This window comes from Haliotis rufescens, unplaced genomic scaffold (genome assembly GCF_023055435.1).
Source record: "Haliotis rufescens isolate VD_foot unplaced genomic scaffold, xgHalRufe1.0.p SCAF_127, whole genome shotgun sequence".
In the NCBI taxonomy this organism is placed as follows: Eukaryota; Metazoa; Mollusca; class Gastropoda; order Lepetellida; family Haliotidae; genus Haliotis; species Haliotis rufescens.
This window is the reverse complement of record NW_025963810.1, coordinates 10725-154903: the sequence shown is the minus strand read 5'-3', so window position 1 is coordinate 154903 and position 144179 is coordinate 10725. Positions and strand designations below refer to the sequence as shown.

The window sequence follows — 144179 nt, the reverse complement described above, 5'->3', positions numbered from 1 at the left end:
ATGACAACCACAGCATAAAAACTGCCATAACAAACGTTGCCTCAGCTACGAGATATCTTGAGGACGCCATAGTGTTATTTTTCTGTTGATTTATTCTGAAAATCTGACAAGACTAAAGTTGGAAATATTTGTGGAAGCGAGAGTGGCACACCGGCTAACCCGTCATACACTTTGTCGGAGCTTAGTGAAGATGTGATTGATGATGATGATGATGATGATGATGTTGAATACAGAAAAGCTCATGGTGTTCAGTTCAATTAAATATTTTCAAATGTGATCTTTCAACACGAATTGTTATCAACGCTGCGGAATGAAATCAATTTCTCTCAACACTGAAGAGTGTGGGTCGACTCTTGTCAATAAGGAGACACGAGTTGTGTCCCTTTATTGGCTCCCGCTCGTTCACGAGATATTGCTTGTTGTTTAACATCGCACTGAGAAATATCTCTGCGGTCTGTGAATAATCGAGTCTGGACCAGACAATCCAATGAATGACATCCTGAGCATGGATCTACGCAACTGTTAGATGACATGTATCAACCAAGTCAGCGAGCCTGACCACCCGATACCGTGAGACGACTCTGAAAAGCAGTTCTGTTGATTTGACTGTTTAAGCAGGCTTATAAAGAACTGAAAGTTTACTTTCCATAATTATAAAAATTCGCTGCTAAAGGCAGAGTTCTTTGTACGATTAAGCATGAGTTGATGAATCACGATCAATTAGTGAAGGCACCAGGTGTTCGCTTAAAGGTGAGAACACCCTGCCCCATCGGTGACTTAGCGGTGTCTTGAAGCAGTTAGTCAATATCACGTCTTGGAACAAACCAACATGCCACCTTAAATTGGCTTTTCTTATTGTACCCTTGAGGGAATCGAACCCGGGTATTTGGTGTGATGAGGAAATGCTTATACTACTGCGCCACCCCACCTACCCAACTATGGTGCTTTTGTTGTATTGAGAACACCTGGCTACCTAGTACAACGAGGAATACATATGCTGCAGTTGTAAAGCTGTTTGAATGAAGCCTATGATTATCATTCGCAAAGGGCAATCCCAACACGGGTATTTCCTAAAAATAGATTATCACACTAGATCGGAAACAGATCGCCTGTATGCATTCACAACAAAGCGGTAAAAGTGTTCCGAGAACAAATCTATATGAGAACGTATATTGAAGCGAGGTGTATATTCTTTACATAAGACACTGATAAATGGAGAGTTACTAAACAACCAAGAACTTATAAATTTATCCCAACCATAGCAGTGGGTTTCGCTAAAGTGGTTTTATCGTTTAAGAACTGCATCACTTCGGGCTCTATTGCCACAACAAGCTGACACGCCGTGATGCAGAGGGAATACTGTTCAAAGCGGCGTTAAACCAAAACCCCTCACTCACCTCGGGAGAGTTCTCCGTGGCAATGGATATCCCCCAGGCTTGGGGGGGGGGGGGGGGGGGGGGGGGGGGGGGTATAGGGGCACGACTGACCCAGTTTGTCTGAGGCGTCACAATTCGCTGTGCAAAGTTGCGTCCCTTAAGCATAACATAAACCTATGATTGTGGGTTCGAATCCCATACCCGTCCTCGTTGGTTCGTCTGAGACCGGCATCACTTCAGGCTCTCTCCCAATGCCACGCCCTGGTGTTGCTGGAATACTGTTAACAGCGGCGTTACAAACAACTCACTCACTCCAAGACAAGAACACATAGCCTGTCAATGTCACACACAAACAATATGTCTAAACCTGTCGGTTATCAACCTGCCTTGTTGTTTTTATTATGACTCCTCCATGAATAAACATCAGTTATAGGGTTCAATGAGTCGACAGTCAACATCCTGATTGAAAGGATGGTTACATAACTGACTGTAGCCATGGCACCTCCTTCTGGTTCATTCCTATTCTGGCTGACTTGATTGATGCATGTCATGGATCCCAATTGCGTGGATCGATGCTCATGATGTCAATCACTGGATTGTCTGGTCCAGACTCGATTATTTACAGACCGCCGTCATATAGCTGGAATAATGCTGAGTGCGGCGTTAAACAACAAAAAAACAAACGTGGATCGTTCCTGAGACGAACAAACAATGCCATATTTGTGTGATGAATGAAAGTTATATGGATGAAGGATCACAAGGCACGGTATAGTTTGATACACTGAATACTTGAGTTGACGGAGTGACCTATCTAAAAGTGAAGATTGTATCACAGGATATCCCGACGTGTCAGCTTAATGTGGGAGGAACGCCCGAAGTGATGCAGGTCTCAGTATTCCTGAGACAACAAACAAACAAACAAACAAAACATGTCCCCGATTATTTACATGTTATCGTGGTGTGACTGTAAATTTGCTGTCGGGGCGTGAAAGGCAATAATTACGTATAGGGGAATGTCCGAGTAACTCTCCATTCCTTAAAAATAATGGAACAGAGGCCCATTATTTTTAAGGAATGGAGAGTTACGAGGATATTCCCCTACTTAAAACTGATCCCTACTTTTACACTTTGACAAACTATTCTGTAGTTGAAAATATTTGAAAAAATCAAACGCTGCTTCAAGATAATGTACAGTTGACAAGCAACTCTCCATTCCTGAAAAATAATGGAGCGTTCAAACAATAGAATGACGTCACAGATGTGTTTTAATCATGAGTATGGCATGACGCATGCAACATTTAGTACATACATTTAAGACCCGTGAAGATCCGGGTGGAACAGGTCTTCAGCATGCTTGCCATGCCCGCCCTGAAAGGCGTCTGTGCTTGTAGCAAGAGGCGACTAACTGGATCGGGCGGTGAGGCTCGCTGACTTGGTTGATGCATGTCATCGTATCCCAATTGCGTGGGTCGATGCTCATGATATCTATCACTGTATTGTCTGGCCCAGACTCGATTATTTACAGACCGCCGTCATCTATAGAGCTGGAATATTGCTGAGTGCGGCGTTAAAAAACAAACAAACAAACGTACATACATACATCACTGTTCACGTTATTGTTCTCAAATGCAAAGTATGACAAAACTCAGTATGACGAGAACTCAGCATGACAAAAACTCAGCATGACGAGAACTCAGTATGATAAAAACTCAATATGGCGAGAACTCAGTATGACGAGAACTCAGTACGACAAAAACTCAGTATGACGAGAACACAGTATGACGAGGACTCTTTGGAATTCATCAGAATTACCATTTGTAAACGTGGAGAAATTTGTTAAAATAGAAGTTGGCGACACACGGTTCAGAATGAATGTTTCTCAGCGAGATTTCATCCAAGAGGCCTCCGGTGGACAATGGACAAGCAAGTCGCCCTCTCAAACAGTTTTGACAGCAAGAATTTAACCATACTGGAAACACGTGTCCACAATATCTGACATGGAAAGGGGGCGGTCGGGTAGCCTAGTGGTTAAAGCGTTCACTCGCCACGCCGAAGACCCGGGTTCGATTCCCGACATGGCTACAATGTGTGAAGCCCATTTCTGGTGTCCCCCGCCGTGATATTGCTGGAATATTGCTAAAAGCGGCGTAAAACATACTCACTCACTGACATGGAAAGATACCCTCGTGTGTTTTCTAACAGGAATAAATTTACAACACTTGCGATCGCAAGATACACCAATCAGTTTAGAAAATTGAAGTCCGCCTTGTTAAACGATTTGAGCCTTGATATGGCCCGGAAGAAACGTTTGAACCTTCTCCCTGATGATATTTCTCCGATCAATTTTCAGAGGAAATGCTTTTCTAGGGGTAAGAGGATAGTGTTGTTGTATCGTCATTACAAGTACTGGGATGTTCCAGGCTTCCAAGCCAAGCTACCCAGGGGAACTCAGGAGCAGAAGGAGTCTCCAGTGGCCAGTGCTTGTCGTGTAAAACTAATGAGGTTCCGGTGCTCACAATGTGTGCCATCATCGCCTTACAGCGTGTGATTCCGGGTAGAAGAGGTCTTCAGCAACCCATGCTTGCCGTAAAAGGTGACTTATGCTTGCCGTAAAAGGTGACTAACGGGATCGGGTGGTCAGACTCGCTGACTAGGTTGATCCCAATTGCATGGATCGATGCTCATGATATTAATCACTGGATTATCTGGTCCAGACTCGATTATTTACAGACCGACGTCATATAGCTGGACTATTGCTGAGTGCGGCGTTAAACAACAAACCAACAACCCCACAGCGTGTCCCGTGGAATATCCGGGTTAGGATTGGTCCTCAGCAACCTGACGCGGCGGGGTAGCTTAGTGGTTAAAGCGTTCGCTCGGTTCGATTCCTGCATGAGTACAGTGTGTGAAGCCCATTTCTGGTGTCCCCCGCTGTGATATTGCTGGATTATTGCTAAAAGCGGCGTAAAACCATATTCACTCACTCACTCACTTCAGGAACCCATGCTTGCCGTGAGAGGCGACTAACGGGATCGGGTGGTAAGGCTCGCTGACTTGGTTGATGCATGTCACAGTATCCCGTAGCTTGGATCATTGCTCATGATGTCAATCACTGGATTGCCTGGTCCAAAATCGTTTGCTACAGGCCGCTGTCAACCACTTTAGTGTCAAAAGGGACAGTGAATTTAATAATGTAAATGATTTGGTTGTATTTAACAAAAAGGACAAGGTCAGGTTTGGGTCTATTCCAAAAAATTATATAATTGTCATTTTCCATGACGCCCTCTACATATTCTGTGTCGTGCCATGGATAGACCTCTGATCCAAAACCACAAACATGGCGAAGACGAAGTAATAACAGGATCGAGCCACGCCATTATTTGTGTTATTGTTATTATTATTAGTAGCAGTAGTAGTAGTAACAGTAGTAGTAGTAGTAGTAGTAGTAGTAGTGACAGTAATAGTAGTAGTAGTAGTAGTAGTAACACTAATAGTAGTAATAGTAGTAGTAGTAGTGGTAGTGACAGTAATAGTAGTAGTAATAGTAGTAGTAGTAGTAGTAGTAGTAGTAGTGATAGTGTCATTGTTGTTATCATCATAATTAATAGGAGTAGTGTTATCACCAAAATCAGCCGCATAACGGTGGAAGACTCCAAGGGAATCGAACCCGGTCCTAGGCGTGGCGAGCTACAGCTCAGTCCTGCCCCCCACCGCAATGACGGTGTTGCCCTGACAACATGCGTTAACTCAACCCTACCCCCCACGGCAATGACGGTGGTGCCCTGACAACATGCGTTAACTCAACCCTACCCCCCACGGCAATGACGGTGGTGCCCTGACAACATGCGTTAACTCAACCCTACCCCCCACGGCAATGACGGTGTTGCCCTGACAACATGCGTTAACTCAACCCTACCCCCCACCGCAATGACGGTGTTGCCCTGACAACATGCGTTAACTCAACCCTACCCCCCACCGCAATGACGGTGTTGCCCTGACAACATGCGTTAACTCAACCCTACCCCCCACCGCAATGACGGTGGTGCCCTGACAACATGCGTTAACTCAACCCTACCCCCCACCGCAATGACGGTGTTGCCCTGACAACATGCGTTAACTCAACCCTACCCCCCACCGCAATGACGGTGGTGCCCTGACAACATGCGTTAACTCAACCCTACCCCCCACGGCAATGACGGTGTTGCCCTGACAACATGCGTTAACTCAACCCTACCCCCCACGGCAATGACGGTGTTGCCCTGACAACATGCGTTAACTCAACCCTACCCCCCACCGCAATTCCGTCAGTGCCTTGACAACATACATTAACAAGATAGTAGTCCTAGAGTTGCCTCCCTTAGCACAGGTGAGATACAAAGAGGTTGAAATTCCCGTGTCCCGTGTCCCGTGTGACGAGTTCATGATGGATCTTGAAAATAACACTTACAATTTACTTTACGGTGATAATGGAGTGTACGTTTCAGTGTACTCTGTTGTAATCTAGACTTGGGCATCTTACGAACTCTAAATAGGCCCTATGCAACACCTGTCTGTCTCTCGGTTTACCTGCCTTGGTGCTATTAATAAACCAGGACGTTGTTCCTGGACAAACCATGTTGAGTCACACTAGGTTCCCTGGCGGGTAACTGCCGAGTGACGTTGAGCCTTCCAACCGTAGACACAGGGCTGTCACACTAGGTTCCCTGGCGGGTAACTGCCGACTGACGTTAAGCCTTCCAACCGTACACACAGGGCTGTCACACTAGGTTCCCTGACGGGTAACTGCCGACTGACGTTCAGCCTTCCAACCGTACACACAGGGCTGTCACACTAGGTTCCCTGACGGGTAACTGCCGACTGACGTTAAGCCTTCCAACCGTACACACAGGGCTGTCACACTAGGTTCCCTGGCGGGTAACTGCCGAGTGACGTTGAGCCTTCCAACCGTACAAACAGGGCTGTCACACTAGGTTCCCTGACGGGTAACTGCCGACTGACGTTGAGCCTTCCAACCGTACACACAGGGCTGTCACACTAGGTTCCCTGACGGGTAACTGCCGACTGACGTTCAGCCTTCCAACCGTACACACAGGGCTGTCACACTAGGTTCCCTGGCGGGTAACTGCCGACTGACGTTCAGCCTTCCAACCGTACACACAGGGCTGTCACACTAGGTTCCCTGACGGGTAACTGCCGACTGACGTTAAGCCTTCCAACCGTACACACAGGGCTGTCACACTAGGTTCCCTGGCGGGTAACTGCCGACTGACGTTAAGCCTTCCAACCGTACACACAGGGCTGTCACACTAGGTTCCCTGGCGGGTAACTGCCGACTGACGTTAAGCCTTCCAACCGTACACACAGGGCTGTCACACTAGGTTCCCTGGCGGGTAACTGCCGACTGACGTTGAGCCTTCCAACCGTACACACAGGGCTGTAGCAGGGGTGTTCGTTAAACAGACCCACAACATGGAAGTTGCTCCTCAAACGCATTATGAAGAAATCCATTTTATTGACAAGAAAGGCCCACAGAAATACCGACCCTGGTGTTCATCTTCCATGTGTTTTGTTGTGCTTATTTTATCGATGTTTTTAAATGGAGGATTGGGTGCATTTATTGTCTACAAGATGACACACAAAGAGCATGCTGCGCCGTTTGCTACAGGCGAGGTTAAGCGACCGGATATTGCTGATTCTGTCTGTGTGTCATGTGACTCTCTGAACGTCCCTGACCTTTCAAGATCACCTTTGGAGAATCAGGTCAAGGTCGTTATGCTGGGTCAAGGTTCATTTTGCTGTATTGAGAATACTGAGAGTCTCGGGATGTATATGAATATTGTAAGTGTTTTTTTAGTGTTCTAAATAATCATATCCAAGAAAACATAATTCTGCACCACAGGTGGCTGGCTAATCGTCTTCTAGGCCAAGGACATTCAAAAGCTCTGCATGTAAATATGTCTTTGAAGGACGGTTATGCTGTTATAATCTATGAAAGATGTTGTAAGTAAAATAATCATTGCACATATTTCTTTTGCGTTTAGGTAGTCGGAGAATATTACCATGACCTCAACGGTGACAACAGAGGTGGTGACCTTCCCATCAACCATGACAGACCGGCGACGCATCTGTATCTTGATACAAACAGCGTCACAGGTCTGTATGCTTCGTTAAGTCCAATGTTTCACTCACTCACACACTGATTGAAGAATTAAACATTAAAGACCACACGATAATTGGTGACCTTTACAGCAACCATGACAGACCGGCGGCGCATCTGTATCTTGATACAAACAGCGTCACAGGTCTGTTTGCTTCGTTTAGTCCAATGTTTCACTCACTCACACACTGCTTGAAGAATTAAACATTAAAGACCACGTGATAATGAGTGACGTTGCAACTGTACAAAGCCTTAACCTCCACTCACTCACTCACTCACTCACTCACAAACAAATGGCTTGAGGTAGCATATATAGAGACTAATATAATGTCATGAATTAAGTAATGGTATATTTCAAGGTATACAAAGAGAAAAATACTATGATCACTATTAACAGTGAACACGATTTGGTCATTTGTAGAAAAGGGACCTCTTTTACGGTACATCAACAGGCCTACTCTTCAGAGCCACAATGGCGTTCCGTTTGGGTTCACGGCAACTATCTTCTGCACAACAACACACCTGCTACATACTTGTGAATAAGCCGCAGATAAGATTTGATCAAACTTCTATATATAAACATCTCCTACAGTTGTTAAGTTAGTGGACCCTTTTAACCGCTACCAGGAAGTCACACGCCATGGCGCATAGGTGATTTCTCAGAACTGACACGCGATCTGAATATCGTTACAAGGAAGTGGAACACTTCTTATTCAATTACTGTGAGTGGGGACTGTATTCAGGGTAAAGTTTACTCCTTGTTCTTACGCTAGGTATGGTATTAAAGCTTCAGTTATTAAGTACAGTACACAGTATCAACTGAATCGGAATAATGTATTCACTGTCGCCTGATCCGGGTGGCTGTGTCATCTGAATCTCCTCAAATCTCTGTGTGACAGGATCTCACTCACTCACTCATTGGCCCACTCAACCACTCACCCAAACAACCGCCGCATTATTCACTCACTCACCTACCAACCCACCCACTCACTCACTTACTGACCCAACTGACCCACCCAGTCACTCACCCACCCACTGACTCACCCACCCAGTAACCCACCCACTCTCTCCCCCACTCACCGACCCACCCACCAAATCATTCATACAAAACCCAAACATCCACCCACCCACTGATTCACCCACTCTCCCACTCTCTCCCCCACTCACCGTCCCACCCACCAAATCATTCATACAAAACCCAAACATCCACCCACCCACTGATTCACCCACTCTCCCACTCTCTCCCCCACTCACCGTCCCACCCACCAAATCATTCATACAAAACCCAAACATCCACCCACCCACTGATTCACCCACTCTCCTACTCTCTCCCCCACTCACACACCTACCCACTCACTCATTCATCCCAAGCCCAAACACCCACTCACCGACCCAACAACCAACTCACTCATTCACACAAAACTCAAACATCCACCAACCCACCCACACACCCACCGACCCCCTTACTTACTGACTCAACTGACCCACCAATTCACTCAACCACCAACTCACCCACTCACCGACCCACCCACCAACTCACTCATTCATCCAAAATCCAAACAACCACCCACCCACTGACTCACCCACCCAGTCACCCTTCCGCTCTCTCACCCACTCACCGACCCACCCACCAACTCACTCATTCATCCAAAATCCAAACAACCACCCACCCACTGACTCACCCACCCAGTCACCCACCCACTCTCTCCCCAACTCACCGACCCACCCACCAACTCACTCATTCCTACAAAATCCAAACAACCACCCACCCACTGACTCACCCACCCAGTCACCCACCCACTCTCTCCCCCACTCACCGACCCACCCACTAACTCACTCATTCCTACAAAATCCAAACAACCACCCACCCACTGACTCACTCACCCAGTCACCCACCCACTCTCTCCCCCACTCACGGACCCACCAACCAACTCACTCATTCCTACAAAACCCAAACATCCACCCACTCACTGACTCACCCACCCAGTCACCCTTCCGCTCTCTCCCCCACTCACCGACCCACCCACTAACTCACTCATTCCTACAAAATCCAAACAACCACCCACTCACTGACTCACCCAACCAGTCACCCACCCACTCTCTCCCCCACTCACCGACCCTCCCACCAACTCACTCATTCACACAAAACTCAAACATCCACCAACCCACTCACCTAACCACTCACTCACCCATCCGTTTTCCCACTCACTCACTCACTTACTGACTCAACTAACCCAGCCACTCACTCACTCAACCACTCACTCTCATTTCTCTGTGTGCCAGAATCTAATGCACTCACTCACTCAACCACTCAACCACTCACTCACTCAACCACTCGTTCAGGGCCTCAAATCTCTGGGTTTCATTTCTCTGTGTGCCAGAATCTAATGCGCACTCACTCACTCACTCACTCACTCACCACACTGATTAAAAGTCTACAAATTATGACTTTATTTCTCTTCCCATCAGATCAAAATCTACAGTGGGACTCCTCCCCTGGGTATGGGACGGCACACGTGACTGGGAATGTTACCTATAGCAACGGACGTCTACATGTGCCACGTGACGGCGTGTACTACATCTACTCCTTCCTTACAATACGTAGCGACGTCGTCACAAACGACGACCTGAACATTGTCCACAGCGTCCAGAAGTACAACTCTGACCACATAGACACAGACAGCCACCTTCTCCTCATGGGCAAGACGACATTGAAGGAGAGACATGGGCAGTTCACCAAACGTTTCTTGGCGGCAAATTTGAAATTGAAAAAGAATGATGAACTATTTGTCAGCTTGTCAAACACGTCCTTGGTATACAAATTTCCACCTGCTAATTATTTTGGTGTCCACATGTTGTAATATCAGTTTAGAAATGTGTCCAATAACAAGTTAAAACCGTCACATCAATATGAATAACTATAATCCAAGCATCGTATCATTTTAACAGGGGCGGTCGGGTAGCCTAGTGGTTAAAACGTTCGCTCGTCACGCCGTGGACCCGGGTTCGATTCCCGACATGGGTACAATGTGTGAAGCCAATTCTGATGTTACCCGCCGATATATTGGTGGAATATTGCTAAAGGTGGCGTAAAACCATACTCACTCACTCACTCACTCATTTCAACTCTAAAGGAAGTCATCGAGATCTACTCAACGGCTAGAAGATTGTAAGTAACACGTGACCAAAATATGAAGATTGGAATTCCCTGTCTGCACCAGTACTAGTATCATACTACCGCTTATTGCTCATGTTAAGCGTCTAAAGGCACGTTTTGAAATGAAGCAGCGCTTGGAATGAGCTTCAGTGGCTACCTTTAAAGTCGCAGTTGTGGTTAATGGTCTAATTTCCTGCTACTCACTCTCTAGATTTACCTCCCTTAGCTGCCTAGGGACATGCTGATCTCGATTATAATCCTTGACATGCCTGAGTCACCCGTTGGTATTCCTGTCGAGTGAAGCTTTGCAGAAATACTCTTGAAAGCGTCTCAATCATTCTGGTGATTATCTTCGATTGGTGACTGGCGGACCATATCTACATTCTCCCAAAATACAAAAGTCCTACTTTGCTATTTCAGTATCGTAGTATTTCATCTGATTGTAGAAACACATAATTAAGTCTCCAATGCGACCTATCATTATGGCGCACGTTTTGTTCACAGGGATTATAACTGCGACCGACTCTCTTGCTAAGATTCACAGCTTTAATGCTTGCTTTAACCATTTTTTAGTTACTCGCGTTGTAGAGTCAGTTCATTGTTATTGGGGATGTATTGTTGTGATATGCAATCCCAAATGGGAATAAAGAGTATGAATTTCAACGACAATTGTCTAGTTTATGTACAGGCCGCCGTCGCATGACCGAGTGCTGTTGTTGCCTCAGGCAAACAACAGACACTTACTTTTTATGCAAATATGTGCTACCTTCAAGACAGAACATGCTTAACCATTTCGCGAACACCAAGTGATTTTCATCGATCTATACACATAATATCCATCGGTGTTTTGCCTTTGACACCCACTGATATCTGTTTCGGCGGGGTCTGGGTATTCTCTGACGTTGGTGTTGTATATATGTTTGAGACGTGAGTATTAAGTTGCAGTCATTGCTGTGAAGAATCTAAAGCTCCAAGAACCATGAAGGTATTTGGTCTTCTTCAAGAGATGTCTGAACTTTGACATCTGGGTCAAACGAACGTCGTCAATTAATTAGAACGTATAAGCTACACACCTTGGCAGTATAAAACAGGAATCCCTACTTACAAACTGTATTGAATATTAAGGTTGTTCCAGGAAAAGCCTTACAGCAGGCGGATGTGTGTGTGTGGGGGGGGGGGGGGGGGGGGGGGGGGGGGGGGGGGGGGGGGCGATTAATGCTGCATTTTGTATAAAATCAAATGATTCACATAAAATAACACATATGACTATATGACTATTATAATTACCAAATAATTAAGCAATCATCTGTTACCTCGCAAGTAATTTCAAGTGTCTAATACAATTGAAATAACTATTGTATCAAACTGACGTCCAGGACCCAGGTTTATTCGAGAGGTGTCGGTATAATTCGTAACTCATTCGTAACTTTCAATGCATTGTCATCTTATGATATAGTTAACTGAATTGGTTAATAAACTTATTCCCGAATATATAATGTAAGCATATTTTCAGAAGTTGTTAGTTAGTACATTGATTATTATTATCTTTATCCTTCATTTATGATTCAGACTGGAACATACACAATCCCCTTGATTCACATCATGGTGTAAACGGCTCAGACATGCTCTCCTCACACACGGTGACAAGGCTGAAATACTAGTCAATGTGGTGTTACGCCCAACTCACTCACTCACACAAACGGTTTGAGGTAGCATATATAGTCACTAATATAATGTCAAAGAGGGGCGTCCAACCCGGCGTTCAAAACGACATCCAACCCAAGTCAAATATTTTATTGTTAACCACACACGTCATCATCACACACGTTCATGACATGTGTGATATATGACACAGTTAAACTGAAGAGCTAAAACCCCACTTTGATATAGAACGATTATTGCCAAAGACACTATCACAAACGCTACAAGTGATCTGTATCCGTCTTGCTGAATGCCACTGTAATTCGATGGCTAGGTCATTGATCCCACAACAATCACTAGTTTCTCTGGTACAGTGTTGTTGTTTTTAAATACATCTCTTTACATCAAGTCACAATATCCTTCCAATCTAGTAGTCCTCGTTCACACAATTAGCCGTATCGCTAAATGTACATGTCGGGAACGAGTGAACTTCGGATTCCATTATTTGTCGAGTTTATAGGCGTTATCCCATTTCTGGTCGAGGGGAGATGAGTAATAATATAGTCAAAACTCTCTTAAAAGTCGAAATACTGATCCATAGCATCCATATTCTGATCACAAGTTAGAAATGGGATTCACTATCAGCAGCCAAAAAAAAAACTCAGAAGGAAAGGGTGCATAGTCAGAAAGAAATGCGGACATTTGTGACTTGTTGTGTAAGCATAGAGTTCTAGATAATTTTTGTCATTAAACAATACATCACGTCACTAACCACGCGTCCGGGTAGTCCTGTGGGTACCCGGGTCCTACTCAGTACCCATCCGACCCGGGTACACGAATCACCCGTCCCAGCCTTAATAAATTCACACATTGTCACACAAAGAAATACTAATTTTACAAAATGACATATCACTATGGTTCATATACATCAAATTACTTTAATCTGTTTACCTCTTGTAAAGAGGTGGGTGTTGACATCAGTGTGCAAGCACAATCATCACAACACATCCAGCAAGTCAGTCATCCTGTATAACAGAGGCATTTGAATCCTCCCTGTGTGAACCAAACCGTCATTATTCGTCATCCACAGTGATGTGGACACCCCTTGACTGGCATCAACTTCTGTTGATTTACACCCACGATTGACTTCTTCATAGGTTTTATTCAGCACATCCATCAGAATGAGAATTATCGCTTCCTTAACCCCAACATACATCAGGTAATCTGTGGCAGCTCTGAAGTGTGAAAAAACATATGTTTATGTAAAAACAATTGACTAAACACCGTAGCTCACAAACACATCAACACATGTAGTCAACAGTTTGAAACATCAACAAAGCCAGTCATCTAACAGTATTTGCTGTAAGCATTGTCATTCTGCTACATAGAACTATTTAAAGAAACGCAAGGAATATAACCAGAAATTACAGCATTACTGAAATATTTGGTTAACACATCATTTGAACAAGTATGTGATGTTTCAGTGTCATTGTTTATGTGGTTTCTAAGGAGAAGAGAGAGAGTGAGTGAGTATGGTTTTGACAATATTCTAGCAATATCACGGCGGGGGACATCAGAAAGGGGCTTCAACATATTGTACCGGGTCTTTGGCTTGATGAGCGAATGCTTAACCACTAGGCTGCCCTACCACCCCCGAAGGAGAAGATGTTTACTCACATGACAGATAACCAGTCCATGACATTAACTGGGTACAATGACATACAGTCTGCCAGGCAAACATTTTTGACCACCTCCTACTGACTTTTGTTACTTGAGCATGACAGTCACTGGAACTGTGTACCCCATGAGCACCATTCCATTCTTTTACCTGTCAGAGCTAATATACGGTTAAGTTTTGGCTTCCATTTGTTCTTTGGTAATCACCTATCAGCGCTAATTAACTGTTGGCTTCCCTTGTTAAGTTCCCGCCTTTGTTATCTTATTACTTTCATTGTTCTCACAGGTACATATATATGTTCTCTGCCTCGTAGCATTCATCGACTGCGAAATAGCCAACAGCTGAAGCGGTTGTAAAATCACTAAAATCTGTCTCTCACATTCATAGCGCCTCCCGCACGGACATTTTCAGTGGCAAGGCACACGGCTAACTAGCTAAGTCTCATCACCTATCTCCCTCTCCCCTCTAAACTATAATGTAACTTTATTTATATTATCTTTTGTCCCCCTTGTTTCAAGCTTAACTTTGATTGTTCTTATTTTGTATTGCCTTGTACTATTTCATTACCCTCAAACAAACTATGACATCAACTCACACACACCCGACTCACCTCAATCAGACTCACTATTCACTACACCCATCCACTCAAATAATACACATTTCCCAGGTCTCACGCCCACATACAACACTAACCCCATCCCTTTAGACTTTGGGCTAGACCTAGATGAATCAATCTTCCACCCATCCCACAGCAACATCACCTCCCCCCCCAGTAACCATACAGCCTCCCCCTACCAAACGACCCAAAACAGCCCCAAACACCCCTCGTACTCCAAACCTACAAAACGCCCAAACTACTCCCCTACACACATCAAACAAAAAATCATGCTCTCAACAAACCCCACCCACCAAACAAAAACACATCCTCCTTGTATTCATCCACCCCACTCAATGACAGCTTTTCAAACAACAAGTTCGCCCTCTGTCTGCAAAAAAATGAAATAACACAAAAATTCATCAATAGATGCGGCAGAGGGTTTAAAGTTACATCCCAACACAAGACACACTCAACCAAGAACACAGACATCCAATCATCGACGGTTTAAACATCACATGGCAAACACCAAAATGGTTAACTCAAATTCAAGGGGTCGTTTACATTGACTACATAGACACACGGGACGATATATCCGAATACATCCACACAGCAAACAAACTCTCACACAACCCCAAATTACAGACTACAAAAACATAAATACCAGAACCCCAACACCTGGCAGGACAACAACACAGACAGTATTTTTAACTTTCAAGTCCATCACATTACCCACACACATAGTTTATGGTGTCCTCGCTTATAAAGTAAACTCTATCAGAAAAAACCCACAACAATGCAACATCTGCCACTCATACAACAACACTGCCACATGCACACAACCGCCCATGTGCCACAAATGCGGCTTATATCGCCACGGGGCCATTGAGTGTACATGGCCCTTTCCCCCAACCAAATGCAAACAACTTTTCTCCACCCCCTTCCTCCTGCAACACACACAGCCCAACCTACCAGGCACATACCCCCCTCCCTACACCCACACCCCACTACCAGACCTCGCCAGACCCTCCCCCCTCCCTCCATGCCCGCCGTACCCCCACCCAGCCGGCCAAACGCACAAACCAGAAAGGCCCCTGTTACCACCACCCCTCACTTGCCCTCCCCCCCCCCCCCCCCCCTCCATCCAACCACCACCCCCCATCCAACCACCACCCCAGCCGCCATCTCCCTACCACAGCAGTTCCCCCCACCCTCTCATACCACACAACCTGTACAGTTCAAATCAGCTAACCCCATCCAATCTACCCAAACACACAGAAAAACGCGACACCCTACATTTAAAACAAACTCTAGCAGGAAACAACTCATCACACAAAAAATCCAATCACTCCGAACAGCCCCTTCACAATCAGTCACTCCCAAAAAACTGCATTCTAACACCAACAAGCTCATCAATCGAATTTCTGTCAGCTGCACAACTTATTAAAGAACCCACACCCAGGAAAATCCACACCCTTGCCCAGGTGTCCATTCTATACCACAAATCTTTTCCAAACTTTCAGACAGCCCTAAAAGCACTAAGATAAATCTCACCCACTGCCCATATCTCTTCCAAATTAAGTCCCAATCACCATGCTACCTTCACTAAAATTCCCACTTCCTCAGAGAGGCATGAACTCACCTCAGAGGGGCATGGACTCACCTCAGAGGGGCATGGACTCACCTCAGAGGGGCATGGACTTACCTCAGAGGGGCATGGACTCACCTCAGAGGGGCATGGACTCACCTCAGAGGGGCATGAACTCACCTCAGAGGGGCATGAGCTCACCTCAGAGGGGCATGGACTCACCTCAGAGGGGCATGAACTCACCTCAGAGGGGCATGAACTCACCTCAGAGGGGCATGAACTCACCTCAAAGGGGCATGAACTCACCTCAGAGGGGCATGAACTTAAGGCCCTCATTGCCCGTAACAAAATTAACCAACTTATAATAGCAGTACAAGAAACCAAAATCTCACCAAAAAAGCCTTCAAATAGCCAGGTTACCATTTCCTTCATCAAGATAGACCCCGACCATGAAATATTCCAGGACCACCACATGGAGGCCTGGGACTATTCATTAAATCAGAATTAAATTGCGAAGAAATTACCATACCTATGCCTAACTTAGACGTCCTGGCAATAAAAACAACAACAAATATAACGACATAACCATTATTTACAGCTACCATACTACAACTAAGCCATTTACACGAGAATATCTCGAAAGACCATCCAAATTCATATACCCAAACAGCCCATTTTTAGGTGATTTCAACGCTCACCACCCACTTTGGGGCACCACAAATTATACAGATAAGCACGGCAAACATATTATGGACAGGATTGACGCCAAAAACCTCATTTGTCTAAATGTCTAACAACCAACCCACTAGATTCCCTACCAGCCATCTCCAAACCCAAACAGCAGTCGACCTATCTATTTCTACCCCCAATTTATTTCAAAGCTCAGCTGAGAAACCCATTCAGATACCTGGGGTAGCGACCACTACCCCATCAAAATTTCTTTATCAATAGCACAATCAATTCCAAATTCTCCCTCACCAAACTCATAGCACTTCAACATGTTAAATGCATTCCCACAACAAAAATATAACTAACACATACACCTGTCCCACGGTGGAGCTCGGAAATTATCAAATCTAGAAAACTCAGAAAAAAGCACTCAATAAAGCAAAACATGACATTACCAAACTCCATATGGCAAAAAAACCCTAAGAAATTCAACTAAAGAACTAATGAGGGCAGCCAAAAAGAAACACTTGAAAACCGTTTCTAGCAATTTGAAAATTGGCAAACAAAATACTTAAATATTATGGAAAAAAATTAAAGCTAAAAAAGGAAATGCTAGAACCTTCACAACGCCCAATATCCCGAACCTAAATACAGATAAAGAAGAGGCTAACGCCATGGCTGCCCACTTCTCGGCTGCAAGTAGCTCCACCAACCACACAAAACAACTACAAAACACAATAAAAACACTACCTAAATACCAAAATAGGCAACCCACAGTAAAGCATCCTATCGCCAACACTATTTAATCTTATGATTGATGACATTTTCCCCAGATTACCTACAAACATAACAACAGCCAAATTCGATGACGACATTTCCTTCTGGATGTCATCAACATTACTGAAAGAAATCGAAAAAAGAATTAAACCCAACCTCTCTGACCTCGAATACTGGGCTTACAATATACCCCTACTAGGCTGGCCTGAGGGATGTTTCCTTCATTATGACAACCATTTGTTTATCTTGTTTTAAATAAAGAAGTTTCATCAATGTCAAGGGCACCACCAATAGAACCCCGCGACTCTCTAGCTCACTTAACGTCAGAAGAATGAATGAAAATAAATTCTGGGGAAAAGAGGTTGAGAGTAAACTGTCGTTGACATATTTAACATCGGATGCAAAATATGTGAGTACTTTTGAGAGACAATAATAACTAGTACCATTCAGGCAAACTTTTGCTTCATAAGCCTTGAAGCTTCGTCCCATAAGCCAAAAAGTAAGTAACACCAGAAAAAGTTGGGTATGTGTAATCCATTACTTGATCAAAATTTAAATTCACCAAATCAAATGTACTACTGAAAAATACATTCTTACTCCATATATATGTTCATAATGATTACAAATTTAAACTTTTTTAATCCATTGAGGTGTAATAATCTGAACAAACATGCACGCCAAATTTCAGCTGGTCCACTGATTTCTGAGAACAACATGATTCCAAACAAATAGGACATGGCTTCAGCCCAATTAGGCTTTCACATTATATTCACTATATCAAATTCCTACCCTAAGAAAATTGAAAGTATGCATTATTGTTTCCTTACCTGCACATATTGCACATCCTTTTATCGCAGATGTTTATGGCTGGTTATGTCAATGTCATGTATTTGAAGGTGTTGAGCCAATGCAATAAACATGCAGTTACCCGCCCCTTCATTGTCCACAATGTCAAGGTCATAGAATGAGGCCTCCATCTCCAGTTCTTTCATAATTGGAGTCTTCTTGCGTCCTGCATAGACACATTATAATAGGTAACACAAATTGACCTGTAATATATCTCTCAGTATCATTTTGTTATGGAAACAACTCTAATGTTCTGCAATACATGTGCTTTATCAGCTGAGACAACGAACAATTTCAGATGTGCATGATATACAGGAAGACATATGAGCAACTGACACAACATTATATGGAGCATTTGTGTACTCCTCTTCCAACAGATATAATAATTCATCTAGGATTTATCAGTCTTGTTGATCGTACCCTACTGTATTCAGATATTACCTTTTGTTTCTGTATTGTCCCCCCTCTTGGTTTGAGCCCGTTGTTCTCCCTTTCCTTAAAAGTACAAACATACATCACCAAGTGCAAGCATATACCTTCAGCATAAAGTAATGCTTTACATTCATTTTATTTTGGAAACATTTATTCAGTTGAAGTGTTCGATAAGTGTAAATGTACTCTGAAAGGTGGACAATTTTTACAAGTATAGATTACCCTTCTTATTGTGCATGCATGCATGCATTCATGCATATGCCTAATGTTTTGGAGACTTACCATTCTAGAAAATTCCTAAGAGGTGTCTCAAATTGTAATACCTTTTTCATCCTGTGTTTTTCCCCTTTTGAGTGGCTTTCTACCCTCTTCTCTTGCATCTGGCAGTGCATCTGTTAGAAAAATATATGAAAACATATAACATTTATGCCTTCATCTGCACATACCCACATATCACCAATGTTCAGGGTATGTAATAGAGTGACCAATTTAACTGGTTAAGGAACTGAACTGAACTGAAAATAAACAAATGTTTCATCAACCATTGTCTGCAGTTTGATTCCTGACCCTTGATCAGTTGTGTATTGTATACCACTGAACCTCCTGTGTCAATGTTAGCTTTAGTTCCAAGAAGACAAACTAATGAATGTCCTTTATAAGTAATGCATAACATCACAGGAAGTATCATATACCTCATTAATCCTAAAGATTTGAGTACAACTGACATAACAATTAATGACTACACCAAATTATTTCAATACCTTGCAAAGTGGTGAATTAGTAATGGCATATAATTACATTTGCTGTGATCTAGATAATACTTTCAAAATTCAACAACATCAAACACATAAACTTATGTATGTTCCCGATTTTAAGTATGATGCCTTTTCTTTTAGTTGACACTGCAGTATACCGGTGAGCAACATCCAACACTGTCTGGGTACCATGTCATACAAAAACCAAGTTCCCCAACCACCTGATCAATTTAGTCACCTCAAGCATGTATTGCTGGAGACCTATTTCAACCTGCAGTAGCAACATGAGTTGTATCATCTTTGATAACTGGTTTGCTTATTTGTCCAAATTGGTATTTTCTAAGAAATGCAAAATATAAAAAGTCTACCAAAAAACTGAATAGCCACAGGGACCAGTTCACAGCCTGCCTGATGTGTATACAAAGTTTCATTAGAAAGTTGCACTGGTTTATGAATTGTGCTCTGGAAACGAACCCCACCCTCATTTGAACCAACGTGTTGCCACGAAAATGCAAAAGAAATATTATAAACATTCCAGCATGGGAAAAGGCGCCAATTGTGAGGGTGCCTGATGTTCGTACAAACTTTTATGAGGAAATATTGAACACTGATAAGTTATGCTCTGGATACAAAATGTGACAGATGGACACACTGATCTCGTTTCTATATCCACATGTGCACTTAGTTTGGGTGGGGGGAAATTATCAAAACACCAAATACATTACAAATACCATGTCTTTGCAGTCCATCAAGATAGATGATTCTGTCATCTGATCACTTCCACTTCACATGTAGTTTTACCTCATATTCTAAACATATCATTACTTCTAATATCTTTCAATTGAAATAGTACAATGTGCATGCCTCTACTTGTCACATCTGTCATTATTGCACAGGTTTACAGGACCCGATGACAGTTATTATCCCCCGCCCCTACAATTATTTTCTTTTATTTTGTATAAAGTGTTGAAATTTGGACTTAGTCCCTGAACTGAATGGAAGCAGTGGGGTTTACCAGAGCAGAACTCGAAGAAAACTTTTCAAGATATCTTCATGAATCTTGGTACACACATTCACCATATTGTGTAGATGTGTCTTTCGCTATTTGTGATAATTCTTGTTATCTATAAACAAAATTATATATCTTATACATTTTGACTTAGTACCCGAACTGAATGAAAGCAGTGGGTTTCATTTCTGGAAAGAACTGGAAAATTACTTTAGAGTCTTTCATAAGCTTGGTAAGCACATTCACCCTATAGTGAAGATAGGCCTTTAGCTATTCATTCCCCCAAAATTGTTTTATATAAATTTTATAAATTTACACTTGAATTAAATGGAAGCAATTTTAACAGTTCTACCTCAGTACTGTTATGTACTTCTCCATGAAACTTTTTACAATATCAGTCTATGGGTGTTATAGAGTCTTTGTTCTTTAAAAACTTCAAAATATGATTTATTTTCTTATTCTAATTAAATGACACACCCCAGTAGACACTGCAACAAATCTATAAAAGGATACACAGTAGAAGTATTAGAAATTCACCAGGTTTTGAGTGGTCAGCATTCTTACAACGTTTGTACCTTATCTGTGCCATGTACCTTACTCTGGTAACTGCATGGACCTGTAAAGGGCTGCAACAATACCTGCATGAAAACAATGCCCTACAATACAATTCATGATGTCTAAATGAGTTAATTGTGCAGTGCTCAAGTATACAAATATTCCTTGCCTTCACATACTGGAAGATGATTATAACCTGTGTGTTTATCATTACAGTCTTACTAAAGTAGATATTTGTACAAAGTTTATGGAGATGTTATATTATCCATTGTATTCAACCTCTTCCACAAGGAGATGAGACTAACCGATAATTTACGTCACATTTGATTGCACATATTGTATTTCAGACTAGACAATGGGCGGGGGATAGAGAGATGTTATATTATCCCTTGTATTCAACCTCTTCCACAAGGAGGTGAGACAAACTGATAATTTACGTCACATTTGATTGCACATATTGTATTTCAGACTAGACAATGGGCGGGGGATAGAGAGATGTTATATTAGCCCTTGTATTCAACCTCTTCCACAAGGAGGTGAGACAAACCAATAATTTACGTCACATTTGATTGCACATATCATTGTATTTCAGACTAGACAATGGGCGGGGGATATAGAGATGTTATATTAGCCCTTGTATTCAACCTCTTCCACAAGGAGGTGAGACAAACGGATAATTTTCATCACATTTGATTGCACATATTGTATTTCAGACTAGACAATGGGCGGGGGATATAGAGATGTTATATTAGCCCTTGTATTCAACCTCTTCCACAAGGAGGTGAGACAAACCAATAATTTTCATCACATTTGATTGCACATATCATTGTATTTCAGACTAGACAATGGGCGGGGGATATAGAGATGTTATATTAGCCCTTGTATTCAACCTCTTCCACAAGGAGGTGAGACAAACGGATAATTTTCATCACATTTGATTGCACATATTGTATTTCAGACTAGACAATGGGCGGGGAATATAGAGATGTTATATTATCCATTGTATTCAACCTCTTCCACAAGGAGGTGAGACAAACGGATAATTTACGTCACATTTGATTGCACATATCATTGTATTTAAGACTAGACAATGGGCGGGGAATATAGAGATGTTATATTAGCCCTTGTATTCAACCTCTTCCACAAGGAGGTGAGACAAACCGATAATTTTCATCACATTTGATTGCACATATCATTGTATTAAAGACTAGACAATGGGCGGGGGATATAGAGATGTTATATTAGCCCTTGTATTCAACCTCTTCCACAAGGAGGTGAGACAAACCGATAATTTTCATCACATTTGATTGCACATATCATTGTATTAAAGACTAGACAATGGGCGGGGGATATAGAGATGTTATATTAGCCCTTGTATTCAACCTCTTCCACAAGGAGGTGAGACAAACCGATAATTTTCATCACATTTGATTGCACATATTGTATTTAAGACTAGACAATGGGCGGGGGATATAGAGATGTTATATTAGCCCTTGTATTCAACCTCTTCCACAAGGAGGTGAGACAAACCGATAATTTTCATCACATTTGATTGCACATATCATTGTATTAAAGACTAGACAATGGGCGGGGGATATAGAGATGTTATATTAGCCCTTGTATTCAACCTCTTCCACAAGGAGGTGAGACAAACGGATAATTTTCATCACATTTGATTGCACATATTGTATTTCAGACTAGACAATGGGCGGGGAATATAGAGATGTTATATTATCCATTGTATTCAACCTCTTCCACAAGGAGGTGAGACAAACGGATAATTTACGTCACATTTGATTGCACATATCATTGTATTTAAGACTAGACAATGGGCGGGGAATATAGAGATGTTATATTAGCCCTTGTATTCAACCTCTTCCACAAGGAGGTGAGACAAACCGATAATTTTCATCACATTTGATTGCACATATCATTGTATTAAAGACTAGACAATGGGCGGGGGATATAGAGATGTTATATTAGCCCTTGTATTCAACCTCTTCCACAAGGAGGTGAGACAAACCGATAATTTTCATCACATTTGATTGCACATATCATTGTATTAAAGACTAGACAATGGGCGGGGGATATAGAGATGTTATATTAGCCCTTGTATTCAACCTCTTCCACAAGGAGGTGAGACAAACCGATAATTTTCATCACATTTGATTGCACATATTGTATTTAAGACTAGACAATGGGCGGGGGATATAGAGATGTTATATTAGCCCTTGTATTCAACCTCTTCCACAAGGAGGTGAGACAAACCGATAATTTTCATCACATTTGATTGCACATATTGTATTTAAGACTAGACAATGGGCGGGGGATAGAGAGATGTTATATTAGCCCTTGTATTCAACCTCTTCCACAAGGAGGTGAGACAAACCGATAATTTTCATCACATTTGATTGCACATATCATTGTATTAAAGACTAGACAATGGGCGGGGGATATAGAGATGTTATATTAGCCCTTGTATTCAACCTCTTCCACAAGGAGGTGAGACTAACCGATAATTTTCATCACATTTGATTGCACATATTGTATTTAAGACTAGACAATGGGCGGGGATATAGAGATGTTATATTAGCCCTTGTATTCAACCTCTTCCACAAGGAGGTGAGACAAACGGATAATTTACGTCACATTTGATTGCACATATTGTATTTAAGACTAGACAATGGGCGGGGGATATAGATGAGTTAGTCCTCTTGTTATGCGTAATGACATAAATCCTCCATACCTCATCACTCCCTGCAGATAGTTCGCACGGCCCATCTTCTTCAGTGCAAGAGTTTGCATCAACTGTATTCCCAGCTCTCAACAAATTCTTGAAGTGTACTGGAGGGCAGCCCAACATGGCCTTGTATGGTGAACAACCTGTTAACATGGGTATTTATTTTTAAATACAAACATGTTTTTCTCATGTCTCCTTCAAAATTAAATGTCACAACTGCACTGTGGCAATCTTGATATTTCCAGAGTTCTATAAATTTGCAGAAACCTGATTGCAACGATATTTTGGGCAATATCTGGTCAACTATGAGCCATTATCGTTTCACTGTGTCATGATGGTTATTTGTTGGTCATTGCTTAAAAAAACATTCAATGTCGTACATCTACATTTACGATGCTAACAGTCTGAAAAGTATATGCTTACATTGTGTGCTTCACACTGTGTGACATATGCCCACATTAAATTAAAGCTATATATTCAAACGTTACCAAGAGCAGAATGAATTCTTTCTTTGTGCATCCTAGCATATGCTGGCAACATTTCCACCCCGGTAAAGCTTTCTCCTTCACCATGTTTCCTGTGATCAAATTCCAGATGGCTTTTCCAATCCCAGTGTGATCGTTCACTCTGAAACAAATAAACACCTAAATAATAAACAGATTAGGCAGTGTCACATAAAATGCCTTATTAGACAATTTAAAGGTAAAAAATGCACACATGTGTTATACCATGTATATTAAATAAATAACAAAAACAATTTCCATAATCATAAGAAACCTCCACTAAACCTGCGTCCATTGTACGATTCCAACAATATCATGAGTATGTGTTATGAATCAATATAAAATAGTGATAGTAGCAGGTGTTTGCGAAGGTTAGTGTATCCTGCCCCACTGGTGTCATCTGTCACACACACATGCAAGTCATACACAATCTTTTTGGCTTGTGGCTCTGCCCTTAAGATGACATGTTCCAAATAACATCAACATTAATGTTCTTCCTATTCAGTGTCTACATCTATTACCGTATTCTTCATAGTGCACATGTTTTAATTGAAATTTGTCACCCATCTTTCCCTGAGATTGGGGATGGTGAGTTCGACTTCGGACAATCTTTGTGCCCATTTCAATGCATAGTTGGTTGACTGCTCCCTTGAACTCGGAGCCTTGATTACACTGTAATATCCTTGGATTTCCCCATCCATACTCAAAGTAGATTTTGTGGAGTTCCACAGCAACTGAACTGGCTCTTTTGTTTGAAAGAGGCCGAAGCCGCAAGAATCTTGTGAAAACATCAATCACTGACAAGATGTAAATTAATATTTCACCATCATATTCTGCAGGCTTTCCAGTTAGTTCCACAAGGTCAACCTGATGTTGCCCCATTGGTGTTGTTGAGATCACCGGTTTTAGTTTGTCGACATTTGCAATTTTAGGAAGTAACAGTTGCCTGTCATCCTGCCTGTCTATAAACTCTTGTATGGCTTCCTGAGAAATGCCAGCATAATATTGGTTTATCAATGTTTTTATTTTGCTCCAGAACCCCGCAACTCAGTGTAAAATTTGCATATGACCTTAACAAGTTCTGACTTTGATACCACTATTTTCCTGTCCCCATCAATAATCTCCGATCTGTATTCTCCTTTGACAGGGTTGTGAATTTCTGTCAAATATTTCTATGAATCGAGGAAAATTCAAATAAACAGAAACTCAGAACTATTTCTTTCTTATTGATTGTGCAGGTGGTACATGGTGATAGTCTTAACATAAACTGCATATAGAGTTACTGTTTTTCATAATGACTGCCATATCAGCCTTTCAAATCACAAGGTTCCCTGAAATGTGATCATATTGTGGTATAAATAGTAACTAAAGCCTACAACAGTCAGGCAATGTAAACATGTAAAGCTTAAATCTGTGCATTATTTTAGTTTTTCAGAATACCAGGTTTTCATATTGATTGTAAAGAGGGAAAGGGAAACATTTCCCACAATTACCTCTTGGGAAAGAACTTTTCAAAATGTCTTTACCATGTTTACTTGTTGAAGATATGGTCCCTATTTTAGTGTCAAGTATTCATACTTAAAACAGTAGATTACGGTATACAGTTGGTTGGTTGGTTGGTTGGTTGGTTTGTTGTTTAACGCCACACTCAGCAATATTCCAGCTATATGACAGCGGTCTGTAAATAATCGAGTCTGGACCAGACAATCCAGTGATTGACATCATGAGCATCGATCCACGCAATTGGGATACGATGACATGCATCAACCAAGTCAGTGAGCCAGACCACCCGATCCTGTTAGTGGCCTTTTACGACAAGCAGAGTCACCTTTTAGGGCAAGCATGGGTTGCTGAAGACCTATTCTACCCCGGATCTTCACAGGTACGGTATACAGAACTGTAATGGAATGTCATACTCACTATAAAAAGTAACTCATAGGCTCGTCGTAATGTGAAAATCATAAAAATGACTAAGTTTTTTAGCATAGGTTGTAGAAGTAGAAGGAGCCTTGATATACAAGAACTGATGACTATGGTATGGTAGAGGTGGGGCCTGCAATATACAACATCACGGTAAAGTCTGGAGAGAGGGAATACACAGTAACTGGAGTCACAGTCGAGGGGAAGGGTGAAGTGCGGATGTTGAGCCTAACAATAAACAAACATATCAAGTCATGAAGAAAAGATGAAATGTACATATCCTAGACCTGAACATAATGAATCAATGGTAGTTGTGATGAAATAAAACATCTATATTAGCTCTCAATAGATCAGAGGCAGGACGTTTGGATGATGAAAAGGCTGAGAGATTTGGCAGTGAGATTGTTACTGGTCAAGACATAGCATAATACTGTCAACTTCAAGAGGGGCATCAAATGTTAATATATATGGAATGTTTTCTGTTCCTTATAATAGTTGTATATCATTTGAATAAATAATGAATTTTAATTATGTACATGACTGGATTGCAGTACATGATATGTCCATAGAATTATAGGTAACAAACAACATATTCATATATTCATTTTCTTTGATGGTTGTCTTTTTTCATTGTGTTGAACTGACACTTCCACAAAAGTAATTGGAAGGTAACTCAGCAGTTAACTTATTTCAATTCAATAATTTGTGTGGAGGCTGGATATGTTTTCAGCTTACAGCTACAAAACCAGATTTTCCACACATAAGTCTATGAACCTTAGTAGGAACCGATTAGTTTTAGGCTTAAGAGGGAATCTGACGTTGCATGATTTGCAAGTATATCAAGAAAATTTCAAATGTGTCCAGTTGAACACTATGCAAGTGGCCAACAACAAAAGCAGTAAAGAACCCCTTCATCCACAGATCATACCTTAAGTTGGTTGGTTGGTGGGTTTGTTGTTTAACCCCGCACTCAGCAATATTCCAGCTATATGACGGCGGTCTGTAAATAATCGAGTCTGGATCAGACAATCCAGTGATTAATATCATGAGCATGGATCCACCCATTTGGGATCGATGACATGCATCAACCAAGTCAGCGAGCCTGACCACTCAACATACTTAAGGAAACTTGGGCTAGTATTTGAACAGTTTCATTTTTATTACTATTTTTTTTACAATAAAAGACATTTATGTCTCAACATAATGTGACCCCCTAAGTAGTGCTACAAATGCCTCAAAGAGAAACAATTTAGAATACTGGAAAATATGAAATATTTTTTTAACAAATGAAGAATACAGTTCCAAATTGAGAAACAGAATCATATTTCTATCCTTTGAAAATGGTGCTGCAAATACACAGGTTTGGAGGTCTTTTCTTCAAGACTTTCCAAAAATTTATTATTACCAAAACAATAATTATTTGATATGAGGAAGTTAGTATCATACATGACAATTATCACTGCTAATTACCAGAGATATGTCAATCTTTAAAAAGGTATGCTGAAATGTATGTGCCTAAAGCAATCATATTACTAACCTTCAATATTTAACTGTCATCTGGACAGATAATTGTAGCGCCAATCCAACAGAGAAATATAACAAGGAGACACGATTCAATGTTACACACATGGATTGTTGATACAGAACAGTACCTGGAACAGTTGAAAAGTCATTCCAATTCCATAAACAACCACATACAACAAATTTATATTCTTAGCTACTAACTTCAGGAAGCAATGGTCATTGGCCTTTTCAATGAAACAAGTGTTTTCATTGGCTAATTCATCATGACTGACAGAAAGGAGGAAAGAGCAATACCAGATGAGTGACCATAAACCATGGTACCGAGGATGGCATAATGTTGCATCCTACACACACCAACATGCCAGCTCTCTGTATTAATGAGATCAAAAGCATGCTGTGTATTGAATGGAAGAACACAGTGCCCCTATGTGAGTGCACCATACAAACATAAAGGGGTGGAAATATACAGGTATCTGTGTGAGAGTGAGGTAGAGGACCTAAATTAGCAACCCTAGGTATGGGTAATTTATTATGGGGGAGTGTGGGGTTGAGGTTAGGACCATATTTAGATGAGACTATTTCCTAATTCCTCATCCTGAGTGAGAAGTTAGCATGTAATGTTCTACTTAATGTTAACTGCCTCTGAATTAAGTTCTCTATTAGGAAGTCATTCTTGGTCCAGAAACTTAGCATACTACTACACAATGTTTTTCACCCAATTCTGACAGAACATCATAGCACAGCAAACAGGGATTCCAGGTTGGGTATCCAGCAAGGTAGATGTAATAATACCTCCACTGACAAATACAGGGAGTAATAGCTACAGAGTACATTGATTTAGTGCAGTGACTGCACACAGAGAGGCAGCTCCACACACTGGTCTTCACCATGCATGCCTACACTGTTAACACAGATTCACTGACAAATACAGGGAGTAATAGCTACAGAGTACATTGATTTAGTGCAGTGACTGCACACAGAGAGGCAGCTCCACACACTGGACTTCTGCCATGCATGCCTACACTGTTAACACAGATTCACTGACAAATACAGGGAGTAATAGCTACAGAGTACATTGATTTAGTGCAGTGACTGCACACAGAGAGGCAGCTCCACACACTGGTCTTCAGCCATGCATGCCTACACTGTTAACACAGATTCACTGACAAATACAGGGAGTAATAGCTACAGAGTACATTGATTTAGTGCAGTGACTGCACACAGAGAGGCAGCTCCACACACTGGTCTTCAGCCATGCATGCCTACACTGTTAACACAGATTCACTGACAAATACAGGGAGTAATAGCTACAGAGTACATTGATTTAGTGCAGTGACTGCACACAGAGAGGCAGCTCCACACACTGGTCTTCAGCCATGCATGCCTACACTGTTAACACAGATTCACTGACAAATACAGGGAGTAATAGCTACAGAGTACATTGATTTAGTGCAGTGACTGCACACAGAGAGGCAGCTCCACACACTGGTCTTCAGCCATGCATGCCTACACTGTTAACACAGATTCACTGACAAATACAGGGAGTAATAGCTACAGAGTACATTGATTTAGTGCAGTGACTGCACACAGAGAGGCAGCTCCACACACTGGACTTCAGCCATGCATGCCTACACTGTTAACACAGATTCACTGACAAATACAGTGAGTAATAGCTACAGAGTACATTGATTTAGTGCAGTGACTGCACCCAGAGAGGCAGCTCCACACACTGGTCTTCACCATGCATGCCTACACTGTTAACACAGATTCACTGACAAATACAGGGAGTAATAGCTACAGAGTACATTGATTTAGTGCAGTGACTGCACACAGAGAGGCAGCTCCACGCACTGGACTTCAGCCATGCATGCCTACACTGTTAACACAGATTCACTGACAAATACAGGGAGTAATAGCTACAGAGTACATTGATTTAGTGCAGTGACTGCACACAGAGAGGCAGCTCCACACACTGGTCTTCAGCCTTGCATGCCTACACTGTTAACACAGATTCACTGACAAATACAGGGAGTAATAGCTACAGAGTACATTGATTTAGTGCAGTGACTGCACACAGAGAGGCAGCTCCACACACTGGTCTCCACCATGCATGCCTAAACTGTTAACACAGATTCACTGACAAATACAGGGAGTAATAGCTACAGAGTACATTGATTTAGTGCAGTGACTGCACACAGAGAGGCAGCTCCACACACTGGACTTCAGCCATGCATGCCTACACTGTTAACACAGATTCACTGACAAATACAGGGAGTAATAGCTACAGAGTACATTGATTTAGTGCAGTGACTGCACACAGAGAGGCAGCTCCACACACTGGACTTCAGCCATGCATGCCTACACTGTTAACACAGATTCACTGACAAATACAGGGAGTAATAGCTACAGAGTACATTGATTTAGTGCAGTGACTGCACACAGAGAGGCAGCTCCACACACTGGTCTCCACCATGCATGCCTACACTGTTAAAACACTGACCATCGTTTATATGCTTTAACAGTTGCATCTCACCTGGCAAGCTGGCAGAACCTCTTGAGGTGCACACTGACCGTCTGCCTTGAGGAGCCGAGCAAGCCGCCCATTGTTGCTGTAATGGGAGAGAGAGTGAATGAAATGTTTCAGTCTAGATGGGGTTGTACATGGTCAAAGGGATCAGGAGGGGCCTATGCACCAGCCCATGACTGTCTGGAGGGTCCAGGAAGGGGGCACCCAATCATTGTGGACTTAAGTCCTTAACAAGTAGAGAAAGATGTATTGTATAAGTATGGATCTTGGTGACAAGGGGTTTTTACTGTGTTGGGTATGAAAGTTACAGCAAAGATATGTCAATGTTTTGATCAGGGCTACTGTGGTGCATCACTGAATGTTTCGGAGACAGGCGAGTTGGGTTGACTGTAATTCGCGTAACTTTCGATCTGTCCGAAGTCGAGGCTTGCAAATACAGTTCAGCACAATCTTCAAAGACACATAAACTACATCTAATATACCTGATGTTGAGATTGTGAGTGAAACATCGCGACGACAGCTGAGTCAGGGATGCTTTCGGAGAGGTCAACCAGCTCTGCTGAAGATAGTGTCACGTGCATACATAAGCCACGCCCACTCATGAATATTGCAGACTTAAGACCATAGTAGGTTTAACTTTCTTTCCTGCAGCATTGTGGCCTGGGTAGGTTGGTTGGTTGGTTGGTTGGTTGTTTAACACCGCAATCGGTTTTTCCAGCTATATGACGGCGGTCTGTAAATAATCGAGTCTGGATCAGACAATCCAGTGATTAATATCATGAGCATCGATCCACGCCATTGGGATCAATGACATGCATCAACCAAGTCAGCGATCCTGACCCCCTGATCCCATTAGTCGCCTTTTACGACAAGCATAGTCACCTTTTACAGCAAGCATGGGTTGCTGAAGACCTATTCACGGGTCTGGCCTGGGTAGGTAGCAGCTTTGCTTTGCGGTGAAGGACTGAGATCAATCTGTACAGGTTCAGCTCCCGTTCACCACACTTGGAGTGAATGCGTCTATGCCAACCTGTGAGTAAAGAAGATATGGAATCAAAATGAATTCATAGAGCGAACTATTGATTTAAACATGATCAATATCTGTGGCCAGGCCATTGTATGTAACAGTGTGGACTTGTGGTCAGGTCATTGTATCGAACAGTGTTGACCTGGTGGTCAGGTCACTGTATGTAACAGTGTGATCTGGTGGTCAGGTCACTGTATGTAACAGTGTGATCTGGTGGTCAGGTCACTGTATGTAACAGTGTGATCTGGTGGTCAGGTCACTGTATGTAACAGTGTGATCTGGTGGTCAGGTCACTGTATGTAACAGTGTTGACTGGTGGTCAGGTCACTGTATGTAACAGTGTTGACTGGTGGTCAGGTCACTGTATGTAACAGTGTTGACCTGATGGTCAGGTCATTGTATGTAACAGTGTTGACTGGTGGTCAGGTCACTGTATGTAACAGTGTGATCTGGTGGTCAGGTCACTGTATGTAACAGTGTGATCTGGTGGTCAGGTCACTGTATGTAACAGTGTTGACTGGTGGTCAGGTCACTGTATGTAACAGTGTTGACTTGTGGTCAGGTCATTGTATGTAACAGTGTTGATCTGGTGGTCAGGTCACTGTATGTAACAGCGTGGACTGGTGGTCAGGTCACTGTATGTAACAGTGTGATCTGGTGGTCAGGTCACTGTATGTAACAATGTTGACTGGTGGTCAGGTCACTGTATGTAACAGTGTGATCTGGTGGTCAGGGTACTGTATGTAACAGTGTGATCTGGTGGTCAGGGTACTGTATGTAACAGTGTGATCTGGTGGTCAGGTCACTGTATGTAACAGTGTGATCTGGTGGTCAGGGTATTGTATGTAACAGTGTGACCTGGTGGTCAGGTCACTGTATGTAACAGTGTGATCTGGTGGTCAGGGTATTGTATGTAACAGTGTGATCTGGTGGTCAGGGTACTGTATGTAACAGTGTGATCTGGTGGTCAGGGTACTGTATGTAACAGTGTGATCTGGTGGTCAGGTCACTGTATGTAACAGTGTGATCTGGTGGTCAGGTCACTGTATGTAACAGTGTGATCTGGTGGTCAGGTCACTGTATGTAACAGTGTGATCTGGTGGTCAGGGTACTGTATGTAACTGTGTGATCTGGTGGTCAGGTCATTGTATGTAACAGTGTGATCTGGTGGTCAGGTCACTGTATGTAACAGTGTGGACTGGTGGTCAGGTCACTGTATGTAACAGTGTGATCTGGTGGTGAGGTCATTGTAGTCAACAGAGTAGATTGTTGCTCAAAATATCAGTCACTGGATTGTCTGGTCCAGACAAAAAACTGAATAATGTTGTTGGTTTGAAGTGAGAGGACAATGTAATATTCAAAGGAACGTTATGGGACAATCACTAAAGTCCAATGTTAAGCATCACCACATATTCTGAGAAGTAAAACAGGGTTTGAAATTAAACATAAGACTCACAGGGTACTTGTTATGTGAAAAGTTAAAAATTTAGGGGGGGTCCTTTATTCAAATACTATAGCAACAAACCTGGAGGACCCCAGGACCACCTTTGTTTCCAACATATAAGAAAACAAATCATAACATTAAGGATTTCTGTTAATTTCAAACACTGCCAACGATTTTTGCCCTTTCTTATAAGAAAAGTAATTCATATATTATACTGGCATGACAAACATATATGAATTAAGGTATCATCTTCCTGTACTGGTCCCTATCTTGTCATAAGAAACTACTACTGGGATTGGGATGTCAGGTTCGCTTTTTCGGTTTATGCATGTCCTGGCATCCTGATTAATTGATGTTCATGATTTCAATCACTGGATTGTCTGGTCCAGACCTTATTATTACAGACACTGTCATATAGCTGAAATACTGCTGAATGAGGCGTTAAACAACAAACAAAACTGGCATGTACAGCTTTGAGCCCCATAACTCTGCAGCTTCCTCAGCTGTCTCTTGGAAGGTTTGAAAAAGTTAACTTTAATTTAGGTAAAAATCAATTCATAAAAATAAGTTTTATTATTAGTCCCATTGTATATTCTACATCATATTTTGGTCTGTGAGAAATAAAGTCTGAAAGATTCTTTCAGATTTTTTACCATTTTATTTTGGAAGTGATAATTTTTTTTCATTCTCCATGCAGGAACAGCTCTGAGTCAAATGTGTTTGTATAGAGCATATCAAGTTTACTGCTTTCTGTGCCTAGTGGATATTGAGTCGTAGTTTTTAAAGATTACACATAATTTTACTAAGTCAAAGTTACGGTCAAAACATGCTATTTACATACCATAGTTATTGGCCACTTCAAATATATTTAATTATCTGAACAAATAACACAGGGTCATGGCTAACAATTGCGTGCTTGCCATTTAAACCAAAGGGGAAAAGAGAGTTTAGGCTGACAATATGAGAGAGATATCATGCGAGTTTAAACAGCGTTGTGTTTTTTTATGAGAAATTGTCAAAACAACCCAAATTCACACTGGATACACTTACGTGGGTGCAGGCTAAAACGGCACTTCAGCAAAACGTCACCGATTTCTCTGGCGAAAACGGCACCGCATTTGGCGGAAACGGCTACTATGTGACAGGCGAAAACGGCACCTCTATTTCTAATAATGATAAGAACGATTTATGTACAATGTAGTAGTATATCTGATTTATGTTATTTGTTACATATTATTTGATGTATTTACATGTTATTTCCAGTTGTTCACAGATAATTACATACATTCACATGTATACAATATATATTTTATGGCCGCTGTCAATACACTGAGAGGAAAGGCCTTGCGAGCATGGTATAAGATCAAAAGTTCACTGAAATCAACTTCTCATCTCCCAGCAGACATTCTTATTCGCTTGTATAATGTCTTAATTGTACCCATTGCATCATATGGAGCCGAGGTATGGGGCTGCAGTCTTCTAAGACCCCCGCATGAAATGTATCATAACTGGTCTAAACAACTATGTAATGAGATCACTATCAAAATAGCAAAGCAGATTCTAGGAGTTCTTTTTGTACTGTCCAAATTATCAGAATGAAAGACAGATACTTCTTAGAAGACTAGACTTACAAAACTGCTAAATTGATAATAAAATCTTAGCAAATATCCTGAACCCCTGTCCTGAAAGAGGAAAATATGTTTCACAAATTATCTCCGACATGTTTATTAAAAGAACCTCTCTTATAGACAACATCTAGATATGACCTTATTTTACTTCAAGGCATGTTATGTTTTCACAATAATTTGAGTTGCGTATAGGCTAAGTTGGAATATAGTTGGAGTAGAGGCTAAATTCTAATGTAAACTAGTTGTAACATTTCACAATTATGGTGTTTGCAAGCGACCATGTTAGTTTAATATCATTTATTTTATCAAGGTTAAAAAAAATAGGGTGCCGTTTTCGCCAGGCAATAGTAGCCGTTTTCGCCTGAGGCGAGGTGACGTTTTCGCCAATCGGTGCCGTTTTCGCCAGGTGACGTTTTGCTGAGGTGCCGTTTTAGCTATAACCCCACTTACGTCGCATCTGCGAATACAAGAATGCGGATCATTCACAATTAGCGGTCATAATATATTAACGAACATTGCTCCGTTATTTCCTGAGAGGAGAGAGGATTCACACCAATGAGCATGTCTTGCCTCGGTCGCACCCAATGCCCGTTGGTGCAGTCGAATGCAAGTATTGCTAGATCCGTGTCTACAACTTTATCTATAAATGCAAAATATCCTTTAAAAATATAAATAGTGAAGACACTACCTTATGTATCCACGGGCTGATAAGGTATCCCATGACATATCACATTTTGCTTACAAACAGCTAACATCGTCGTTATCACAATTCACTTCCTGGTCGCCATTTTGTTCAAGAAAGTTCAAGGTCGTGTTGGATCGTGCTAGACTAACGCTTAGTCTCTGAAAATATATAATTTTGAAAGAAACAACTCCATTTAAATTGAAAAGGAGCCCAAGTGAGATGGGAGATTCCTGAACCTAAGCACAATCTTGATTTGCTATTGCATGGCAGAAAGGGCTGGGCGGAAGGGAAAAGAATATGGTTCAGGGACTGTACGTGAGACATTCTAGGATCGCGCTTTTATCCACACATACAAATAATGTTAATTTTGTCAATATCTCTATTTTCTTCTTTTTCATTTACAGTTTTATACAATAGATCGAGGTAGAGGTGCAGTTTAATATTATTCCACCACTATGCATTTGCAATTTCTATTTTAAAACAGTGTCAATAGATATCTGTGTGTGTATATTAGAACAATGTGTGACTCACAGTTTGAAAAGTACAGTAATTTCGAGTTTATTCAACTTACTTTCTGTATCTGTCAGGTTTACACAGAATATTAGATTTGGAGCAAGTCTCTATGTAATTATGCAAGTTTCAACACAACACACGCAGAAGAGGACCAGTCTGGTTGAAATCTCCCATATAGTAAATTTAGATAGATCTTTCACAGAGGGCTTGAAACTCTCAAAAACATGACGTCATTGCCTTTGTCCTTTCATCTTATAAACTTGACAGTGACTCAGCTATCAGTAGTATCAAGTCAAATCCCAGCTTGGCATGAAAACCTGTAGGTTTTAAGAAATACTTAAAATCAAAAGGCGTGTGCTTCATAACTTAGATTGCCGGATTTGCACTAATACGACAATTTCCTCTGTAAGGAAGAATGGATTTGTGTTACCCAAACTTTTATGGGAAAGTGTTCTGCATTATGTAGATAAATTCAAGACAACGTCTGGTGACGTGATGGCGGGTGTGGTCAGAAATTGAACAGGCAACAAAATGTGAACTAAAACTTATTGACGCTAAACAGAAAAAAAGAAACTTAGATTTTCACAGCTGGCTTAAAGTATTTTGGGGATCATGAAATCATGCCATGCAGTGTTAAACATGAGTACATAACTGACTATAAAACTTATTGACGCTAAACAGAAAAAGAAACAGCTGCTTAAAGTATTTTTTGGTATCATGAAATAATGCCAAAAAGTGTTAAAGACGAATACAGAATTTGCCATGTACAATTTGTGTTTGTTTGTTTGTTTGTTTGTTTGTTTGTTTAACGTCTCCAGTGGAATATATGGCTGCGCATGTGACAGCTCTGTAGACCATCTGGTTTACATTTATATAAGGGGTGTTTTCTGCTGGCACTCGGGGGCTTTATTGTGTTTATAAATGGGGATTACAGTGCTTAAGAAAAAGGACATGATGGGTTATGGGAAGCTGTGATTTTTCAGTCAGCCCTACACAACATGTGTAAAGACATGCCAAACAATACTTTTTCACTCAATACCTTGCTGTCTAGGACATTTAGCTGGTCCCAAAATGTACGATTTTTTCTTCAACTTGAAAGATCGTATGCTGCACACGCGCACGCACACACGCACACACGCACGCACGCACGCACGCACGTACATATGTTATCAGTGGATTTCATATGAAACCGTGAGAAAGTTGTTACATGATACATCAAGATCAACATTTCCAAAGCACTTGGATTTTCATTTGATTCTGAAGCATTGTTTCAGTATGCCACCATTCATTATCATCATAGACTGCTGACTGTATCCCCCCCTCGGGGTAGACCTGTTGTGGTATTTTTCCACTGGAGGTTGTGAGGTCCTGGAGGAGGTGGTGATATACAGTCCGGTTCCAAAACGGACACAAATATTATCAGTGAAGCATTCCAGGTACATTCGAGTTCTGTTTCTAATATGACAAACTGATGGTGAAAGACAATGGAACGAACAGGCACTATTCACCAGTCATGACTCTGGTCACATTCCTAGCAATTATCACCAACGGTAATACTCACACTGACAACAGCGCAACATTGTCCGCCTTTAATTTTAATTGGTACTAAATACCGTGCCATCAAATGACATCCTGTTTGGCTAAATGCGAGTCCTAATTGATAAACATAATTCCAAAGACATAGATTATTTACATTAGGGATCGGCCCGTCCAGCCTTCTATTTATAAACCCAAAGAATTGTCAACACTTTCCGTGAATCTTAGGAAACGGTCGTAAAATATCTCTGGCTTGTGTATAATTATGTTCTTAAAAATGAGATTCTTAAAGCATTGTGATTTATTTGGTGTTTCACTCCTGAGCCTATAGCTACGAACGATTGATCCATTTAAATGTAAAATCAACAGTATTTCGTGTGTGAAATCGGGGGAGGGGGTTGACAATAGTACATTTGTCTGCAACAATTCATGAAAATGAGTTGGTAGCATTAATGCGAGAAACGTTGGATTACGCTTTGGGATATGTTTGTTTGTTTGTTTTTTATCGCCGCACTCAGCAATATTCCAGCTGTATGGCGGTGGTCTGTAAATGATCGAATCTTGGTTGGACAATCCAGTGATTGCTTTAACAAGCTTTTTTTGCGCTGCTTTTAGCAATATTCCAGCAATATGATAAAGGAAGACACCAGAAATGGGCTTCACACATTGAGCCCATGTGGGGATTCGAAACAGCCTTCGCCATGACCAGCAAACACTTTAACCAATAGACTAGGGTAGATGTCAGGATGTTTATGCATATCTTGAAATAACGAGGTAGAAAATGAATTCTATATTTTTATATCATATATATTCAGAATTGTTATTTATAACAATATACTTGGAAGATTTCGAGGATATGATTACATGTTTGGAATTGATGCGTTTGCTGATATACAAACCATGCATGATAGAACGATATTTGTAAATAATCAAATTTTAGTGGTCTTCTATTTAGTTTTGAATGTTGGGACGAAAATAGATATTTGTCAGTAAAATTAGCTAAATATGCATAACAAATTGTCTCAATTGTTTGCATACATATGAAATAAAATATCAATACTTTATCAGGTGACGTAGAGTAGCAAGAATAGTTTTGCTACACAATGACAAAACGCAATTCTCGATTATCAGCCAGGTGTAAAAGGTAAAAAAAGGTGCAAATCATATGAATGCATCACAGACAATCAAAGGGATTTGAAAAGTTGGGGAAATTACAGTTGCATAGCACCTGCAAAAAACTAGTATGCCTGGGAAGGCAATATCCCCCGAGTAAATACATGTATGGTACACATACTTACACCAATGATACTATGGTGACTTTTTATAGTGTAAACTACCTACCAATTTGGAGTATTATGTGTCTATTATAACCCTACTTCGTTTATTTCACAAAAAGAGGGCCGCCTCCACCTAGTGGCAGAGCGTCCGCCCAGAGAGAGGAGGGTCCGGGTTCGATCCCTGGCCACGTCATACCAAAATATGCTATAAGATGGTACTTGTTGTTACCCTGTCTGGCGCTCGCTTCGGATACATTCATAAAATAATTATTGTGTGTCTATTATTACGCATCTTTCGTAATCTACCAAATGAGACAATTCTAGGCTATTTCAAGGCAAGCGGTTTATAGCACCTACGCAATAGTAGTATCGCTTGAAAAGGTCTTTCTCCCAAGGGAAAAAATGTATCATATTAATACTTACCTAAATAATAGTGTTATAGCTTCTTCCGATATATTCCAGGCATTAATACTTCATGTCTATTATTACGCGTCTTTCGTAATCTACTAAATGAGACAATTCTGGGCTATTTCGAGGCAAGCAGTATATAACACGTAGGCAATAGTAGTATCGCTTGAACAGGTCTTTCTCCCAAGGGAATAAAGGTATCATATAAATACTTACCTAAATAATAGTGTTATGGCTTCTTCGGATATATTCCAAGCATGAATATTTTTTGTCTATTATTTCGCGTCTTTCGTAATCTACCAAATGAGACAATTCTAGGCTATTTCGAGCCAAGCGGTATATAACACTTAGGCAATAGTGGTATCGCTTGAACAGGTCTTTCTCCCAAGGGAATAAAGGTATCATATAAATACTTACCTAAATAATAGTGTTATGGCTTCTTCCGATATATTCCAAGCATGAATATTTTTTGTCTATTATTACGCGTCTTTCGTAATCTACCAAATGAGACAATTCTGGGCTATTTCGAGGCAAACGGTTGATATCACCTAAGCAATAGTAGTATCAATTATAAAGGTCTTTCTCCCAAGGGAATAAAGGTATCATATAAATACTTACCTAAATAATAGTGTTATGGCTTCATCGGATATATTCCAAGCATGAATATTTTGTGTCTATTATTACGCGTCTTTCGTAATCTACCAAATGAGACAATTCTGGGCTCTTTCGAGGCAAGCGGTTGATATCACCTAAGCAATAGTAGAATCAATTATAAAGGTCTTTCTCCCAAGGGAATAAAGGTATCATATAAATACTTACCTAAATAATAGTGTTATAGCTTCTTCGGATATATTCCAAGCATGAATATTTTGTGTCTATTATTACGCGTCTTTCGTAATCTACCAAATGAGACAATTCTAGGCTATTTCGAGCCAAGAGGTATATAACACATAGGCAATAGTAGTATCGCTTGAACAGGTCTTTCTCCCAAGGGAATAAAGGTATCATATAAATACTTACCTAAATAATAGTGTTATGGCTTCTTCGGCTATATTCCAAGCATGAATATTTTTTGTCTATTATTACGCGTCTTTCGTAATATACCAAATGAGACAATTCTAGGCTATTTCGAGCCAAGAGGTATATAACACATAGGCAATAGTAGTATCGCTTGAACAGGTCTTTCTCACAAGGGAATAAAGGTATCTTAAATACTTACCTAAATAATAGTGTTATGGCTTCTTTGGATATATTCCAAGCATGAATATTTTGTGTCTATTATTACGCGTCTTTCGTAATCTACTAAATGAGACAATTCTGGGCTATTTCGAGGCAAGCGGTTGATATCACCTAAGCAATAGTAGTATCAATTATAAAGGTCTTTCTCACAAGGGAATAAAGGTATCATATAAATACTTACCTAAATAATAGTGTTATGGCTTCTTCGGATATATTCCAAGCATGAATATTTTGTGTCTATTATTACGCGTCTTTCGTAATCTACCAAATGAGACAATTCTGGGCTATTTCGAGGCAAGTGGTATATAACATATAGGCAATAGTAGTATCGCTTGAACAGGTCTTTCTCCCAAGGGAATAAAGGTATCATATAAATACTTACCTAAATAATAGTGTTATGGCTTCTTTGGATATATTCCAAGCATGAATATTTTGTGTCTATTATTACGCGTCTTTCGTAATCTACCAAATGAGACAATTCTAGACTATTTGGAGGCAAGGGGTTGATAGCACCAAAGCAATAGTAGTATCACTTATAAAGGTCTTTCTCCCAAGGGAATAAAGGTATCATCTATATACTTACCTAAATAATAGTGTTATGGCTTCTTCGGATATATTCCAAGCATGAATACTTCATGTCTATTATTACGCATCTTTCGTAATCTACCAAATGAGACAATTCTGGGCTATTTCGAGGCAAGCGGTATATAACACGTAGGCAATAGTAGTATCGCTTGAACAGGTCTTTCTCACAAGGGAATAAAGGTATCTTAAATACTTACCTAAATAATAGTGTTATGGCTTCTTTGGATATATTCCAAGCATGAATATTTTGTGTCTATTATTACGCGTCTTTCGTAATCTACTAAATGAGACAATTCTGGGCTATTTCGAGGCAAGCGGTTGATATCACCTAAGCAATAGTAGTATCAATTATAAAGGTCTTTCACCCAAGGGAATAAAGGTATCATATAAATACTTACCTAAATAATAGTGTTATGGCTTCTTCGGATATATTCCAAGCATGAATACTTCATGTCTATTATTACGCGTCTTTCGTAATCTACCAAATGAGACAATTCTGGGCTATTTCGAGGCAAGCAGTATATAACACGTAGGCAATAGTAGTATTGCTTGAACAGGTCTTTCTCCCAAGGGAATAAAGGTATCATATAAATACTTACCTAAATAACAGTGCTATGGCTTCTTTGGATATATTCCAAGCATGAATATTTTTTGTCTATTATTACGCGTCTTTCGTAATCAACCAAATGAGACAATTCTGGGCTATTTCGAGGCAAGCGGTATATAACACGTAGGCAATAGTAGTATCGCTTATACAGGTCTTTCTCCCAAGGGAATAGATGTATCATTTTGTGTTATGGCTTCTTAGGATATATTCCAAACATGAATGCTTCATGTCTATTATTACGGCCTTTCGTAATCTACCAAATGAGACAATTCTATGCCATTTCAAGGTAAGGGGTATATAGCACCTCGCAGTTCTGCCCTATTTAAAGGCACCTCTGTAATAGTAGTATCGCCAAAACACCTACGCAAAAATAGTATAGCTGGAAAGGCTCTATCTCCCAAGGAATAAGTGTATCTTCTCATCTTTTACCGAAATGATACCATGACTGTTTCTCAGGTTTTTCTTAGTATTGTGTGTCTATTATTCAGCGTCCTTCGTAAATCACCAAACAAGTCCACGTCGCTTCTTACAGGATAAATAATAATTTGTTTCCAAACATATTACAAGAGTTTTTTTCGAAAGAATGATTAAAAAAAACTTTGACAGAATAAGGATGCAGTATTTACTTGTTTAATGCTTCAGCTGAAATGTAATCTAAACCCACTGCCTTGCCACATTTAGCATGATTAACTGCCGTCTCGAGCACCTCATGCCTTTGTATTTGCCTCGAAAAAGACCAGTTTCAACAGGGATAACAGAACTCCTCCATCAGCAACATCCCCTATAATTTTCTGTGATTAGGCCTCATTTAAATAAATCACTGTGTTCCACACTATATTAAGTCTGATATTCACGGTTCCACCTATTGAGAGCAACGTTCTCATTTGTGACAATACAATCCTCCTGGATTACCTCCCCTGGTATAGAGCTGCGTTTTTCATCAGCTTTACCAATATAGTGGATTGGTTTAAAAAATCATGGCAGTCTGTTTGTTTACATTAATCCAAAAGTCGCTACTGTTCCTTTGACTGGGATTCCTCTCACATTAATAGAGTCACCTTGTCAAGTGATTTTTGCTCATACCCATACCGATGCTTTAAAATCTTCTTCCTTAGGGCAGATTTACAATTAAGCCATTCCCGTTCTGAAGAGATTTCATTATCCCATGCACTGGGACAAAAGTGCGTCACACCAACAAAGGTTTACGAAATGACTTGTCCCAGAACCAAGCATTTCTCTGGGAGGTAAACCCAGCTTTCCTATCAAGTTCAGGATAAACACATTTTAAAATATATGTTCCAAATTCTATACAATGTAAAGTGTCCTTCACTTATAAATAAAACCTGGTGCAGAGGCGGGTCCAGCTTGTTTTATCTATTCTTGAAAATTATTTTATAACATTATATAAGCCACATATACTGTACATATACTGACAAAAAGTACTGTATATATACTGACAAAAAGTAAGGGAACGTTTATAACGAGCACGAAACTGCTGGTATGTGCTTTGTGCCCCTCTGTCACTCAAATGGTAGGCTAGATAATTTGTAGCAATAAGTTTCAATAACACTTGGGCAATAATACTGACTTTGTTCCCTTCTGTCACTCACATGGCAGGCTAGATACATTTGTGACAATCAGTTTCAAGAACACTTGGACCATAATACTGACTTTGTGCCCTTCTATTACTCACATGGCAGGCTAGATACATTTGTGACAATTATACTGGCTGGTATTTTTTCAATGGCTGAGTTGAAATCTCAGCCTAAATCTTTTACCCATGATACAATAATCACTGCTACAATTTATTTCATATAGTTGAGTTGGTAAGCATCCAGGAATGTATCTGGAAAAGTGTTGAGTTTTTCAAGCATAAAATAGACAAATACAAATGTTAACGGTCATTCACATTCCGCCGATCCCTTGACGCACGTGATGCCCAAGGCTTCCTTCGGGAGGCAGAAGGCTTCGCTGCATGTTTTACTCTGGTATAGGTCCCTCACAGTGCAGAAAGATTTGCTGATAATGTCAGTTATATAAACAGGAAATAGTCAATGGAATTCAGACACGGGCCAAGAAGTCAAACTAAACCATGTTACCAAGTTTATTGACATCACATAGCTATATGCACAGTTAGCTCTATCAGACAATCGGTTGTGCATTATTGTTTTCTTTTTCTTTTTTTATAAAAAGAAATACCTGTTACATAAAATGGGCTTCTGTCCAGAGTAGAAGAAAGCCCATGACATATTGCACAACTCAGTACATCTTAGATTTGTTACCCATATAACATACTTCTCACTCACACATTCACTCTAGTAATACACACATAGTGCATATATCAAGTATACATAAATTATCGAAGCTCATTTTTATGATACAACATCCAAGCTTCACACAATTTCTGCTGATTACCTGTCTTGAAAGCAATATCTTTTTAATGTTGTATCATGAAGACCTTCCTCTTTATAATCATGAAAATAAGGTTTTGTATTTTGAAATTTGAATCTATAAATATATAATTTTGCAATACGTAAAAGTAAATCGAACACTTGATATGTTTTCAGGTTCCCTTTAAAATTAGTTGGTTACAACAGTAAGTGAAAGATAAAATGTGACAGGTTTGTTGTAGGGATTAGAAGGGACTATTATCAATTGCGTCTTTCAGTTAATTACACTCAACATTGTCCTTGGTATTGTATGTAATTGAAATCTGTGCAGCCCCCTAACCATTCACACGCGCCATTGGTCTGTTGTTCCAGACATTGAAGTGTGGTATAAAACAACAAAACAAACTTCCCTAGTGTGGACAGTGGAACCATATATGGGGCGTCGTCTATTTCAGCAACAGTACACTTCGCGAACTCTACAGGGCAGTTTGCCAACAGTGTTATGAATAAAACTTAATGCACGACGTTATGCACAATGTCTCGCCTAATTTTGGTACAGGGCAGTTTGCCAACAGTGTTATCAATACAACTTAATGCACCAGTGATTCATGTAATTTTCAGTTGACCCCTTCATTAACAATGTAGACACACACAGGCAGCCAGTAACAATAGAGTTGTTGCTGTGGATCCATAACACAGTATCCCTCAATTACAAAGAGAGATCACACAATGATTTAAGGACAATTTGGCAGTGAATAAAATATTGCGTAACAATTGCCCCATATCCCATGACATTGGTATAAATCCATCGACATCTAGATACATTGTGGCACATTTTCCAGTTCGACATGTTTTTTTACACATTGTTACACATTAGTTACAGTGCGCCGGGATATTGCTGGGTGCGGTGCTAAACAAGAAACAAAACACAATTGACGGTTGCAGTAACACAAAATACAGTGAGTGAATTAAACACCACTTTGAACAGTATTTCAGTTATATCATGGCGCATCAGACTGACGTGGGATGAAAGCCCAAATAGGCGCAGGCCTTCCGCCGAGTGTTAGCGAAAGGGTGAGCGTATCATGCCACACCAATGGCACCCGTCACAAACACATGCCAATCAAGACATGTCAATTGTTCTCACAAACAACCCAAGGAAACTCTCTGGCACAAATAGAATTGGTCCAGGTCAAACTAAGTTTGTTGTGTGAGGCGTGCCCCGACGGCGTGAATCGTTGCTCTTAGTATCAATCACTGGATCGTTTGATCAGGACTGATTATTTACAGACCGCCATCATAAAACTGGAATATTCCCGAGAGCGCACGCACGCACGCACAAACACACTATAATCAAACTGGAGCACTGTAGCCATTTCAAATAAAAGCCATATGCATGTCTGTTTCAAATATTCTGCAGAAAATATATATGTTAACAAGTTGTGCGTTTAGAGTTTTTCAGATTTTTGCAAGCAGTCGAATACGGAGGATAGAGGACCCCACAGTGATCGTTTACTTAAGAAACTCATCAGCCATGTTAGATGATATAACCAAAAGCCAGTTGCAATAACGGGCGATAATGTAGCTGATTAAACCAGTTAAAACCAGTTACAGTTTGCAGATGTGTTGGAGTTTAAGCTATCCATCAATTGAGGCTGTAGATAAGCCTCACTATAGAACAGTTACAATAAACCTTGTGAACATCTTCTGACACAACTAGGGACTTTTATCTATAAACTGTTAAAAACGCAAGTCAGATTAATATTTGATCTATTCAGGTTATGAGCTAGACTAACGCTGAGTCTATATACAATGTTGATGTAAACAAACAATTGCATTTAAATTGAAAAGGAGTCCCAGTGAGATGGGAGATTCAGACTTTGGGAAAATCTAGACTTGCTTCATTGAGGACTAAGTCATTACAGTAAGGGCTAAGCAGAAGTTTAAATAATATGGTTCAGGGACTGGCGACAGGCTAGTTGTGAGCATGCATCTTCAGAACTTCATTATTGGCCTGTCTTCCTTCTGGCGAACCATTCAAACAAATAGAGTTGTATATAAGTCGTTTTCGCATCTGTCACGACTTCGTTACCGACATTGGTGAAACTAATATATGTGGTGATGATTAGCACTAATTATGATACCGTATTCGACATAATAAGCGCCCGGGTCGCTCTCAAAATTAGAAATAGGGGGCTCTTATTAGAATATTATTTTGGTGAAAAACAAGAGAGTTGAAAGATCGTAAATTTCGTCCTTTATGCTGACAACCTGAAATGTTTATATACGACAGATATATTTTTTTCTCAGAATTTAATTACCTATAATTAAGGATGCATACAACACACGTATTATACACGAATAAATAAGTCATGTGTACATTGATCAACCGGAAGGGGTGCTAATTGGGATTGTTCACTAGCCAATATATTAGCAAATGTCGCCGTGGGCGCTTATAAGAGGGGGCGCTTATTACATCGAATACGGTAATGTAATTCGAATAAAATAAAGACGAAAATATTTTCGTTGCTATTTTGCACGAGAAATGTTTTTATTTTTAATATTTTGTTGTATGAATATGTAATAGTTCCATGTAATGCCATGAAATCAATTTACACATTGTCGACTGTCATAGCAGCAAAAACCTTGTTATATGAGAGTTTGACTTTAGAACGGTAATAGGCGTTAATCTGCGTTTTCATCCAGTATCTTATATTTTAAAAAAACATATTAAATAATGAAATAAAATTCACCAATTCTCATGTTCAAATGTTCTATGGCAATAGATACCTATGGGTCACCATCTACAAAGATAATTTAGTAGTTCAGTTTCTGGGAGCTTTATTATCATTCTAAGGAAAAGTATGTGTTGCACATTTGGACCTAGTCAATAAGATTAAAAGAGGTTTATACCAGGTATTGAACTTTGTATAAATACGCCCGTCATACATTTTATGAAGCAGAAATTCTGCGACGATTTTAATGTATCAAAGTTATTACTTTATAAAAAACTTTTCCCTAGCGTATTTATACATAGGTTTGAAAAGGGTACCCGGGTACTGTACGAATCGGGTAGATCCATTACTCAAGTAGTCCTCTAGTACTTGTACCCCTAGTACTCGTACCTCTAGTACTCCTACCTCTAGTACTGGGCGCACGTGAGTTTTCGCTTTTGAGGGACAACGTCATGTATGGATGAATGTTAACGTGTCTGAGGCGACGTCACGTATGGATGAATGTTAACGTGTCTGAGGCAACGTCGAGTAGATATAAAGACGGTCTCTCCGTCTCTGGAGGCTAACATTTACTGCTACTACTAGCTAACAGTAACAATTAAACAGTATAACCATATTACGATGTATGTTCACAGGGGCGCATTTCACACATACTGGAACATGCAGTGTCCGACGTAGCATTCAGCAGATGGTAGGATGTCTGTCAACATTTTGTTGTTGATTTTTATCTCCGGTCTAGACAGGCTTGGCTTAGTATCTTCATATAGTATGTATTTTATACATTACCTAATGTACAAACAACCAATATAGATATAGTTATCCGGTCCTAAAGTAGAAGATCGTTAAGGTTTTCATGCACACATGGGATACAGTCAGCAAGGACAGCTACCTGATTAACCCTGATCTATAAAGATTTCGACAAAGGGCGCATGTTAATTAATTTCTTCAGCCTAAACAAACAGACAAAAAGAATGGCGGAAGCTCATCTGATGTCGTCATTTTGAAATACCCCTGATGGGTATAGTTTAATAATATAAAAGCATCCCTGCAGTGAAAAAAGGTTTCGGATTGCGTCGATGATTACTATTCCCTTGTTGTCATCCATGTTTTCTTGTATAACCCTACACTTGAGGCATTCATTCACTTGATGATCAGTTCATAAATTTATTACAGGTATAATTATTGGTGTCACTACTCAGATAACCTAATAAACGTTCCCATTCGGCATTTCTTGTGTCTGGGGTAATTATTCAATCTAAATCCAAATTTGAAGTGAGGTGAAATGTGGGTTATGTAATATACACGTGGCAGCCCAGCAAGAGATGAATGATCAGTTGATTTACTTTTTTGTAAATTAACGGATCATTCCTGGCCATCAAAGGATCAACAGAAAATATGTTGATTGATTAATCACTGTTATCTTGCACAGTAGATTTGTCAAAAGTAAGTGTTTACATGTGTAGGTTTACTAAAGCAAAGGGAATACACTCACATCATGGCGTGAAGTGCCAATGTAAGAACATACTTTGTTCAAAGGGTTAACCCATAATACGGTGATTGATTGCTCATTGTTATCTAACCGTGGACATCATGAAAATAGTTGTCACGTGGGCTTTCTCAGCTGACCTTTGAGACTTGACACCTATGTGAAACAACTGAAACAAACTAAGTGATCAGTTGAGAAACGAACACCGTATATAATATCTCGAAACGATATTTTGAAATATTTGATTGTTACAGAGACACGTGACATCGAATAAGTTTCTTTGTACAGCTGCAGACGTGTGGGATTTTGTTCCTTTATGTGGATATTCACGAGTACATTCCTCGAACAAGGAAGCTGCCTAAAATCGACCATGTAACTGTGGTAGGTTGTAATTATGATATTTGCATTTTGTTTTCATAGTTCTTCGATGCCCGATAGATGTTGTTTTCATAAGTCTTTTCCTTTGTAAGCGTGTATATGTTGCAGTCAATGTGTAATGTGATTCACTGAGGCAATTTATAAAATGTTTAAATATTTCAGTCATTTCACAAATTGACTGAAAAATCTGTCCATATATTTAACAGATTGACTAAAAATTATTAAGACGCTCAAAAACATCACAATTGATTAATTATGCTAGGATTAGAACCCAAACAATATACAAATGTAAATTTAATCCTAACATTTTCAGTTACTTGGTGATGATATTAAACATAAAAATTTTGGAATTTGTTATCATAAAAATACAAATGGACATATTTTTCAGTCTATTTGTAAAATAACTGAATATTTTGGCATTTAATAAAGTTTGCACATTTTGTCTGTAAAAATATAAACAGGATAAAATAATCAATGCTCAGGTGAACTATTTATCTTGTGTTGTAAACAGAATTACCCAGCATGTGACTCCATTACTGATGGTACCCACAAAAATACCTACATTTCCTTATTATTTCCAAAAATGTATTTCATTTTGTTGATCAATGTGACCATACGCCCTTATACTATCGATTAAAGTGACAAATGCGCTTACGAATTGTGCAGCACAGGTCGCGACCTAGTCTAGATTTCTGCTATATCATCCGGGTACTCACGGGGGAAAACAATAACAGAAGCAACAACCAGTCCCGGGGAATTACTTTAGATCAGTGCCCCTTTAATTGTCTTTGGCAAATTGCCTCGACGTGGTCAGAAAGAGTTATCACCCTTGACCGGCATGGCGATCGGTTTTCGATCAAACATTTATCGGTTAGATCTTGCTTTTGTTTATCTGTACTTACTTGCTCATTGGCCATAATGTTATCTAGTCTTTGTGCACACATAATGTACAGTCTACAACCATTCACTATGGTTCTTTCTTTATATTGTCAGATACTGAGATGGAGAACGTCAACGGGCCGCTGAGCCTGCCCATGACGCATGTTTGTATTCCATGTCTGTAGGCCTGGTATGTGTGTAGGACTATATATATCACCAGGGAAACATCTTATCTCATCCAGATTATTAGTGTTAACTTATTTTGCTGAAAGGTCTGTGTTCTTGGTTCAAAGTGAGGTCCATTTCTGGTGTTCGCTCCATTGTGTGAGATAAGGCTCACTCACTGATTCACTACAGGCCCTCTTATTTGTTTTTTGTTGTTGTTGGTGTTGTTATTGTAGTTGTTGTCGTTATGATTAACATTGAGGGAATATGTAGACATATGAGATGAGTGAAGGATCATAAAGATCATAGAGCATCCGACAAATTTATAGTATCTCATTCAATATTGTAATCATTGATTACCTCCCTTTGCAACCCTGTAATATGTCAAAATGTCAGTACCAATTTACAAATATTTTTTTCCCAGGGTATCCAGGTGGGCCATGTCCTGCCACATTCAGGACATCTGAGTTGCAACCCTTGTTAGCCAATCAGGTATGTTGTATTCTACCCCTATACATGTTGGGAATTACATTAATGTATGCTGGCTTCATTGTTATACAAAGGCTAATTTACTGTTGTATAGATTTAGCACAAGCTAAGCACAGGTGCTGTGAACATTTATCTTTATGCAGTGCCACCATGATAAACTCAGGGATAACAAAAGAGGAATCATCGTACATCAATTTAAATCATGGATGTCATGATATGAAATACCACATTTGGAGTATTTTGGTACCTCATTATATCAGTCTTTCCTCACTGGATCATCAGCTGACACACTGTGATATTACTGAAACACTGTTCTAAGTTGCATTAAACCAACTCAACCATTCACTTTGCAAACTCGCTGACCTGATTATGGCAACTTTTGAAAGTATTACTTTTCCTGATCCTTTAGGCCATTTATCAAGTTATGAGGAGTGAGTTGGTATACAGTAATCAAAATGACTGTATACTCAGACAGGAAGCTCTATTATTATGTACAAAGACCTAATATTGTACCCTTAGTATTGTTTTCAATGTAAATTGCCTCAATTGTGTGTTACTTATATATAACTGAAATGTACATGGGCCTATAACCTCCCATACATGAACAAACATACACTCAACCTACAGGCTAACATGGATACTGAAATATTCCAATTTGAAGTCAAGTGAGCTAATGTGATGGTGCATTGTCTGTCATCTGTCCATTGCGAACTTTTACACTTTCAAAACCTCCTCTGAATCTACAATGCCTATGGAACTGAAATCTCAGTAATGATATTTCTAAAACTTGAGGTCATTTACAAAATATCACTTTTGCGTATTACACAGCCATTTCTGATGTGACATTATGAAACTTGATATGTGTTATGGGGTTTACATTTTTGGTGCATGTTTGTCTTGATTTGGGGAAACATCTGAGATTTTACCACTTGCTGAAACCCTCGAGCGTGGAAATGGTGCTGACAAACCAAAGAAAGTAATCAGGGCAATTATAGGATTTCAACCCATTGTCATAGATTACTGGCATATAAAAGGGATGCAGCTTAGTCTCTGAAAATGTATAATATTGATAGAAACAAATAACTACATTTTAATGTAAAAGTAGACCCAGTGAGATGGGCTGGGTGGAAGGGAAAATAATAGTTCAAGGGCTGTGAGACCAGCAAATTGAGGTGGCTTCTTGGATGCCTGTATCACCTGTGCCTTCTATGGCCTTTAACTTTCACATACCTCGTTTTATGAAGTTTGTCTATGTTTTCAATATCTTCTCTGAAAATCATATTTTCAATAAGCTGAGATTTTGTGTATTTGATCCCACTAACATGATGCCAATACAACTTCAAGCTGTCTAGACATGGCAACCATATTGAATATATACTTTTCACCCTTTAGAAAGCCACTTTTGCATTTACATTATGAAATTTGACATTCAGTAATTATTTGGTAACCCAATAACAATGTCATATTTTGCAAGTTATTCTTATATTTGGAAACTGCAATATTTTGTCTTCATGTGCTGCTGCAGCATTGATGATCAATGTGTTATTTTGACTCATTTCATTGCTAATTATTATCCCCCACACCATATTTTGCGGGGGTATTAGAATGGATGCGGTCAGTCCTTGCATTCATCCTTCTGTGTAAGATTTTGAAAAACCTTTACTATTTTCTCCACTAATCTTGGTACATGGATAGGCCTAGTGGTGACCTTGGGCCTGTTGGTAGTTTTTGATTTTTGTAAAATGAATTTTTTAGTTTCCATGGCAACAACTTTGACTTTGACTCAATAAGGAGGGTAGTGTTCGTTCTTTGAACAGACCATGAAAACGTGCAATATTTCTTCACCAAACTTGACACACAGATTGGTCTAGTGGTGAACTGGTGCCTTTTGATAGTTTAGGATTTTTTAGAAATTAATTTTTTGAGATGCCACAACTTTGACTTTGAAAATGAGAGTAGTGCTCCTTTCTGGGCAGATTAAAGAAAAACTCACAATATTTCCTTAACAAACGTGACGCATAGATATGTCTAGTGTCGAACTGATGCCTTTTGATAATTTTGGATTTGTTAAACAAATATTTAGTTTCCATGGCAAGTATTTAATATTTAGGGGATAAAGGTGAATTTGTCTCCTTGCATATATTGTCATCCTTTTAATTGGTCAAGGTGCTGAGAGAAAGTCTGTTGTGTAGATACATAGTTTTGTTTATTTTGCTTATTTTTTATACCCTTGTATTGCCTTTTTGATGTAATAATACATTCCAGAAAAATTTCAGGGGAGCTACAGAGCCATTTTAACACCTATAGTTTGTTCTACAGTATTTCTGTCAGCCATGTGAGGGGACAGCCAAAAGGTATTGAAGGGAAAAATTATTACATCAGAGCTACAGATAAGCAGCGTATTTGTGTAAAATAACCCCCAAAAATACTTAAAACCCAATTACTTTCAATTAACTTGTGTACAGAAATGCATGCATTAAATGAAAAACTCAAATGTATAAAAACAGCTCGCATAAATACCCAATGAAGCTTTTTCAGCATACATACGAAGGACCTAATTTCCGAAACACAATTACGAGCTAATTTACCTTCCGAGTCAATCCTATGTATTTAGAACATTATTTCATTTTTTTGAAATCTTAAAATGTTCACTAATTTTGGGAAAGACCCAGTAGAGTGATGAATAGATGAGCGAAAAAATATTGGTTACCCAATGAAAAATGTAATTACCCAATTAAAATAGAAACCCAAGTGTAAAAACTCAATCGCTCAAAAAGTTATCTGGAGCTCTGTTACATGAGTCAGTTTAATGGCACCAATACAATGGGCACATCTAGCCTCAATTAGGTCCAATCTGGTATACTTTGATTATATGAGGTGACGACATTGCAGCCATTTTGAATGTTATTTTGGCCAGGTACTCATGTAGCATGGTGTTATTCATTTAACAGGCTCCAGGCCCCAAAGTTTATTTTTTTATGGCTACAAGTATTTTTTTCAAGGTAGCCAGTGGTGAAATGAAGAAATCAATCCAATATTGTAGGAAGCCAAAAACATTTGAAATTATCTTTTATCAAATAACTATTATATGTACAAGTTATAGCACTAGTCTTGGAATTGTATATTGGTGGTAACTGTACATGCTGTACTTGAGTTGTGTTATTTTTCAAACAATCATGCAATTTATGTTACTAGATTATGTAGGTACATCCTTGCTTATCCAATAAACTATCAACTAAAATAAAATACTAATTCCATTAATATTTATGCATTTCGGTTCATTGTTGGCGTTAGGAGGAATTATTTGCAAGTACAATCAGTAGCAGACACGTTTATTTTTGTGTCTACATATATGTAGCAATAGAATTTAGTCGCCGCGAGATATTTTTGAAGGTAGTCATTTGGCTACCACTGAATTTTAGACAGTAGACAAACTGAAATTTAGGTCGCATTGTCCACCGTTTTAGTCGCAACTTTGAGGCCTGGGCTGTAATACTATGTTGCAATCTCTAATGTGCTATGTTTCAATCATATGTTCCATTTGGTCATTCCATCATCTTTCATCTTTTTGTGTCCTAATAATGAAATGTACCAGTAAGTGTAATAACCTTGTACTTGCAATGTTTCCTATGAATCTTTTTGGAAGTGAAGCTATGATTGGTTATATATGTGTGTTATCATGCACTCCAACAATGGTATAAAATAGATCTAGATAAAATCTACTGTTCTTTTCAGATTTCAGATTCACTTTATGAACATGAAACAAAAAATGGTTGTCACTGAGACTTTTTCATCTTTTTGATCATTGCATGGTCATACCCTTTGCATGCACCCTTGTATCTAGATTACAGGTATTCTAACACTGTTTGGATTTTTGCGGACAGGATCCCAGTAATTGAGTCTCAAACACATACCTACTCACAGAATTTGATTCTTAACATTCCCAAAGGGCAATCATATGGAATGTCAGTTTTGTGTGACCTGGCTGATTTGGTGACATTGAACCCAAATTACATGGATAGTTGTTAGTGCTATCAACCTCTTGCCTGCCTGGACCAAGCACCATTATTTTAAGTGGTCAGAAACAATTCACTTATTTTACCTCATTTGTCTATCATTAGTAAATATTCATATCACTTGGTGTATCTGAACATTTGTTACTTATTTCTGCATAATCTTGTTTACCCATTTATGATGACCTTTACCAGTATTTAATTCCCTAAAAATAAATTCTGATCAATTTCAGGCCCATTCAAACGGTTGGTAGTGAGGCATATTTCTGTTTACCCTAGATTGCCTTATCAATGTTGTCATGAAGAAGTTGATGGATGTTTACTACACTTTATAACCTTCATTTGCAGAGGTATTTTTGTAGCTTCCGATTTTGATTTGTTCATCTTTAAGAACTTTCTTCTCAGAAACCAAGGAAACTAAAACTTAATGACACCTGGCATATGTAGCACCACAATGGGACTCGGATTAAGTTATGTGGTTGTCCCAGTGTTTTATTTTACAGTTTGTACATTCAGTTCTGTGGTGTCATGTCTTGTGTTTGTTCTTATGAAGAATTTCATTCTTCGTATACCATGTTCACAGGTTCCACTGTCCAGTTACAAGAAGCCTGGTGCAAATAACTCGTTTGGTCCAGTTGCACCCAACAAAGGTAACATTAAATCGCCTCGAAATGTAGACTCATGTCTGTATGTCTTTAAACAAACTGGTTATACAAAATAAAACAAAATACTTTTTGAATGCAAACAACATGGCCTGCTTGTCCGGTGTTTGTTATCCTGATACATTTATTAGCTCAACCGGGTCCGAAAAATTCAAAATTGTACAAATGGAGGGCTGACCCCCTGAGCAGATAAAATGTTTCCAGTCCAGAATTTTCTACAGCAACAAACAACAGTAAATAACTGGTGAACACAAGAAACGTACTGTTTAATGTTAGTTCTCAGAAAATAACAATAAACTGGTGGATTGTCAACTTAGTTACTTTAACTCGTTGAAATTCATTAAATTCCAAGTCTGATTGACTGCCTCCATGGTGTACTGGAAGAGTGTCTGCCCAGAGAGCGGAAGGTTGGGGGTTCGATCCCTTGAAGCGTCATTCCAAAAGACGTTAAAAGATGGTACTTTTTGTTACCGTCTTGCTCTCGCTTTTAGGGGCTAAAAGAAGGAATGGTCCGCTCGGAGTCAGTACACTGTGTATAAAATTTGTTTGGCAGGTTTTGTTGAAGTATATATTTTTATATATATTTTTCTTCCAATATCAGTCACCTCCCACAGAAAATGTTGGAGATTTGGTTCTATTTTAAGATCATCTGTTATCCATTTTCCACATGATTATCCAGGTTTAAATTATGTGTCTGTGTACATTTGTGCACAAATAATTGTGTGAACGGAATCCAGCAATCTTTTACCACAAAATCAGTTTCAGAATGTTACAAAAAGTACCCAATTTATCATAACATATTTTAATTTTGTTCAAGAAAATATTTGTAGTACTGACACCATCTTAATGTTGTATCCTGGGCACATTTAACTGGCGTGAGAAAAAATCCCTTGCCAGTTGAGATAACTACAAATTATAGCTTTCCATTAAGTTTTGAATTTAAATGAGACAACATGATATTAAACTATAACATCTTTACAGGCATTTTCAATAGAACATAACTTGATGTGGCCATGAACCTACAATTATATTCTGTTTAACAATGTCACTGATTTTCTATTGTTGTCGTCTGGGTTTTTCATGTTAGTAATTAAATAAGGAGTCTATGAAGTTGTTAATATTGACATATTTATTCAAAAGAATTGACTCCAATATAATTTTACATTAATGAAGGTATAAATGTTAAAATATGGTTACTACGTGGATTTATTTATATTGAAGTTAAATCGTAAGTTATTGCATTAAGTTACATAAGATGACATCACTTATATGAATATTTTCAACCTTTTCAGGGCAATTCCCATGCTGTAATCAAACTTAAAGGTGTCAGTTTTCTGCAATAATACAACACCAACACTAAACTATTCAGCTCCCAAAACAATGTGCTTTGAGAAGGGAGAGCAACCATGCCCTGTACTTCTTGAAAGAAGCAGTGTTGAGAAGAAGAGTTCTGTGTTGAAGTAAGCAATGACATCCTGAGCAGTGAAAAGTTCAACAGATAGCAGCATCACTTCAGCATCACTGTGTGGAGGGACAGTTTTTCTCCCTATACTCATGGACAGTACATCTAAACATATGATGTACATCATATAGTGTTTCAAAATGTGAGGTGTGTTTCTTTAATTCATAATATCAATGGTCATATATGGTGAATTTAGCATCTTACAAATGCACTGTGCATGGAATTACTTCACTGACACTGTTTTCAGCATTTTAAGGCAAAAATTCTTTACATGTGTTACATTTATGTTTATTGTATCCTCAATAATAAAGAACTAGCAAAATGATGAATTTTGTTTGTATTTATTATGACAAAGGGTAAACAGTGAGTGAGTGAGTATGGTTTTACGCCGCTTTTAGCAATATTCCAGCAATATCACAGCGGGGGACACCAGAAATGGGCTTCACACATTGTACCCATGTCGGGAATCGAACCCGGGTCTTCGGCGTGACGAGCGAACGCTTTAACCACTAGGCTACCCGACAGCCCCAAGGGTAAACAGTCTTATGTAGGCATGAATGTGTTCATGTATTCATCACGGAGCGACATGATGTTAAATGGCTGGTTGTGTTAATGTGCCCAGTGCCATGGGTTTTGCTCATCTTGTCAGCCACTGATTTGCTTTGCCCACACCATATTTACCAGCCACCATGATATAGCTTCAACTACAATCCTGGCAATCCATGCTACAGATTATGATTGTACACCCATATAACAGATGGTAAGTTAGCATTTTAGACCATTAGGCCAACCATCCACACTATGGTGACAGAAACACAACTAGTGTCACATGTATTCAAACATTTTATTCTATTACAGAAGTCCATCTTTTTTATACTATATATAAATCAGTATTGAGACAAAAAGAACTTCTGCATACCATACTTGTGAAACTTATACTTAAAGACGGTGTCAGTTATCTTCAACTTGCTGAATATGAACTTTAACATTTGGTCTTGACAATAGTAGTGCGGGAATCAAGAGTGCAGCGTGTAGTTCATGACATCATTAAAGCAGATATCTGAAACCATAAAAAACAACAACTGAACAAGTTAAATGTATAATTTTCTTAAAACATACAGATTAATATTTTATAAGGTAATCTTCTTAGCTGTAAGCCTACAATGTTTGCCAAAGAAAGGTGAATACATTTGGTAATGATAGCCCATAGCAGGGTTAAAAGTAGTGCAACGACACTGTAGCTCAGCTGGACATGTAGTCAACACTTTTTAATGTAAAAAAACACAACTACTAAACAGTGAATATCATTGCTACCCTGCATATATATTTTCTGTATTTTCTGTATAAATACTGAGGACTGAAAACACTAAAATCTAAATATCTGAACAAAACATGCTGTCATCTTGAGGACACAAGTTCATCTCCCTCATTCTGGCAAATTTAGAGAAATTTACATAACATGGTCCAACCAAGGTCAAAATTATAAATTATGAAAAAAAACAAATATTTTTTGAATCCCATTACAATATAACACATATCAAATTTCATTAGAATTTGTACATAACTGACTGAATAATGGCAATAAGATGTTTCAGCTGACAGTTTAGTTTTAGTGCAATGATCATACTGGAGTTTGGATTTGAAAGTCTTGAACAATTCTGATGTGATCAACAAATCCGAAGTTTCAGCTTCAATGGTCCAGTAGTTTCTGAGGAGGTGTTCACAACAGAAAGCTCATGCTTGTAGATTGACATTCACCCCAGATCTCGAAACTGGACATTAAAATACTGTAAAATTTGCATTTCATCTCAAACCTCACATTCACACATTTCTCAGCTCATTGATACACTGTACTAACAACAGTTAGTGAAAGCATACTTACAATTGCTATACACACACATCTAATATCTGATTCTGTAAAATATGTGATCAGGCAGTGGTGATCAGGTTTAATGATTATCACAAGATAATATGGTTACCACTATAAAACTCGACCAGGTAAGATTAATAATGTGAAAATGTGACTTAACCTAATCAAATAGATTGGCAACATATGTCCAAAGTCTAGATGTATGCAATGAACACTGTTCATGACCATCTGTGCTGAATTATTCAAGCTAATCCTTACTACAGGATTAACTTGCAAAATTTCAGAGCAGATTTGTTGATTTGATATTTCCGATGACCTAAAAATATGTTTGTGTGGGAAGTCATTAAATTTATGGGACCCAATTATTTTACCTGAAGTGTCACCATTAACCTAGAGACACCACTGCTGGACTGTCAGAAAAGTAAAAAATTTTAACAACGAAAGATTGATGCACACTAACATTACCTCACTTAAAGGCACATAACACATAACACATCTACAGACTGAACTTGGTTAAAATATACCAACATTAGTCAATGTTTTGTGTCGTTATATCTGTAGCTAAGTTATTTTTGACCACCTGGACAGGACTGTTTCCAGAATAGTGATTGGTGTTGGCCTAGACTGTCTCAAGATAAATTTGATAGTGGCTATTGAACATAGCATGTCTTTTACACACATGACCATTCTATTTTATGTTGTAATTTAAATTTCATGTCCATTATTCATGTGTTCAATCATTTACAGGTGAATTTGGACCCCCTTTGTTAAAAGAATTCCGTTTTCCACTTTAGGTGGGAAATGTTACCTGCACTCGATGCAACCTGACATCACCTAAAAGTTACCGGCAGCAGCAATGTTTTTACCTGCACTGGTGCAGCTTGTATGTAGGGAAATCGATCCCTGTAATTAAATGTGATTATGGCTATTTATGTAGTGTTAAAGTAACAGTATGGACAAAATACTACAATGACAATGACAGAATTTGCTGCCAATATTTCTCATTTATCAACAAGTCCTTAAAGATAATTAACATAACCCTAAGATAATGATTATTCTCTTCCTGTCAACATAAACAGATTTCTACATTCAACTGTTTATTACTCAAAATTGTGTATCTTGTGTAAGTGAATAGGCAATATAATCGGAAACCTGTTATCGGGATGAGTTGGTTTTCAACCACAAAGACCCGTGGAAACATTTGGACAGTGACCATCATACATAAGGGCAATGTGTTGAATTGGAACCCCTTTGATCACATGGGTCCAATGGTACGCTCTCTGATTGGGTGCTGCCTAACTTCCTCCTTTGAGTTTCTTACATGTCAGTCACGGGATACAACAGATCATATTTGAAGATATTGATGAATTTGAAAACAACTGTCATACACACTGGTATACCATAATGACATTATCGATTGAAATAAATACCTTCTCCAGCAATTTAATAGCATATAACAGTTCTGGAATAGCTAAATATGCAAACAAAAGAATCTACATGTTTTTACACTACAAACGACTTATTGTACAATAACTTGCATGTCTGAGTAGTGACAGAAAATTTAATTTTAAACATATCTGCCATGTTGGTCATGCTCAAAATCAGATCATAACTTTGAATGCATTTCTGGTCACTTTATACCTGGGACCACACAAAAAATGACAGCTTAAGGTTATTAAAGAATGTAAAACTAAAGCATCACTGGAATCAAGGTTTACATTAAGGTAAAAGGTCATCAGCGGTAGAAACTAAGAGTTTTAGTCCACGAGTCTTTATAATGATAACATACAGCAAACCTATTGAAAGTGTCACATTTCTACTAGTCCTTATGCTACCTTAACTATTGGGCAGTTTGGCAAGGATTACAGGACAAGTGCCAATTTCTAATGTTGTTCATAAATGTGCAAATTATTGAAATACACAAAATAGAACCTCATGTAACACTGTCATCATAAATTGAGTTACATGAGCAGACTGTGCCAAAAACCTTTGGGTTAACTAGCCCGATCAGGACTCTCAAAATCATTTCCATTAGATTTTAGTGTTGTCATATTGATTATTATTAATTGGGCTAACTACATCGAACACAATGTTACTAGACTTGCGCTTCAAACTAGGGGGGGGCTTTTCAGGAAGAATTGCTCAAGCAAACCATGTTATATGTTTACTTTACAGTACGAATTAGTACATGCATTATAGTATACCTTAAAGTACCAGACAACAGGCTACTGCTTGCTACTTGAATTCCGAAATGAAATAGTTTGATATTTGCAAATCAATTGAATAATTTATTTTGTTGTTAAAATAACGGCATACGTAAATACGTTGATACTTCAGTGGGTACTGTGGTATACAGTGAAGTCTTGTGAGTCCCATCATCATGTAAAGAGTTAGAATATAATCTAGCAGTTGCCTTATTAGTCTATAGCAATCTGTTATCTGTTATAATAAAAACATATTGGGCATTACTATTCAGTTGGATTAGGAACTCCATAGGAAGTAGATAGATATGTAAAACATGATTTTAACAGCATGATTAGAGAAACAAGATAATATTTTTTAGATTAGAAATGAAATTCATCATGAAATCTCACATCAATTAATATTATGTTAAAATGCACATTTAGCTCTGTTGTGAGGAACATACTGATATTACAACTAAAGTTGACTCTTTCTAGCACTTTTTACAAACATACATAACCTGAAATGCTGTTCTCAGCAATATTCCTGCTTTGACAGCTGCCTTTGACCTGACAATCCAGTGATTGACCATCATGAGCATCAATCCATGCAATTTGGATACAATGACATGCATCAACAAAGTCTGCCAGCCTGACCCCTCGATCACGTTAGTCGCCTCTTATGTCAAGGATAGTCGCCTCTTACAACAAGCATGGGTTGCTGAATACCTATTCTAACCCTGATCTTCACGGGTAAATTTGTATAACTAAACACGCTGAAGAGGTGCCCATGATCATGTGGACTACAGTAACAATATTCCCTCTATTTGGGTACAACACAAATTGACTAAAACACTGAGAATTAAGCACATTTGCTCTTAGTCCTAATTAAACTGGGCTGTTACTGTACAGTCAAAACTAATTTTGGAATAATCAGAAATAACAGGAAAATGACAAGACCTAATCCAGGCCAGTCGACAAGGTGAATAGGAAAATATATCACATATATGACACCGTCAAACAGATCACTATTTGGAAACTACACTATGCCATACAATGTGTGAACAATTACATTATAATTGGGGGATTCAATTATACTTACTAAAACATGATGTTGCCAGAGGTGTTCACTACTGTTCATGATTCTGTTCATTGCTCATAGACAGATGTAGTGTCTGCTAAACTGTCAATAAAAACATTTAAATATTACACCCTGCACTCAACTGTGGAGATATATTCATCAATAAAAAGGTATTTTTTCTTCTGACATTCAGTTACCAGAGTATAACAGTTGGTTAGATGCTGTAGGCCTAGTTATTATCTTATGATAACACAATTATTCAGGTATAAATGGATAAATTTGAGTTTGTTGACAGAAGTTGCAAAGAAACAATACAGATGTAGACCAGTGTATTTAACTAACAGTAGGGAAATGGTGATCATGACTTGTTTTAAAGTTTATCAGCCTCTCTACTATCAACAAACATTTACAAAACAATCACTTTCACCAGCACTTTGAGAATACCAGGGTCACGTGATGGTGTTTTAGAACATTTTCAGTTGTTTGGGACTTCAGAGCTTGAATAAATTTTCTGCCTCCGATGCATACTGCTGAAATGTAAACAAAATACGATATAAAATGGTATGTATGTAAGCACTGATAATTAGTAATTACTTCTAGTTAGACTAAAAGAAACGAGCGAGTATGAAAAGGAACGTGACCCAATCGTCTTTGGACGCAAGTGATTGATCTCAACACATGGGCGCTTGACAGCAGGCAACAAGTACAACACAATATACTATAGGTAGTTGGCCATACTGTAACGGTAAAGCACTTTTTTTTAGAATAAACGGCATTAATGATGCGCGACCTTGCTCGTGCACGTCGACGTTGTGTCTAGGGACGCAAAGAATGCAAGGCTGCCAGAAGAAAACATGCACGACATTACGTTCCGATTTGTGGCAATGGCAGACATATTCAAGAGTATTTATTGTAATGAAAACACTCACGTCTGTTGTGCTAAATGTAGAGAACGGACACAATTAACTTGTCTAAAATAGGCCAAGGTTGAGCGGTAGAAATGTCGTGACCTTACACAACATGGCGGAATATGATGCATGCCGAGGTCATGTGACCAGCTGGTGATGTAATGATCAATGGTTATAATTTACTTCAGGATGTTGTAGATTCTATTTGTAATTATTTTACAACCACAGTATATTTCAACATCTAAGCTAGAGAAAGTTCACGTGTTAGCAAGCTGGTTACAGGTTGAAGTTGCTCTGCCGTAATCTTTTATTTTTCAGTTGAGACAGAGCCCGGCTTGCATACCGTCTACTTTACTCGTTGACCAATACAAATCAAAGACATGCTATACTTTGCTGTAGCTAGTAGTAGCAGTAAATGTTAGTCGTCAGAGACGGAGAGACCGTCTTTGTACCTACTCGTAGCAGCTCACAGTTGCTAACAAATCGCTGCTAGTAGTAGGTAATATTTCCTAGATCGGGTGTCTGAGGACAAATTTAAAGGTGTATGTTCACTTTGTGGCATAAAGTTGCCCTTTAAAGGCGGCACCATTTCAACGATGAGTAGAAATCAATTCTCCTCAACTTCAGGAAGAATGTAACTTCGCGCCTGTTTCAAAATACACACGTTTGACGAAACTTTAAAGTCCCATGATTTATTGATCAATTAAACCCCTTTAATAAGGACCTGAAAAAATTATTATACCACACATTATTAACTTCTATGGTCGAAATGTGTTTGAAATTACGGGGAATATGAAATTGGATTTTTTAAAAGTAAATTCAATCTACTAAACAATGATCAATCAAATACTGCAAGAATCATCATAAGTACGCCATCATTAAATTAGAATATACCCTAGATAGTCAATAAGACGTCCTCCCTTGCCGTTCGACATGTATATATAACTTCACCAGTTTGTGAAAAACATTTTATGCTAACAACTCTATTAAAGTAAATTGTAATGTTTGTATATTGTAGAGGAGTGGTGGGGTAGCCTAGTGGCTAAAGTGAAGACCCGGGTTCAATTCCCGATATGGGTACAATGTGTCAAGCCCACCATGAAGGTTGCTGGAGTATTGCTCAACGCAGAGTAAAACAATACTCACTCATTGTATTTTTTATCGGGGACTCATTTCCTAGTTAAAGCTAACAGCTTGCACGTTTCCGCGTATTTAACGAAACTATGTGTAGACAATACCCTGGATAATCCAGAATGTGCAAAACTAAACCACACACAATCACAATGTACCCAAACGACCGTCAGCCCTATACCGTATTTCCTCTACTAGACGCCAAGCGTCTATTACGTTCATGCAAGCAATTCACTACCCCACCGAATCCCAAATTCTACAGTCATACAAACATACATCTGTAGGAAACGGTAATTATAAATCACCAACATATCACAGTATTACCGACCAGGGCCCACTTCCATAGAACAGTCTTAGTTACAATCGATCTTAGGCGGCTACAATCAAGTTTACAAACACCCTACAACTGTCCTATCCCGCTTACACAAACCGATCTTAGAGCAATTCTATGACGGCTTGGATTTAAAATAGCGATTTTAGCTTCCATGAAAATTTTCAATGGCGGAAACTCGACTCCTTTCTATAGTAACTGTTGTCGGCAATAGTGTCTACCAATAGTGGAGCCGGTTACGTCACAGAACACATACACACTGTTTTTATGATAATATTTTACTACGAATATACACATAATTAATTTGGGTCTAGATTTAATGACATAATTATCATGAAAGTTAAAATAAACAATTATATTATTCCCTTATATTTTGACACATCAATGTGTGACCTACCATTGGTTGTCTTAAGATCATTGTTAAATACGCATCATATTTGTGGGAGCTTTCCCTAAAACTCTGAGATCGCTATCCTAAGGATTTACAATAATTGTAGGGCCAAGATTTTTTTGCTAAATGGGCCCTGGGGTCTTATGAAGTCCCGGCTTACTTTTGGGACAGAAGGTATGACCCGGCGTCAGTTAGACGCCCGTGTGTGTTTCAATAGAGGATTTGTCAAAACATTTCCTGTTTTCATTTAGACTGTGTCACTCTCCGAGTCATCTTATCCAGATGTAAATAAGTACGCTGTTTCACTGTATATTGGAGGCCACTAACTTCTAAGACATGCATGTATTTCTCCAGTCACCAGTTATATTAATATTCAATAATTAAATGATTCATCTTCGTGCTTCAGTCATTCCTCCAATCAAATTCACAGAGACTACAGTTTCTCTCCGAAATTAATAGTGACATGTTTTACTGTTTAAAGTGACAATGCATGAAGTAAACTATTTACCACAGTTACAAACTCCCTAAATCAAAAAATAAATTAAATACGTGTCATTTTTTAATTGAAATAACAACTGTTTATCTCCGATCTCATTCCTTATAGAGAGAACCCTATTATAAGATATCAGACGTATAGGAATGAATGAGTAAGTTAAGATTTTAAGTCACATCAGAATAATTCGGCAATATCATGACTTTCAAAGGCGCGACGTATAGGAAGTATCAGACATATCTTTGAAACAGTGTTGCCTATGCAAGTTCATGGCTGTGTTTGGGGCTCGTAACTCGCAACACGTTCCCTTGTGAGCTTTGTCATGGAAATCTTCCTTTGTCTTTATGAGTTTGCTTTCCGATTTCGCCCTAACAAGCAGAATGCAAATGATAACAATACCATGTGCAATAGTGTGATATTTATACACCAGGTGCTGATTAATTCCTGGGAGTTGATTCACCCGACAGAATTGTTCTTTATGCACAACCCGGCCTGACATACAGACCCATATTGTAATCTTTATTTCAGTTTTAAAAGTGCCCATGTTTTTACTCACAGCTTACTGCGCGTGACTACACTCCTCTTGAAGACCCGGGATAGAATAGGTCTTCAGCAACCCAAGAAAGGCGACTATGCTTGTCATAAGAGGCAACTAACGGGATCGGGTGGTCTGGCTCGCTGACTTGGTTGATGCATGTCACCGGATCCCAAATGCGTGGATCGATGCTCATGATATCAACCACTGGATTGTCTGGTCCAGACTCGATTATTTACAGACTGCCATCATATAGCTGGAATATTGTTGAGTGGGGCGTTAAACAAAAAACAACAACAACAACAAATAAACAAACTCCCATCTCCATATTGTTCACGCGTAACTTGGAGACTGTACGTATACAACATTGTATATATGGGAAGGGAAAACTGCTGTTCGCAAACCATACACAGTGTCGCGCAAATACGCCTGTCACTTTGGACGGGCAGTTTTGGCTCACAGCCAATTCCTGATCGTGTGAAAAATGGAAACAGTGTCTGCAGCTTGATTAGGCCTAGAGCAAAGCATTATTTGTTTCTTGGATCCGTCTCGTTCCCTTATTTTTATTCCGACTCAAAAGATTGAGTCACTGGGTTATTGATTTATGTAACAGAACTCCTGCATCCCAATAAATATTAATATCTAACTGACACATAAGGGGCCCACTATGTAATATTTAGTATGGGATGAATTCAGTATTCCAAGAAATATAAATATTAGAGAACTGCCTGGGGAAACTACTCGCTAAGTATATCACTACGTTTGGACCAAGTTTAGGGGGAAAGGGGAGAAGGGGTTATCAATTATGTTGATCAACAACACACATGCACGTTCACTTGATCTTAATTTGATCTTCTTATGTTTCAAGCAGTGACAAGGTTGTACCTTGACTTAACACATTTTTAACATTTGCAAATCATTCATATCTATGCATTTCTCAAGAACAATCGGCGATAAGGCATAAAGTCTTTACACAGTTTGTCATTCAACAAAATTTGTTGGATCTCAAATCAATATGACACAACATCGTTAATGATTTTTATGAATGGGTATGTTTGGATTTACACATTCCAAAACTGAGCATCGGGAATAAATTTTATTTTTTATTGGACGAATTTTTTTTAAATGAAATCACAGCATTATTGAAAACAGATTAATGTATGCAATTAAACGCTTTTTTCGAGGAGACAAATAAGCGCCAAATTTTGCAAAGTTTAGCCAATCAGTGACAATCTGGGTTTATGTTTCTTACACGTGTACCTGTCAATCATGACAGTTTTAGCGGGAGCCAATCAGTGACGACCTGGGTTCATAATTTCTTACGCGTGTACCTGTCAATCATTGTAGTTTTAGCGGGACTATAAAAGAGAGAGCCATCAGTGCCGCGTCATTATGCTCTTTATTTCCAAGAACACCAACGATGTCTGGAAATCGATTACTTCGACGCGGCCTCTCTGTGGATCGGGATATACAGTGCGACTGTCCATTCCTCTCCAGGTTTGCCAACCTGTTTGCTCCGAGCCCGGACAACAGTGTCATCCCAACTTTGGAACTCTTCACGGAGTACAAGGCCAAAGTGGCAGCCTGGACTGAAGACCAGCAACTCCTAGCTCTCGCCGGTAGACGCCAAGCCTTCACTACCCAGTTCCGGGCGGTCGCCATCAACGTGGGCTTCGCTTACGTGGAATCTCCTCGCCGTGGGTATAAGGTTAAGAAGGTCAGGATAGGTCGAAATTTGGAGGGAGGGGAGGGCGATAGGGACGTTTTGGGGGAACCTTTGCGGTATTCTTTGAGGGGTCACAATACTCGTAGAGCAGTGCAGGAGAGGGAGAGGAGGGGGGATATGTTTTCGGCACCTATCGTTGCACCTGTCGGTGGAGAAATTGGGAAGGGGGTTTTTGCCACTCGGAATTATAGGAGGAAGGAGGTGGTGTGTGAATACTTGGGCCAGCTGATTCCGAGGGCAGACGTTGATGGGAGGTTGGATGAGTACGACAGGCTAAATTTAACTTACCGGTTTCTTCATGTTCAGGGGTTTCATGGTGATGAGGAACTTGTTTTGGACGGCCATAGAAATCATCAGGGTAATCGTATTGACCCTGATTCAAATTTGGGGGCAACCATGAACCACTCTAGGGATAACGCTAACTGTAAGTTAACCCGGGTTAAGGGGAGGAGGGGGGAACGGACGAGGTTCTGGATGGTGACCAAGACGGGGGTCAGTGCTGGCGCGGAGCTCCGGTGGGAGTACGGGGACTTCAGACGAGGAGTGGAGGGCTTCATCGACCACAGGGAGTTCGGCCGCCGCTAACATCAATGTCAGGAACCTAGCTTCCTCGACGGCCTTTTTCAAGGCCCCAAATGCCCCAAAAGGAAACTTGAAGCATGAAATGAAAACGTGAACAGAATAACTAGAACAAAAATGTATTTTTGAAAACAAGAATGGCCCTAAATGTACTAAAATCGATTTTGTTTTACGTAAGGGGACTTCAAGAACAAATTTGAATTTATTTTCAAATTACGCCATATCACGGCCCTAAATATATTGCCTAATCCCGTGACAACGTTTTTTTCTGACGGAAAACAGGAAATCAGATCTTGTTGAAAATTTGAGAAAAACATACGATAAAATGTTAAAAATGAAAAAGAACCACTCATGTTGAATGAAAAACGACCATTAAATACATTCACTCGAAATTAGTATATTTCTTAAATATACACAGCAGCTGTTCTTCAGAATATGTGTGATCTTAAAAAAAAGAAACCACATGACCATAAATATTGAGAATAAAGGTAAACAGTACAAAACTAATTTTTCACAAGGATGCAAAACATATACAAGCTATCAATGACATAATCAGGATCATTGCTTATATATTTTGTGGTTTGTCCCCGAGGGATCATTGCTTATATATTTTGTGGTTTATCCCCTCCATTCAATGAAAAAAAATAGCTGTGTTTAAGGTCACATGAAGAAAATAGTGTTTTTCCTAACTACCTTGCCCCACTATTCATAGGGAGCCATAATCTGGTAGGCTGAAGGCATGTGTATTTTTAAAAATAAACACACCTTTTCCAGAGAAAGCAAATAATGTGTTCCAGAAAACTCCTTTTACAGAAATTAACTGTGTTTCCAAGCAGCGAGTGTCTCTAAAAGAAGCCCAGCCCAGAGATAAGTAAAGTAAAACCCTGTTTCTTTAAGCGGAAAAAATAATACTTGCTGGTGTATGTATCCCCTTCCTGGAAATAATAATTAATAATATACAACGCAACGTTTTTTCAGTGAATAGAAACTAATGAGGACTATTGTCATTAACTGTATCAAACGTTTTGACATACATCTACAATCGTTCCACCTAATTTGGTTCTGATGAGCTTACTTTCGACAGACTCCTAAAGAGGTGGTTCAAAAGTAATAATATCACAAAACAAGAGGCAAATTGCTAACTGTTTCTGTTAATTCGTGCCGGACATGTGGTGCAAGTTCAGTAACGAGACGTTATAACGAGGTTGTGCCCAGTTCTCAATGTACCACAATGTTCGGTATCTAAAAGGGATTTTTAGTTTCGCCACAATGTTCTATCTGATTGACAGATCATAGCACGTGGAAACTTTGAAGTAGGCATACACTTGGTCGTGTCCAGCGAGCATAAAGCTACAAAATATGAATTATTTGTTGATGGGACAGATATTTTTGTCTTGGCAATGATACCAAGGGTCTCGAGTATTTTAACATATTGCAACAAATTCAAAGGCCCAAGGAAGTGATATCTGCCGCACACCAAACTCTTAATATATATCAAACATTTCTGCCTCTTTGATTCATCTAAATGTTACACAATGTAGTTTAGGCAATAACTGGTATTGCAAATGAAGCCTTAAATATTTACAGTCAGTGCTCCAGATGTGTTTTAAAGCCATGGTGTATTTATTAACTCGCATGTTATCAATCATCTTAGGTACTGATAGTTTTCTTTGGGTGTATTCAGTATGTCACATCTAATGTGCACCATAGTCAATTTCACAACACTGACACATGTCTATATCAAATACAGTAAGCAAGAAGAAGCATGATAAGTACATTTATACAGCTGTCTACAGTTTCCAGTTCTGTTCCCAAATGAAGAATTAAATCTTTTGGAAGGGACACATACAATGTTATTGTAATGGGCAGAATGTCCGCACAGTTCGGAGATGGAAGAGTGAGTGATATTTGAAGGCGCAGCAAGCAATCTCTTTATCCGACTCTTTGTCTCCGTGTTTTGTCTTGCGCAGGGAAGTTTTGTGACAGTTTGCCAGTATAATATTCCCAGAAAATATCTGCATTCTTGGCTGCCAGTTATGAGGCCAGGATATGGCCGGTTGAATGGGACACGAGAATGTCATGCACCAGCGTCACTTCAGTTAATACAGTCTGCCGCTCGCCATGCCTGCTCGCGTGTAAACATCTGCCTTGGCCCACGGTGGCTGACAGTGTCAATATCAATTAACATTTAATATACTATAAATCCTTGATCCTGCATTGACAACCCTTGAACACTGTATAAAATTGAAAGACAATTGAGTGTGTAAACTGTATGAATAGTTCCATATTGATATATATATATCAATGTTATAACTACTGGCAATCCACCTGGGCTCCCGGTTATACCCAGTAAACCCATGCTTGTTGTAACGGCGACGAAATGGATCGGGTGGTCATGCTCAGTGGATGACTGCATGTCCTAGAATCTCAGTTAAGTGGATGGATGATCATAGTGTCGATCACTAGATTGTCTGATCCAGATTCGATAAGTTACAGACAGCGTGATATAGCTGGGATATTACTAAGCGCGGCGTTAAGCAACAACCACACCAACTGGATATAACTATAAAAAGACAGTATATGTCTATTGCAGTACAGGAACACACACCAACGAACGTATTAATTATTTACTTTTCTTTAGACAAACGTGTTTATTATTTGTGAATCTCATTTCACTAAAAATAGATTGTGCTATCCTTGTGCCTTAATCCTGTTATCAAGCATGTTAAAAGTTCTTGTGTTCAAAACATGATGTACTATATTCTTACACTGGGTGGGGATTCGAGGTTAGAATTGATTCCCATCAACCTATGCTAGTGGAAAGATGCAACTTAATGGATAGGGTGGTCTGCAGGCTCAGTGATGTTTGTTTGTGTGTTGTGAGTCTGGACCAGACAATCCAGTGATTGATATCATGAGCATCGATCCACTCAATTGGGATCCGATAACATGCGGCGTAGGTAGTTAATCGTAATATTAGTTATCGGATCGTCTGGTACAGATGCGATTATTTAATTATTTGGAATATTGCTGATTGCGGCCTACAATTGTATGTATTTTGGCCAGGTGTCATAGCTTTACATTTAGGCTGTAAGTTTGCAGATTTTGTTAAACCGTATAAGGTGTAAGTTTGCAGATTTTGTCAAACTGTATAAGGTGTGTTTGACCTAAGTCAATCAAATCTACAAGACCTGTGATATGTAGGTTTGACATAATAAGCATATTTGACCATAGTTAAAATATTTCATTCAGCCTTACTTAAATTTTAATTCAAATAACATTTCTAAAAATCTAAAACCGATTTATTCATTTGAAAGCATGGTCCAACCGAGGTATGGGGTATGGTAGAATATGTGAATTCGAAAGTTTAAAAAAGCCTTCAGAAATTTGATTGCCAGAGTATCATTAATATGGCGATTATGTGGACATGCAACAGTATGGTTGGCTTTAACATCTTCAGACTATATGTGTGTGTATTGCTGTCCTGAACATCTCCCAGTGTGTCGTGTCAGTTTCAACCACGTGAATTTTGTGCAGCGCGTGCACTACAGTCGCTCCGACTCACGGCGGACGAGAAGCCTATGGTGATGCGGCCTTAGCCAGGTTATAAAACTTGGTCAGACTGTAGACAGGTGCGTCAGTCAGCCTGTCAGATGTATGGTACCCATGGAGATTGGAACGTTTGACAAGCAAAACACGAATCTGATCTTGACACAGTACCGGGGTAGTCCTGCGAAATTTTCAGAACTGAATTCAACGAGATACTATTTCCTTCACTCTACACATACAAATGGCAGCCTCGGAATAAAGCAACTTTGTTCAAGCATGTTCTTTGATAACACCGAGATTAATGATTCTGGACAAGGCAAGGACTCGATCTGTTGTATTATGAAGCTAAAACTGAAACAGTCATGTAATGTTATATATAGCATGTTCATGCAAGTCATCAGAAGGTGACATATCCCTCAGGCCCCCACAAATTCGAGAGAACAAATCATCTGACTGTTACTTTAAGTCCAACTTGATGAGCGAATTTCTATCTAATCTGTCTGTCCTATACACGTTTTGGAACTTTGTATTTCTACGTCAGGTACTCACCAATATGACCAAGTCAAGATCAATTTGTTGCGTGGAAACAGAAAAAAATATCAATTCTTAACAGGCCTTTGTAGCAAAAGGCACCATTTTACAAACTGATCTTTGTGTGTTAAGTGTCATGAAAGAATACCTATAAGTTTTAGAAACATGGTCCGGACAAACACACCACTATAAACAGCCAAGGTCAAACTTGTGGCCATGGCAACAGATATTTTTCAAAAATAATTTCTTCATAGCAAAAGGCACCACTTCAACCTTTGATTAATACATGTACCAAGTTTGGATAAAAAATGTCAGACTATTTTTTTAGTTCTGCTCCGGAAACACCTACCTCTGCTACATCCTAAGTCTAACTTGTTAAAAATGGTGGGGGGGGAATCAAATTTTGAAACATTTCTAAATAGCAAAAGGCACCACGTCAGCCCTTGGTTAATACATGTACCAGGTTTGGATGAAAATTCTTTCACAGTTTTTATGGTGTGCTCCGGAAACGACACCTACCCCTCCCTTTTGAGACTAAATCCAAATTGTTTCCATGGAAATCGAGAAAAATAAAAATGCCCAAAATCTGCAAAACTATTTGAGGATCTGTTTGATATATCAACCACGCTTTGTTGAAAGATATCGGACGGTTTCTGAGTTGTGCGCCGGAAACAAAATCCACCACCACCTCTTGAGACTTGGTACAAATTGTTTCCATAGAAATCGAGAAAAAGAAAAATGCCCAAAATCTGCTAATACTACTTGAGGATATGTTTGATATATCAACCACGCTTTGTTGAAAGATATCGGACGGTTTCTGAGTTGTGCGCCGGAAACAAAATCCACCACCCCCTCTTGAGACTTGGTACAAATTGTTTCCATGGAAATCGAGAAAAATAAAAATGCCAAAAATCTAAAAGGCACTACTTGAGGATCTGTTTGATATATCAACCACGCTTTGTTGAAAGATATCGGACGGTGTCTGAGCTGTGCTCCGGAAACGAAATCCACCACCCCCCTCTTGAGACTTGGTACAAATTGTTTCCATGGAAATCGAGAAAAATAAAAATGCCAAAAATCTAAAAGGCACTACTTGAGGATCTGTTTGATATATCAACCACGCTTTGTTGAAAGATATCGGACGGTGTCTGAGCTGTGCTCCGGAAACGAAATCCACCACCCCCCTCTTGAGACTTGGTACAAATTGTTTCCATGGAAATCGAGAAAAATAAAAATGCCAAAAATCTAAAAGGCACTACTTGAGGATCTGTTTGATATATCAACCAGCTTTGTTGAAAGATATCGGACGGTGTCTGAGCTGTGCTCCGGAAACGAAATCCACCACCCCCCCCTTGAGACTTGGTACAAATTGTTTCCATGGAAATCGAGAAAAATAAAAATGCCAAAAATCCGGCAAAAGCAAAAGGCACCACTTAGGATCTGTTTGATATATCTACCATTTGTTTTTGTTGAAAAATATTGAAGGGTTTTAGAAAGGATGACCGGCGGACGGACAATAAAATGTCAGTGCCAGAGAATAACCAGTCTTGATTATCAACCGAAACAAACTTCACTTTGAGAGCAAAATAGCTGTAAAGATCATATGAATGGACCACTAAATATCAGTGACGACACCACGTGTTCGCGAAAAGGGTAATCATGTCCCGCTCTACTAGTAGCACGTGCCATATCCACACAGTTTGCCTGATAAAAGTAAGTGTTTATTGCCTGACGCTGTACAGCAGTACGCCTGTCGTGCGACGGCGGCCTGTCAATAAACCAAACAATCCAGTGATGGATGGACCAGAAATCCAGTAACACGTTAGTGTATTTACTGATTTTGATGAAACTAATAAAACTAAGAAACGAACACATAATGCAGATTTCTCCTCAAACGTTTAATGAAGTTGACCCAGGTTTAGCATGCTGTATGATGATGATGACATGTATATGGCCACACCAAATTGGCACTTAAGATGTAGCTGTAGGATGCACATATTTGAAAGCCTGACAAAGTAATGAACAAATGAATCAACTCTAAATAATTGTAGTTACATTAAAAGTTGACTACTGTTCAACCTTATGCTTGTCATAAGAGGCGACTAACGGTATCTGTCAGGCTCACTGACTTGGCTGATGCATATCGACCATCGTTTCCCAAAGATCAATGATATCAATCACTGGATTGTCTGGTCCGTCATATAACCATTCAATCTGAACACAACAGACCATGCATGAGGTGATTTTAGAGTATCATACATTGTGCCCCACCATAATTATATCATACGTCACTCCCACTTTCAGGACCGCCTCCATGGTCGAGTGAATAGAGCGTCTGTCTGGAGGGTGAATGTCGGTGGTTAGATCCCCTGGCCTGATACTGATACTAAGAGACGGTAAAAGTTGACCAGTACTTATTGTTACCCTGTGTGCTGCATGCTTGCCATTATAAAACAAGGACTGGTCGGCTCGGAGTCAGTATATTGTGTCTGAGGACCTGTGAACATCCGACTTAGAATAGGTCTTCAGCAACCCATGCTTGCATGAAGAGGCGACTATGCTTGTCATAAGAGTCGACTTATAGGTGATCGGACCCGTGAAGAAAAGGTCCGGGGTAGAATAGGTCTTCAGCAACCCATATGCACATGTAAAAGGCGACTATACTTGTCCTTTAGAGGTGACTAACGCGACCGGGTGGTCAGTCTCAATAACTTGGTTGATGCATGTTATCGAATCCCAATTGCGTGGATTGATGCTCATGATGCCAATCACTGGATTGTCGGGTCCAGTCTCGATTATTTACAGGTGAGGTGAAGTGGGGTTTTAATACAGCCCATGCAAGTCTATGATATTTAGCAAGTCTAGATTACTGCAGTATCTAAAACCGATATGTCCCTCCTCTTCAAACCTCACTTTGGAGTTGAATAAAATTCAATACAACACATCACGCACACAATTACACTTCACAGGTTTTCATTCTGTGGGAATTTCCCGGTTTTGTGATATCATCCACTGTCGTTTTAGGCAAAGCAGAATTACAGAAAATGACCTCTGTAAATTAGGTACGTGATAGATCACGCCATTTTTAAACATTACTAAGTCACAATTCACGGAGTTATTTACAGCATGGTTTGAAATTTAAATTTCGGATAATTACTTGGAGAAATTAATTTCAAATAGAGCATATTAGTGATCACAGGTATCTGTCGTTTATCAAATCACCCATGATGATTCCAAAACGTCGCCGATAACCCTAGAATCGTTTAGAATATTTTTTAAAATACCCAAACACGAACGCCGACGTAAACTTTGCGCCATACGTATATTGGAGAGTGTTTACAAAATCCCGTTTCACCTGTGTGGAATTATGAGACGCCTATTACATCACGTATGTTTCACACTCAGCTAGTATACATACATCCTTGAATGCTTTGGTCCTGGTCCTGGTCCTGGTCCTTGTCCTGGTCCTGGTCCTGGTCCTTGTCCTGGTCCTTGTCCTTGTCCTGGTCCTTGTCCTGGTCCTTGGTCCTTGTCCTTGTCCTGGTCCTGGTCCTTGGTCCTTGTCCTGGTCCTTGTCCTGGTCCTGGGTCCTTGTCCTGGTCCTGGTCCTTGTCCTTGGTCCTTGTCCTGGTCCTTGTCCTTGGTCCTGGTCCTTGTCCTGGTCCTTGTCCTTGTCCTGGTCCTTGGTCCTTTGTCCTGGTCCTTGTCCTGGTCCTTGTCCTGGTCCTTGTCCTGGTCCTGGTCCTGGTCCTTGGTCCTGGTCCTGGTCCTTGGTCCTGGTCCTTGTCCTTGTCCTTGTCCTGGTCCTTGGTCCTGGTCCTGGTCCTTGTCCTGGTCCTTGTCCTGGTCCTGGTCCTTGTCCTGGTCCTTGTCCTGGTCCTTGGTCCTGGTCCTTGTCCTGGTCCTTGGTCCTTGTCCTGGTCCTTGGTCCTGGTCCTTGTCCTGGTCCTTGGTCCTTGTCCTGGTCCTGGTCCTTGTCCTTGTCCTGGTCCTTGGTCCTGGTCCTTGTCACCAATATCAAGTGTCCAGGAGAAATCAAGCATAATAAATTAGAGTTGGAAACGAACGCTGTGCACCGAGTAAAACTGCACTTCTTAGAAATGTAAACAAAGCAAAATTAAGATTTTACACAGTGTAGCATTTTCTCCTATTTTGAGCTATCCATTCGTCTATTCGTTGAATACATTAGCGCAACATTTTCAGACTATGCATGGGAAGAGAATCGTAGCAAGAATTAGGGAATTAAAAATATATACATTGCAATGATTTGGTAAATTCAACAAAAATTGTCAAAGTTTCCGTCCTGCGTGACGCCATGACTGACGCAAAATCACGCACAACCACATCGGTATTTCTTGAAAAATATACAATCAAATCAAAGTACACAGATTCTCGGAATGTTTCTGCTGACTTGTGTGTGCACACACACACATATAGTATTTAGTGGAAATTGTATGCATATTTCTCAATTTGTACTGTTTGTTTGTTTATTTGCTGTTTAACGCCACACTCAGCAATATTCCAGCTATATGATGGCAGTCTCTAAATAATCGAGTCTGGACCAGACACTCCAGTGATTGACATCATGAACATCGACCCACGCAATTTGGATAAGATGACATGCATCAACCATAGGCGCCCTTTTACGGCAAGCATGGGTTGTTGAAGATCTATTCTACCCCGGATCTTCACGGGTCTCAATTTGTACTGAATCTCCATGCTTCAAACTTTGGCTGTAACGTTAATACCAGGAACATTTATTATTTAAAAAATCTATGCGACGCTAAGAAAAACAGTAATTAGCTCAGTAGTTCAGTAGATGCATAGCAAACCAAAACTCTTCTGGTACTTTATTCATATCAAGGTCCTCATAATATAAGGATTTGAAGTCAGTTGTGGAGAACTAAAGGTTTTTTTTTCTGTATAGGGTCAATATTTTTTCAGTTTACTCCTGTTGTCTGCTCAATTTCTGTCCACACCCGCCAACACAAGTCACGTTATGTCATATGGTATAATTTCTGAACATAATGCAGAACCCTTTTCCTCTACACAATAAAAGCTACATTTTGTGTTAACATTTATAAATCCACTGTTCCTTTAAAGAAAATTATTGCATATAACTACAAATCTGGCCAAGCGAGTCTGTGAGACAGAGGCCTTTTGATTGAAAATATTTTTTAAAGTTCACTATTTTTCAGGCCAAGCTGAGATTTGGCTTCATACCACTGAGTCACTGTCAAGTTTTCGAACATGCACGGACAAAGGTAATGACGTCATGTTTTTAGCTCTGACGTCAGCATCATCAGGCCCTCTGTGAAAGATTTAGATCAAGATTTGCTCTGGGAGGTTTCAACCGGACTGGTTTCCTTCTGTCTGTAGCGCAACGAAGCTTGGTACCAGTTTTAATAAGCTTCTCACATCGATGTATTGTTTCCTACACATTCAATGAGGTATCCATACCGCGGGTAGCATGCAAAGTAATGGAGCTTTTCCTGAAACTAGTTCCACGATATTGTTGCGCCCGAAACTTAGAGACGGGGCCAAGCTTTCGTCTGTGTCCCGCGGCCAGCGCAGAAGTACCATCCAACACGACCTTGAACTTTCTTGAACCAGAAAATGGCGACCAGGAAGTGATTTTGGGAAGTGATCGTGATGGTGTTTGCTGTTTTATAGGCAAAATATGAAATGTCATGGATACCTTATCAGCCCGTGGATACATAAGGTAGTATCTTCACTATTTATAATTTTTAAAGATATTTTGAAAGTATAGAATAAGTTATAGACACGGATCTAGCAAGACTTGCATTCGACTGCACCAACAGGCACTGGGTCACAGGGTGCGTCCGAGGCAAGACATGCTCATTGGTGTCAATCCTCTCTCCTCTCAGGAAATAATGGAGCAATGTTCGTCAATATATTATGACCGCTAATTGTGAATGAACCGCGGTCACGGTAAGTGTCTCCAGTGTGAATTGGATTGTTTTGACTTTTTCTCAGAAAAAAACCACAGGGAAGCTGAAACTCGGATGATCGCTCTAATATTGTCAGCCTGAAGTTTGTTCAAAAGATAAGCGTGCTATTGTTAGCCATTACCCGTGTGTTATTTGTTCATATAATTTAAATTTATTCATGTGGCCATTGACTTTGTTTGGAAATAGGAGGTTTTGACAGTAACCATGGTAACTTAAAGTTAGCACAGAGAATGGTTTCTGCTTATGATCTTTAAAAATGTGTATTTAAAAATTAAATGTGAACAGCAAGCAGTAATTTTGATGTGTAAAAAATACATTGTGCTTGAGAGCTGTTCCTGCTTGTAGAATAATCAAGACATGAAAAATGTTACAAAATACATTTAGATCTAGTACTTCAAAAATCTTTAAGAAACATTTTCTCAGAAACCACAGACCTAGAACTTTTGCTATGATGTGTAATTATACAATGGGATTAATTTTTGACAAAAAATGTAAAGAAGTACCTTATTTTTGTATGAATTGATATTTTACCTAAATTAATTGTAACTTTTTCAAATCTTCCCAGAAGGTACAGGGATGCAGTGTGCAGTGTGAGTGATATGGAGAAACACAAGCGGACTCAAAGCTGTTCATGCCTGGCCAGTAAAAAATAACAATACACTTAACTTTTTTATCGGGCCATGACAAGGACCCCTTGATTTTTATGCTTAATTTCGGACCATGTTTACTTCTCAGAAACTGTGGTGCTGGTTTACATCAGTTGTTAATCATCATTCTATAAAGTTGCTTTGACTTTTACATAGAGCTCTGACAACAAACCAACCACATGATTCGGTTTAGTTTGTGGTTCTGGCTCTATGACCATGACCTGTAAAAAGTGTGGACCAGACAATCCAGTGATTGACATTGCGAGCAATGATCTACTCTGTTGCATACTTTGACCTGACCACCTGGTCCATTCCGTTGGTTACAATGACCTGACCATTTGACCCATTCTGTTGATTACAATGACCTGACCATTTGACCCATTCTGTTGGTTACAATGACCTGACCATCTGACCCATTCTGTTGGGTACAATGACCTGACCACCTGGTCCATTCCGTTGGTTACAATGACCTGACCACCTGGTCCATTCCGTTGGTTACAATGACCTGACCACCTGGTCCATTCCGTTGGTTACAATGACCTGACCATCTGACCCATTCCGTTGATTACAATGACCTGACCATCTGACCCATTCAGTCGGTTACATTGACCTGACCATCTGACCCATTCCGTTGGTTACAATGACCTGGTCATCTGACCCATTCCGTTGGTTACAATGACCTGACCACCTGGTCCATTCCGTTGGTTACAATGACCTGACCACCTGGTCCATTCCGTTGGTTACAATGACCTGACCACCTGGTCCATTCCGTTGGTTACAATGACCTGACCATCTGACCCATTCCGTTGATTACAATGACCTGACCATCTGACCCATTCAGTCGGTTACATTGACCTGACCATCTGACCCATTCCGTTGGTTACAATGACCTGGTCATCTGACCCATTCCGTTGGTTACAATGACCTGACCATCTGACCCATTCTGTATGTTACAATGACCTGACCATCTGACCCATTCTGTATGTTACAATGACCTGACCATGTGACCCATTCCGTTGGTTACAATGACCTGACCATGTGACCCATTCCGTTGGTTACAATGACCTGACCATCTGACCCATTCCGTTGGTTGCAATGACCTGACCATCTGACCCATTCCCTTGGTTGCAATGACCTGACCATCTGACCCATTCCCTTGGTTGCAATGACCTGACCATCTGGTCCATTCCGTTGGTTACATTGACCTGACCATCTGACCCATTCCGTTGGTTGCAATGACCTGACCATCTGACCCATTCCGTTGGTTACAATGACCTGACCCATTCTGTTGGTTACATTGACCTGACCATCTGACCCATTCCGTTGGTTACAATGACCTGACCATCTGACCCATTCTGTTGGTTACAATGACCTGACCATCTGACCCATTCCGTTGGTTACAATGACTTGACCCATTCTGTTGGTTACATTGACCTGACCATCTGACCCATTCCGTTGGTTACAATGACCTGAACACCTGACCCATACTGCTCCAGCAAGGGGGTGGAATGTCCATGTTCGCCATCAGTAATCTGGCACTTGTGTTTCCAATAGGTGTGTCTTGTACTGTAGACCCAAGGCAAGTCCTATGTTAGATGCTGCTGGGTTTGGTCCGGGTTTGCCTGTTTTGATTGCGTTGTACAACTTCATATCAGGTGCTATGAAGTCACACATAACACATTTCAATGTCATTTTCAAGCATGTATTTTCTTTCTCTGGCTATCTGCAGGTGAGGCTTGTCATAGTCAGTGGATGTTGAATGATGCGATCTCACGGCTGTGTTCCTTGCCTCGGCCATCTTTTCATTGTCACATTCCCTCCACATCAGCTTTGCTTGACTCTTGTTTCAGGTCTTGCTTGCTGGCCGCAGTTTGACCCAACAGCCACACAGAGGGAGAGATGCAGTCACAGAGTGGTGTGGACAGCCCAGTGCCATCCAACCTGGACTTGGTGACCAGTGAGAAGTTTTCAGCACTCATCCTGGTGACAGTCCTGGATATCTGGGGTGGAGAGGCACTTTCTGACTCTTCAGATTGAAAGGTGAGACCTTTGTTCCAGGCAGTGTGGCCCTTGCTGAACTGTGACTTGATTCTCTTGCCACTGACTTTCATCGTGATTGTTTTATTAGAAATCTCAAGATCTACACATGTCTTGTGCCAGCCCACCTCACCTCACCCCACCTCACCTCACACCACACCACCTCATTTCACCCCACCCCACCTCACCCCACCACCAGACAATCCAGTGATTGACATTATGAGCAACGGTCATCACAAGTGAGACCTGATGACATGCAATCAAGTCATCAAGACTGACCATCTGAATCTGTCGCTTCTGAGGACAAGACCTGTGAAGATTCCGGAGTAGAATAGGTCTTCAGCAACCCATGCTTGCTGTAAAAGGGGACTATGCTTGTCGTAAAAGGCGACTAACGGGATCAGGTGGTCAGGCTCGCTGACTTGGTTGATACTTGTCATCGGTCCCAATTGCGTGGATCAATGCTCATGATATTAATCACTGGATTGTCTGGTTCAGATTCGATTATTTACAGACTGCGGTCATATAGCTGGAATATTGGTGAGTGGGGCGTTAAACAACAAACCAACCAACCAATCTGAGGACAAGCATGAGTTGCTGATCATGAAGCACTGGGCCGCCAGGGGCAAACTTAGGTTCATGTTTAATGTGGATGGTCTGGAAGTGAGATTCAGATTTAAGGATGGTTTGTGTAGCTTCAGGTTGAAGGCTTTCTCTGGAAATGGGTCAAGTGGTCAAATAGACTATGCATACTAGCCAGATATTGGTTTGCATAGCTTCAGGTTAAAGGCATTGTGTTTAGATTACAGGGTGTCATCAGGGTGGTTTGTGATTTTTCTGGTTCAGTCATTCTCTGGAGATGAGTCAAATCGTCAAATCAACTGTGTCCAGTGTCCAGAGGCCCACTTGCACAAAGCGATCTTAGTGCTAAGATGATCGAAACTCCCATACTTTAACTTAGGCTTACAACAGTCTTAGCGCTAAGATCGCTTTTTGCAAGTGGGCCCAGGGTGTCTTAAGGGTGTTTTGTGTTGTTTCTCTGGAAATGGTCAAGTGTATAGTAACCAGACACATCATAGCACGGGTAGGTGTCGATTACAAGGTGTCTTAAGGATGGATTTGTGCAGTTTCTGGTTAAAGTTATTCTCTGGACATGAATGAAGTGTTCAAATAGACTCTGTTCTTAGAGCATACTGAGTGAGAGAGTATGGTTTTACGCTGCTTTTAGCAATTTTCCAGAAATATCACGGCGGGGGACACCAGAAACGAACCCAGGTCTTCAGCATGACGAGCTAGGCTACCAACCGGCCCAAGAGCAGATACATCATAGCATGAGTAGATTTAGATTACAAGGAGTCTTAAGGGTGCTTTGTGGTGTTTCTGGTTAAAGTCATTCTCTGGACGTGGGTAAAGTGGTCCAATAGTCTGTGTTCTGTGACCAGATACATGACAGCATGGGTAGATTTAGATTACAGGGAGTCTTAAGGGTGCTTTGTGGTGTTTCTGGTTAAAGTCATTCTCTGGACGTGGGTAAAGTGGTCCAATAGACTGTGTTCTGTGACCAGATACATGACAGCATGGGTAGATTTAGATTACAGGGAGTCTTAAGGGTGCTTTGTGGTGTTTCTGGTTAAAGTCATTCTCTGGACGTGGGTAAAGTGGTCCAATAGACTGTGTTCTGTGACCAGATACATGACAGCATGGGTAGATTTAGATTACAGGGTGTCTTAAGGGTGCTTTGTGTTCTTTTTGGTTAAAGTCATTCTCTGGACATGGGTAAAGTGGTCCAATAGACTGTTCTGTGACCAGATACGTCACAGCATGGGTAGATTTAGATTACAGGGAGTCTTAAGGGTGCTTTGTGTTCTTTTTGGTTAAAGTCATTCTCTGGACATGGGTAAAGTGGTCCAATAGACTGTTCTGTGACCAGATACGTCACAGCATGGGTAGATTTAGATTACAGGGAGTCTTAAGGGTGCTTTGTGTTCTTTTTGGTTAAAGTCATTCTCTGGACATGGGTAAAGTGGTCCAATAGACTATGTTCTGTGACCAGATACATGACAGCATGGGTAGATTTAGATTACAGGGTGTCTTAAGGGTGCTTTGTGGTGTTTCTGGTTAAAGTCATTCTCTGGACGTGGGTAAAGTGGTCCAATGGACTGTTTTTAGCTCACCTGGCCCAAAGGACCAAGGTGAGCTTGTGCCATACCGTGGCATCTGTTGTCTGTCCGTTGTCCGTCATCCTTACATCAACAATTTTTTCAAACGACTTCTTCTTCTGAACCACTAATTGGAAATTAATGAAATTTGACTTGAAGCATCCCTAGGTGGTGGGGATTCAAAATTGTAGATATGGTTGGGTTGATCCCTCAAGGGGCTAAGGGGCAGGGCCAAATAGGAGTAATTTGGCTATGTTGCTTTAAGCGACTTCTTCTCTGGAACTAAGAGATAGACATCAACCATATTTGGTTGGAAGTATTCTCAGGTGATGGCAATTCACAGTTGTACAAATGGCGGTGCTGCAAACCGATATTATCCCCACCCTACACTAAACAGATAAATTGTATATGTTTGTTTGTTATAAGGAGAATAATACAATTATGCAAACAGGATCATAACATGGAAACGGTTGAGATCGTTATGCTACATTTGTATCTAGGGCCTCTGGTTTAGTGAAGTGAGGTGAAATGGGGCTAACGTAGTGTTCAAGATTGCTGCACTTACATTGCGACGAGCATGCACGTACATTGCAACATGCGTGCATGCATGCACACTTCTAGTCTGAACTTATGGCGATTTTATCAAGTAAGCCCACTAAAATAAATGGGTATCTCTTCAGCTCCATGAGTAACAGATTGAATGATTTCATTCTCTGATTTCTTCAAATCACCGTTCGGTTTCTTTGGATTCCGTTACAGGATATCAGAGCCCTCAGCCCGCACGGACAAGTTTGTTCTTTTGTTTAGCCTTACAGCTGAGCTGCCATGTCCTGTACATGCAGACATGGAGAAGGATTTGTACAGTGCATCATTAATGATAGGTTATTAAAAAGGCAAATGATGTATTTTACAGAAGGGAAAAGACATTGAGGATTTATACATACTGCAACGAGCAGGTCAAATAATTATAGTCCATCTACACAGCGCTTTATCCATGCATGAGGTCACTGCAACAAGCAGGTCAAATAATTATAGTCCATCTACACAGCGCTATATCCATGCATGAGCTCACTGCAACGAGCAGGTCAAATAATTATAGCCCATCTACACAGCGCTATATCCATGCATGAGCTCACTGCAACGAGCAGGTCAAATAATTATAGTCCTTCTACACAGTGCTATATCCATGCATGAGCTCACTGCAACAAGCAGGTCAAATAATTATAGTCCTTCTACACAGTGCTTTATCCATGCATGAGCTCACTGCAACGAGCAGGTCAAATAATTATAGTCCATCTACACAGCGCTATATCCATGCATGAGCTCAAAGATGACGATGTCGTATTACTACCCTGATCATCGGATACACTCCACCCAACATAAAGAAGCAGACAAACTCCTATTGCCCCCATGACCAGAACACGAGATGTACAGTAAAGCAGTGTGCATGTAAAGGGAAGTAACTGCGTGCTATATTGGATCGCATTGTTTTTAAATATTAGGATCTTCAAGTTTTCCTTTTTGAAAATGGAAATAAAAGCGAAACGTGTGGCAGAATTTATGATGATGCCGGCGGTGCCTGAGAACCAAGGATATCATTTGTTTGGCCTTAGTATAATATTCCCCAGATAATATCTGCATTCTTAGCGGCCATGATGGGCCTGGGTATGGGCAGATGAATGTCATGTCTGTTTGACATGTAAATGTCATGCACCAGTGTCACCTCAGTTCTGACCCATGTAGATCGGGGTAGAGTTGCCTTCAGCAACCCATGCATGTCACAAGAGGAGACTGAGGGGACTGGGTGGTCAGGCTTGCTGACTTTGTTGATGTATGTCATTGTATCACAGTTGCGTAAATTGATGCTCATGATGTCAATCACTGGATTGTCTTGTGCAGATTCGATTGTTTACAGACCGCCGTCATATATCAAACAACACTTCAGTTTCACACAGTCTGCCCCCTTGCCATGCCTGCACGCAGCATGTAATAAAGATATCCTGCATGGTCCACAGTGACTGACATTGTCAATATCATTATCAATTCTATAAACCCCTGACATGCGCCATTGATTACCTGTGTGACACAATTCATTTGGAAAAATCTTGAAACTGTCCAAATTACAAATGTGTAAATGTGTGTGTCTTTTGATCTTGTGTGTGTAAGCTATATGAATAGTTACATTTGGATTTCTATCAGCGTTATAACTACCGGTAGCACGTCTGGTCAGGCTCAGTGACTTGGTTGGTTGCATGTCCTGGAATCTCCTTTAAGTGTAGCGATACTCATGGTGTGGACCACTGGATTGTCTGATCCAGACTCCATTATTTACAGAAGCTGTCATAATTATAGCTATTGGAATATTGGAATAGTGTGGCGACAACACCCATACAAACCTGAATTAGCTATAAAAAGATAACTTTCGGTATATGTCTACAAGAACACTCACCATCGAATGTGTTAAATATTTACTTTTCTTTATATTTCTTTACTATTCGAATTTTGCCTAGTGTAGCCTGTCGTACCCACAGAGCGTGGGTCGTTACTCGTAATATCAATCACTGGATTGTCTGGTCCAGATGTGATTATTTACAGACTATTGGAATATTGCTGAGTGTAGCCTGTCGTACCCACACAGCGTGGGTCGTTCACATAATATCAATCACTGGATTGTCTGGTCCAGATGTGATTATTTACAGACTATTCGAATTTTGCCTAGTGTAGCCTGTCGTACCCACAGAGCGTGGGTCGTTACTCGTAATATCAATCACTGGATTGTCTGGTCCAGATGTGATTATTTACAGACTATTGGAATATTGCTGAGTGTAGCCTGTCGTACCCACACAGCGTGGGTCGTTAATCGTAATATCAATCACTGGATTGTCTGGTCCAGATGTGATTATTTACAGACTATTCGAATTTTGCCTAGTGTAGCCTGTCGTACCCACAGAGCGTGGGTCGTTACTCGTAATTTCAATCACTGGATTGTCTGGTCCAGATGTGATTATTTTCAGACCATTTGAATTTTGCCTAGTGTAGCCTGTCGTACCCACAGAGCGTGGGTCGTTACTCGTAATTTCAATCACTGGATTGTCTGGTCCAGATGTGATTATTTACAGACTATTGGAATATTGCTGAGTGTAGCCTGTCGTACCCACACAGCGTGGGTCGTTAATCGTAATATCAATCACTGGATTGTCTGGTCCAGATGTGATTATTTACAGACTATTCGAATTTTGCCTAGTGTAGCCTGTCGTACCCACAGAGCGTGGGTCGTTACTCGTAATTTCAATCACTGGATTGTCTGGTCCAGATGTGATTATTTACAGACTATTGGAATATTGCTGAGTGAAGCCTATCATACCTACAGAGCGTTGGTCATTACTCGTAATATCAATCACTGGATTGTCTGGTCCAGATGTGATTATTTACAGACTATTGGAATATTGCTGAGTTTGGCCTGTCGTACCCACAGAGCTTGGGTCATTACTCGTAATATCAATCACTGGATTGTCTGGTCCAGATGTGATTATTTACAGACTATTGGAATATTGCTGAGTTTGGCCTGTCGTACCCACAGAGCGTGGGTCATTACTCGTAATATTAATCACTGGATTGTCTGGTCCAGATGTGATTATTTGCAGACTATTGGAATATTGCCGAGTGTAGCTTGTTGTACCCACACAGCATGGGTCTTTGCTCATTATATCAATCACTGGATTGTCTGGTCCAGTTGTGATTATTTACAGACTATTGGAATATTACCTCTTGAGATGGGTCAAGTGGTCAAATAGACTGTATACTGACCAGATACATCACAACATGGGTAGATTGAGATTACAGGGTGTCTTCAGGGTGGTTCGTATTGTTTCTGGTTAAAGTCCTCCTCTTGAGATGGGTCAAGTGGTCAAATAGACTATGTATACTGACCAGATACATCATAGCATTGTTAGATTTAGATTACAGGGTGTCTTCAGGGTGATTTGTATTGTTTTTGGTTAAGATCCACCTCTTGAGATGGGTCAAGTGGTCAAATAGACTGTATACTGACCAGATACATCATAGAATGGTTGGATTTAGATCACAGGGTGTCTTCAGGGTGGTTTGTATTGTTTCTGGTTAAAGTCCTCCTCTTGAGATGGTCAAGTGGTCAAATAGACTGTATACTGACCAGATACATCATAGCATGGGTAGATTTAGATTACAGGGTGTCTTCAGGGTGATTTGTATTGTTTCTGGTTAAGATCCACCTCTTGAGATTGGTCAAGTGGTCAAAAAGACTGTATACTGACCAGATACATCATAGCATGGGTAGATTTAGATTACAGAATGTCTTAAGGGTGGTTTGTATTGTTTTTGGTTAAGATCTACCTCTTGAGATGGGTCAAGTGGTCAAATAGACTGTATACTGACCAGATACATCATAGAATGGTTGGATTTAGATCACAGGGTGTCTTCAGGGTGGTTTGTATTGTTTCTGGTTAAAGTCCTCCTCTTGATATGGGTCAAGTGGTCAAATAGACTGTGTATACTGACCAGATACATCATAACATGGGTAGATTTAGATCACAGGGTGTCTTCAGGGTGGTTTGTATTGTTTCTGGTTAAAGTCCTCCTCTTGAGATGGGTCAAGTGGTCAAATAGACTGTATACTGACCAGATACATCATAGCATTGTTAGAATTAGATTACAGGGTGTCTTCAGGGTGATTTGTATTGTTTTTGGTTAAGATCCACCTCTTGAGATGGTCAAGTGGTCAAATAGACTGTATACTGACCAGATCGAAAATAGCATGGGTAGATTTAGATTACAGGGTGTCTTCAGGGTGATTTGTATTGTTTCTGGTTAAGATCCACCTCTTGAGATGGGTCAAGTGGTCAAATAGACTGTATACTGACCAGATACATCATAGCATGGGTAGATTTAGATTACAGAATGTCTTAAGGGTGGTTTGTATTGTTTTTGGTTAAGATCTACCTCTTGAGATGGGTCAAGTGGTCAAATAGACTGTATACTGACCAGATACATCATAACATGGGTAGATTTAGATTACAGGGTGTCTTAAGGTTCTACTACACCAAATCAGAACCAGTTTGGACAGTGCGGTTTTCGTAGGGAGCCTTCAGTGTAGATCGAGAGATATCTGCAGGCTGTGAATGGAGGATATTCTGTAAGATTTTTATGTCTTTCAAATGTACATCCATCCAGTTATTAAAACTGACCATGTTTTTCTATATTTAGTACTGTCTTTTTCAACATGATGACTTATGCTGAATATGACCACAGCTATTTTCAAGAAGGTGACATTTGGTGCGAAACTGGGGATGGTGTGTTTACAGGTAATAGCTGTTGAATGCTTAGTTATTTAAAAAAAAAATATAACGTTACTATAGAAGTCTATGGGAAAACATTTGGCTGTGTGTAACCTGTAGGGTGAGTGCACATTTCAGTAATTCATACTTTACATGCTTTTCTGTTTATATTTCACCATGGATACACCATTGAGGCAAATTTAAAAATAATGACAGTGAAGTTGGGGACATTTTGGGTTGAATGGAGCATTTGGATGGCCTGGAAATGAATTTTGCTTCGTATTGTGGTCGAACTCAGCACGAACCCCCCAGGGTACCTCTGTCCATCAAGCCCTCCTCCTGCCTTCTGAATTTGTTGAAACTGATAAATTTGACAACAAATTAGGATAAAGTCACCACTGCCACAACAATTTCTGCCTTGTGTCAATCGCTTGCCGGTCAAGTTACGCGATGCCGTTATCTTGAATATGAAGCATGTACACTGCTGACAGCAGAATATGTCACAAATCCCCTTATTTATAGTAAACAATGTAGTATACCAATACATCTTTCTGTTAGGTGCTTTTTTGTGAATGAATGATGCTATTTTTCTATTAAGTGTCTTAAAACAGACTTATTTTTCACTCATATGACTTTCAAATAATTATTTTGTCCCCTCAAGAACTGACTCCTGTTATATCCAAACTGGTTTGCCATTTGATATTGTCTGAACACTTTTTTCAGCTTTTAGCATGCCTGATGTTGACTGGGGAGGTATATGTGCACTCATGCAGAAGAAGTAGGAGTTTCGACATCGAATTTGGCATTTGGAGAAGCTGATCCGAAGTCCGGTGTTGGCAGTGTGTGATCGACAACCCTTGTTTTGCCTCGCTGCGCTCTATTACCTTGTAGAAGTTGTGGAACTTGGACATGTAGGTACAGTAAGTACATTTAAGAACCCCAGTCCACTTGAGGCCCCTCTGTTGCTCACTATCAAGTGCCATAATAAGATCACCCTCATGCACTAGACATTTCTGACAGTGCTCCCTTAATGCCCCACTGTGCATTTTTTTTAGTTTGCAAACATGAAGTAAGGGCTATACACCAGTCCCAGAACCTGCTTAGATGAAAATAATATCCACTGGCTCTTTTGGAATGTAACATTATGGTTCTGAAATCATCTGTAAAGAATGTGATAGTGTTCGACAATACTAAATTATCTCCCCTGTTTAGTAAAATGCATTGTATCTTTCATTCCCCTATAAACCCATAAATTATTAGAGAGAAACTCTATTTTAAGCTGGTATTACATGACACTGTTAATTGTGAATAAAAAGAATTACATTTATGTCAGGATAAGCTGTAAATTTTCAAAATTATATGGAATTTTAACTTTGTTTCATTGAAACTGGCAAATAACTGAAATTAGCAAGTTTAGCCACCTTGAAACATTAAACAGTAAGTATGTTTGATGTCCTGTGAGTATTTTAAAGTCTTAACTAAATAAATCAATAGAGTTAAGTGTAATTTCCTTCCATGTTGTGGTTTCAAAGAGCTTTCTTCTACTTGAGGGTCCATTTCCATTTCTCGGCTTTAATAGGCGGTATGGTTCACTGGTCAGCTTTTGAGATTGCTGGCAACAAAGTACACCTTTACTTCCTATTTTCTGGTAAAGTTCATTATCCAGCCTTACATATATGATGACTTTAAAGCTGCTTAATGTGTCCCTTGCTTATTGTTGGCCTGAATTCCATGCTCTCTGTCCAATTTTGAGATTTTTTTCTGATTCCTTTCCATGTGTACTTATGTCACCAGCCTATATCATAGGTGATTATACTTTTGATTTTTGGAGTAAATGAAAGCACAAACATTTGTGATAGCCCCTCCATAGATGATTTACCAAATGCAGACAGCCATTTGAGTGTTTAATTATATAAACAATGGATGGTCTAAGTTAGAGCAATCTCAAACAATATCAATCGCATCATGTCATGAGTGTCAAAACCATATTCCATGAATGTAGCAGACTCTGCTATGTTCTGATGATGTCAGCAAAGGAAGGCAAACAACAGACCACTACTCAATTTTAAATATGTATTATTACTGGTTTTGAGGTTTAAAGATTTGTTCAATCTTTTTAGTTGAAAAAAAAAATTAGGGTGATATGATCTATGCAGCCTCAATCATTTATAGAATTGACCCTTGACCCCCTTCTTTTATGAAATATGAATTAACTCCCATGGTCAGTGCATGAAGGTAAAAACTTCTTTATTAATACAGAAATACCTTTTGTAACACATTGATGAAGTGTACATCATTAAACACTCACAACTCTTTCTGTGCATCAAAACTATGTATTCTGGTGCCATATAGACATGCTGGATTGGAACAAGTAGTGAAGTTTAATCCAATTTCCATATTTTTTTCTGAGAAGCTACATATATATACAATACATGAATCACAGATTTGACAAGTGCAATTGTATTCTGATTTGTCTACAGGTTCTACTACACCAAATCAGAACCAGTCTGGACAGGGCGGTTTTCGTAGGGAGCCTTCAGTGTAGATCGAGAGATATCTGCAGGCTGTGATTGGAGGATATTCTGTAAGATTTTTATTACTTTCAAATGTACATCCATCCAGTTATTAAAACTGACCATGTTTTTCTATATTTAGTACTGTCTTTTTCAACATGATGACTTATGCTGAATATGACCACAGCTATTTTTCAAGTAGGTGACATTTGGTGCGAAACTGGGGGTGGTGTGTTTACAGGTAATATCTGTTGAATGCTTAGTTATTTAAAACAAAATATAACGTTACTATAGAAGTCTATGGGAAAACATTTGGTTGTGTGTAACCTAAAGGGTGTTTTGTATTGTTTCTGGCTAAAGTCCTCCTCTTGAGATGGGTCAAGTGGTCAAATAGACTATGTATACTGACCAGATACATCATAGCAAGGTGAGATTTAGATTACAGTTTCTCCTCTTGAAATGGGTCAAGTGGTCAAATAGACTGTATACTGACCAGACCCATGAAGATTCCGAGGTAGAATAGGTCTTCAGCAACCTATGCTTGCCGTAAAAGGCGACTAACGGGATCACTCGGTCAGGCTCGACGACTTGGTTGATACATGTCATCGATCCCAATTGCCTGGATCGATGCTCATGATATCAATCACTGGATTGTCTGGTCCAGACTCGATTATTTACAGACCGCCGTCATATAGCTGGAATATTGCTGAGTGCGGCGTTAAACAACAAACCAACCAACTGACCAGATACATCAGGGCATGGGTAGATTTAGATTACAGGGTGTGTAACAGGGTGTGTAACAGGGTGTTCGATGTAGCTTCAGGTTCACAGCATTGTCTGGACATGGGCCAAGTGGTCAAATAAATTGTGTATGATGACCAGATATATCACAGCATGGGTAGATTGAGATTACAGGGTGTCTTAAGGGTGGTTTGTGTTGTTTCTGGTTAAGATCCACTTCTTGAGATGGGTCAAGTGGTCAAATAGACTGTATACTGACCAGATACATCATAGCATGGGTAGATTTAGATTACAGGGTGTCTTCAGGGTGTTTTGTGTTGTTTCTGGTTAAGATCCACCTCTTGAGATGGGTCAAGTGGTCAAATAGATTATGTATACTGACCAGATACATCACAACATGGGTAGATTTAGATTACAGGGTGTCTTAAGGGTGGTTTGTGTTGTTTCTGGTTAAGATCCACTTCTTGAGATGGGTCAAGTGGTCAAATAGACTGTATACTGACCAGATACATCATAGCATGGGTAGATTTAGATAACAGGGTGTCTTCAGGGTGTTTTGTGTTGTTTCTGGTTAAGATCCACCTCTTGAGATGGGTCAAGTGGTCAAATAGACTATGTATACTGACCAGATCCATAATGACATAGTTAGATATAGATTACAGGGTGTCTTCAGGCTGCTTTGTGGTGTCTCTGGTTAAAATCCACCTCTTGAGATGGGTCAAGTGGTCAAATAGACTATGTATACTGACCAGATACATCATAGCATGGGTACGGTAGCTTTAGATTACAGGGTGTTTTAGGGGTGTTTTGTGTTGTTTCTGGTTAAAGTCCTCCTCTTGAGATGGGTCAAGTGGTCAAATAGACTGTATACTGATCAGATACATCATAGCATATTAGATTTAGATTACAGGGTGTCTTCAGGGTGTTTTGTATTGTTTCTGGTTAAAGTCCTCCTCTTGAGATGGGTCAAGTGGTCAAATAAACTGTATACTGACCAGATACATCATAGCATGGGTAGTTTTAGATTACAGGGTGTCTTCAGGGTGTTTTGTATTGTTTCTGGTTAAAGTTCTCCTCTTGAGATGGGTCAAGTGGTCAAATAGACTGTATACTGACCAGATACATCATAGCATGGGTAGATTTAGATTACAGGGTGTCTTAAGGGTGTTTTGTGTTGTTTCTGGTTAAGATCCACCTCTTGAGATGGGTCAAGTGGTCAAATAGACTATGTATACTGACCAGATACATCATAGCATTGGTAGATTTAGATTACAGGGTGTCTTCAGGGTGTTTTGTGTTGTTTCTGGTTAAGATCCACCTCTTGAGATGGGTCAAGTGGTCAAATAGACTATGTATACTGACCAGATACATCATAGCATGGGTAGATTTAGATTACAGGGTGTCTTCAGGGTGTTTTGTGTTGTTTCTGGTTAAGATCTACCTCTTGAGATGGGTCAAGTGGTCAAATAGACTGTATACTGACCAGATACATCACAGCATGGGTAGATTTAGATTACAGGGTGTCTTCAGGGTGTTTTGTGTTGTTTCTGGTTAAGATCCACCTCTTGAGATGGGTCAAGTGGTCAAATAGACTGTATACTGCCCAGATCCATAATGACATGGGTAGATTTAGATTACAGGGTGTCTTAAGGGTGTTTTGTGTTGTTTCTGGTTAAAGTCCACCTCTTGAGATGGGTCAAGTGGTCAAATAGACTGTGTATACTGACCAGATACATCATAGCATGGGTAGATTTAGATTACAGGGTGTCTTCAGGGTGTTTTGTGTTTTGTTTTTGGTTAAAGTCGTCCTCTGGTTGATATGTCTGTGAGTACGAAGAATGCTGCCTCAAAGTCTTCGCAGGTTTGCCTTGTTTGAGCTGAGGGGTTTGCTCCAATTATTCATAAAGATGGAGATGTCATGTAGCTGGAATATCTGCGACTGTGACAAACAAACAACAGTTTCTCAACTGTAGACAAGGGGGAGGTAATTTGCAACATTTGGTGGATGAGTAAGCTCCCTTTGGTCTGTTGTCCTGAGGAGGATATTTGAAGTTTTTGTCTTGACCCTGACCATTATTTTTTATTTGTTGCATCACAGATTGTCAAAGTCAGACATCTGAGTTGGGAACAGCCAGGATCAGCTGCACATTGGAAGCCCGCGCCATTCCCCAGACCTTGTGGTAGACTGTTTATCCCGGAAGAACAAGATTATCTCACTCTCTCACTCTCTCACTCTCTCACTCTCTCACTCACTCACTCACTCACTCTTCTGTGATCAGAGATACATCATGTCATGGGTAGATATAGATTACAGGTTGTCTTAAGGGTGGTTTGTACTGTTTCTGGTTAAAGTCATTCTCTGGACATGGATCAAGTGGTCAAATAGACTCTGTTCTATGATCAGACACATCGTAGCATGGGTAGATATAGATTACAGGTTGTCTTAAGGGTGGTTTGTGGTGTTTATAGTTAAAGTCATTCTCTGGACATGGATCAAGTGGTCAAATAGACTGTTTTTTAGTGATGTGAGGTGAAAGGGGGTGCAAGATTATTGCACTTATATAGCAACATGCATGGATGTTTGTTTGTGGCTACTTGTACTAGACTGAACTTATGCCACTGAGATACCATTTCACACTTTAACATGAACATGCAACTCAGACACAGCATGCTGACTCCAAGAGGACCAGTCCTTGTTTTAGCCCCTTATTGCCTAGCACCAGACAGGGTAACAACAAGTACCATTCTTTAATGTCCTTGTTTTAGCCTCTTATTGCCTAGCATCAGACAGGGTAACAACAAGTACCATTCTTTAATGTGCTTGTTTTAGCCTCTTATTGGCTAGCGCCAGGCAGGGTAACAACAAGTACCATTCTTTAATGTCCTTGTTTTAGTCCCTTATTGCCTAGCACCAGGCAGGGTAACAATAAGTACCATTCTTTAATGTCCTTGGTATGACACAGTTACATATCAAATCCCCGGCCTTTCGCCCTTCGGGCAGACGCTCTATCCACCAAACCACGGAGGCAGTTCTGTTGTTTAGTGGTCAGATACATCATAGCATGAGTAGATTTAGATTACAGGGTGTCTTAACTCTTTCAACACTGTAGGCCAGTAGACCAGCCAAGATGTCATGACTCCCCAGACACCATACGGTGGTCTACCGGCCAGCATGTATACAAGTAAACAACAACATAAAAGTGTGACTACCGGAAACAAGAGTTGATGTATTACAGGATGTTTATTTAGAAAGTTTCTTTAGATAGCTGAATTTTCTGAACGTAAACTTTGTGTTGTGATTTGACTTTGAACATACGTGTCTAATGGCTGCAAGTCATTATTCATATAGCGATGAGATGTCAGACAATGATTTTATTGAATATGTTGTTGGTTTTGATTTGCTTGAACTAAATCCTGAGGGCGAACGGGAAATTCGCAAACTGTTTCACGATGATGACGACAATGGTTTCGAAGGCTTCATGGAATATTTTCCTCCGGGATTTTCTGTATGTGTTTGGAACAAGGACTAAGATTGTGGGCGTGACCGCGAGGAATTTGTGAGTGAACCTGGATTGTCTGGTCCAGACTCGATTATTTACAGACCGCCGTCATATAGCTGGAATATTGCTGAGTGCAGCGTTAAACACCAAACAAACAAAATAAATATATGTATGTGTGTTGGTTGATGCATGTCATCGTATTCTAAATGCTTGGATCAATACTCTTGATGTCAATCACTGGATTGTCTGGTCGATGATTTACAGATCACTGTCATATATAGCTGGAATATTGCTGTTTGTAGCATCAACAAACGAACAAACAATCCAAACAGTTCTACTCAACCTGATCTCAAATACAAAATCATAGAACCAAACAAGTCATCAAACTGTTATTATTATTTTTATTAATTTTCATGTTAGGTGAAGAATAATAAAAGGGAGATAATCCACTCATTCAACACCTGCAGTCCACCTCCTACTGTCACCTGTGCCATCTGGTGTTTGAAAACATATTAGTTAGCTGTCTGTGTATGATATTGGATAGTAAAGTGATTTGTTTCAGCCTTTTGTATTTTTTCCTCTTTTTTTTCACTTGTCTCGCTAACCAAAGTTAACGAGATGATATTTTTGGGGTTTTGCTGCTGCAAAATATGAACTTTTATTATTCTAGGATCAAATATAACATTCATATAACTCAAAAGCATTCATATTTCAACTATTCAACAAGAAAAACTGTTAAAATCCTTTGTTATATTTTCAGATGAAGAACACTGCCACATCCAAGGGAGATAATCCACTTTCAACGCACCTGCCAATCAAGCAACTTCAGTAACCTATGCTGTCTAGTGATGTAAATATAATTAGATCCTATTGTCTTTGTATGCTACATGATAACATTCTAATTTGTTTTAACCTTTTGTGTTATTTCTCACATTTACTTACCTTGGCTAACCAGTTTACCTGGCCTAACGAGTGTACCTCAAGTAGGCAGCAGCAGCAGCCATTACACCTGTTCTGTTGTTCCACTGAAAAATATAACACAACAAGGTTAAATAGCAATCATGTTACCAAAATCAAACCTGTATTATTTGACAAATATTTTATTTATTGTTTCAGGTGAAGCACCTCCACACCTCCATATCAGTTCTCACCTGTGCAACGCCTGGGTCACCTACTTTCCTCCATCTTCCTGAGGCAAGGGAATAAACTGACTATAAGAGTCCTGTTTCCACCCTTACCGAACTACGCTGGAATTTCATGGCTCGATCCTAGCGCCACCAGTGGCAGTTACGTGTTATGGCCCTTCTACGTCCCTCCAACTGACCAGTCAGTTTCCATCTCCCTCTCGTATCACTTCCATTTGCTTCAAACGATATGGCGGCACATAGTCAAGATGATCTGATCTATAATCAAGATCTATATTGTAATAAAATGGGTCTTACGCCCAGTTGACAGTACACATGCTCTGGAAATCCTGCAGTCGAACGAAAGCTGCACGATGGAATCCATGTTGTTTATGAACCGGATGTCTAGTTTCTTATGCGATTTTCATTGGACTATGCAAAGACTCATTAGTCCAGCCACAATGTAACTCCAGACTTCGAGCCTAGTTATGCAAGGGTGGAAACTGGACTTTTATAGTCAGATAACTCCCTTGCCTCGGGAAGATGACTTTCTTCCTGCTGCCCGAAGGTCAGAAGACACTATTTATTCACTGTTATCACATTTTCTGTTACAATCTATTTATGGCTTCCTAATCTGTTACGTTGTCTGTTTTTCACTGATTGTTCACCTGTGATTTCCTTTAATTAAAGAATGGTAGAAATTAAAACATTTTTTCATGAATTTTCAAGTACTACACAATCTGGGCATTGCAGTGATAGGTAGCTTGTTGGTATTGCCACAAACATAAATATACCAGAACAGTTTAAAGAAACAGGAATACTTCTCTTCAACAAGTCTCTGGGAACTTGGTGTGCAGGCGTTCAATGGTTGTGGGAACTTGATGTACCAAGGGAAATAACTCTGGTTGGCTTATGTTGAAAGAGTTAAGGGTGTTTGTGCTGTGTCTGGTTAAAGGTTCTACGACACTAAATCAGAATCAGTTGGGCCTGAGCCTTTCGTGGCCTGAGTATGTCTTGGCCTGAGCCTTTTGTGGCCTGAGCCTTTTGTGGCCTGAGCCTTTCGTGGCCTGAGTACGTCTTGCGAATTGTTTTTACAATGATGGAGTTTGAATAATTCCAGCTTTTTCTTTGCATGGCAGTCGTTACTTACTGGGATTTCTTGTATGTCTTAGCTTTAGGTTCTTAATTATGGCTTTTGGTAATCTCACCATCTATGTTTCCTTTCACCCTGACTGCACACCCAAGCCCTAGTCGAAGTTTCCATATTGACTTTGCCGGACTCTTGCAGTTGACACGATGGACAGCACTGTGGGCTCTACCATGGAAGTTACGAGCAAAGGTTGTATTCCGAAGTTGTATCCCGAGGTTGTATCCCGAGGTTGTATCTCGAGGTTGTATCACAAGGTTGTATCACGAGGTTGTATCACGAGGTTGTATCACGAGGTTGTATCCCGAAGTTGTATCACAAGGTTGTATCCCGAGGTTGTATCCCGAGGTTGTATCACAAGGTTGTATCCCGAGGTTGTATCCCGAAGTTGTATCACGAGGTTGTATCCCGAGGTAATGACCGGCGCAATGCATTTTCACAAATTTTGAAAGTTACTTTCATTGTGACTAAGTTTGAAGTTTTTCTTACTTCACCACCCGTATTGGCAGTGGAAGATGGACGTCCCCTTCACACCTCACCACCCGTATTGGCAGTGGAAGATGGACGTCCCCTTCTCACTTCACCACCTGTATTGGCATTGGAAGATGGACGTCCCCTTCCCACCTCACCACCCATATTGGCAGTGGAAGATGGACGTCCCCTTCTCACCTCACCACCCGTATTGGCAGTGGAAGATGGACGTCGCCTTCCCACCTCACCACCCGTATTGGCAGTGGAAGATGGACGTCCCCTTCCCACCTCACCACCCGTATTGGCATTGGAAGATGGACGTCCCCTTCCCACCTCACCACCATTGGCAGTGGAAGATGGACGTCCCCTTCCCATCTCACCACCCGTATTGGCAGTGGAAGATGGACGTCCCCTTCCCACCTCACCACCCGTATTGGCAGTGGAAGATGGACGTCCCCTTCTCACCTCACCACCCGTATTGGCAGTGGAAGATGGACGTCCCCTTCTCACCTCACCACCCGTATTGGCAGTGGAAGATGGACGTCCCCTTCCCACCTCACCACCCGTATTGGCAGTGGAAGATGGATATCCCCTTCCCACCTCACCACCCGTATTGGCAGTGGAAGATGGACGTCCCCTTCCCACCTCACCAACCGTATTGGCAGTGGAAGATGGACGTCCCCTTCCCACCTCACCACCCGTATTGGCAGTGGAAGATGGACGTCCCCTTCCCACCTCACCACCATTGGCAGTGGAAGATGGATGTCCCCTTCTCACCTCACCACCCGTATTGGCAGTGGAAGATGGACGTCCCCTTCTCACCTCACCACCCGTATTGGCAGTGGAAGATGGACGTCCCCTTCTCACCTCACCACCCGTATTGGCAGTGGAAGATGGACGTCGCCTTCCCACCTCACCACCCGTATTGGCAGTGGAAGATGGATATCCCCTTCTCACCTCACCACCCGTATTGGCAGTGGAAGATGGACGTCCCCTTCCCACCTCACCACCATTGGCAGTGGAAGATGGACGTCCCCTTCTCACCTCACCACCCGTATTGGCAGTGGAAGATGGACGTCCCCTTCTCACCTCACCACCCGTATTGGCAGTGGAAGATGGACGTCCCCTTCCCACCTCACCACCCGTATTGGCAGTGGAAGATGGACGTCCCCTTCCCACCTCACCAACCGTATTGGCAGTGGAAGATGGACGTCCCCTTCCCACCTCACCACCCGTATTGGCAGTGGAAGATGGACGTCCCCTTCCCACCTCACCACCATTGGCAGTGGAAGATGGACGTCCCCTTCTCACCTCACCACCCGTATTGGCAGTGGAAGATGGACGTCCCCTTCTCACCTCACCACCCGTATTGGCAGTGAAAGATGGACGTCCCCTTCTCACCTCACCACCCGTATTGGCAGTGGAAGATGGACGTCGCCTTCCCACCTCACCACCCGTATTGGCAGTGGAAGATGGATATCCCCTTCTCACCTCACCACCCGTATTGGCAGTGGAAGATGGACGTCCCCTTCCCACCTCACCACCCGTATTGGCAGTGGAAGATGGACGTCCCCTTCTCACCTCACCACCCGTATTGGCAGTGGAAGATGGACGTCCCCTTCTCACCTCACCACCCGTATTGGCAGTGGAAGATGGACGTCCCCTTCCCACCTCACCACCCGTATTGGCAGTGGAAGATGGATATCCCCTTCCCACCTCACCACCCGTATTGGCAGTGGAAGATGGACGTCCCCTTCCCACCTCACCAACCGTATTGGCAGTGGAAGATGGACGTCCCCTTCCCACCTCACCACCCGTATTGGCAGTGGAAGATGGACGTCCCCTTCCCACCTCACCACCATTGGCAGTGGAAGATGGACGTCCCCTTCTCACCTCACCACCCGTATTGGCAGTGGAAGATGGACGTCCCCTTCTCACCTCACCACCCGTATTGGCAGTGGAAGATGGACGTCCCCTTCTCACCTCACCACCCGTATTGGCAGTGGAAGATGGACGTCGCCTTCCCACCTCACCACCCGTATTGGCAGTGGAAGATGGATATCCCCTTCTCACCTCACCACCCGTATTGGCAGTGGAAGATGGACGTCCCCTTCTCACCTCACCACCCGTATTGGCAGTGGAAGATGGACGTCCCCTTCTCACCTCACCACCCGTATTGGCAGTGGAAGATGGACGTCCCCTTCCCACCTCACCACCCGTATTGGCAGTGGAAGATGGACGTCCCCTTCCCACCTCACCAACCGTATTGGCAGTGGAAGATGGACGTCCCCTTCCCACCTCACCACCCGTATTGGCAGTGGAAGATGGACGTCCCCTTCCCACCTCACCACCATTGGCAGTGGAAGATGGACGTCCCCTTCTCACCTCACCACCCGTATTGGCAGTGGAAGATGGACGTCCCCTTCTCACCTCACCACCCGTATTGGCAGTGGAAGATGGACGTCCCCTTCTCACCTCACCACCCGTATTGGCAGTGGAAGATGGACGTCGCCTTCCCACCTCACCACCCGTATTGGCAGTGGAAGATGGATATCCCCTTCTCACCTCACCACCCGTATTGGCAGTGGAAGATGGACGTCCCCTTCCCACCTCACCACCATTGGCATTGGAAGATGGACGTCCCCTTCTCACCTCACCACCCGTATTGGCAGTGGAAGATGGACGTCCCCTTCTCACCTCACCACCCGTATTGGCAGTGGAAGATGGACGTCCCCTTCCCACCTCACCACCCGTATTGGCAGTGGAAGATGGACGTCCCCTTCTCACCTCACCACCCGTATTGGCAGTGGAAGATGGACGTCCTCTTCCCACCTCACCACCCGTATTGGCAGTGGAAGATGGATATCCCCTTCTCACCTCACCAACCGTATTGGCAGTGGAAGATGGACGTCCCCTTCCCACCTCACCACCATTGGCAGTGGAAGATGGATATCCCCTTCTCACCTCACCAACCGTATTGGCAGTGGAAGATGGACGTCCCCTTCTCACCTCACCAACCGTATTGGCAGTGGAAGATGGACGTCCCCTTCTCACCTCACCACCCGTATTGGCAGTGGAAGATGGACGTCCCCTTCCCACCTCACCACCCGTATTGGCAGTGGAAGATGGACGTCGCCTTCCCACCTCACCACCCGTATTGGCAGTGGAAGATGGATATCCCCTTCTCACCTCACCAACCGTATTGGCAGTGGAAGATGGACGTCCCCTTCCCACCTCACCACCATTGGCAGTGGAAGATGGATATCCCCTTCTCACCTCACCAACCGTATTGGCAGTGGAAGTTTGACGTCCCCTTCTCACCTCACCACCCGTATTGGCAGTGGAAGATGGACGTCCCCTTCTCACCTCACCACCCGTATTGGCAGTGGAAGATGGACGTCCCCTTCCCACCTCACCACCCGTATTGGCAGTGGAAGATGGACGTCCCCTTCTCACCTCACCACCCGTATTGGCAGTGGAAGATGGACGTCCCCTTCTCACCTCACCACCCGTATTGGCAGTGGAAGATGGACGTCCCCTTCTCACCTCACCACCCGTATTGGCAGTGGAAGATTGACGTCCCCTTCTCACTTCACCACCCGTATTGGCAGTGGAAGATGGACGTCCCCTTCCCACCTCACCACCCGTATTGGCAGTGGAAGATGGACTACTACCTCCTTGTACAGTTTAGGTACTTCGACAGGTGCCGTCAGTACATTAAACTCTCTCTGTTCAGTTAAAGCCCCACGGCTGTTCTTATCTCTATCCATGACAGCGTCACCCCCACACATTAGCAAAGTCTTGGCATGCTCACGGAAAGCCCATCTCCCCGACATGCAGCACTGATAAACACCAAAAGCAGCCCTGCAGATTAAAAAAGACCATTGACTACTTTGGAAACTTCTAAATGAATCTTTTTAAGCATGTGATAGTCTTCGACATTTCTGAATTATCTCCCCTAGCAGATAAAATGCTGTTTCTATTTCTATCCCCCTAAAGCCCTTAATAAAGGTGTAAAACATTGTTTTCTTATGGTATTGAAAAAAACACTTCTATGTATGTGAATTTAATCCCTTACTGTACCTAACAACTGAAAACTGTCAATAAAATTGAAAGTTTATGAAGTGGCCTCATTAAAAGACAAATGCTTGAATTTGGAAAGGTTAGCCACCAAAATCATTTAACATTGAGCACTTTTATTCCCTGCAAGTATTTCAGAGTCTGGCCAAAGGAATAAATAGATTCAAGTGTTATTACCTTTTACCTTTTGGTTTCAGGGAACTCTCATCCTCCTTGGGGGTGTTTTCCTTCCTTGGCCTTAACAGACGGTACAGCTCACTTGTAAGTGTTTGAACTCGCTGGACACCAGCCACCCCTACACTGCACACTTTCTTGTGGAGCTCAGTTGTCGACCTGACAGTTTTTGGCACTTTAAAGTTGCTTTGCTTTTCTTTGGGGACTTTTTTGCCTGTATTCCAAGCATTTATGTGGTGCTTTAAAAGATGTTTTCAAATTCTTTCGCTGTCTCCCCATGTTTCCGGTGTAGGTCCAAGATGCTGACACAATGATTATTGGTTCACGCTCGTCACACCGAAGACCCGGGTTCGAATCCCGACATGGGTACAATGTGTGAAGCCCATTTCTGGTGTCCCCCGCCGTGATATTGCTGGAATATTGCTAAAAGCGGCGTAAAACCAAACTCACTCACTCACTCACTCAACATTGGTTCTTGCGCGCCAATAGATAAAATACAAAAAATTGACCTGTCATTTATATATTGGACTCTGTAAATAATGTAGGGGTACCAGTCCCGGGTTAGTCCCACCCACGTAGCCGGTCGGGTAATCCGAGGTAATCTGGATTAAGGGATTAAGGGTAGTATGCCGACTATCGTCTATTCTGGTGAAAGGGACCCTGGTGAATTCATGTCAGCCAGTTATCAATTACTCCGACTGATAAGCTGAGTGAACACATTTTATATTGATTATAGATTAATTCATTTTTAGTGAGCGGATTTCTTCAATTTGAGTATAAGTATGTGATGTCATAGACTACTGCATAGCATAGCAATATGGCAAACACACAAGTGCCTCGCTATATTCCAAACAATCATGAAGGACAGTATTTGGTGTAGTTGGCCTACAAATTTAGTTTTATGTCCAGAAACGGAGACAGAATCCACTGGCGTTGTTGTATGAGATCATGCCATTCCACAACCAACACCCTGAACAACCTTGGCCATCAACAACTGCCACAATCATCTCAACTGCCAGTACCAATGCTAACCTCTTCAAGATTCTGGGCGGTTGGGTAGCCTAGTGGTTAAAGCATTCGCTCGTCACGCCGAAGACCCGGGGTCTGGTGTCCCCGCCGTGATATTGCTGGAATATTGCTAAAAGCGGCGTAAAACCTCAGTTACTCACTCACTCTTCAAGATTCTAGACTCTATAAAGACAGAACAGTCTTTCCTTGAAGTTACCGTTCTTCAGCTCGAAGCAGGTGGTACAAGCCATGTGCAGACAAAGAAATCCCGACAACTTGGACATGACCTTGACCCTTACAAAAAACAGTTTGTTGCTGGGGAGAACAGCGCTGTAGAGAACTCGATGCCATCCACATTGAACTGGGTACTGATCTTAATGAATTGAAGAATGAAGAAATGAATTAAAAGAATTTTTATTGATGTATATATGTATATAAATGTATATCATGTCAATTTCGGGGTTACTTCATGCAGACTATAGTCGAAATATCAAAGAAGCACAAGCTAATCTAAACATGCAGATTATCTGTCGGCATATCAAAAACACTGGCTAATGGGACGACCCCACCAGTCCACCAGTTCCAGAAAGCTCACTGAGTCCAGCATATAATGCGACGTCTCGTCTGTCTGTCCGTCCCCCACATACAATGCGACATCTCATCTGTCCGTCCGTATGTCCCCCGCATATAATGCGACATCTCGTCTCTCCGTCCGTCTGTCTGTCCCCCGCATACAATGCGACATCTCGTCTCTCCGTCCGTCTGTCCCCCGCATATAATGCGACATCTAGTCTCTCCGTCCGTCTGTCCCCGCATATAATGCGACATCTCATCTCTCCGTCCGTCTGTCCCCCGCATATAATGCGACATCTCATCTCTCCGTCCGTCTGTCACCCGCATATAATGTGACATCTCGTCTCTCCGTCCGTCTGTCTGTCCCCAGCATATAATGCAACATCTCGTCTCTCCGTCTGTCCGTATGTCCCCCGCATATAATGTGACATCTCATCTCTCCGTCCGTCTGTCCCCCGCATATAATGCGACATCTAGTCTCTCCGTCCGTCTGTCCCCGCATATAATGCGACATCTAGTCTCTCCGTCTGTCCGTCCGTCCCCTGCATATAATGCGACATCTCGTCTGTCCATCCGTCCCCCGCATATAATGCGACATCTCATCTCTCCGTCCGTCTGTCCCCCGCATATAATGCGACATCTCGTCTCTCCGTCCGTCTGTCCCCCGCATATAATGCGACATCTCATCTCTCCGTCTGTCCGTCCGTCCCCTGCATATAATGCGACATCTCGTCTGTCCATCCGTCCCCCGCATATAATGCAACATCTCGTCTCCCCCCAGTCCGTCCGTCTGTCCCCCGCATAAAATGCGACATCTCGTCTCTCCGTCCATCCGTAATTAAAACTCACCATGTTTTTCAATATTTGGTGCTGACTTTTTTAACAAGATGACTTGTGCTTTATGTGAGCACAGATATTTTCAAGTAGGTGACATTTGGTGCGGAACGGGGGTTGGTGTGTTCAGCTTCCTGTACTAGGAAAACGAGCCAGCTGACCTAGGCAAAATTGGTGTTTTTATTGCAGCTTTAAGGCCAGCCTGTGCATACATGAACATGTAATAGCTTTTGAATGCCTAGTTATTTTTAAAAGAAATATAACGTTACTATAGAAGCCTATGCGAAAACATTTGGTTGTTTGTTACCGAAAGTCGTTCCTTTGAGATGGGTCTTGTGGTCAAACAGACCAGATACACCACAGCATGGGTAGGTTTTATCTACAGGGTGTCTTAAGGGTGATTTGTGCTGGTTCTGCTAAAAGTTATTTTCTGGAAATGGGGGTGGTCGGGTAGCCTAGTGGTTAAAGCGTTCGCTCTTCATGCCGAAGACCCGGGTTCGATTCCCGACATGGGTACAATGTGTGAAGCCCATTTCTGGTGTCCCCTGCTGTGATATTGCTGGAATATTGCTAAAAGCGGCGTAAAACCATACTCAACCACTCAATCACTCACTCACTCTCTGGAAATGGTCAATGTTGGTGGCACGTGGTCCTGTGCACAGCGCACAAATCACTAATCAGGTGAAGTTAAGCAAGATGGATGGGTGACCACGTTAAGCAGCTTGACTCCTGAGAGTTTCTAGGGCTTCGGTCCTGCCCCACACTGAAGCACATGTAGCACATGTGGCGTCTCCTTGTCAAGTGACTTTGTTAGAAATGTGCCACTGTTCACCCAGCAGTGAGTGGGTACCCGGTAGGATGAGACTGTAATGTGCCTCTGTTCACCCAGCAGTGAGTGGGTACCCGGTAGGATGGTAATGTGGCTGTTAACCTTCTAGCGCCTCACAGGCAGCTTGGGTTGTATACTCCTCAGGGAGCTGAGAATGAAAATCAGTGAACACTGATCCATTGACTGGGGTAATAATGTAAGCGCCATGAGCACACGAGCTGGGGGATCCACCCTTGCCCCCATACATCATGACATGTGATGGTGTCGTGTGTACATTGAGATTTCAGGGTGTCTAAAGCGTGGTTTGTGTTGTTTCTGGTGTAAGTCATTCTCTGGAGATGGTGTCTAGTGGTCAAAAGACCAGATACATCACAACATGGGTAGATTTAGATTTCAGGGTGTCTGAAGGGTGGTTTGTATTGTTTCTGGTGTAAGTCCTTCTCTGGAGATGGTGTCTAGTGGTCAAAAGACCAGATACATCACAACATGGGTAGATTTAGATTTCAGGGTGTCTGAAGGGTGGTTTGTATTGTTTCTGGTGTAAGTCATTCTCTGGAGATGGTGTCTAGTGGTCAAAAGACCAGATACATCACAACATGGGTAGATTTAGATTACAGGATGTCTTAAGCATGTGTTTTTGGTTTCGGGTTAATGGCAATGTCTGGAAATGGTCAAGTGGTGAAATAGACTGGTATTGTGACCAGATCCATCATCAAAGCATGGGTAGATTTAGATTACAGGGTGTGTGAAGGGTGGTTTATGTGTTTTCTGGTTAAAGTCATTCTCTTGAGATGAATCAGATGGTCAGAAGAGACTGTATTCTGACCAGATACATTATTGCATGTGTAGATATAGATTTCAGGGTGTCTTAAGGAGTGTTTACATAGCTTCAGGTTAAACACATTCTTCTCGAAAGTGAAAAATAGACTTTACTCTGACTCGATACATCATGACATTGGTAGATCTAGGCTACAGAGTGTCTTCGATTACAGGGCATTGTGAGAGTGGTTTGCATGCGCACGCACACATACGCACGCATGCACGCACACATGCACACACACACACACACACACACACACATTCAGAGCAAATTACATTTATAGTGAACAGGTTTATAACGAATTGACGGATATACCGACCTGTCCCAGTCATTGACTGATTGTTATAATCCTGGAAATATGTGCAATATAAATAGCCTAGTAGTAGTAGTAGTAGTAGTAGTAATAGTATTGTACGTTTTAGTGTAATCGTATGGACTTTTATTAGATCAAACACTTGACCCTTGTAGTACTATCTTGGCCGAAGTATCATGTGTTGTATATTTTAGTGTTATCGTAAGGATTTTTATTAGCTGAGCCTACTAGACTGAACAGCACATCACTTGATGCGGGCTTGGGGTCAGTGGCTAAACTTGCAGACTGTGCATTTAGCTTTCATCTTGCTCTTAATCTACCTGCATGGTAACCAATAGTTTCAGTGTACTCTCTTTGTTGCAAAGTTTGAGATTAAAGATTTTGTACATGTGTCAACTGTTTGTGTAATTCTGTTGGAATCAAACGTCTGAAGACAGGACAAAAAGTCCTTGGTTTGATTCCTCACATATTAGGTCCGGCATATAATGGGGGGGGGGGGGGGGAGAAGTTGTGTGTGTAATATAGTCGACGCCTTGTCTGTCCGTCCTTCTGTAATCATTTCATTTCTGGAGCACAACTAAAAAAATCTGATATATTTTACAACAAAACTTGGCAGAAATATCAAACAGATCCAGAAGTGGTGCCTTTTAATGTTTACGGATTTTGGCCATTTTTTAGTTTTTCTCGGTTTCCATGGAAACAGTATGGACTTAGTCTCTAAAGGTGGGATGAATTTTGTTTCCGGGGCACAGCTCAAAAACTGTCCGATATTTTCAGCGAAACTTGCCAGATGTGTCAAACAGATCCTGAAGTGGTGCCTTTTCCTATTTGCGGATATTTGGCATTTTTAATTTTCTCGATTTCCCTGGAAACAAGTTAGACTTAGTCTCAAAAAGGGTGGGGGTCGGTGTCGTTTCCAGAGCACAACTTGAAAACTGTGAAAGACTTTTCATCCAAACCTGGTACATGTATTAACCATTGGCTGAAGTGGTGCCTTTTGCTATTTAGAAGTTTATCAAAATTTGATATTTCACTGTTTCCTGTGGAAACAAATAAAACTTAGCTGAAAAGGAGGTTGGTGTCATTTCCGGGGCAGAACTGAAAAGCTTTTCAAAATTTTTAATCCAAAATTTGTACGTATATGAATATAGGGCTAAAGTGGTGCCTTTTGCTGTTTTATATGAAATTAAAGATATTAATGTTTCCTGTTTCCATGGCAACAAGTTTAACTTTGACTCTGTTCATAGTAGTGTGGTTGACCGGACCATATCTCTAAAACGAATAGGTATTCTTTCTTGAAACTGCACACACAGAGACCAGGTTGCCAAACGGTGCCATTTGCTACTTATGGGTGTTTAGAATTTATATCTTTTCCGTTTCCATGGCAACAACTTTGAAATTCAAAGTTCCGAATCACAATTCCATGGTATTGTTTTGATAGCTCGATAACTAATCTTGTATATGGACAGTCTGATTAGATAGAAGTTCTCTCATCAAGTTGGACTTAAAGATGATTAGTTCATTGCTGGGACATTGCTGGGACATTGAGACATTCCTGGAACATGGCTTGAACATTGCTGGGACATTGAGACATTCCTGGAACATTCCTGGAACATTGAGACATTCCTGGAACATTGCTGGGACATTGAGACATTCCTGGAACATTGCTGGGACATTGCTGGGACATTGAGACATTCCTGGAACATGGCTTGAACATTGCTGGGACATTGAGACATTCCTGGAACATTGCTGGGACATTGAGACATTCCAGGAACATTGCTGGGACATTGAGACATTCCTGGAACATTGCTGGGACATTGAGACATTGCTGGAACATGGCTTGAACATTGCTGGGACATTGAGACATTCCTGGAACATTGCTGGGACATTGAGACATTCCTGGAACATTGCTGGGACATTGAGACATTCCTGGAACATTGCTGGGACATTGAGACATTCCTGGAACATTCCTGGAACATTGAGACATTGCTGGAACATTCCTGGAACATTGCTGGGACATTGCTGGGACATTGAGACATTCCTTGAACATTTCTTGAACATTCCTGGAACATTGCTGGGACATTGAGACATTCCTGGAACATTGCTGGGACATTGAGACATTCCTGGAACATTGCTGGGACATTGAGACATTCCTGGAACATTGCTGGGACATTGAGACATTCCTGGAACATTCCTGGAACATTGAGACATTGCTGGAACATGGCTTGAACATTGCTGGGACATTGAGACATTCCTGGAACATTGCTGGGACATTGAGACATTCCTGGAACATTGCTGGGACATTGAGACATTCCTGGAACATTCCTGGAACATTGAGACATTGCTGGAACATTCCTGGAACATTGCTGGGACATTGCTGGGACATTGAGACATTCCTTGAACATTTCTTGAACATTCCTGGAACATTGCTGGGACATTGAGACATTCCTGGAACATTGCTGGGACATTGAGACATTGCTGGGACATTGAGACATTCCTGGAACATTGCTGGGACATTCCTGGAACATTGCTGGGACATTGCATGGACAAGTGACTTAAAGTCATACTCACTCACGGAGATCTAGTTTTTCACGAGCTGTGAACATTTGGTTCTTAGCTGAACTTGGAGGGCATCATCTGAAGTGCTTTTACATGGCACTGAAATCTACCAATACCATGGTGGAATTAATGGATTGATAACAATCAGTTTGTCTATTTAAGATTCAAATTCTGCCCAGTTTGTGTTCAGCACACAAGTTATATAGGACTGTCTTGTTATACCCCTGTTTAGAAGTAAATCGGGGGTATATAGCAATCCGTCTGTTCCTCCTTCCGTCCGTCCGTCCTTCCGTCCGAGCTTTTGTACGGCCCATAACATTTTAACCATGCACCCTAGCTTCACCAATTGCTACACACATTTACCACAATGAGTACTTGTGCCTTTTGCTAGTTTGAAGATTCTGAATTTTTTAATTTTTGCTGTTTCCATGGAAACATTAGAAACTTAAACTTTTAGGGTGGGTGTTTTGTATGGCCCATATCTTTTTAACCATGCACCCTAGCTTCACCAAACGTGCTACACCCATGTACCACAATGAGTACTTGTGCCTTTTGCTAGTTTGAAGATTCTGAATTTTTTAATTTTTGCCGTTTCCATGGACACATTAAGAAACATCAAAAATGTATTATGTGCTGAGCATTGATTATCCCACACTAGATTGAAATATATTTGCAAAAACATGTGTTCATTTCAAACATAATGCATCCTCATGGGGTTTACAAAGGAAAGGGCAGTTCCTCTGACTTAAAGCAACAGGTACATTTCATTAATTAACAAACTATTTACTATTTGTTGTTGACCAACGGGGATAACAGGGGTATGTGAGCTTTACTCACTTCTTTCTTGTTATCTTTCTGTTCCCCTGAAGATTTTCACACTAATTTTGAAAGAGAGGAAACCCTGAGGCCTCCTTTTCTTGTTGACCTCGGGGCGGTCGGGTAGCCTAGTGGTTAAAGCGTTCGCTCGTCACTCACTCTTGTTGACCTCAATACACAAAACACAAATGACTCCATCATTAATTAACCTCGAGGTAGTTTTTCACCAAGTGGATATTTCTTCTTACCGGGAAGCCATTCGTTGTCAACCAGGAGTTTTTATGTTGGAGTGCATTTTCTGAAATTTAATGTTCATGATGTCTATGGTGTAGTGTGGTGCTGGGTGGATTTTGAGTGAATGTCAAGGTCAACAGAGGTCGTCATTCCCCAATGGGTGGGATTGTTTCTCATGCTATCTGTCATTGGTTTGCCTTATCCTGACTAGATTATTTACAGGCGGTCAACAAAATAGCTAGGATATTGAGCACTCACTCACACACCCAATGACCCCTTCACTGACCCTAAACCACCCATCCATCCATCCATCCATCCATCCACTCAACCATTCACTCACCTACTCACCCACCCAGTCACCCCTTAACTCGCCTACACCCCCATCCACTCACCCGTTCACTCACCCATCCACCCACCACTTAACTCACCCACCCCCAACCCACCTATCCACCCTACCACGCCTCACTTACCCATCCACCAACTCATTCACCCCTTCACCCACCCACCCATTCACTTCTTCACTCTCCAATATCATCTGGGTGGATGAGTGATTTTTTACCTGGGTAGATGGGTGATTGTTTACCTGGGTTGATGGGTGATTGTTTACCTGGGTAGATGGGTGATTGTTTACCTGGGTAGATGGGTGATTGATTGCCTGGGTAGATATGTGATTGTTTACCTGGGTAGATGGGTGATTGTTTACCTGGGTAGATGGGTGATTGATTGCCTGGGTAGATATGTGATTTTTTACCTGGATAGATTGGTGATTGTTTACCTGGATAGATGTGTAATTGTTTACCTGGATAGATGGGGTGATTGTTTACCTGGATAGATGGGGTGATTGTTTACCTTGATGGATGGGTGATTGTTTACCTGGATAGATGGAGTGATTGCTTACCTTGATGGATGGGTGATTGTTTACCTGGATAGATGGGGTGATTGCTTACCTGGGTGGATGGGTGATTGTTTACCTGGATAGATGTGTAATTGTTTACCTGGATAGATGGGGTGATTGTTTACCTGGATAAATGGGGTGATTGTTTACCTGGATAGATGGGGTGATTGCTTACCTTGATGGATGGGTGATTGTTTACCTGGATAGATGGGTGATTGTTTACCTGGATAGATGGGGTGATTGTTTACACAAACTCAGGCCTCAAAGTTGCCACTAAAACAGTCGCCAATTCGACCTAAATTTCAAATTTGTCTACTGTCTACAATTCAGAGGTAGCCAAATGACTACCATGAAAAATATCTTGTGACGACTAAATTCTATTGCTTCACATTTGAAGGCACAAAGATATATAATAGGTGATTGTGGAAAACATGTCTGCTAATAATTGTACTTCCGTATAATTCCTCCTTAAGTCGACAATAAACAGAAATACATAAATATTAATGTAATTAGTATTTTATTTCAGTTGACAAGGTTCATTTGATAAGCAAGGATATACCTAAATAATCTAGTAATGTAAATTGCATAATTGTTTGAGTCACAAATAACAAAAATCAAGTTGTCTCCACTATTATACAATTTCAAGACTAGTGCTATGACTTGTACATATTATAATACTCATTTGATAAAAGATAAATTCAAATGCTTTTGGCTACCTACAATATTGGCTTGACTTCTTGACTTTACCAATGGCTACCTGGAAAAAAATGCTTGTAGCCTAAAGGCTACTTGGTAGAAATTTAAACTTTGAGGCCTGGTACTGATTGTCCAGAACAGTTTTACATGCCCTTTGGAGTGTTCAAATTAAGCATGAAAGTCAAGGGGTCTTTGTCATAACCCTAATGGTTAGATAACATTTTTCCATACTGATATTTGTGCATTTTAGAAGAATGAGTATGCACAGTAAGTGTTGATATGTGTTAATATGTATACATATTCTAAAAACTAGTGAAAACTGTACTGGAGGCCGCCTGGCCCAATAAACTTCCGTTATTCTGTTATACTGTTATTCTGTTATTCAGTATTGAAGAAGAGAAACATGTTTGCTCAGGTCTAAGATTCAAATTCTCATTTCAGGTCTTGCCTGATGACTAGTTCATGTCTACCTGATGACACAGCTCCATGCCTGTGAACTCCCAATACCATGCTGTGGCCATGCCATGCTGTGCTGTGCCCCGCCGTGCCATGCCCTGCTGTGCCCTGCTGGGTAGGCTCCCCTTTTAGAGTCTTGGGGTTAGGGAACAAGGGATAGGGTACAATGCCCCTTTTAGAGTCTTGGGGTTAGGGAACCAGGGATAGGGTACAATGCCCCTTTAAGAGTCTTGGGGTTAGGGAACCAGGGATAGGGTACAATGCTCCTTTTAGAGTCTTGGTGTTAGGGAACCAGGGATAGAGTACAATGCCACTTTTAGAGTCTTGGTGTTAGGGAACCAGGGATAGGGTACAATGCCCCTTTTAGAGTCTTGGGGTTAGGGAACCAGGGATAGGGCACAATGCCCCTTTTAGAGTTTTGGGTTTAGGGAACCAGGGATAGGGCACAATGCCCCTTTTAGAGTCTTGGGGTTAGGGAACCAGGGATAGGGCACAATGCCCCTTTTAGAGTTTTGGGTTTAGGGAACCAGGGATAGGGCACAATGCCCCTTTTAGAGTCTTGGTGTTAGGGAACCAGGGATAGGGTACAATGCCCCTTTTAGAGTCTTGGGGTTAGGGAACCAGGGATAGGGTACAATGCCCCTTTAAGAGTCTTGGTGTTAGGGAACCAGGGATAGGGTACAATGCCCCTTTAAGAGTCTTGGGGTTAGGGAACCAGGGATAGGGTACAATGCCCCTTTTAGAGTCTTGGTGTTAGGGAACCAGGGATAGGGTACAATGCCCCTTTTAGAGTCTTGGTGTTAGGGAACCAGGGATAGGGTACAATGCCCCTTTTAGAGTCTTGGGGTTAGGGAACCAGGGATAGGGTACAATGCCCCTTTTAGAGTCTTGGTGTTAGGGAACCAGGGATAGAGTACAATGCCACTTTTAGAGTCTTGGTGTTAGGGAACCAGGGATAGGGTACAATGCCCCTTTTATAGTCTTGGGGTTAGGGAACCAGGGATAGGGCACAATGCCCCTTTTAGAGTTTTGGGGTTAGGGAACCAGGGATAGGGTACAATGCCCCTTTTAGAGTCTTGGGGTTAGGGAACCAGGGATAGGGTACAATGCCCCTTTTAGAGTCTTGGGGTGAGGGAACCAGGGCAGGGTACAATGCCCCTTCTAGAGTCTTGGTGTTAGGGAACCAGGGCAGGGTACAATGCCCCTTTTAGAGTCTTGGTGTTAGGGAACCAGGGATAGGGTACAATGCCCCTTTAAGAGTCTTGGGGTTAGGGAACCAGGGATAGGGTACAATGCCCCTTTAAGAGTCTTCTTATCAACCATGACAACCTGCACCAATCTGTCCACATCTGTCAACAACCCTGATTATCTGTAAAGATAAAGGTAAATAAAGAATTGAATGTTAAATGTTGTGTATCTTTGTTATGAAAGCCTGCACAAAGGCTACGATGTTGTTGTGAGAATCTTTTAATCCCTTGTATCATTGTATGTTGGGGGAGGGGGTCCATTAGTGACTGTTTTGAATCTGACAGTCAGGCAGTCAAAGATATATTTGTGTTTATAAGATGCATTACGTCAGACAAAGTTAGTTTACAACTTTACACGATTTCTCTGAATCACAGATATAGACATTGACATATAGACATACACATATAGACATACACATATAGACATACACATAGACATAAAGACAGACATACACATATCGACATACACATATAGACATACACATAGACATACACATATAGACATACACATATAGACATACACAAATAGACATACACATATAGACATACACATATAGAAATATAGACATAAAGACAGACATACACATATAGACATACACATATAGACATACACATATAGACATACACATATAGACATACACATAGACATACACATATAGACATACACATATAGAAATATAGACATAAAGATAGACATACACATATCGACATACACATATAGACATACACATATAGACATACACATATAGACATACATATAGACATACATATAGACATACACATATAGACATACACATATCGACATACACATATAGACATACACATAGACATACACATATAGACATACACATATAGACATACATATAGACATACACATATAGACATACACATATCGACATACACATATAGACATACACATAGACATACACATATAGACATACACATATAGACATACACATATAGAAATATAGACATAAAGACAGACATACACATATCGACATACACATATAGACATACACATAGACATACACATATCGACATACACATATAGACATACACATAGACATACACATATAGACATACACATATAGACACACATATCGACATACACATATAGACATACACATAGACATACACATATAGACATACACATAGACATACACATATAGAAATATAGACATAAAGACAGACATACACATATCGACATACACATATAGACATACACATAGACATACACATATAGACATACACATAGACATACACATATAGACATACACATATAGACATACACATATCGACATACACATATAGACATACACATAGACATACACATATAGACATACACATATAGACATACACATATAGAAATATAGACATAAAGACAGACATACACATATCGACATACACATATAGACATACACATAGACATACACATATAGACATACACATATAGACATACACATAGACATACACATATAGACATACACATATAGACATACACATATCGACATACACATATAGACATACACATATAGACATACACATATCGACATACACATATAGACATACACATATAGACATACACATATAGACATACACATAGACATACACATAGACATACACATAGACATACACATATAGACATACACATAGACATACACATATAGACATACACATAGACATACACATATAGACATACACATATAGACATACACATATCGACATACACATATAGACATACACATATAGACATACACATATAGACATACACATAGACATACACATATCGACATACACATATAGACATACACATAGACATACACATATAGACATACACATAGACATACACATATAGACATACACATATCGACATACACATATCGACATACACATATCGACATACACATATAGACATACACATATAGACATACACATATAGACATACACATATAGACATACACATAGACATACACATATAGACATACACATATAGACATACACATATAGACATACACATATCGACATACACATATAGACATACACATATAGACATACACACATAGACATACACATATAGACATACACATATAGACATACACATATAGACATACACATAGACATACACATATACATACACATATAGACATACACATATAGACATAGACATACACATATAGACATACACATATAGACATACACATATAGACATACACATATAGACATACACATAGACATACACATATAGACATACACATATCGACATACACATATAGACATACACATATAGACATACACATAGACATACACATATCGACATACACATATAGACATACACATATGGACATACACATATAGACATACACATAGACATACACATATCGACATACACATATAGACATACACATATAGACATACACATATCGACATACACATATAGACATACACACATAGACATACACATAGACATACACATATAGACATACACATATCGACATACACATATAGACATACACATATAGACATACACACATAGACATACACATATAGACATACACATATAGACATACACACATAGACATACACATATAGACATACACATAGACATAGACATACACATATAGACATACACATATAGACATACACATAGACATACACATAGACATACACATATAGACATACACATATAGACATACACATATAGACATACACATAGACATACACACAGACATACACATATAGACATACACATATAGACATACACATATAGACATACACAGACATACACATAGACATACACATATAGACATACACACAGACATACACATATAGACATACACATATAGACATACACATAGACATACACATATAGACATACACATAGACATACACATATAGACATACACATATAGACATACACATATAGACATACACATATAGACATACACACATAGACATACACATAGACATACACATATAGACATACACATAGACATACACATAGACATACACATATAGACATACACATATAGACATACACATAGACATACACATATAGACATACACATAGACATACACATAGACATACACATAGACATACACATATAGACATACACATAGACATACACATATAGACATACACATAGACATACACATAGACATACACATATAGACATACACATAGACATACACATAGACATACACATATAGACATAGACATACACATAGACATACACATAGACATACACATATAGACATACACATATAGACATACACATAGACATACACATATAGACATACACATAGACATATACATATAGACATACACATAGACATACACATATAGACATAGACATACACATATAGACATACACATATAGACATACACACATAGACATACACATAGACATACACATATAGACATACACATAGACATACACATATAGACATACACATAGACATAAAGACAGACATCAACATATATACATAGACATATAGACATAAACATAGACATTGACATAGGGACACAGACATATAGTCATATGAACATAAACACATATATACATAGACATAGACATAAACACATAGACACAGACATATAGACATTGACATAGAGATACAGACATAGAGACATATAGAATACTAAACAAGCTCCCGTGTAATACCAATTTTATGAAACGAGTGAATAGTTGTGGTATCTGACGAGCGAAAGCGAGTCAGATACCTCAACTATTCACAAGTTTCATAAAATTGGTTTTACACGGGAGCCAGTTTCGTATTTTATAAATTACTTGCCATTTATAACGTTTTTAGAATTATACTGTTGAGTATGAATAGGCTGACACCTACACGATCCACGGCATAGTCCAATTGAGTTTAACAGAATAATACTTCAAATACTTCAAATATCATTATCAACTAGTTTCATATGTAATAATTCCTTTTTGGTGTAAATTATTCTATGGATAAACTTAAACTGAAAGTCAATCAATTTAGTATCTTTAGTACATTTTCTGAAGTTTGAATAAACTTCTTTCCATGGAATATCATCGTCAAAAAGAGACTGCCATTTTCCATTTACTAAGGGTGGTTTTGTTATTGTAATTAGTCTATCATAAAGGTACCTAGATCCTTGAATGGGTATAAATATATCCCTCAATTGTGGACTAAGGTTTAAGTCATGTATTGGTATTTGGATATAATGATTGACAGTGTCTCTCCATTCTTTAGGTATACTAAGTTTAACCTTATTATAATCTAGTATTGTACCCTGTATATCATAACATACTTTTAATATTTCAAATTGCAGAAATCCTTTCTCATTACATACCGGAAAGCGCACGTTAAATCTCCAAAGTAACTAACTAACTTCTGATGTCCGTGTGCGAAATACGCTACAGTCGGAAAGCGCACGTTAATCTTCTATATCAGTCAGACTTGTGATATGTTTCATTCCCGGTCGCCTTATACACGGAGTATAGGATTTTGGGTTGATTTTTAAGGCGTGTACAGGGGGGTCGTCTTATACGTGGGGTCGCCTTATACACAGCGATATACGGTAAGTCCTTAATTGTCATTATACCCTTTTTAAACCAATTTTTAATTATGTAGTTTTCAAGTTTAAATTGGTGATTTAGCCATAGGGGCTGTGATAGAATTTCGGAAATCTTTTCTGAATCTGTTGTAAATTTTCTGCCATATGAGACTTGCCCAAACATTTAAAACATCTCTCCAAAAAGGGTTCTTCACACATAAATATTTATCAGCATTAACTCCTAAATTAATCATATCAGTGAAAGAAAAAACTGAAGGATTATCATATGTACTCTTTTTTAGATACCTGCTTAATGTAGATAATTTTAGTGATTCTATAAATATTTTAATGTCCACCATTATAAGCCCACCATCAGCGTAATTGTTTTTCAGATTTTTTTGTTTTTAAATTTTATCTGGTTTATCATTCAATAAAAATCTAAACACAATTTTATTTAAGTTTATAATAAAATCTTTTGGGGGTTTGGCAGTGCCATAAAAATATGGACAAGAGTTGAGAGAGCCAATGACTTGATAACAGTAATTTTACCTATAAGAGTCAAGTTTCTTCTTCTCCAATTGCCAACAAATCCAACATATTAACCAACTTATTTATTGAAATGAATAATATTTGTGGGCTTAAAGTGCAACCCTGATGGTGTCAATATTACATCTAAAGTAATCTGTTATTCCATTGCCTGTTCCAACACAAGATGATAGGTTAGTGTACATTTTGACAATATTTAGAAATGTCCCATGATGCCCATATAACTCTGGAAAAGAACTGTAAGATTGACAAGATCAAATGCTTTTGTAAAGTCAATAAATATACAATAAAATCTTCCCCCTTTTTGAGATCACCCTGCAAGCAGAATATCTGGTCAACAGTTGAATAATTTGGCCTAAAACTGGCTTGCATGGATAACATGTTATTTCTATCACCCCACAGCTCCAGTCTTTTCTTGAATACAACACAGAGTATTTTACAAATTGAGTCAATATGGGATATTCCTCTCTAATTATTAGGCTCTTGGATATTTCCTGCCTTTGTGCAGTGGACAAATACTACTGTTTGCTCACTGGGGAGAGAATGTATTTGATTTCAACGCTTATAAACAAGAATATATTTCTTCCTCTGTAAATGGTCTGTTTAGATCATTTACGTTGTTAAAATGTTCTGTCGGATGGAGACAGATTAATGTCAATCATAGCTGAGAAATCAAATACAGTGTCACTGACAGACATGGTTACACCACAGTTCAACTGATATTTTCATGGTGATTGTACGACTGCTTCTCCCTCTTTGAAGGATTTTCCAAAAACACCTGGGATCCTTTCTTGGATTTATGAACACAGTCCATCCAAAATATCACAAACACAACATGTACACCATTATATTAACCCTCATGGTGCCCGGCCGTCCGCTGGCTTGGCATATACTGCTCAGTGCCGCACTGTGATGACGTCGCGGTTTCAAAAACGTTTACAATGTATCAAAAGTGTTACAACGTCTTTATTTCTTCACACAGTTTAACCAAATTGTAAACATGAAACTCGAGTTGATTGTCTTTCCATCAGTATCTAAAGTCACCAAATCCAAAAGATCTATGCACTGCCTAGCCATCGATAAAAGTGCTGGTATTATAAGTTTCCTATTTTTCTACATTAATCATAATGTGGACGCACCCGAATATGGCAAGCAAAGTCAAGTAAGCGCCCTTGTTTGAAATCTAAATGTCCAATAATTCATATCATTGGCAAGTACATGTCCTAACAGTGATAGACATATGACATTTATGTTGAAGTACACATTCACTGAGAATTTTCCGTGAGTTATATTTAGCGATAAAAAATCCCGATGAAATTGTGCGTGTTTTTGACGTCAAAACAAACTTGAGAGAGAGGGGCAAGAGAGAGAGAGTCCAACCCAAATATCACAAACACAACATGTACACCATTATTTACTTAACTTTAACGACCATCATGTTATATATTTACTTAGTTCCTGGTTTGGGGAGAGTCATTTATGAAGAAAAGGGAGGGGTATGGCCACTCCAGACCCAGACGAAGTATGGATGGTGTCCCACCTAATATGGTAACAGCTATAGCTAATAAAGATAATGTTCATTACTTCAGATTATATTATCTGCTCATTGCTTGTGCTTGAAAAAAAGACAAGACATTGACAATGTACTTTGTACCCCATGCCAATCATCTAAATTGGAAGAGAAGCGAAAACGGTGCCGACTACCCTCATCCTATTTTGTACTTCCGTCACTGTCGTCTCGCCTCTGGGTCCAGCTTCAGACCAGTATGGCGGTGGTCACGTGACATTTTAGATAATTTATCAACGTAATATAAGTCCTTTACTTTCTGTAACACCTTAATACATGTATATTAGGAGTGAAATTTAGACAATTCTTCAATTCGCAATCTGGCCCCATACAATAACGCATTATGCAGTAAACGTCATCTTAACTTGACCCGTTTTCTGGCCGAATATCAACAGAAATTTGACCACATAAAGCGTCTTTGTCGGCTGTCTGAGGACCAAGGTCACCGAGTTCAAGTACAGAGAGTGTGACGTCATCATCGCCAGTTATGACGTCACAGCGGTTTCAAGTCGGCTGTGGGTAGTCCAGTGTCGAGTCACAGGACCATGTAACAATAAAAATATAAAATAAGTCGTAAAAACATCATACACGAGGCCTAACAATAAAAATATTAAAAAAGTCGCAAAAAAATCATACACGAGGCCTCGTGTATGATTTTTTTGCGACTTTTTAATATTTTTATTGTAACATGGTCCTGTGGTCGAGTAAAGCTGGGCCCCGTCTCTAACATCACGAATGAGCAATCGAGTCACATTTTGTCAATTCCTGTACATTTTCATGTTAAATCTGGCATGTTCAATTCCTTTCGGGAACCTCGAAAAATGTTTAGGTATGACTAGGAAAATTACATCTGACATTCTATGTGTGTTTGTAGCGCAGTCGGTAGCGAGACACTTTTTTAAAAAACAGAGATCGTGTGTTCGAACCCTTGCGTGTAACAATCCTTTTTTCATTATCTTTTGTAGATAATATACATGCATAGCTGAATGAATCTTTTACGGTGGAGTTAAATTTTATAAGACATCATTAGAGCACTGCACTTCCCCCATCGCCACCAGACCCGCCCACCCCGCTTGTTTGTCAGCCGCTTCTGCCTGTCTGTGAGACAATGTTTGTTTGTTTGGTTGGTTGGTTTCTTTGTTTAACGCCGCCCTCAGCGATATTCCAGCTATATGACAGGCTTGTAAATAACCGAGCCTGGACCAGACAATCCAGTGTTTGGAATACTGTGCATCGATGACGACATGCATCAACCAAGTCAGCGAGCCTGACCACCCGATCCCGTTAGTCGCCTTTCACAGCAAGCATGGGTTGCTGAAGGCCTATTCTAACTGACGGGTCAGTGAGACAATGAATACACCTGTATTGAGCAATAGCATCGACCCAACCCAACGCAAAGCAAGCAAGCAAACAAGCAACTCAATCATATACATGTCTATTATGCGTGCAGTAAAGGAAGTCAAACCAGTGGTCGACAGCATGAGCAAAAGTCTATACCACCAGGATACACAGCACAGCACAGCACAGCATAGCACAGCACACAATCCCCGACGTCACATATCTTAACCTGATTGTAAGATTAGTGGTGTTGCGACCAGCATATAGGATTCTGGGTGGTTTTCTGGCCCTGAATCCCAACGAAAATCTGTAGCTGAAGTTTTGTAATTTAGTAGCTATATAGCCTCTCATTACGTGAACAGTACACCATAGGGTCTGTATTGTCTCAGAGGGCCTTTAGAAAAGAACAATTGCTATGGTAGTGGGTTATCTGTGATATTCATTTTTTACAAGTATATATTGCAGTAATTAAATATGTTAACACCGCGGGGGTTAAAACATGAGTGAGAACTATCGCTCAGACGTAGGATAATGCTTGATATGCACATATGGTATATATCGACGTCCATTAACAACAGGGCGGCGTGGCTGGTATAGACAGAAAGCCAGTCTCTCATGCAGCCTTCATGGCATATATGCCACTTGGCCTTTCCACCTCCACGGCAATTCCCTATACAATGACACAGTGCACTGTGTCTGTTTGCTTCTGTTCTGCTGTATCGCGACTGTCTGACAATCGACTCTGTACCAGACAAACCAGTGATGGATATAAGGAGCAACGTCCCGCGACGTGGGTACAGGCCTAGCTTGACATTACCGTGTGTCACACCCACTAGGTCCCCCTCGTCACACGGCCGGGGAGGAGGGTACAGGCCTAGTTTGGAATTACCGTGTGTCACACCCACTAGGTTCCCCTCCCCCTCGTCACACGGCCGGGGAGGAGGGTACAGGCCTAGCTCGGCATTACCGTGTGTCGCACCCACTAGGTCCCCCTCGTCACACGGCCGGGGAGGAGGTTACAGGCCTAGCTCGGCATTACCGTGTGTCACACACACTAGGCCCCCTCGTCACACGGCCGGGGAGGAGGGTACAGGCCTAGCTCGGCATTGCCGTGTGTCTCGCCCACTAGGTTCCCCTCCCCCTCGTCACACGGCCGGGGAGGAGGGTACAGGCCTAGCTTGGCATTACCGTGTGTCACACCAGCTAGGTCCCCCTCGTCACACGGCCGGGGAGGAGGGTACAGGTCTAGCTCGGCATTACCGTGTGTCATACCCACTAGGACCCCCTCGTCACACGGCCGGGGAGGAGGGTACAGGTCTAGCTCGGCATAACCGTGTGTCACACCCACTAGGTCCCCCTCGTCACACGGCCGGGGAGGAGGGTACAGGCCTAGCTCGACATTACCGTGTGTCACACCCACTAGGTCCCCCTCGTCACACGGCCGGGGAGGAGGGTACAGGCCTAGCTCGGCATTACCGTGTGTCACACCCACTAGGACCCCCTCGTCACACGGCCGGGGAGGAGGGTACAGGCCTAGCTCGGCATTACCGTGTGTCACACCCACTAGGCCCCCCTCGTCACACGGCCGGGGAGGAGGGTACAGGCCTAGCTCGGCATTACCGTGTGTCACACCCACTAGGTCCCCCTCGTCACACGGCCGGGGAGGAGGGTACAGGCCTAGCTCGACATTACCGTGTGTCGCACCCACTAGGACCCCCTCGTCACACGAACGGGAAGGAGGGTCACATTCATTGAGCCCACGAGATAATTCCCCCTTGGATTTATTAAATTGCATATATTTCTTAATGCTTTTTATCCCCCGCCCCAACGAAGTTGGCGGGGGATATAGAAATGGGTTCCGTCCGTATGTGTGTGTGTGTGCGTGTGTGCGTGTGAGCGTGTGTGCGTGTGTGCGTCCCGAAATCGTTTCCGGAGCATAACTCAGAAATCATTTAATATTTCTCTACGAAACTTTGCATGTCTATCAGACTCATGCTGAACTGGTGCCTTTTGCTATTTAGGAATTTTATAAATTTTTATTTTTTACGTTTCCATGGCAACAAATTGGACTTAGGTTCTATAAGTGTGCTGTTCGTTTCCGGAGGGTAACTCAAAAACCATTAAATACTTTCTTACAAAACTTTGCATGTCTACCAGGCACATACTGAACTGGTGCCTTTTGCTATTTAGGAATTTTATAAATTTGTATTTTTTACGTTTCCATTGCAACAAGTTGGACTTAGGTTCTATTGGGTAGTGTTTGTTTCTGGAGCATAACTCAAAACCCATTCAATACTTTCTAACAAAACTATGCATGTTTACCAGACACATACTGAACTGCCTTTTGCTATTTAGGAATTTAAGAAATTTTTATTTTTTACGTTTCCATTGCAACAAGTGCTGAGGCCATTTACAAAAAGGCCCAGTGAACATAGTTCACAGGAGCTAATGCATTGCACACAACCGGACATGTCATATTGGCGGGGGATATGAGTATTTCATGCTTGTTTTTCTAATTTTTCACAAATTATCCTTAACATTGGAAATCCTTATATTTACAAGTTAGTAGGCACGGGATAGCTCATTTTTCAGGACATTAGTCGAACACAGCAGGGTTCCCTCAGCAAGCTCATTTACGTGAACCTAAAAATTACGAATCACAAATGAGCATGGTACACCCATGTGAGCACGGCCCTTCTCCTGGCCAGGCGTCGATATGTATTCTCACTCCAGCAGGCGCATGATTGACGACCTTCCAACTATAATCAAAATCAACTTTTGTTCGGCAGTATCGAGATTCCCATCTTTCCATTCTTTTCTTCTGTCGTTAATAATTGTCAAGAGTTAAAACCTATTCCCTTGGCAGCAGACATATGTTTAGCCTAGGGCTAAACAGTAATTAATATCATCTCTCATGAGGACAGGATGACACTGGTTGCTTTCCTCATGACGTGCGTTGTAAATTGTTATCCGCATTGGCCAGACCATTGTGTCAAACCCACAACATGATTATACCATTGTTACTGATATACCATATACTGTCTCAGACCATCTGCCTATCCTTCTGTGTATAACAAATAACTGTCCTAAAAAACATGTGGTGGATATAAGCTCAATTGGAAGAAAGCGTGTGATACTGATCTCATGTTGTATCGTTATGAAACTGAAAATTACTTTCGTAAAGACATATGCAATTTGTCCCAATTCGCATCCCATAATGAATATATTATAGAAACTTTGGTTGCAGTTGCAGTATACATACAGTTATAAACGGCGCAAAATAACCTTATACGCCAAATACATTACCGTAGTCATAGTCTTCTTATATATTTCGCGACAATGTACATTCAAACGCGTATCGTTGAAGTACATAATTACCGTAGTCACTCCATTATCTGTTATCATGTTGGTTGGTTGTTTAACGCCGTACTCAGCATACTACTGACCCCACATGAGCCGGTATACCGTCAGTAAAAATCCAAGATGGTTGTCACTGACCTAATATGAGACCGTATACCGTCAGTAACAGCCATTTTGGATTTTCATACACCCACCTCACATATTTCACATGAAAATTCTGGTACAGAAATTCGTTATTCGACACTGTTTTGAGTTTTAATATCATTATTTTTGATGTGCAAGGACGTTAATGGGTTTTTTTTGGATCACGTTCGTGTCTTTAATAAAGAATATTTAAAGTTAAAATTATCAACAAGGTTTGAAGAGTAGTCTCCCTTTTGACTCCTAACGTCTTAGGTTGTAAGTGGTAATTTTTGAGTTTTAAGTTTTGACATGACATGCGTGACAAAGATATCAAATAATGTAAACTTTTCCGCATAATAAATTCGGCAAATATTTTTCTGCTAACCTAATATGACACCGTATACGGCCACCAAAGACACCATAACTAATATTCCAGCTATATGACGGCGGTCTGTAAATAATCGAGTCTGGACCAGACAATCCAGTGATTAATAATATCATGAGCATCGATCCACACAATTGGGACCGATGACATGCATCAATCAAATCAGCGAGCCTGACCACCCGATCCAGTTACTCGCCCCTTACGCCAAGCATAGTCGCCTTTTACGACAGGCATGGGTTGCAGAAGACCTATTGTACCCCGGATCTTCACGGGTCTGTTATCATGTAGTTCGTTAGCTATAGGAAATGCGCCTGGTCAATATAACATCGCCTGAGTGAAACATTACCGTAGTCACCAAAATGATCGCTACTGAAAACTTACTATTCTCTCATTTAAAACTAATATCTATCTCCTGTCGCGTACCTTCGTATCTTTATTCGGATCAATGACCGTGTTATTTTACTTACCGTTTATGCCGAAATTATCACGTCCCCTTCGTGATAGATTACCGTAGTCATCAAATAGGATCCCTAATGAAACTAAATATCCTCTCTAAAACTGAGCTATATCTTCTACCCTGTACCTTATTATCTTTACTAAAACTTCGCATATGAATGTTTACCGCTTGTACCAAAGTATCTCAATTGTCTAGCACTATGAAACTGGCAGTAGTCCGGACTAAAGCAAGCAGCCACACACACACAAACACATCGCTTATAATGGTGATAATCTTGAATATGACATTAAACCCCATTTCACCTCACCTCACCTCACCTCACCTCACCTCACCTCAAATGATTTACAGAGGACAGTGTGTACTCTTCAAAGCTCTCTAAAACTGCAATACAATAATGATATTTACACCTTATCCACAACTAGATTAGAATGAAAGTAATTTTTTTGGCTTTTTATTTAACACAGCCATAATAATCCAGCTATATATAATCAAGACCAGACAATCTAGTATTTGATATTATGAGCATGAATCCATGCGACTTAGATATGATGACATCAAATCAGCCAAGTCATCGAGTCCCCCCTCCCCCTTACACACCCACACCCACCCCACATACACACACCCAACACACCACCCCAATCCAAGAGTTTCAGCAAGTACCACAAATGACTATAAACATTAATGTTTTCAACTTGTTAGTTATTGCCAGGACATTTCTACTACTGCCACTTACTTGGCCGGAGTCGTGGTCCAGAGGCAAGAGTGATAGTTTTACTAGTTAGTTCTCGTTCACCAGTGGAAGGTTATTCAGCGTTGAGTAGCTTGGAGTGTAACGAATCTAAAGAATCTTATGCTGTGGTGTTTCTGGGTTAAACTTGGTCCCCAGTAACCCATGTGTATTGTTGGGGGTGACTTAATGGATGGGATAGTGTGGCTCTGTGTTGATAGCGTGTCATCGTACCCCAACATCCTGAATCACAAAATATCGATCACTGGATTGCCTGGTCCAGACATGTCCAATTGCAGGCTGTTAAACAACAAAACATCAAATAAAACTCTATATTCCATTAACCATTTTTTTATTTCACCCAACAGAAGAAATGATGTGTAGCATAGAATTCCTACTTAGCCACGCCCTTAATCCTTGTATACAATATTTAATGTACATTTTTTTTCTCATATTGACATTGTTTTAACAAACAAAACAAAAAACAAAATAGTAAATGATAGTAAATGTGTTGTATATTTCTTAAAGAGACTTTAATCTATTGTCTGTTAAGCTAGTTTATCCTTAACATGAAATTTGAGATGCATAACAGACCTGATATTTCATGCATCATGTTTATCACCGGAAAAACACTGCAATGGTTTAGCTGCCAAATGGTAGGTGACTTACCATTTGGCAGCTACCACTGCAGTGTTTTTCCAAGTTACAAAATCAGGTGGAACAATTATTTCAGACTTGATTCACATCAGTCATGTTTACAGTTGCCATGTTTCCTAATCACGTCACATTACGTCAAGGTCAACTTGGGAGAGGGCTTTTCAGAGTTAGAGCTTTTCTTACTCTAAAATATTTTTACTGCATGTATTTTATTTACTACGGTATTATTAGTATTTATTAATACTTGGACTGCTTTGCAAGTACACTGAACAAAAAAAGAAACGTCGGACTTTATTTTAATGAAAATAATATTTTATTGTCACCATGATGTAAAACTGTTATAATATTCCAAAACATGCACTGCCTCGTGAGTTGATGTCAGCAGAAATCTGTCACAGAAACACCCGTAGAATGATGTGGCTGACGTTACTGTGGAAGTGCTATCACAACTGAAAGTTGAATTATCAAGACCAGGTGTGGCCAGCGTCTGCATCAATCAAAGCTCTGCATCGGCGTCTCATGACGTCACTATTCTCTGGATTTCATGTCGCGTTTCATGTTGATGCTGATTCTGACGTCGTCTTACACGTCTGTCCAAAGAGTCCCACACATGTTCAATTGGATTGATTTCCGGACTTTTGGCTGGTCAGGGCATAAATCCACGTGGTTAGCCCGCAGAAAGTTGCATGTGATGCGTGTAGTGTGACTTGTTAAAACGTCATGTTGGCGTTGGCTTTGAGGTGAGGGACGTGCTGAGTAAGAATCTCATCCGGGTAATTCAAAGCCACGCGCCGATGCCCGAGAAACATTTCCCCCTTTTGACATCAAACATGAACATTGAAAATAACAGACGTCATTGTTATAAAAGTTGTTTGTTACCACAAATGGAATAAATACCGTCTCTGCTATAGAAGTTAGACATACAGTCAAGCGCTATCAAACGTCTTACAAATCTGCATACACATAGCTGTTCTTTCTGTTAAAAGATTAAGCTGGGATTGGTGACATGTTAGTATATGACTGGTATGAGCTTATTTCGCATCAATCTGCGCACATGCAACCGATTTCCATGAATAGGAACAAGAGCTGGGCCACGACCGTGTGTTCTAACAATTACCGTCAATGATAAGCAGTCACCCTAGCATTGAGGCATACGACATGTGACTTGTGCGACGCGCGTCCGTTTTGCATGTTTTTAGGATTGTGTTTGTAACGTTTGATAATGTTCCATAAACTGTGACAATCAACACGCTTGTCTTCGTTAGTGCAGAAAATAATACATAGTTCAGTTGAGTCATTTAAAAAATCGGACGTATCTGTCTAAGTTCAGTATATTTGATCCTGCATTTATGTTTATTTAACTTTGTTGATATCTGGATGATGCCAGATTTATTCCGATTGAATATTGCAAGACAGTGATGGTTCAAGGGTATAAGATCACGTTACACTTTTCTCAAGAACAACCGAGCTCCGTCTCTATATAGTTATAAGGCCACGCTCCTTTAGTTGATTGTGTCGGTCTGTCTGTTACCATGTAGTGAATGATATATAACCAACTTCAAAGTATTTAGTGACTGACAATAAGGATAACACTTGCTGGTAATATTTCAATGACGGAAATGATCCTATTACATAGGACACCGTTTTCTTTCCATGTACATATGTCAGTTATAATTTGACTCCATTTCCAATTTTGGCCGAAAATTAGAATATTCAGTAACATATGAAACTCTCAAATACAACTGTGTAAAACACGCGAGTCTAAAAAACCCTTCTACCCTAAACGTAAGTTGGAGGCGTTTTAAAGATTCGTACACTTTTACGTTGATTTCAATGACGTTCGTTAATACGGACGCATCTTCCAACCTGGAACGATGCAGTCTGGTTGAACGAGTTCAGAGAGTATTATCCTGTCTACTACTCTCAATGACGTCACATTATAGAACGTCTTCACAGGCGGATGGTAATGGATAGGTGGCAAGAGAAATACCTCCAGAAGCTGAGGGAAAGGTCCTCCCTTTCGACCAACGGAGAATGTGTCCTGTGGGGTGGCTGTGGACAGACGTCAGGACAGATTACGTATGGTAGGATGACAATTCAGTTTCCCAACAGCAGCACTTGGCACACTGTACTGGTTCACAGACTGGCCTACATGATTCGCCATGGGAGCGTGCAGTTACCAAAGACCATGGACTGTTCACACCTGTGCTCCAACAGTCTTTGTATCAACTGGGATCATCTACACCTGGAATGTCGAGGCATCAACTGTCAACGCCGTACGTGTAGAGAGGAGGGGCGGTGTCTGGGACATGCAGATCATCCAGACTGCTTGGTGCATCTGTGCTTGTCAAGGTAAATTGCAGTACAACTTTGTACCATATTAAAATACTTTGTAACTAGATACATCATAGCATGTGTCATCAGTCAGTCAGTCAGTCAGTCAGTCTGTCAGTCAGTCAGTCAGTCAATAAATGTCGATTCTTGACCATTACTCCATACAGTCATAATCATGAATAATCTATCAATGTTTACACTTACAAGTAATGATTTCAAACAAGCCTTATTACGTCATAAAATCATAAAGGGCGTTCAACATTATTTCAGCATTTCCATTTTCCCTCAATGAACTATTAGAAAATAACGTTGTCTATCTTTAATGACATTATATAATGAACAAGTTGCCTCGATATCTGCAGTATCATACAGGCCTTTTCTTTAATTTGTCTTCTCAGAGAGTAAAATGAGCTTCTAAGCCTTCCTCCGTTGACAGTTACATGATACAATGTTAATGTAAATCTGACTTAACTGTACATTTGAAGCTAAAGTATAACGACCTCCTATCAGCTGTGATCAGCCTCTGTATAATCGTACTATACAAATATGTCTGTGTCTCGAACACATGATAAATCCAAAGAAAAGGCAATCCATAGGAACATAATAAATGTTTTACATAAGATCCCAATTAGACCGTTTATTATGTGTCTTGACCTTTGGTAACATTGATAGGGGTATCTGTAAGTAGGCAATGTCATTAATTCCTGGTGTGCCTGTTCTCCAGTTCCAGTGAACCTGATGTCCACACCTGATGTGCCTGGTGTCCAGTTGCGGTGTACCTGATGTCCAGTTACGGTGTGCCTTGTGTCCAGTTACGGTGTGCCTGGTGTCCAGTTACGGTGTGCCTGGTGTCCAGTTACGGTGTGCCTGGTGTCCAGTTCCGGTCTGCCTGGTGTCCAGTTCTGGTCTGCCTGGTGTCCAGTTCCATTCTGCCTGGTGACCAGTTACGGCGTGCCTTGTGTCCAGTTACAGTGTGCCTTGTGTCCAGTTCCGGTCTGCCTGGTGTCCAGTTACGGTGTGCCTTGTGTCCAGTTCCAGTCTGCCTGGTGTCCAGTTCCAGTCTGCCTGGTGTCCAGTTCCAGTGTGCCGGGTATCCAGTTCCGGTGTGCCTGGTGTCCAGTTCCAGTCTGCCTGGTGTCCAGTTACAGTGTGCCGGGTATCCAGTTCCGCTGTGCCTGGTGTCCAGTTACAGTCTGCCTACTGTCCAGTTACGGTGTGCCTTGTGTCCAGTTCTGGTCTGCCTGGTGTCCAGTTCCGTTCTGCCTACTGTCCAGTTACGGTGTGCCTGGTGTCCAGTTGCGGTGTACCTGATGTCCAGTTTCAGTGTGCCTTGGGTCCAGTTACGGTGTGCCTGGTGTCCAGTTTCGGTGTGCCTGGTGTCCAGTTACGGTGTGCCTGGTGTCCAGTTCCGGTCTGCCTGATGTCCAGTTACAGTGTGCCTACTGTCCAGTTACAGTGTGCCTGGTATTCAGTTACTGTGTGCCTGGTATCCAGTTCCAGTCTGCCTTGTGTCCAGTTACAGTGTGCCTTGTGTCCAGTTACAGTCTGCCTACTGTCCAGTTACGGTGTGCCTGGTGTCCAGTTCTGGTCTGCCTGGTGTCCAGTTCCGTTCTGCCTGGTGTCCAGTTACGGTGTGCCTTGTGTCCAGTTACGGTGTGCCTGGTGTCCAGTTCCGGTCTGCCTGGTGTCCAGTTACAGTGTGCCTACTGTCCAGTTACAGTGTGCCTGGTATTCAGTTACTGTGTGCCTGGTATCCAGTTCGGGTGTGCCTGATGTCCAGTTACGATGTGCCTGGTGTCCAGTTACAGTCTGACAACTGTCCAATTATGGTGTGCCTGGTATCCAGTTACAGTGTGCCTGATGTTCAGTTCCGATGTGCCTGATGTCCAGTTACGATGTGCCTACTGTCCAGTTACAGTGTGCCTGGTATCCAGTTACGGTGTGCCTGATGTCCAGTTACGATGTGCCTGATGTCCAGTTACGATGTGCCTGGTGTCCAGTTACAGTCTGACAACTGTCCAGTTATGGTGTGCCTGGTATCCAGTTACGGTGTGCCTGATTTCCAGTTCCGATGTGCCTGATGTCCAGTTACGATGTGCCTACTGACCAGTTATGGTGTGCCTGGTGTCCAGTTCCGGTCTGCCTGGTGTCCAGTTACAGTGTGCCTACTGTCCAGTTACAGTGTGCCTGGTATTCAGTTACTGTGTGCCTGGTATCCAGTTCGGGTGTGCCTGATGTCCAGTTACGATGTGCCTGGTGTCCAGTTACAGTCTGACAACTGTCCAATTATGGTGTGCCTGGTATCCAGTTACAGTGTGCCTGATGTTCAGTTCCGATGTGCCTGATGTCCAGTTACGATGTGCCTACTGTCCAGTTACAGTGTGCCTGGTATCCAGTTACGGTGTGCCTGATGTCCAGTTACGATGTGCCTGATGTCCAGTTACGATGTGCCTGGTGTCCAGTTACAGTCTGACAACTGTCCAGTTATGGTGTGCCTGGTATCCAGTTACGGTGTGCCTGATTTCCAGTTCCAATGTGCCTGATGTCCAGTTACGATGTGCCTACTGACCAGTTATGGTGTGCCTGGTATCCAGTTACGGTGTGCCTTATGTCAAGTTACGATGTGCCTGGTGTCCAGTTACGATATGGATGGTGTCCAGTTACGGTGTGCCTGCTGTCCAGTTACAGTCTGCCTACTGCCCAGTTACGGTGTGCCTGGTGTCCAGTTCCAGTGTGCCTGGGTTTCCAGTTACAGTCTGCCTACTGTCCAGTTACGGTGTGCCTGGTGTCCAGTTCCAGTCTGCCTGGTGTCCAGTTCCAGTGTGCCTGGGTTTCCAGTTACGGTGTGCCTGGTGTCCAGTTCCGGTGTGCCTGGTGTCCAGTTACAGTCTGCCAACTGTCCAGTTACGGTGTGCCTGGTGTCCAGTTACAGTCTGCCTACTGTCCAGTTACGGTGTGCCTGGTGTCCAGTTCCAGTCTGCCTGGTGTCCAGTTCCAGTGTGCCTGGGTTTCCAGTTCCGGTCTGCCTGATGTCCAGTTCCAGTCAGCCTGGTGTCCAGCTCCAGTGTCCCTGGTGTCCAGTTACAGTGTGCCTGATGTCCACATACGGTCTGCCTGATGTCCAGTTCCAGTGTGGATGATGTCCACTTCTGGTCTGCTTGGTGTTCAGGTAGAGAGTGCCTGATGTCCAGTTCCGACCTGCCTGGTATCCAGTTCTTGTGCGTCTGGTATCAAGTTATGATGTACCTGATGTCGATATTCGGCCTGCCTGGTATCAAGCTACGGAGTGCCTGATGTCAAGTTCCGGCCTGCCTGGTATCCAGTTTTGGTGTTTCTGGTATCAAGTTACGGAGTACCTGATGTCAAGTTCCGGTCTGCCTGTTATCCAGTTATGGTGTTTCTGGTATCAAGTTAAGGAGTACCTGATGTCAAGTTCCGGCCTGCCTGGTATCCAGTTATGGTGTGTCTGGTATCAAGTTATGGTGTACTTGATGTCTATATTCGGTCTGCCTGGTATCAAGTTAAGGAGTGCATGATGCCCACATACAGTCTGCCTGATGTCCAGTTCCAGTCTGCCTGATGTCAAGTCCCAGTCTGCCTGGTGTCCAGTTCCAGTCTGCCTGATGTCTAGTTCCGGTGTGCCTGGTGTCATGTTCCGATCTGCAATGTCCCCAGTTCCGTTGTGTCTGGTGTCCAGTTCCAATCTCCCTGCTGACACAATGTTCACAATGATCTCCTCAATGAACTATTATTGTCACCTACAGCTGGGAAACAACAGAATACACAGGGTTCCTCTTGGTTAATGACACAACCCTGGTCATCAACAGTAGGAATGAACCACAAAAGTTCTCCAGGTGTCGAGGACCATGCACGAACATGGCACTTTACTTATGACTCCCAAGTGAGCTGTGTGTTAATCTGTTCACATTAAAGGCAGCCCCAGGAGGATATGACTTTCACAATATGTGGCTCACCAATGATTGTGAAAGGTAGCACAACCTATGCTGGCTCCCAAATATCTACAACCAACACCAGAGAGAGAGAGAGAGAGTACATGTTGCATGTAACAAGGTAAAGAGGAGTAATAATCACTCTAACCCCTTGGTGTACCTGCTGGAGGTCTAAACCCACTTAGCTGTGCAACTATATGGCAACGAGTAATATCTCCATGTGCATTCTATCTATGTCACCTGTGGGAGTAAATGTCGAAATCTGAGATAGAGGAAGTAGAGAAGTTGATCTCTAGTGAAACCACTTTACAGGCTCTAGGTCTTTAGTCAATGAAAGTCATGACAGACCAAAAGAAACTACATCACCTCGGCAGACTACTGAGAGCAAAGTTATGTCTTTTCCAAACACGTATATTCACGTACAAGATTGTTAGTATACGAATGCTGAGTGCAATAAAATGCATGTCACAAATGACCAGTGTGATACGACCAAGACTTAGGCCCTCTGGTGACGCTATGACAGAGAACAATCTCCATGGAGAGACAGACTAAGGACACAACCAGTCACTCCAATCTGATACTACATAAAGTATGGAATATCTGTATGTTATTTCCCATCGTCTACAGTGTGTGTTTATTAAAAAGGCGTGTGGGCCAAGATAAACTGTAACAATGGTACGCAAGTTTTACCTGTTTAACTTCCGATTGCTGGGGATCATAAGGTTCACATGCCTGACCATAGCGGCAGGGAACGAAAGTTTACACGCCTGGTCGACAAAAAACTTTTTTCATGGTTTTATTTGTGAAGTTAAATATGTTTTGCTCATAGGTTGTCATACTATTTGTGCCCACTTAAGTAATTTCTTCCTATTTTTTGGCAAATCCAGTGACATTTTTAACACAGGGTCAATATATTTTTGACACAAGACCACATGAAGGCGTGAGTGACATGTCTATCATGGACGTGGCTTTGGCAGCAGGTGTTTTGGGGTCATACATTTCAGTGAAATGGTACCAGATAATGTAATGAACAATCAGCTTAAATCAGGTGGGACACCACCAATACTTCACGATTCACTTAGCTTTGCACATTACTTACAGCTACGAAAACCAACACTAATCATAGCATTCTATCTTGTCTCACTCCAAACATAACTTTCATTTAAGAATTGGTCATATTTGACGGGAAGGAGCGACCTCGTTCTCACTTGTGATTTATTTCACTTTGTTGATCTATTGTTAGGTCCAGTTGTTTCACACATCCATGCACACATAAGGCGACAACAAATGCATTTCTCAAGCAAACAATAAATTTGTTGTGGCCTGAAGGAGGGAACAGCACTCACCCATGAAGTGCGGATTCTCTCGGTTGTCTATTTAATAGCTTGCACGCACATTTACGGGGGTAGTGAAAACCTATTATGGCTCTTTTTATTTGCTGAGATTCCATATTTCACGTTTGGAATTAGCTGCGTTATGTTATTCTCAACATTCCTGTTTTCGGGAAGTTGCCTATACATTAAACGTTTCCTTTGATGTCCTTTGTTTCCTTTTTTCTCGTGAATTGTTAATCGTTATCATTTGCACATCGACACTGGGAAAACTATGTTGCGTCCGGCTGTGATAAAACATTTCTTTCTTTATTTTGGTCTATAAGTTATGAGCCAGGTAATACAACATACACTGTGACCATCGAATACCCATTTCGCCACATCTCACCACAAGCAAGGTGACTGGTGAGCTACCTGTAATGCCCACACACTACACTGTGACCATCGGATACCCGTTTCGCCACATCTGACCACAAGCAAGGTGACTGGTGAGCTACCTGTAATGCCCACACCATACACTGAGACCATCGAATACCCTTTTCGCCACATCTCACCACAAGCAAGGTGACTTGAGAGCTACCTGTAATGCCCACACCATACACTGAGACCATCGAATACCCATTTCGCCACATCTCACCACAAGCAAGGTGACTGGTGAGCTACCTGTAATGCCCACACCATACACTGTGACCATCGAATACCCATTTCGCCACATCTCAACACAAGCAAGGTGACTTGAGAGCTACCTGTAATGCCCACACCATACACTGAGACCATCGAATACCCTTTTCGCCACATCTCGACACAAGCAAGGTGACTTGAGAGCTACCTGTAATGCCCACACCATACACTGAGACCATCGAATACCCATTTCGCCACATCTCACCACAAGCAAGGTGACTGGTGAGCTACCTGTAATGCCCACACAATACACTGTGACCATCGAATACCCGTTTCGTCACATCTCACCACAAGCAAGGTGACTGGTGAGCTACCTGTAATGCCCACACAATACACTGTGACCATCGAATACCCATTTCGCCACATCTCAACACAAGCAAGGTGACTGGTGAGCTACCTGTAATGCCCACACACTACACTGTGACCATCGAATACCCATTTCGCCACATCTCACCACAAGCAAGGTGACTGGTGAGCTACCTGTAATGCCCACACAATACACTGTGACCATCGAATACCCATTTCGCCACATCTCAACACAAGCAAGGTGACTGGTGAGCTACCCTTAATGCCCACACACTACACTGTGACCATCGAATACCCATTTCGCCACATCTCAACACAAGCAAGGTGACTGGTGAGCTACCTGTAATGACTCCACCATACACTGTGACCATCGAATACCCATTTCGCCACATCTCACCACAAGCAAGGTGACTGGTGAGCTACCTGTAATGCCCACACACTACACTGTGACCATCGAATACCCATTTCGCCACATCTCACCACAAGCAAGGTGACTGGTGAGCTACCTGTAATGCCCACACAATACACTGTGACCATCGAATACCCATTTCGCCACATCTCAACACAAGCAAGGTGACTGGTGAGCTACCTGTAATGACTCCACCATACACTGTGACCATCGAATACCCATTTCGCCACATCTCAACACAAGCAAGGTGACTGGTGAGCTACCTGTAATGCCCACACCATACACTGTGACCATCGAATACCCATTTCGCCACATCTCAACACAAGCAAGGTGACTGGTGAGCTACCTGTAATGCCCACACCATACACTGAGACCATCGAATACCCATTTCGCCACATCTCACCACAAGCAATTAAGGTGACTGGTGAGCTACCTGTAATGCCCACACAATACACTGTGACCATCGAATACCCATTTCGCCACATCTCACCACAAGCAAGGTGACTGGTGAGCTACCTGTAATGCCCACACACTACACTGTGACCACCGAATACCCATTTCGCCACATCTCAACACAAGCAAGGTGACTGGTGAGCTACCTGTAATGCCCACACCATACACTGAGACCATCGAATACCCATTTCGCCACATCTCAACACAAGCAAGGTGACTGGTGAGCTACCTGTAATGCCCACACAATACACTGTGACCATCGGATACCCATTTCGCCACATCACACCACATGCAAGGTGACTGGTGAGCTACCTGTAATGCCCACACCATACACTGTGACCATCGAATACCCATTTCGCCACATCTCACCACAAGCAAGGTGACTGGTGAGCTACCTGTAATGGCCATTGCTTTACAGGACATTAGGAAGCAAGAGAGCAAATGAGTAATCAAGTAGTTTCATGCACTTTCTGCCAATCAGGAAATTATTTCAAGAATACATTATGTCATTGTGCAAATAATCAGATCCTGAAGGACTTCTAATAACTTTGTTGTGGCCTACAAATGTTTCCCCTTCATGTGTGGCTCACTGGGTAGAAGGCAGAAATCAAGGCCTGGGGTCTCAAGACCTACATGCAAGACAACATGTTGCAATCTTAGGCCAGACAATATATCACCTTGGCTTCTTCACTGCCAACTAAATATATTGGTTTTGTTAAATATTAATGTTAAACTTGCGACCAGAAACATGCCAGCTCTTAGACATTTTTTTCATAGAAATCCAGGTCAGAATAGGTATTCAGCAACCCATGCTTGCCATAAAAGGCGACTATGGTTGTGGTAAGAGGTGACTAAATGGACTGGGTGGTCTGACTCGCTGACTTGGTTGATGCATGTCATCATAGAGTTTGGATAGATGTTCATGATGTCAATCACTGCATTGTCTGGACCAGACTCGATTATTTACAGACCGCCGATATATAGCTGGAATATGGCGAAGTGTGGCGTTAATACATCAACAAACACTCATTTTTTCGTTTTCTTTATTAAAAGCGTATTTCATTCTTAAGGAATAAAACTCAAATGAACATCCACAGCATTTAATCTTTGACCCCTGCCTCTTCATACATTGACTCAGAAGAACATTTGAAAACTAAATTGGTCTGACCGGACTTTTGTAAATCAGGTTAACAAATATCAGATCAGATTCCAAAATGGTGCACTGCCATATGCTTCCTTTTTTAGGCATTGGCAGAATTATCCAGTGAGAAATACCTTTGTGTGAATAGACCCATGAAAAGAAAGAGTGAGTGAGTCATTATTTCAGACATACAGCCACCGTGAAAAGAAAGAACTAACAAAAGAACAAACACACTCACTATCTACCTTGTTAAAAGAGATTCACACCTATACATGCATTGATTCACTCTCTTACTCACCATGTTAAATCCCCAACCAACCACACCTCCCCATGGCCATGTTATATGCCCCGCCAACCACACCTCCCCATGTTATATCCCCCACCAACCACACCTCCCCATGTTATATCCCCACTCTCCATGTTATATGCCCCACTCCCCATGTTATATCCCCTACTCTCCATCTTATACCCCGTACTCTCCATGTTATATGCCCTACCAACCACACCTCCCCATGTTATATCCCCCACCAACCACACCTCCCCATGTTATATGCCCCACTCCACATGTTATATGCCCCACTCTCCATGTTATATCCCCCACTCTCCATGTTATATGCCCCACTCTCCATGTTATATCCCCCACTCTCCATGTTATATCCCCCACTCTCCATGTTATATGCCCCACTCCCCATGTTATATCCCCTACTCTCCATCTTATACCCCGTACTCCCCATGTTATATCCCCCACCAACCACACCTCCCCATGTTATATCCCCCATTCCCCATGATATTTCCCCTACTCTCCATCTTATACCCCGTACTCGCCATGTTATATCCCTACTCTCCATGTTATATCCCCTACTCTCTATGTTATATCCCTTACTCTCTATGTTATATCCCCACTCTTCATGTTATATCCCCCACTCTCCATGTTATATCCCCACTCTCCATGTTATATCCCCTACTCTCCATGTTATATCCCTACTCTGCATGTTATATCCCCACTCTCCATGTTATATCCCCACTCTCCATGTTATATCCCCACTCTTCATGTTATATCCCCACTCTCCATGTTATATCCCCCACTCTCCATGTTATATCCCCCACTCTCCATGTTATATCCCTAACTCTCCATGTTATATCCCCCACTTCCCATGTTATATCCCCACTCTTCATGTTATATCCCCACTCTCTATGTTATATCCCCACTCTGCATGTTATACCCCGTACTCTCCATGTTATATCCCCACTCTCCATGTTATATCCCCACTCTCTATGTTATATCCCCACTCTTCATGTTATATCCCCACTCTCCATGTTATATCCCCCACTCTCCATGTTATATCCCCACTCTCCATGTTATATCCCCTGCTCTCTACGTTATATCCCCCACTCTCCATGTTATATCCCCTACTCTCCATGTTATATCCCTACTCTGCATGTTATATCCCCACTCTCCATGTTATATCCCCTACTCTCCATGTTATATCCCTACTCTCCATGTTATATCCCCCACTCTCCATGTTATATCCCCACTCTCCATGTTATATCCCCTGCTCTCTACGTTATATCCCCCACTCTCCATGTTATATCCCCGACTCTCCATGTTATATTCCCCACTCTCCATGTTATATTCCCCACTCTCCATGTTATATCCCCCACTTCCTAAGTTATATCCCCCACTTCCCATGTTATATTCCCCACTTCCCATGTTATATCCCCCACTTCCCATGTTATATCACCCATACCCCATGTTATATCACCCACTTCCCATGTTATATCCCCCATACCTCATGTTATATCCCCCAATTCCCATGTTATAACTCCCATACCCAATGTTATATCCCCAACTTCCCATGTCGTGTCGTGTCGTGGAGTGGAGTGGAGTGGCGTGGCGTGGACGTGGACAGCAGACATACCGGAACTGAAACTGAAACAAGAATTTGAAATTTAGACCTGGAGCTTTTCATACTGTGCATAATCAAGACACCCTCATGAAACACAAAACTATCAGTATTGGGGAAAAGATATGTGTTTGTTTACAATCAATTCTTGTTCGTCTATTTGTATTGACTTTAAGACTTATGTGTTCACACCTGTGTATTGGTGGTGAGGCTCTCTACCCTGTCCCTGTCAAACAGTGTTTTGTGAAAAGTGTGTGTGTGTGGTGGGTGGGGTGGGTCTCTACTCAATAGGGGCTGTCAGGTACAAGTCTCTACTCAACGGGGGCGGTCAGGTACAAGTCTCTACTCAATAGGGTCTGTCAGGTACAAGTCTCTACTCAACAGGGGCTGTCAGGTACAAGTCTCTACTCAACGGGCTGTCAGGGGCATGTCTCTACTCAACAGGGGCTGTCAGGGGCATGTCTCTACTCAACAGGGGCTGTCAGGTTCATGTCTCTACTCAATAGGGGCTGTCAGGTACAAGTCTCTACTCAACAGGGGCTGTCAGGTACAAGTCTCTACTCAATAGGGGCTGTCAGGTGCATGTTTCTACTCAACAGGGGCTGTCAGGGGCATGTCTCTCTTCTCAACAGGGGCTGTCAGGTGCATGTCTCTACTCAACAGGGGCTGTCAGGGGCAAATCTCTACTCAACAGGGGCTGTCAGGTACAAGTCTCTACTCAACAGGGGCTGTCAGGGGCAAATCTCTACTCAACAGGGGCTGTCAGGTACAAGTCTCTACTCAACAGGGGCTGTCAGGGGCATGTCTCTACTCAACAGGGGCTGTCAGGGGCAAATCTCTACTCAACAGGGGCTGTCAGGTACAAGTCTCTACTCAACAGGGGCTGTCAGGGGCAAATCTCTACTCAACAGGGGCTGTCAGGTACAAGTCTCTACTCAACAGGGGCTGTCAGGGGCATGTCTCTACTCAACAGGGGCTGTCAGGGGCATGTCTCTACTCAACAGGGGCTGTCAGGTTCATGTCTCTACTCAGCAGGGGCTGTCAGGTACAAGTCTCTACTCAACAGGGGCTGTCAGGTACAAGTCTCTACTCAATAGGGGCTGTCAGGTGCATGTTTCTACTCAACAGGGGCTGTCAGGGGCATGTCTCTCTTCTCAACAGGGGCTGTCAGGTGCATGTCTCTACTCAACAGGGGCTGTCAGGTACAAGTTTCTACTCAACAGGGGCTGTCAGGTACAAGTTTCTACTCAACAGGGGCTGTCAGGGGCATGTCTCTACTCAACACGGGCTGTCAGGGGCATGTCTCTACTCAGCAGGGGCTGTCAGGTGCATGTCTCTACTCAACAGGGGCTGTCAGGTTCATGTCTCTACTCAACAGGGGCTGTCAGGTACAAGTTTCTACTCAACAGGGGCTGTCAGGGGCATGTCTCTACTTAACAGGGGCTGTCAGGTTCATGTCTCTACTCAACAGGGGCTGTCAGGTACAAGTCTCTACTTAACAGGGGCTGTCAGATGCATGTCTCTACTCAACAGGGGCTGTCAGGTTCATGTCTCTACTCAACAGGGGCTGTCAGGTACAAGTCTCTACTCAACAGGGGCTGTCAGGGGCATGTCTCTACTCAACAGGGGCTGTCAGGTGCATGTCTCTACTCAACAGGGGCTGTCAGGTGCATGTCTCTACTCAACAGGGGCTGTCAGGTACAAGTTTCTACTCAACAGGGGCTGTCAGGTACAAGTTTCTACTCAACAAGGGCTGTCAGGGGCATGTCTCTACTCAACAGGGGCTGTCAGGGGCATGTCTCTACTCAACAGGGGCTGTCAGGTACAAGTTTCTACTCAACAGGGGCTGTCAGGGGCATGTCTCTACTCAACAGGGGCTGTCAGGCGCATGTCTCTACTCAACAGGGGCTGTCAGGTGCATGTCTCTACTCAGCAGGGGCTGTCAGGGGCATGTCTCTACTCAACAGGGGCCGTCTGGGGCATGTCTCGTCTCATGCCATGCAATTAAATCTTTGTCTCATCCCTGCCATCGATGTATCCGGTTGTGTCTGTGTGTCTCTCCTGGCTTAGCCTCAAGACACTGCAGTAGTTACTTGGTTTTGTGTTGTGTGTGGTGGTGATAGTGTGACAAACAGCTGGAGGCAGTGGTCCTCGGATGCAACAAAATTACTCTTTTCAATACGGATAACAATGACAAACATGATCCTGAATGAAATTGTCAACCTGCACATGCTGAGTGCAAGATGTCAAACAAATGAAACTGACTCACAGAAATGGGAAACTGTGAACAGACCACTGAGTATATCTTTGCCACAGAATGTCAACTTGATGCAGGTCTGATGCAGTGCACGGGTGTGGTGCTGGCAAACCAAGAAAAAATAATCAGGGCAAATCGGGATTCAAACCTGTACACGTTTATTCTCTTGTCCTGGTGTGTTGTTACACTTGAAGACGTCATCATGTGCAGTGAACGTTGAAACTGTTCAATCTGAATACAAAACAAAGCAACCTTAAGATAGTTTTCCCAATATCTCCACCTGTCTATTCAATGACCCATCTACTGATATTTCATTAAATATTCATGTTAGCACAGTATGTCACAATAATAGGTGACACCAATGCACAGGCTCAAATAAACAATAACTTTAGGATTAACAAGTCCTAACCATACAAACCTATCCCTCACAACAGAAAGACAATTTAATGACACATATTGTGTTTATACTTTTACATTTCTTCGCCCCTATTGGCACAAATACTGTGATTTTTGTGATTCACTGCAATGCCACTGTCAAACTCAGCTGATTCCGGCTTGTGCGGCTTTTAAACCATGCCTATATTCAAAATACAGATCTGATCCGGGAAAAACCATAAACTGTCACCAACAACAGTTTTCTGGCGTGCCAAGGATCGCAACTCAGCAACCAGCACAGATATTTGACATGCCTGACGACTGGGCCACCCACGCCCCACCAACCAATAGAAATGTCAGTTATATGTAACAAGTAATCTACAATCATGAATACTTCTCCTTGATTGAAACAGCCATGTAATAAATATGTAACATCAATTAATACACATGCTGGCAAGGGTGGTGATGCCAGAAACTGTTGAATTAAAAAATAAAAACACGCCCCTATTATCAGCAGAGTTTACTGGACCAAACACAATGTTTCTTGACTCAGGCTTCAGACAGGCTCAGGCTTCTTAAGTTTCAGACTGTTAAACTAGTTCAGTTCTAGCCTGCATATTGACTTTCAATGATCTTAGTTTTGTGTCATAGCCCTAATGCGAAAAGTTGAAAATTTAGGCAGCTTCCTTAATTCAAATACTATAACAACAAACCTGGAGGACCCCAGGACCACCTTATTTTCAAACATATAAAAAACAATTCATAACATTAAGGATTTCTGTTAATTTCAAACAATGCCAAAGATTTTTGTCATTTCTTATGAGAAAAGTAATTTATAATTTTACTGCATGAAAAAACCTTTGATTTAAGGTATCATCTTCCTATGCTGGGTCCTATCTCAGAAAAGGTTGGGTTTTTTATTTTCAATATGCCAACAATACATTTGACATGAACAAACCATGAAGATCTGGGTTACAATTGATCTTCAGCAATCCATGCTTGTCCTAAGAAGCGACCAGTGGGATTGGGGGGTCAGGCTCGCTGAGTCGGTTTATGCATGTCATATCATCCTAATTGGTTAATTGATGGTCAAGATATCAATCACTGGATTGTCTGATCTAGCTTGATTATTTACAGACGTTACCATATAGCTGGAATACTGCTGAATGTGGTGATACACAACAAACAAACACACGAAACTGGCATGTACAGCTCTGAGCACCATAACACTGCAGCTTGCACTGCGCTGTAGTTTCTTGGAAGATTTGAAATAGTTAAATTTAATTTAGGAAAAAAATCTATTCATAAAAAATAAGTTATATTATTAGTCCCATTGTAGATTACACATCATAGCAAAGTCTTTCAGTCTGTGGTCTCTTAGAAATAAAGTCCATTTTTTTATGAAGTGATTATTTTTCTCAGTCTTCAAGCAGAAAGAGCTCTGATTCACAATGTGTTTCTAGAAAGCATAGCAAGGTTACTGCTTGCTGTGCCCAGTGAATTCTGAGAAGTTTTAAAGATTCCACAGTAATTTTACTGAGGCAAAGTTACTGTCAAAACATGCTAGATTCTATTTACCCACTACATTCTACAGCCAGTGGCCACTTCAAATATATTGAATTATCTGAACAAATAACACACGGGTAATAGCTAACAATGGCATGTTTGCCATTAAAACCCAACGATACTTTGGAAAGAGAGCATTTGAACAAACTTAAGGCTGACATGAGAGATCATGCGCGAGTTTCAGCTTCGTTGTGTTTTATTCTGAGAAATAGTGAAGACAACCCAAATTCACACTGGACCCTTACGGCGCATCTGTGTTTACAAGAATGCTGTTAATTCACAATTAGCGGTCATCATATTAGCGAACATTGTTCAATTATTTCCTGTTATTTCCTGAAAGGGGAAAGGATTGACACCAATGACAAAAATCTTGCCTCGGACGCACTCAACAGTGCCTGGATTGACACCAATGACAATAATCTTGCCTCGGCCGCACTCAACAGTGCCTGGATTGACACCAATGACAATAATCTTGCCTCGGCCGTACTCAACTGTGCCTGTTGGTGCAGTGGAATGCAGGTCTTTCTAGATCCGTGTCTACAACTTTACATATAAATGCAAAATATCCTTTAAAAGTATAAATAGTGAAGATACTACCTTACACGGCTGATAAGGTATCACATGACACGTCATATTTTGCTAATAAAACAGCAAACATCGTTGTTATCATTTCTAAAAAATTAGCTCCTGGCCGCCATTTTGTTCATGAAAGTTCAAGGTCGTATTGAATGACGATAGACCAAGGCTTACTCTCTGAAAATATATAATTTTGATAGAAAGAACTCCATTTAAATTGAAAAGGCGGAGATTCCTGAACCTGAGGAAAATCTAGATTTGGTTTATTTAGGGCTTTGCATTGCAGAAAGGATTGGGAAGAAAATAGAGACATTCAAGGATAGCACTTTTACCGATGCATACAAATAATGCTAATTTTTCTCAATATCTCTTTTTTATCTTTTTCATTTGCAGTTTTATACGAAAGATCGAGGTAGGGATGCAGTTTAATTATTCAACCACTATGCATTTTGGCATTTTCTTTTTAAAATAGTGTCAAAAAGAAGAACGTCTGACTCACAGTATGAAAAATACAGCGATTTCGAGCTTATTCTAATTACTTTCTGTACCTGTCAGGTTTACCCAGAATATTAGATGTGGAGCCAGTCTGTTTATAATTATGCAAGTTGCGCAACACGCAGAAGGAGAACAGTCTGGTTTAAATCTCCCACATAGTAAATCTAGTACTAGATCTTTCACAGACGGCC

At 41.1% G+C, this 144179-nt stretch overlaps 3 protein-coding genes, 4 long non-coding RNA genes and 1 pseudogene across 8 annotated transcripts; 3 read left to right on the top strand and 5 right to left on the bottom strand.

Moving 5' to 3' along the window:
• Nucleotides 1-6376: 6376 nt before the first annotated feature.
• Nucleotides 6377-10444, top strand: LOC125378563. Its single transcript, XM_048394007.1, has 3 exons — nt 6377-7214; nt 7418-7529; nt 10003-10444. The coding sequence occupies exons 1-3, from the start codon at nt 6846-6848 to the stop codon at nt 10392-10394; spliced, it is 873 nt and encodes a 290-aa protein (XP_048249964.1). The 5' UTR covers nt 6377-6845; the 3' UTR covers nt 10395-10444.
• Nucleotides 10445-27935: 17491 nt separating this feature from the next.
• LOC124110663 lies at nt 27936-35314 on the bottom strand. Its single transcript, XR_007220300.1, has 4 exons — nt 35237-35314; nt 31332-31479; nt 30456-30531; nt 27936-28050 (listed from the first exon to the last, which is right to left on the bottom strand). It is a non-coding gene; the product is annotated as an uncharacterized LOC124110663 (long non-coding RNA).
• Nucleotides 35315-56988: 21674 nt separating this feature from the next.
• LOC125378567 lies at nt 56989-62151 on the bottom strand. The gene is made up of 4 exons (XR_007220299.1): nt 62118-62151; nt 61633-61715; nt 61210-61290; nt 56989-57117 (listed from the first exon to the last, which is right to left on the bottom strand). It is a non-coding gene; the product is annotated as an uncharacterized LOC125378567 (long non-coding RNA).
• Nucleotides 62152-74741: 12590 nt separating this feature from the next.
• Nucleotides 74742-75405, bottom strand: LOC125378570 (annotated as a pseudogene).
• Nucleotides 75406-76949: 1544 nt separating this feature from the next.
• Nucleotides 76950-95935, top strand: LOC125378566. The gene is made up of 4 exons (XR_007220298.1): nt 76950-77084; nt 79832-80021; nt 95004-95093; nt 95360-95935. It is a non-coding gene; the product is annotated as an uncharacterized LOC125378566 (long non-coding RNA).
• A 4497-nt stretch (nt 95936-100432) lies between these two features.
• LOC125371698 lies at nt 100433-111678 on the top strand. Of its 2 annotated transcripts, none has more exons than XM_048394015.1 (3): nt 100433-100676; nt 101263-101326; nt 111258-111678. In XM_048394015.1, exons 1-3 carry the CDS (start codon nt 100468-100470, stop codon nt 111273-111275), a joined length of 291 nt encoding a protein of 96 aa, XP_048249972.1. In that variant the 5' UTR covers nt 100433-100467; the 3' UTR covers nt 111276-111678. The 2 variants fall into 2 exon arrangements, with proteins under 2 accessions (XP_048249972.1, XP_048249971.1); XM_048394014.1 differs by having other exon boundaries at nt 100433-100688.
• Nucleotides 108889-109250, bottom strand: LOC125378568. The gene is made up of 2 exons (XR_007220301.1): nt 109161-109250; nt 108889-109100 (listed from the first exon to the last, which is right to left on the bottom strand). It is a non-coding gene; the product is annotated as an uncharacterized LOC125378568 (long non-coding RNA).
• A 9877-nt stretch (nt 111679-121555) lies between the features above and the next one.
• LOC125378569 lies at nt 121556-122296 on the bottom strand. Its single transcript, XM_048394017.1, has one exon. It carries the CDS (start codon nt 122294-122296, stop codon nt 121556-121558), a length of 741 nt encoding a protein of 246 aa, XP_048249974.1.
• Nucleotides 122297-144179: the final 21883 nt, after the last annotated feature.

Excerpts from the sequence above, each read along its gene's own strand:
- LOC125378563 (XM_048394007.1), top strand. The coding sequence starts at position 6,846 with ATGGAAGTTGCTCCTCAAACGCATTATGAAGAAATCCATTTTATTGAC. Across the intron at positions 7,215-7,417 it reads TCGGGATGTATATGAATATT|GTAGTCGGAGAATATTACCA; the intron begins GTAAGTGTTTTT and ends TTTTGCGTTTAG. Across the intron at positions 7,530-10,002 it reads TGATACAAACAGCGTCACAG|ATCAAAATCTACAGTGGGAC; the intron begins GTCTGTATGCTT and ends TCTTCCCATCAG.
- LOC125378569 (XM_048394017.1), bottom strand. The coding sequence starts at position 122,296 with ATGCAATTTAATAAATCCAAGGGGGAATTATCTCGTGGGCTCAATGAA.
- LOC125371698 (XM_048394014.1), top strand. The coding sequence starts at position 100,468 with ATGGACGTCCCCTTCTCACCTCACCACCCGTATTGGCAGTGGAAGATG. Across the intron at positions 100,689-101,262 it reads CAGTTTAGGTACTTCGACAG|GGAACTCTCATCCTCCTTGG; the intron begins GTGCCGTCAGTA and ends TTTTGGTTTCAG.